Here is a 122,530-nt window from a genome sequence, read left to right on the forward strand (position 1 = left end):
GTAATGCATTCATTTTCAACCTACATACATTAATCTGTCACTGTTATACGCTATGTTTTCAGGAGTGGAACAGGTTATGGGTAAGTCGTGAATTAGAACCCACAAAACTGGTTCATAATTTAATTCAATTCGGTAAAATAAGATAAAATAATAATAATAAGTTAATATTTAAATAATTACTTATTTAAGATAATATTCATTATCACTTTTGGTTAATAATAAATTTATATTTTTAAGTTGATAATAATGTAATAGTTCAATTTATTTATTTTAAATTTTATTTTGTATCAATATTAGTTATTGTTGATAATAATGTAAAAAATCAACAAATTTATCTTAAAATTTAGTCTGTATCATTATTTATTTTATGAGTTGATAATACTATATTTGCATCAACATACCAAATGATTTACATATATTTTAAAATTTTTAATTTTTATAATAAATAAATAAATATAATTATGTTGATCCAATTAATGCAATCCAGCTCATCCATTTCATGATCGGGTTGGATTTTAAAAAAAGCATAAATACTACCCAATTCATTAAATTTTGATGAAATTGAATAATGAATCTATCCAAACTCAATTCAATCCGACTCACTTACACTCTTACATAATTTTTAACATAGTCCTCTAATATATTAATGACAATTTGATTCTTAATTGTATATAAAAAATATTTTAAAAAGTAGAGTTTACTTTATAGAGAGAGGAAGGATATTAAATTAATTATTGATTTAATTGTATTTTTTTAAAAAAATATATGATCTCACATATTTTGTCTATATTCTTTTTGTGTGTGAATTTTCCCGAATTTACAAAGTATTGTGATCTGTGCTATAAAGTATTTAAACAATCACAATTAAAATAATTTTGTAGCAATTATTCTATTAAATAGCCATAGTTTTCACAATGTTTTGCAAACAAAAGAAAATGTATATAAAAAAAATTAAAAATAGAATTCGAGAGTTTGTGTAACTTTATAGATATAAAGTAAAATTATACCCAAGTTATTCTAACAATAAATTTTTTATATTTACTCTTTTAATGATTTTATATAAAATGTAATTGTTGAAAACATGTTTATGATCATGCATATAAAATAATCTTTCGTATTCAATCTCAAGTGTGTGCAAAAATTACAAAATGATATTAGCATATGGTCTAATAAATTTGTTGGGATACAAGCAAAGTTCCATATCGTTCAAACAAGAGGATGGTCACTGGTTTATATACACACAATTATCTTTATTGATTGAGAGACTTTTTGAGTGATGTCCAAAAATAAAACCGTGAGGGCTTGCGCCCAAAGATTATTAGCATATGGTCTAATAAATTTGTTAGGATGCAAACAAAGTCCCATATCGTTCAAACAAGAGGATGGTCACTGGTTTATATACACACAATTGTCATCAACAAAACAAAATTAAAGAATACTCGTGACAAGAAAAAAATGCATAAAAGTTATATATGTATCACCTAAAAAAAAAAAAAAGTTATATATGTATAATTTTGTTATTTTTATATATAATTTGAATAATATAATACTTATAACTAAATATATTTGAGCAATTTTTAATTTTAATTATTCATTAATAGTTATATAATTACTCCACTCATTTTATAATAAACTAGTCCTTTCACTTTACAGGTATCTATAAGGAATTCGGTCAATGCAAAACACATGCAAATGTTGGTAACAAATAATGACTTTCCAAGGGTTTATACATGCAATGCTTGGCTCAAATACCAACCAAATTTATGGCTTGTGGATCCGAGATTAATGTTATCGTCTCATTCAAAACGACTTGTTAATTATATGCAATATCGAGTCATAATTAAGACTAAGAGCTTGCACAGTGCTTGTAGTCGAGCTTTGGAGACAATTTTCACTGAGTTGACATATATTGCTCGTGTTATATATATATAAACATCGTTGTTTAGAAATTTAATACCCCGTATTAAATTTAGCTTTTCAACACCAAGGGTCCTTCATCACATGGCACCATGTTCATTTTTTTTGTGTGTGTTCAAACTAAGTGGCTCACACCTTAGCTAAATATATAGGATCTATCATTCTCATATATAACCATACAAATACAATGTTTAGGTATCTTCCCTGGATATTATTTTCTTTCATTTGTTGATTGATACACATTGTGTCTGTTTTCCCGTGATTTTTAATTTTTAATTTTATTTTCGGGGATTATCCCCTCCAATGTTCATTAAAAAGAAGTCATTTGCTGCAACAAGTATCTAAAGAAAATAGAATAAACGGGCACATGCGCTGGCAAAATCATTTAACATATTTATGTCCTCAGAAGTAGAGCAATTGTCTTTTGATTATTTTCAAAATTAAAGTTGCATCACATATATTTAAACTTTTAGTAGCCTACGATAAAATTATTAGGTAGCTTACTTATTGCGCATCACAATAATTTATTGTTATGATCAGTCGTTTATGAGAGAATAATAATATACGTATAATAGTTTACATAATATCAGGTAGAATATTTTTTTTATAATTATTTATTTTCATCATTAATAAAAAAAAATAAAAAATGTGATGGTGAGACATAAATAAAAAATATATATATGATAAAAAAAAATAAAAAAATGACGTTATATAAATTTTCACGTAATATTTTCATTATCATAATTGAGTCTATCTTTAATAACAATTCAATCTGTCTTCAATAACTAGTTAGTAAATTATCCAAAATTAAATTTTCAATAATGTTAAAAAGTTTAATATATATATATATATATATATATATATATATATTATTCTCTAAGGATCTTTTAAGAAAATATCTTTTATTTTAATTTTTTAATTTTAAAATTTATAAGATTTAAAAAGATATTTATTTTGAGAACTTATTTTTTGTTTTGAAAACTAAGTATCTTAACTGTGGTGGTAACAATGATAGGATAGTAATAGCGCCGACAACAATAATAATGATGATATAGTGACACAATGTTGATTGTGTTGTCACCACTACCATTTATATATGCTATTATTATTGTCATGACCACTGTGGAGATGATGACAATTGGGGTGGTAGAGACAATGGCAATAATGATAATGGTGACAAAAGTGAAAATGGTAGCATCATGACCACTATCACCACTGCCACAACCATTAATTGTTGTTAATGCTAGCATAATCATTATTGTTATTACTATCATCAACACTAAAGATAATAAAATAATAAGATTCTAAAAAGAGAAACTATTTTATAATTACAATTTATGCAAAAGCATTTTCATTTTGTTGAAAAATATTGAAAACAATTTTTATTTTATTTCATTTTGACCTTCATTTTGAAATTTTTTCCATAAAAAGTATTTTTTTAAAACTTAAATTCAACACTATTGTCATTTTCACTGAAAATAAAACAAAAAATAGATATATTAAATGTAACCTTAAACATCTCATTTTTCAACTTGCCTTGGAAAAATGAGTCCATTTTAAAAGTGTAGTTCAACTATATCACTTTCTTAATTTTCCATCAATGTAATCTGTTTTTTTTTCTCCAAAATCCTTTTTAACCATGAAATTGACATTCAATTTCACTAATTTAGTTTATATATCTTCAATCCCTTTGCAGGTAAACTCTTTGTTATTAATTATTATCTCTAATTCCTTAAGCAGATTGCAGACATGCATAATTTGAAGCGAGCAATACATTCAATAAATTACAAAAGAATGCTTATATTCAAACCTAATCCAAGGTACAAGAAGTATATGATTACTGGATCATAATATTCCAAATCACAGTTTTCCAAGTCTTCATTCGAATTAATTCCATATTAAATGTGTATTTGGATGAAGAATTTTAAAAGTTTAAAGAATTTAATTTTTTTGAAATTTGAATTATTTTGATTTAAATATTTTATAATTTTTAAAATATTTTATTTAGATAAGTTCATTCATATTTTTTAAATTTTAAATTTTTTTGTTTAAATATGGTAATTTGATTTTCATTATGGGTAAAATTAGTTTTAAATTTAAATATGTTTTTAGTCTATCAAATTTAGAATAAATTTATTTTTGATTGTTCAAATATAAAATTATTATTTTTAGTCCATATAATTTTTAAAACTTATTTTATTATCTCATATCACCAATAATATATATAAAAATTACAGATTAATTATATTTAATATAATATTTTCATTAATAAATTAAGATAACAATAGATATATTTTGTGTAACATTATTAATAGATTCTTTAACAAAATTTGAATACAAAGACTAAAATAATATTTTTTTATAGTATAAAGACTAAAAAAATATTTTTAAATTTAAAAGACTAAAAATGTATTTAAGCATTGATTTTAAATATATATATATATATATATATATGATATTTTAAAATTAAATTTTATAAAAAATAAATATTAATCAATTTTTAAATATTTAATAATTTTAAAAATTAATATTATATGATATTTAATAATTTAAAAGATATTTTTAAATATTCAATAATTAAGAAGTAGGGAACATAGATAAAAGATATATAGGTGAAAAGAAAAAATATGAAATTTTTTTAATTATTGAGCAATTATAAAACTCTTCTATTTTAAGAGGTTTCACAAATATTTATATTTTAATTTTTTTAAAATTCTTCATTGAAATAAAATATTTCATCTTAAAACATAATTTTTTTTAAATAATTTTTCCATTTAATTTTTCCATCTAAACACACAATTAAAAAAAAAACATTAAGCACAAACAAATAACTTATGCATCCCAAAGTTTGTATTATACAAAAGGAAATCAATTACAAATTAAAGGTTTAAATAAAGATTTATCCTACCCTATCCTTAAGAAAATTACAAAGCCATAAAGACAAAAAGGAAATAAGTAAATATAAAGATGAATAAAATGTTATGAATCTCCAAAAAATCAATATCGATGTCCTCAATCTTTAATAGTGGATGATGATTCTTCAAACTTTTCCTTGCGTTTTTTACTAGCTAGAGAAGTTAAAGAATGCCTTCACGCTGTCCTTAGGCTTCTAAGTCTTTCTTTTCCATATTTATAGGTTTCTGGACTATATGAAACCATCCTGTTTGTATTAAGGATGTGATAGATTTGGCTTAAAGTGCATCGATCGAGTGTCACATGACCCACTTATATAGTAGACTTATGGGCACAACATTTGTGAATCTATTAGCATATTCTTGCACATAAGTATTTCTTGGCATAGAGCATACATATACTTAGTTGTGCTCATATTTTTGCACTTTATTTTAAAGGTAGGTGTTGAGAACACTTTATGAAAAGTAGAGTCTGTAATGACCTGCTTGGCCGTCACACACAGCTCATAACACATCACAATACCACACAGAAAAGAGCAAGTATATATATATATATAAGCAGCTAAAATGTATATACACAAGGTCTAGCCTGGGGCTTAAAATCAGAATAAACACATTACATCCAAAATGGCCAAACTAGTGGCTAAAACAACAAAACATCAAAATTCACTCCATCTGCCAGCTGCAGACCTACCTCAAGACCAGCCTATCCCTGTTTTGTTCCCATACATAATATAATCATCGCAGTCCAAACTACATGGAAACAACAAAGGGTAAGCTAGTGAAAAGAATCAACATATACACATATAATTACAAGAATTATAATCAACTACAACTAACAACATATCATTTAGTTCAGCAACATCAGTAAATAATATATCACAGCATACATCTCACATCATTCAGCAATAACAGCAGTAAACACACAATGCGCCGTCATGCATACAAGCTCGGAGATCTCCTACAACAGCTCAGCCTTACGGCTTACAACAGTTTATATCATCACGCAGCACAACACAACATACAACAATAACAGCATATAGCACAGCTCAACATTTTACAACACAACTTTTACATCAATTCAGCATTAATAATTTACCACACAATAATCTTATCATTCAGCTCAACAATGTTCATCAATAACAGTTCAGCTCAGCATAATACAACATTTATCGGCATATAATAGCATATAATATAACATCACACCCGCGCCCGGCGCACTCATGGTTGCGCCCGGCGTGGCCCAACCAGAGAGCATCAGGGCTTAAACACGCTCGGCGCAATACCAATGCGCCCAGCGTGCTAGGAGGCAGAGACCTCAAAAGGTCTCACACGCCTGACGTGCCAAACCCGCGTTCGGCGCAGGGTAGACAGAGACCTCCCCAAGGTCTCATGCCCGGCGCAATACCAATTGCGCTCGGCGCCACCACTGGCAGAGACTCCCAAGGAGTCTCCACGCCCAGCGAGACAAGGTCACGCTCGGCACAACACCGGAAAACACAACAAAGTGGTCACTGATTGATAACGTGCCCAGCGTGGTCCAACCACGCCCGGTGTGAACCATCCAGGAGCATCCCTCTTCAAACTCGCCAGCGCACACAACCTTGCGCCTGGCGGGCTCGACCAAAGGTGCCCTTTGATGGTCACGCGCCCGGCGCTAAGAACTGCGGTCGGCGTGTTCTCAATCAGGAACCCTCCAACTTTGAAAATTTCTTCAAAACCTACACAAAATCAGCTTCCCAAACACATGCAATCGGCCCAAAACATCACATTTTCATCAAACAACCCAAAAATCCCAACTTTTTCAACATGCAACCACAATCAAGGAAAACCCCCAAATTTTCTCCAAACCTCGGAAAACCCAAAAACCCCAATTTCTTCAATCTCAGCCAAAAACCATCAAACATCAAACAACTAATGAGTTCCTAGAACTCATTTACAACCAAAATCAGCAAGACTTAACTTTCCTTACCTCGGTGCAAAGATTCCAAGCTCCAGGAAGAAGAAATGGAGAAGAAGCTTGAACGAGCGGAGAAGAAGCTCAACGAGGAAGAAAGGAAATTCGTCCGGCACACTCAATCAGATCTAGTCAGCACCTATATCACCACAAGGAATCAGCAATTGATGGAAGAGGAGAGTGAGGAATGAGAGTAAGTGAGAGTTTAAAGAGAAAGAGAGTTGGGGAAAGGAAGAAAATCCGCACGGGGTCTCACACAGAATCCAAATACAAGATTATTAAAACTCAAACTTTATTTATAAACTTAAAGTTTTTTTGATTCGTCCCTAGAGTATCCACCGCCGATAGTGATGACTAATCTCCTCGCTACGTTGGAGGCACCTCAAAGGGTGGGATAGCTGGCCCCGCGTTAAATCTTGGGGTCAGCTATCCCACTCTTTGAGGTGCCTCCAATGTAGCGAGGAGATTAATCACCGCTTTCAACAGTGGATACTCCAAAAAACTTTAAGTTTATAAATAAAGAAAAAAATCACAATTAGTTGTTTTAAATTAATTACTGAAAAGTTGAGTATGATTGTTTATCCAAATTTTAATTTATTATTAATACTTAAAAAACACGCTAGTCGGTTCCACAGTCTTTTGTTCATTATGAATATGAGTGTGAATTAATCGTGGGTGCTCATATTTTATAATTTAGCAAAAAGATTTGATGTCTATATATACCAAAAACAGCATAAAGATTTTATCATAAATATCGATAATGATCTTCCCTCATAAGCCATATGTATCTACCGCATTACGTCTTTCTTAAATGTGCTAACTACATTGGGTAAGCTACTTATTGTCAACTATAATGGCTCTTAACTTTATTATGGCAGTCTACAACTTGTGCGGTTTCTTAATTCAAACTTAAACCAGCTGATCTGACCCTAATATATATATATATATATATATATATATTTTTATTAGTATCAGACCTTAAGTAATATAACTATAATAAGAGGTTTTCTTTTTTATTATTTGTGTGTATTTCCACAAAGATAATCATAAACCACCTCTCAAAATGTTTACGATTATTAAACAAGTATTTTCTAGGACAGTTATAGGATTTAAATATGACACTACGAATAAAATTAGCTTTTTTTAGTACATAATAAAATTAGTTTGAACCATAACTATTTTTTTTATAATAATTAATAACTTTTGAATAATATAATAGAGTTGATTAGATATGATGATCGTAATTGTCAATTTTTGACCGTACTAGTATATATATAACATTAAATAACAACATAAACAAATGTGCAAATGTAGCTTAAAATTAAATACTGTAATATATATTGAATATTTATACTACTATACGACTACTATAATGCTTTGCTGGGGTTCGCTGGTCACAGAACAAGTTAATTTAGCTATGCTAGTAATGAATAAGATTAATTATACTAAAAATTTATTGGCATATCTCACCAAAAAAAACTTTAATTACTACAAGTTTTTCTTAATCTATATAACATCATTGCTCATTAAGACAAATATTTCCCCACTTTTATCAGCGTAGCTTAATTATATAATGATTACAAGTTATTGAATTATTTGCTCCGTGTTTTGAAAAATAAAATATAATAATAATTGTTGATTAAAAAATTAACAATAAATATTATAATTATTTTTAAATTTTATTACACATATATTTAATTTTATCATAAAATTTTATTGTTAATTTTTTAATCAATTATTACTATTGCATTGTATAGCATTATTATACGAACCAAACCCTAAGTTATTCGAGTCTGTTTGTTTAGTGTTTTAAATTATATTTATATTATTTATCTCAAGGATTTCATTCTGAATAATTTATTTAATCTACATAAATTAAAAGACCAGAATGTACAATTAAATTTTTAATTTAATTTTTGTTTAAATATTAGATATTATTTTACTAGCTCCCTTTAAAAAAAATATTAATAACTCTAGCCGGTAAAAAAACTTAGATATTTTTTAAATAACAAATTGACTCACCGAAAGTTAATCAACATCAACTTAATTCAAAACAAATTTAAATGAATGAATAATAGATTTAATGGATCATTTAGTTCTGAATTAAAAATAAAATCAATTAATTAGTCTCTGAACTAATTCTTTTTCATAATAAGATCCTTCATTTTTTATATTTTTATAATTTAGTCCTTATGATTATAAATTTATTTATATAATCCGTAAAAAATTTCAAATTATTTATAATATTTACATATCATAATAATTATAAATAATTATATCAGATTATATATATTATTCAATGTCATCATTTATGTGTATGAAGAATATATTTTATGAAATTTAATGAATTATAAACAAAATTCTAACTATACAGACAAAATTATAATTTTTTAATTTAAATAATTAATTGAAAAACCCTAAAAAAAATTCTGGAGCAAATTATGCATTGAACTTAAATAATACTGGAGTACTCAAATTAAAACGCATGTGTAACATAATTAATAAGAGGCAAACACAGTTAGCAAGATACTATAGTAATTGGGTTTGCAGTTTTCTTGTTTAAGTGACGTGGACAAGCTAGTCGATCACATCTCAACGTACCTAAGACCATATGGAATAAGCAACCGTATCCATTTCACTGGTAAATCAGTTCTTATGGGTTGTTTAAATTTTAATAAAGTTACTTCTATAAATAACTCTACTAAAACTTAAGCAACTTATAAAGTGAACTAAAACTGATTTGGCAGGTGACACAAAAAATTACTTATAAGTAATTTCGTTGGAAATGCTCTAACGGTCAAGCATATTGTCCGACTAATTTATGTACATATATAATATATGATAATTAGTTTAAAAAGCACGTTAATAATAACATTGATAATTTAAAAAAAGAAAAATAAATATGTTCATTTACTAATTTAGAATTTATGTTAAAAATTATAAAAGAGTTGGTTCGTTGGGGGTTGAGACATTGACATGGTGTGTTAGGTCTCTCTCTTCACATGCACAACCCCAACTCATTCATTCACCCACTCACTCACTCACTCCACTCTCCTTCTTATAAAACAACACCCCGCTTCAAATTTTAATCAATCCACCAAAATTCTCCAATCTCTGCCCCTACACAAACACACAAACACACACACACACTCATGGATCTCCTCTGTCTCTTCTACCTCGTCCCAACGTTGTACGCGTGTTTCCTAATCTGGAAAATGTTGAACGAGAGAAGAGACAGAGAGTGCTACATCCTGGATTACCAATGCTACAAGCCCCCCAACGACCGAATGCTGGGAACAGAATTCTGCGGCCAACTCATCAAAAGAACCGAAAACCTGGGACCCAGCGAATACCGGTTTCTGCTAAAAGCCATCGTGAGCTCCGGCATCGGAGAACAAACCTACGCGCCGAGAAACATCTTCGAGGGGCGCGAGGGCTCGCCCACGCTCCGCGACGGCATAGGAGAAATGGAGGAGTTCTTCCACGACAGCATCGGGAAGCTCCTCTCACGCGCCGCCGTGTCCCCCTCGGAGATCGACCTCCTGGTGGTGAACATCTCCATGCTCGCCGCCCTCCCCTCCCTCTCGGCGCGCATCATCAACCGCTACAAGCTCCGCCACGACGTGAAGGTGTACAACCTCACCGGAATGGGGTGCAGCGCCAGCTTAATCTCCCTCGACATCGTGAAAAGCGTGTTCAAGACGCAGCGTAACAAGCTCGCGTTGCTCGTCACTTCCGAGTCTCTCAGCCCCAACTGGTATTCCGGCAACGACAGATCCATGATTCTCGCTAACTGTCTCTTCCGCTCCGGAGGCTGCGCGATTCTCTTAACCAACAAAAGATCCATGAAGGACAAGGCCATGTTGAAGCTTAAGTGCTTGGTGCGAACGCACCACGGCGCGCGAGAAGAGGCTTATGGCTGTTGCATTCAACGCGAAGACGAAAGCGGAAGGTTAGGGTTTCATCTCGGTAAAACCCTCCCCAAGGCTGCTACAAGAGCTTTCGTTGATAACCTACGTGTCATTGCGCCTAAGATATTACCAACGCGAGAGTTGTTGAGGTTTCTCTTTGTTTCCCTTATCAAAAAACTGAACAAAAACAACACCCCCAAGGTCTCAGCCCTCGGCGCCACCAAGTCCCCGTTGAACTTCAGAACCGGCGTTGACCATTTCTGCTTGCACACCGGGGGAAAAGCGGTGATCGAAGGCATTGGAATGAGCTTAGATCTGAGCGAGTACGATCTTGAACCGGCGAGGATGACGCTGCACCGTTTCGGGAACACTTCGGCGAGTAGCTTGTGGTACGTTTTGTCGTACATGGAGGCGAAGAAGAGGCTGAAAAAGGGTGACACGGTGTTCATGATAAGCTTCGGTGCAGGCTTTAAATGCAATAGCTGTTTGTGGGAAGTAATGAAAGACATGGGTGACGCCAACGTGTGGGACGATTGCATTGAAAACTACCCACCAGATTCATTGGCCAACCCCTTCATGGAGACCTATGGTTGGATCAACCAAGTCGAGGATCCCAACACTTACGAAAATATTCCCGATTTTCTCAAGTGATTTTCCTCTCTCTCTCTCTCTCTCTCTCTCTCTCGACTCTCCAAGGAACAAGGGTCGCATTCTTTGGATCTCCATCATTTACAGGTGCATCGCTCGATCGATGTAATTGTGCATGCATTAATTGAATTTTTCTGTAAACTATACGTACACTTCTTGTTATTATTATTATTATTGTTGAACCCACTCCTCTAGGGTTCTTTACCCAATAAGGTGTGCTGGATGCTTCTATTGCCACTCTGCTTAAGGGTATGCTTAATTAATTTCTTACTTTTCGTTTGCATCATTTGTTTAAATGTGTTATAATAACAGGTTTCTTTGCTGACAATGCAAAAACAAAACGGCAAAAGAATAATCTCTAATAGTTTTTCTTAGCTCTTGTTTAGTGATAGCGGATCATTTTCGGTTTCTTTCTTATTCTGGAACTAGTCCGGGTTTTACTTTTTATATTATTTATTTCTTTATTACAACTTTACTATAGTCAAATACTTCTTCTCCTAATCTCCAGGTTCCATCTAGTGATAGAATTTAGAGTAGAATATATAAGATAATGGATTTGAACCATGTTATTATGATTATAATTTCTATAAATAAAAAAAATCTTTTTCTCTTTCATAAATAAATGTCGTATGTAAAGAAAAAATAAGTTACAAAATTAATAAGTGTTTGTTTAGTTTTATACTTTTTTTTATTTATATCCTTAATAATATTTTTTAGACTATTGTTGATTGCACCTATCTACCAAAAAATATTAATAATAAAGTTATTTTTATAAAATTATTATTCCTTTTAATCTATTTAATTATTAATTTATTTTGTCTTTGAAAAAAAAAACAAGACAACACTCATCACAAGAAATTTGACTTGCGATAATAAACAAAATTTGTTAATAAAGTTAGATATTTGTAGATAAATATTTATTCTATATTTACTCACCGATAATCTATTCGTCTAAATAAAGGTATCTTTATTTTACCTATAATCGTCACATTTGTAAAAACAAAATATCTGTAAGTATATAGTAGTGTATTAATATTTTCCTTATAGGGACTTATTACGAGAAAGAGTACTACCTTCCTTATATTGACTTATTATTTTTCTTATAGTGATTTAAAGTTTTTATAAACAAATCTATTTTTTTATAAAAATAAATTTGGAGTTTTTATTATACTTTTTCATTTTTTACACCACAATATATGTATATTGGATTTAAATATGTAAATTAATTAAAAATTACCTCATTTGTTCATTTTTAATAGTCTTTTAAAGTTTTTATACACAAATCAAGAAATACAATAAATTTTTCTATTTCTAATAAAGATAATTTTGATGTTTTCTATTATAATTTCTTTCATTTTTATTTCGTAAGGATATAATTGGCCGAAAATAGTCATGTCTTGAACGTTTCTTAAAACCCAACATAAAAAAGAAACCGTAATTGTCAATTGTGAATTAAGTTCCATTTTTATCCTTTGATAGCTTGTAGTCTTTGAACAGATGAAATTAATTTTCTAGACAAGGACAGCCTGTGTTTTTGTATTGCTACAGCATGTTATTTCCCTTTAGCATAAGGATAATAAGTATGCTATACACAATTAAAATCTTTTAACGCAATTTAATTTGAGTAAATCGAATTGGTGGTCGGTGGACATCAATGCTTTTAAAAAGATGGTGCAAATCAATCTTTAAACTTACCTATAACTTAATAAATGTGTTAATTTATGAAAAAAAATTCTGACCGAATTCTGTCTAGTATTTACCTTTGCTTTATGACAGTTTTATGAGGGAGCTGAGCGTGTTGAATAGCAGTTATTGCAACTACTGAAAAGTTAACGACAAAAAGATAAACTATTGAGTTCTGTGGAATCCTACCCCCTCTTTCTGTGTATACCGTTAGATTTGCAGAAGCCCTAGAAAGTAAACGCACGACAGTGACCAGGTAATGCTTTGATGAACCTTTTTGAGTTGTGGGGTCCTTTTATTAATGGACTTCTCTCTTACTCTCTCCATCTTTCAAGGTTGATGCATTATAGAAGGCTTTCTGATAATTGCATCGGGTTAGATAAAGCTTATTTGTACGTACTTTTTGGAGAAAAAAGATAAAATTAAATTAAAATAATTTTTTTTATAAGTTAAAACTAATTTATGTATGAGATAATGAATTAAAAAAGATTTTTTTTTAAAAATCAATAGAAGAAAATTTTTATAAATTAACTCATACATAAATTAATTTTATTTAATAAAAGAATTTAATTTATTTTTCTTCTTATTCTTTTCTCATAAAATGTATTTTAAAAAAAATTAGCCAAACGTGTAATATTTAAATTTGCTAATCTAGCCGATATATAGTTGCTAAAAATTTGTGCGTGGGGTTAACTGTGATTTCGGGTCTATACTCACAAAACCATAATTCTCAGACTACGCCCAGGGATCTTAAATTTATTTTAAAATAAGGGAGCACTCATTAGTGCTCTTAAACATTCATCTCCAGTTATTCAAAATATTAGCAAAAGTAGTTTAAATGTAAGAGAGAAAAGTTCAAAACTCGAACAATAATTGTTTCATCTAAATTTTCGGCTAGATCGTGAAGCTAGGAAGATCTAGAACAAGGAAAGTCGGTGGTTAGAGCCTTTTTAATTCGCAAGATATTCAATATATAAATTGTAATAAGAACTTTAAATTCATGGAATTAAGAATATAAAAGATCTTATATTATATAGGAGTGAATGCAAATATGCAATCAAACGTAATCTAAGACAATAATAATTAAGAAGAAAAAAAAAAGTTGTATACGACAATAATACTCCTAAAAGTGTCACCGACCGAATGGCATGGCATAGTAAATGTTGTCTCTCACAAAAAACCATTTAGCAAATAAAAAGGAAAATGAAAATATCACATGTTCACAACTAGCATTGAAATATCAATGTCTGCAATGTTGAGACTTGCCACTTGTCACTTTAGACCACATGGTTTATGAATTTGCCTTTTATTCACAAACATTAAAATATGGGAAACCAGGTGAGCGACCCCATGGCCAGCCCCTGTGTGACTAGTTCTGCTACTACATAACTGGCCTCAATAGATATGCAAAATGCAATAAATAGTATCTAACAGCATCGATCCCATAATTTACTGTCATCCTTAAAGTTACAACTACAAACAGCAACGGTTTCAAGTTTCAACTGTTTTAATTTACTTGATATGCCAATAACATGCATATATTGGAGTCAATTATTGCACATAGCTTTGTTAGATTTCATTCAAACAGCTACTCCTTCATTGTGTCTGATATAAATTAACAATGGCCTCCGTTATGACACTTTGTTCATTTATTTCGCCAAGTTGAGACTTAAGACGCAATGAGTATATAATTTGATTTTCTATTTTACAACACTAGGGGATGATGTCTAGAGAAAATTGATATGTGGGTAATCTCTCAAGACAACAAATATATATAATATTTAAATGCTGTAATGGATATGAACATAATTAGGGAGTGGAAGGGGTAGACCCAATGAAGTGGATATATAGCATTATATATATGCCAAAATGCAATAATATCTAGTCAATGTTGCTCATGTTACAGTAACAGCAACATTATAACACATTTCTGCCTTATTACGTGACAAAAAAGGGTATTAAAAAGCATAATTAGTAGCGTCACGCTACTAGCGTATATAATAGTATTGTAAAAGATTTAAAAACTGATCAATTGAGTTAAATCTAAATTAAAGGATTAATTAAATAAAGTGTTAGATATAAGCAGATCTGCTGCATGGTAGAATATTTCTGTCATTTAAAGCTTTAATACTATATATCAAGCCTAGCTAGGAACAAAAAAAGAACAAAACTGTAATGTCAAAAAGTTAAGTACATAACAATTGTGGTCCTTCTGAAAGGAAAAAAAAATGCTGTGCTTTGCATAGCAGAGGACAGCTAGTAGAATGGTAAATTTGCTTGCTAACTTTTGTGTGGTCCATTTTCGATGAGACTAGCAGATCCTGCGGATGAGTATTCCGCTTGGGATGCAGCAGTGATCATAAATACTACTCCAACTTTAATTCTCGTAAAATACTTCCTTGTGAAAAGATAAGAAACTTTATGGAGAGTTTTTATGATAAATGTCTTTACTTTTTTAGGAATATAAAATTAAAAATATTAGTTTCTCATATTTAGTTTATCATATAAAAAATAATATTTTTAAGAAATATAACTTTTCAAAAATGATTTTTATACAAGTCTCCTATCAAATTATTCTCGTGAAGTAAATGAAAATTTAATATTCCTAAGTTAAAAGAAATGCCTTATTGCAATAAAATTATTATGTTACATTTATAAATAAATTCCAGTTTCTGTTTTGTTTGACCAAGCGTTCCATAAGTGTGTCTAAGACACCTAATTAACTCTATAAATCAATTAATGTGATGTTATTTTAATTTAATCGATACTAAATCTTGAATATACAATTGTATTAAATATTTAAAAAAAATTATTCTCATAATAATTATATTTGACTATATATATATATATATATATATATATACTTAAAGAGTAAATAATTAAATTTAAAAAGTTATTTTAGATTTTATGTAGTTTAAAAACTAATTAACACCGCATTACTCACCACTATTAAAGAGGAAAGAGGCAGTGTAACTCCTTGAATAGTAACATAAACATTAAACAATGACAATGAAGATTTTGGTGGAGTGAGATATGTGTAGGGAAAAAAGAGGCGAGAGGAAGAGGACAAAAGATGGCATAAAGGTAGGAACTCGAGTAGCAGATCAATCAATTCAGCGTTTTGAAGAAAATCAACAAACAACACAATAAATGTTTGGAAACAGAGGGATCCCCGTGGGTAGAACAGAACAGCGTGATGTTAATTAAGTCCCAACGGGATTTGGTGAATTGTTGGAATCATCTAGACTGTGTTTGTATTCACGTCCGAAACGTGGAAAATCACGTTTAACGTTATTAAGAAAAACTCAAGTCTCACATCGACTAGAGATTAGACAATTGAATAGTATATAAGTGGAAATCAATCCTCACCTTATAAGCCGGTTTTGTAGGGTTGAGTTAGGTTTAATCCACTATTCTAACATGGTATCAGAGTCATTTAGATCCACTTTAAAAATGGGTCACTTACCATTGATGCATGCCTCATAGTGTATTGGGAAAAACCTCCGCCTATCCTAGATCATTAAAAAAGGGTCATTAAAAAAGGGTCACTCACCATTTATCCACGTATCAAGCCCAATAGTGTTGGACGTAAGTGGAAAGCAACCCTCACCTTACAAGCCAATTTTATAGGGTTGAGTTAGGCTTAATCCACTATTCTAACAAAAGTCTCTTCGGATTTTCGGATGTGAATATAAACACGCTGTTAGTCTCTGTCTCCTCTCATTTATCCATTTGCATTATCCACCGAATGTTTGGCTGTGCTCAATGTTCATCACACTTTTCTGCTTCTCCTTTTTCATTTTTCTCTCAACTCATACGCCTTTTTCATCAACACAAACTCCCATAACTCGAGAATCTTCACATCATCTCATCTATTCAGTGAGCCTATTTAAATAGGTTATTTTTACTTATACGTAATGTTTATGTTTAATATTGATCAAATGAAAGAACCTTTTTTATGAGAACAGATTAAATGTCACTTGCTGATTATGAGATTTAGACCACTATAGATGCGTGGCTTCTTCTTTCTCATGCCACATCTTCAATTAGGTAGATGAACAAGACTAGCTCCGATGGTTAATTTAGTTCAGGTTATATATTTATATGTTATGTTTATGAGTAGTGTGAATTATGTTTATTTGATTAAAAGAAATAAGTTTTCTTTTTATAAGAATAGTTTTGTTCGTATGATAAAGAAGTAACTTTTTATTATTATTATTATGGTTATCAAATTAGTCTTGTATAGTACTACCTCCACTCTATATTTTATATCCGGTGAGATTCGAACTCCGATCATTAATTTAAAAATATAAGTAATCATGGGTTAAATATTTGAACTAGATATTTTCATCATTTTATTAAAATTATAATTTGAATTTGAAAAATAAAACTAAACTAATTCACATTTCTCTATCATCTCCGTTTATTTTCTTTGTATTTCTATTTTTTACAACTTTTTTATGATCTGTAAAGAAATAAAATGAGAAAAGAGACAAGCATGTAACTGGATAAGTAATGTGACGAAAATATCAATCTCTTTTTCAAAAAAAGGAATATATATATATATATATATATATATATATATATATATATATGTATGTATATATAGAATATTTTGTTACTTCTTGCAAGTAATATTTTCTTATATTTATTTTCACTTCTCCCATTAAAATTACACTTTAAGTGTCTTTTATATTTTTCATATAAAACAAACACTCTATTTTTAAAATGTAATAACGGAATATATCAAAATAATATATATATATATATATTATCTTTAAAATTTAAGTATTATTCTTCTACTTCATTTATATTTACTATAAATAGTTATCAAAATTTATATTTACTTAAATATTTTAAATTTTTAACTCTTTGAATATTTCATTTTGAATTTAATTTAATAGTTTGTTAACTAATTATCTCTTTAAATAAATTATTTTCACAATCATTTCAACATTCTTTTTAAAAAAATTATCAATAGTTAAAAAATAATTTTATATTACAGCATAAATTGTTTATCAAAAATAAAAAAATATAATTTATATGTTTAAAGCAACTTATTTATCACAAATTTTTATAATGAATATATATAATAAAAAATTATTATAATAAGTTTTAATTATATAAATAAATAATTATTATGTGTATTGTACATATTAAAATATTAATTATAAAATATATATTCCTTATTTATATAGATAATTGTCTTTTATCAACTCATAGCCTAGTAAGAAATTATGTTTTTTCACATATGAGACATAATTAACATATGAACTTACTTACTCTCTAAATAAAATATATGAACGGACTTCGCGATAGGCTAAAAAAATAGGAGAATGAGGTGAAAATAAAATAGAGATGAAAATAAAAATAAAAAAAAGATAAAAAAAACAGCTATTTATAATTTTACAAATTTTAGGTAATTGGAACAAGATAATATCACTAATTTCACATAAAAAAGTGGTTAATGAAAAAAAAACAATTAAGTTTAAATGACAACATTACTATAAATATAACATATTAAAAAAATTAAAATTGAGTAGGAACATGTGTCCCTTATTATCCAATGTAAGTCCAACATTGAACGCGCATGTATAACAACTCAAGAATATAGGGTATTTAAATCTTCTATATCAGACAGAATTAGAATTTGGACTCTGGAATGATGTAACTCATATAATGGATCAAAAACACCATTAAAATTACAACAATAATATATATATATATATATATATATATATATATATAAAACAAGTTAAAAATACTTGTTCGACATTTGATTTTAAAAATAAATATACGATAACACAAAATAAAAAAAATAAAAGCATATGAAGCTTATTATTCCTCATGATTCTCTCAATATATATATAATCACACACCTTAATATATTTAAAATGATATCTTTTAACTAAGTTATTTAATTTAAAAATACTTTAATTTCCTTTATTATTTTAAAATAATGGTAACAAATGTTCTTAGAAAATTAATACGAAAATAAAATATAAAATTAATAAAGGAATTAAAAAAAAATCGATCTCTAAAAATTATTTTTCAGTGATTTTTCAAACGTACGTTTTCAATAATACATATATATATATATATATATATATATATATATATATATTCAATTTTTTAACTAGTATCTTTAGGAAATTATGAGTGTTTTTGAATTATTTTTTATTTCATTTTTATCAATAAAAGATATTCTGATAATAATATTTTATCAATTAAATTAATTTTATTATTTTTAAATTGAAAATTTCAAAGACTTGTATTTTATATTTTAATATAAAATTCTTCAGATAATTTTGAAGGTTTATATATTTTTTTTTTTATTTTGAGCGTATTAAACACTCACATAATTTAGACGTTATTGCTTGAAAGGGATAAGAATGGCAAGAAAATTATTTAAATATATTTGCATGCAAAAGTCCTTGCTAGTTGTAACTTGTAAGACAACGTACATCCATTAAGCATTAAGCAATAAGCAATAAGGCACATGACAAGATATATCCATAACGAAAACTCATTAACATCGATGCACATCTTCATAACTCAAGAAAATGAAAGGGAACGTGATCAAACACAGTCCGAGCCATGAAAAGATGGATGAAAATGACATTATAATTATGATTATCATTTTTATCCCAGTTTCTTGTCTCGCTTTTCTCGGAATTTTTTTAATAATATAAAAGTGTATTTGAAAAAAATTTCAAAAATTTATAATTTTTTTTTAATCAACATATAAGCTAGTTCAATATAAAATAAACTTGTTTGATACATTAAATTTATTTTAAGAGCTTATAATTTATGCCTATATGTTAATTAAAGTAATTTATAACAAATTTTTAATATACTTTTTATCTTTTTTATCATTATTAATTTATTCAAAATATTTTTTACTTTTTTAATTTTAAAATTATTTTCCTACATATTATTTTTTAATTCTTGTTATTAAACAAATGATTAAATATATAATCAATTAAAAGAAAGATAAAATGGTGCATGTGAAAATTGAAAAAAAATATATATATGAAAAAAAAAATAACAAATTAAAAGTTGGAGATATAAAATAAATAAATAAAAATTACAAATGTTTTATAATTTTTAAAAAAAAATAAAGGAGGTGTACTTATAAAAAAAAAAAAAAAAAAAAAAAGGTGTATATGTGATGAGCCAAAGTGGAAACATGAAGTGGGCTTCTTTGCTTGCAAGCCCAATACTTGCCCAAACTAGAACCCACTAATTCCTTCAGCGGGCCCAATAGCTTTCGACAAAGCCGAGAAATCTCTCGGATTCGGAACTCATTGCGATGGAGAAAGAAGCAAGCAGCACCGAACCTTCTTCCTTCAAGCTTCTAGTGTCGTGTCCTTCTGGCCTTTCACCAGCACAGGTTCGCCACACTTCGAGCCCTATCTATTCGCCTCAAACGCGCTTCGCTAACGAACAATTTTTCATCGATTTTGAAGGTTTCTGTGGCATTCAGCGATTCCTACGACCGCATTCCCCACTCCGACGCCAGCTTGGAGAACGCGATTTCCGAGGTGGATTGCATTCATTAACATTCGTTTTCGCTGTGATGCATTGCGTGCGTTAGGTACTTGGATTTCTCGTTGCGTTTGTGCTTTCGTTTCCTCTTATGCTTATTTTCCGTTTCCGTTGCGCAGATATGGGAGCAGAGGAGTTTGAAAAACAAATCGCTGTTCAATGGGAAGAAGTTCAGGGTACGCGAACCTTGTTAATGAGATGTTCTTACCTTCTCTGAAATTACACCAAAATTCAAGTTATATCACTTGGCATTGGCGATTGGTATTAAAAATGTAATGATATTAAATTAAATCTATCTGGTTCCTAAGCTACTGAAGATATAAACTAACAAATATTACATATTTGAAGAAATTTTTCCATAGTTACTTATAGTAGAAAAAATTAGGAAAGAAGAATCAAATAAGTTTCTCAATAAGTTATAATAAGTTTTCTAAGAAGCTAAAATGACATCACCTTTACAAATTAACTTATGCCTAATTTTAGTTTACGAATAAGCTTATTTCATTTTTTTTTCTTAAAAATATTTATGGAGAAGTTTATTTAAATAAACAATCGTATTTAAGTTTTTTTTTCTTCTTATTAATATGTTTTTAGCTTATTGATGGCCACATTTTTTTATATTTGTTTTCTTATTACTGTCATGGTTTGGAGTAGATGAATAATAGATGTTTAATTTAATAATTCGTAATGCTATGTCACCTGATCATATGACTGTATGGATCATTGCTTGTTTATTAATCTCTTTCAATGTCTTTAGACCTTTCTGTTTCTATGAGATGTCATGTATCTAAGATGTGTTATTGTAGCTAGAGTAAAGCTTGAACCCTGTTTTCTACTTACATTGTCGAGGACTATCCCTAACAGAGTGTGTCTCTCTTTTTTGTTGCAAATGTCACAGTATGGAGGGTATGTTTTGGACGCTAGAAATGGATCTGACCATGAACCACATGTATGCCTCCAGTTAGGTTTGACAGATTATAGGTATCATCTCAGCGCCCCTCTTTTAAAGGATACTTGTACATTTTTTATTTAGTGTGGCTAGTGATATTGTTTGGATGACGATGATTCTTTAGTCTTGAATGATAAATTATAATTTCATTTTTCATGTGGATGCTTTAATGATGTAAATGTGCATCTTTTTTCAGTGTCCGTATTTGTGACTTCTAAATATGCATCCATCATTGATAGGTAGAAAATAGTCAAAAGTTGTGTTTGGTGAGTTAGTGGGAAGCTTTTCATTTCCAAATTAAATTACTATAAAACAGTGGCTGAAAAAACATGTGCATGATTGACGTATTAAACAATTTCTCAGTCTGTGTGCATCAGTTGACACACAAATTTCAGATGTTATTTGCAGCAAATGTCATATGTGCTGTACAGTTATCCTTACTGTTTGTCTGAAACCAATGGAAGATATCTCTGCAATGCTGCCTATAAGCATTGTTGAATCTTATTGATATTCTCTTCTTGTATTTTTGCTTATCAATTCTAATTCGCTCTATTATTAATTATTGGTTAAACTTGCTTCCAGGACTTTTGTTGGGACAAATTTAAGTCCTTTGTGGGAAAGGTTCCTGGTTCCATCAGAAGGTAAATTACTAAACCTTGTTCTTAGCTCAATTACTTGTATTGTGGTTATCATTGACCTTAAACTGTTAGCACCTGAACTTAGGGTAATTTGACTCCTGTATGTCCAATAAAATTATCAGGCAGGGATCGAGGGGATCGAGGTTGAGTTAATGAAAATTTAAAGGCAACAATAGGACATCTCTCTTCTGTTTCCCTGATTGGATATTGTGGACTTTCCCTAAACCCTTGACTCCTTGAGCATCTCATTGCTGTATAGATGTGTAATTGCATAATTGGTACTATGGTAACCCAGTATCAGATATCTAAGGCTGTGTTTGATTGAAAGCTGGGAATGTGTTTTTGGGAATTCCAATGAACATTTCCAAATTCCAAGGCACAAAATGAAGAGGAAGAATTTGTTGTGATGGGTAAATGTATTTTTGAGCTCCCCTAATTGTCATCCAAGATTCCAAACTTACACTACCTTCATCCAAGTCATAACTGTTTTAGGTCCTGCCTACCTCCTTTGTGCCTTGTTTGAATTTGATTGTGTTCCACTTTTTAATCAGAAAATATTCAAAAAGGAAAAGGATGTACTTTTTTTTCTGCCTCAGTTCTCATGTTGGCTCATAGAGTCACTAAATAGGAGAATAAGAAAGAAGGAGCAGTATTACATATCAGTTGCTTCATGGTTGGTTGTGTTCATTACGAAGATAACTTACTATTTCACTGTTGGATGATAGAGAAGCTCATTTATAATTAGTAATACTGTAGTAAGAAGGGAGTGCACCTATGTCAGAGTCATATGCTTTATATATTTTTATTTTATCTACCACTTTAAGTTCTGCATTCTACAAGGACAAAGTAGGCACAGCTTTTATCTAATTGTTCAAACATATTAACTCCATCTAAGGGTTAGAAGTATTGTTTGTTTGATTGATTTGATCTCTTCAATTAAATGTTATTGAACAATAATGGATGGAATCACAAGCACCGAATTTCAAAGTTTTTATCGTTCCTTCTTTCTCCCCCTCTTCCATCCTTTCCTTTCTTTTTGAATTGATATTAATTGATTTGTCTTAATCTTTTGGCCTCATCCTTCTTTCTCCCCAGATGATTCTGTTCTTTGTCAGCACACGTCCAGCCCACTAGGAAATGGTGCAGTGGTGGAGACAAATGACAATAAGATACTTGTATTACAACGAAGTAATAATGTTGGTGAATTTCCTGGACATTTTGTTTTCCCTGGAGGCCATCCTGAGGTATTCAATGCTGAAATGAATGTGTTAAATCCTTTCTGTTGTTGCAATCTAGCATTGGAGTTGATGATTTATTTTCTACAATAGGTAAATGGACAATTAGTTCTAACATAAGTCTTTGATTTGCTTTTTGGGTGTGTGATCCATTTCTTGTCATGATATCTGCTCATTTTTGCTCTACAGTTTTGTCTTCTACTCCTTTTTTACTTTACTATATTGTCTTCTATATAATGATTACTGAATAGAAGCACATAATTTTCCCAGTTCATATATTTTCAGACTTGAATCTTCTATGTATACTTGGCTATACATTGATTTTTCTTTTTTTTCTTTTTTTATTAATGATCAACAGCCTCAAGAACTGGGTATAACATCCCATCAACATGTCAAGGAGTTAACAGAATCTGTTAATGTTAAGGTTTCACAGGAGATGTTTGACAGCATAGTTCGAGAAGTAGTTGAAGAAATTGGAGTGCCAGCTTCATCCCTTGTAAGTTTTGTTTCTACTTTAATATGACTATGAGTGAACACGTTATACATGGTTTTTAGTTTTTAATTTTTACCCTTGTTAGTGAGTGAACTTCGGAGCCACCTAGTATGCTAGCTTCAGTAGACATTGTGCTTTGTTATACACCTTCTGTTTTCTGAGTGGATTGATGGCTGAATGCTGATAAAATTTCAGTTTGATTTGCTAACTTTCCATCTCTTTTCCCTTTTAAAATGAGGTTGGATGGGTTCATAGATTCAATCTAATTTTGGTTTCTTGTAATGTAGAGCATCCCGGCTTTCATTGGTATATCTCGCAGGAATTTGAATGTGAGACCCACTGCATTTTTCTTTATCAAATGCAGTCTTGACTCAAAGGAAGTTCAGCAGTTCTATTCTAGCGCACAAGATGGCTATGAATCAACTCAGCTGTATGCTGTTCCAATGGTGAATCTAAAGCTTGTTTTTATTGTGTTGGCATGAACTCCATTCTTAATAACAATCGTGTGGACTATTTTTCTTTATTATTTTTTGGCTGTTCCATTCAAGAACATTTGCATTATTTTGGTAGTGGCATTAATAAAGGCATGAGCATAAGTTGTTTCTTTTTCTTTGTGTGACAAAAAGCCGATCAAAATGATTATGGGTTCAGACATGAAAGGATGCCACCTTGGTGGGTTTCAGCTGTAGCTTTGATGAATTGATGATAATGACATAGCTACTTGCTTGGTGCTGAATGCTCAGTGCTATTTCTTTCTCTAAATTATCATGGGATCTGTTGGGACTGATAAACTTGATAGTTCAAAGCTAAAAGCTAGTTTATTGTTACTAAATTTTTAAGTTGGTCATTTTAATGCCTATACAATCACAAACCTTTTAGCCTTGAAAGTTGAAACCTTAACTCATTGTGTATTTTTTCAGAATGCTTAGTTATATTTCTTTCTCTACGTTTCATGGCATCTGTTGCGAAATAAACTTGATATCTCTAAGCTTAGAATCTAGTTTATTCTTAAATTTTTAAATTGGTCATTTTAATGCCTATATTTACAACCATCAACCTGTAGCCTTGAAACCATAACTCATTGATTTTGTATCTTCCAGATTGAAGTAGAAAACATGACTTCTAGGATGCCTGGCTGTCATCGAGGTGGATTCGCTCTCTATAAATTGATGGTTGACACCAGGAAGATCACTTGATGGAAGTTTGTAGCGTTCACAGTTGTCAAGCATGGTGTTGCACACAGACCTTCAAGGATTTCTCTGCGTGATGTAGTTTGATGCTGACATTGCCGTGTTGATCCTCCACTTCCCCGCCCATTGAGAGAGACCTAATTTAACCGAGCTCTAATTTTCCCACAGAACATTATACAAATGTTCTATTTCATTGCAATAGATTATACTAATGCTTGTTTTCAATTCATACCCAAAATAAAATAAACAAGCCAGTCAAGAATATTGAATGGCCCGTGTAATATATTTCATTATGAATGGCCTCTACCCATGCCTACCCTACACTAGTTGAACTGCTTATTGATATCTGTAGAGCATGGCTGATGACTGATTCCTAGGGAGTTCAGAAGAGTTAGCAACCCACTTTGGACGAGTTTACAGCCCACTTCTGATTCATCAGCAATTTATTTGGGATTTAGTGATTTGTCAATACATCCATGTTGGACACAACAGTTACCCTTCTTTTGCTCAGAAAATGCCGCAGTCGTTGGATGATTTACATGTATGTATAAACATGAGCACTTTTAAGGTTGGATTTTGTTTTTCCTGTATTAGGTTGTTAGCACTGTTGCCCTGAATTTTATGCTGCAAATTGAACTTTTTTTTTTCTTGTTTATTTATGTATTTATAAATGTGTGTTTTACGAATGAGTTGATTACATGATATAGGATTTTTTTTACTATTGTGGACAGTTTTACGAATTAATTACTAAAATGGGATTCTTTTGAAAAATATTAAATCTTTGGGATTGTTTAGCTAGGTGTCGTCATGACCTATAGCATACCAGAGATACATATTTTTTAAGAAAAATTTTAGGCCATGCAACACATCATGTTGAAATCACGAGAGCTAATAAAGACAAAAAGGTGTCATTGGTTACAGCAATTTTTGGTCGATTAAAAAAAAGACTTTTTTTTTAGTCGTTGTAGATAATAGCGTTCCGACTTCTTTTTTTTAGGTTGTCATAGATTGCAGTGTTTTTTTTATTGTTTATTTATTGATTTTTAAAAGTTGATAAATAAAGATAATATATTTTAAAAGAAATGAAGAAAAAAAACATGTAAGATTTGTTTAATAAATACATTATTTCTATTTTTAAAATAAATTACTTTCAATTTCTTTTAAATATTACATATTTAGAAAATAAAATTTAATTAAATAGAAACATATAACAAATTTTTAACGTAAATCACTTTTATTTTTTAAAAAATATTACACATAAAAATAAATTACTTTCTTCTTTTCTTTTCAATTTTCGCTGGTGGTCATAGTGACTCCCCTTTACTTTTTTGTTTCCTTTTTCATTTAGTTTTGAGTTTGTTTTTTCATTTATTTTAAAAAATTATTAAATAAAGATAATATATATATATATATATATATATTTTAAAAAAAGGTGTAAGATTTTTTTAATAAATATACTCAATTTTTTTTAAAATAAATCATTTTCATTTTTTAAATATTAAATATTTAGAAAAATATACTTAACTAAATAAAAAAATATAAAAAATTTTTCAAATAAACCACTTTTTATTTTTTTAAAATACTATACATTTAAAAAAATAAATCACTTTTATTTTCAATTTTTAACTTTCTTTTAATTATTATTTTTTTTGGGGACGTTGGTGGCCTGGCGACCCCCTCTCCTTTTTGTTTTTTATTCTTTCTTTTTATTTATTTTATGGTTTTGTTTTCTATTTATTTTTAAAAAATATATAAATAATTTATTTAAAAATTTGAAAAAAAATGCAAGATTTGCTTAATAAATATACCAATTTTGTTTAAATAAATACTTTCATTTTTTTTAATATTGTATATTTAGAAAAATAAACTTAACTAAATGAAGAAAATGTAATTTTTTTTAGAAAAAGTCACTTGTAACACTGTACATTTTTGTTAATTATATCCATTTTATTGGCTTCCGGTAATTTTGGAGTTAATTGTTAAAAAAAATTGAGAATTTAAAATTTCTTGAGTTTTAAGTGGTTTAGGAGATTTCTTTGAGTGGGGGTTCAGTTTGACCTTGAGAAAAAAATATATAAGATAACTTTTTAAGAATTAAGTTTCATAAGATAGTTTTTAAGAATCCTAGAGAGATAAACTAATGAAAAGTGTTATAAAGTTGAAGTTTTCTTCTTACCTTTTTGAGAGTGAGTGATCCTTCCCTCAAAGATTTGAGTAGTTGTCATTATTGATTTAAGTTAATAAAGATGTGGATCAGAGCTTATGAAGTCTTGCAGAATTTTCCCAAAGGAGCTTGATTCCATTCTTTCTTCATCTTCTCCTTCTCCTTCCCTAGATTCTTGAGGTTTTGAGATAAGGGGGTAAATTTTAACTCGTTAATTTATTTGAGTTACATGCTGAGTGAATTTCATCAAATTGTTACTATGTTGATTAAGTATGGATGAATGTTGAGATTGGGAGTGAATTGCTCATGAAGTATGTTATGGACTGTTTTAGTGAAGTTTGATGTTGAGCATGAGTTACCTATTTAAAATGTATTATTTTTTACTATGTATTGAATATTGTATGAATAGTAGAAGAGTTCTACCATAATAATTTTATAAATTGTTACAACCAATAACAATTTTAATAATGTCACTATTAGTTATAAGGACTTTTATATAGTTCACATGACTTATGGTGTAATAATTATAGAAAAAATATATAATAATTTTTTCTTCATATATCGTATTCATAGATGTCATTATAACTTATAATTGTACTTACAAAAGTAACCTCAATGAGATAAATAGTTTCAACACAATAATTTATTTTAAAAAGTGAATCATAATTATAAAAAATCTAATACTGGATATGCATTTGAAATCCTGTTAATTTTTCTTTTGGGGAGTGCCAACACCGACTCTTTCAGGCCTATCCATCTAATGACTAGTAAAATCATAGTATAAGATAGACCAAATTATCCCAAAGGAAGAAAGACATTTGGATATACAATAAGCCTTTCAGCTGGCGCAAGGGAGGACTTAGCTTTAGGGCTAGTATAGGGTGCCGGTGGCCTCTGAAAGCCAAAACATTCCTTTGTTAATTGTATTGTATATTTAATATTTAATTTAATCCTTTTGGTACCTTCCATAAAGTTTAAATTTGCCTAGTTTTAATTTGTATGTAACTCACCTAATATTTTGTAATTATCCTGCTCCGTTGTGTAAATTTTCGCTGTGACTTGTACTAATGGTGCGATACTTTGAAAAGTACCATTATGACTTGCTGATTGGCATGTTGGCAGTGTAGCTTTTCTTTTCCTTGTAGCCTACATATCAGGTCATGCTTGATAACTGTTTCAGTCAATGGTCAACGAGTGGAAATATAAAAATTGGTCATCAAACCCAGTCAAGTGTCAACTTTCATTTCATCAAAATTTTAATATGATATTTGGATAATAAGTAGGGTATACTAAAAGTCCACTACACAAGTAAATGCTCATTAAATTTTTACACGATGAAACAATGAGGAATTCATGATAATGGTCATATTAATAGGGTCCTACGATTTAATATATAAAATTATCACATAACCTTATCATATAAAAAATTTAATACAAAAAAAGGATTTATTCTCCAAGTACTAGTTTTAGTAAGAGAGTTTTACTATATTTCCTTGCAACCCTATTCCATTAATATTTTAAAAATAATCAATTCCATCTTTACTTGATAATTAAAAATAAATTATAAAGGGATATGAATTTATTGATAGTATAAGCTTGCTAGTTGCTACTGTGAGTTGGGTGTGATAACAACGTTGTTCATGGACGATGATGTATCTGCAACGACCCATGGGTAGAGTCAAGAGTGGACTTTAAAGTTGTTCATTCACGCGCAATCTCGGTGCTTTTATACATTCAATTCATTCTTGCTGAGGTTCTACTTGTACCAACAAGAGTAACATTAACTTTCTCAAGAGTATATTAAAATTAGTTTATATTTAATTTTTCTCAAAGTTATTAGTTTATATATTAGTCAAAAATAAGTTTCTAGACAAGTTAATGGAAGAGTTTCAATAAATTAGTTCACGCATGAATAAATTTATTTTGTTTTTACTTTCTATTTTTTTATACAAAAATTTATCTAAATGAACTTTCATGCTTTACAAATATAACATTTTTTAAATCTTTTTTTGTAAAAGCTTTTAATCTATGTATTTAACTAAATTAACGTAGTCTTAGTTTCATGTTAAAAATTAAAAATATACGAAATTTATAGTTAATTTTAAAGGATATTAACTTCAGTCAAGATATCTGTAATTAGTAATTATATTTTCGCATAACTTCTTGTTCGTAATGCGTCTAACAATGTATTTTTCATAATTTTGAAAGACGGTAAAGAAACAATAATTTTCTTTATCTTTAAATCTTAATTATCATTTGATATAATATTTTTTAACATTATTTTGATCCTTATAATTTTTTAAAAATGTTCTTTGCAAAAAATCTCTTTTTATTTTAGTCCTTGTTATTATTTTTTTTGTTCTTATAATATACTTTATTATTATTATTATTGTCCTATAACATGTGAATAATTTACTTTTACTTCCTGCTATTTTTTTTTCTTCAAAGAAACTAACTCAAAATAAACAAATATTATAAGAACTAAAATAAAACTAAAAACAGATAAGTTATAAGAACTAAAATAAAATAACAAAAACAAAAACAAAAAAATCAAATTTAGCAACAACAATATAAAAAATAATAATTTTACAAGGACAAAAAATGATATATTAAAAAAATTAAAAGCATTTAAACCTTTTCTAAAATTAGCAAAAATAAGAATAATGATGGACTGGGTTGAAAGAAATAGGACGTGATTCACGTCTTTAAGCTTTTTTTTTTTTTTTTTTTTTGGGTATACTCCACTACTCCGTATGTGAAATTGATTCGTATTTGAGGAATATATTATTGAAATGTAGCTTTCGTGAAATGCATTTTTTAAAATGTGAACGTTAACAACTTGTATGACTTGTTTGGTAGATAAAAAATGAGTGAAAAATAAGGTAGAAAGAGTATAAATGAGAAAAGTTATTTGATTGAAGAGAAATAGAGAGAAGAAAAATTAAAATATTGTGTGTCTCATTTATTTATTTATTTATTTCTCTCATCTTTTATATATATATATATATATATATATATATATATATTATTTTTTACATATTTTCTTTAATTAAACAATAAAATCTCAACACCAAAAAAAAAACAATAAAATCTTAACTTTATTTTTTATTTATTTGTTTTCACTTTTTATTTTTCTCTATAAACTTTTGCCCTATCTGCTCGTCACACCCATTCCCGCTTCCATTTTCTTTCCCCTCATTCCCTCTCGTCTAATAAAGTTAGTTCAAAAATATATTATTGTTTATTAATAAAATATTTATTAAAATGTAAGATTTTTTTATAGTGCAAAAAATTTAGTTTAAATTTAAAAAGAATTTAACTTATCTTAAATTTAAATATTTTGTAATTTCAAAATGTGAGATGATAAATGTATTTAATGAATTTACAATATAATTGTAAATAAAAAAAATTATTATATTTATAATATTTTTTTATAAATAATATTTTGAATATTTCTTATATATTAATAAAAATTTATTGAAAGTAAGAGTGAAAAAATGTCCCAATCCAATTTATCATCCTTAATTAGAATTAATTATTTTAATGCTTTTACTATAATAGTGAAATATTAGTTAAATATTAATATATTATAATTTTTTTTTGTTAGAATTAATTATTCTCGCTTCGAGACTAGCCCCAAGATTTAACGCAGCTGCATACACAAGACAAGATTCAAACCCCTGACCTTGCTTATGTGTAGATCAATCCCTACCTCTGAATCATACGCTTAAGGTTAATATATTATTATTTATGTTGCTTATGACTTTTTTATTTTTATTTTTTTTTAAATAACTTGACAAACAACAGTATAGTCTTGAGACATGTATGTTAGTGGAATAGTTTTTATTTTTTTTCTAAATTAAGTGTAGATAAAATTAAAATGTAATGAGATTAACATAAATTTTAAATAAATTATTTTCAACTATAGTAAAATTACATTAAAGATAACAATGATATAAATTATTTTTTTCTAATGTCAAATATAGATAATAATATTCTAACTTTAAGTACCATTTTTTTTTCTAATTTCAAATATAGATAATAATGTTTTAGTTCTAATTTCAAATATAGGTAATTACATATAGTATTAAATAAAAGTATTGTAAAAACTCATAATCAAAATCATACCCACACTTTGCATAAAAATCCATAAAATAAAAGTACTAAAATTTCAAACAATTAATTGTATTTTTAAAAGTATTTCAAGAAATGAATAAAAAAATTTAAAAAATAAAAATAAAAAACTGTTTAATATTTTTATATATTTAAAATAATTTAATTTACCCAGAATATATTTTTTTGAATCTGCAAGTATGTAATCACATTTTTAATTGAAATAAATATTATGACATTTATGATTTTATAAACAAAAAATACTATGATACAATATAGTCTTAAAACAGTTTTGAAATAAACAAAGCTAACAATAATTTAAAATTTTATGATATTTTTATTGATTGTTTTGATTGAACACCATAATATAATTTAGAAAAAAAGATGAATGAAAGTATAAAAAAAAATGGATTTTTTGTTTTGTAAAACTAGACGGAAATTCAACATTATCAACAAGAATTACCGAAAATAATCGATTATTATTATTGACAATCAATTGTCAAAATTATATAGCAGTAAATAATAAATATTTGTAAACAGTAATGTTTTTTTAATTGCAGGTTTTATGAAACATGTTAATCACTTGTAGAAAAACGAAGCCGAGGCAAACTTGTCAACATAATTAATCAATTATCATGTTGAATGAAAAAAAAAATCAATTATCTGCATTTTTTTTTTCTTTTCTCTGTTTCCCTCGCCAAATTAAAATCACTTCATTAATTAGTTATTTTTAAGTACTTTTTTTTCTTCTTTTTTTCCCCCTCCTACTAAATACACGTAAATGGTCATCGGTGAATGATAATGTGCTCGTGAAAATAAAATATGACTCCTATAAAGTCAATGAAATTAATCAATCACCAAACCCTTGAATGGTGTTGCCATATAAAAGTATTTATTTATTATTTTGAAAAGTTAGGCAACTCCATCAATGTATATAGCCTATTTATGACGGCTAGAGCTACTAATTAATTCAACAAGGTTACTCATTATTATTTCAACACGGCTATTCTTTATTTTTGCAAAATTTAAATAATTTGAATTGATTCATCTAAAAAAAGATATTTAATAAATAAGATAAGTTTAAATAAAAAATAATTCAATTTTTTCTAAAAAAAAATATGTTAAATTTTTTTATAAATCAAAATTAACTTATGCACCCCTTTTTTTAATAGAAAATTTGAAATAAAACAAGATATCACTTTATATAAAGTTAAAGTTAATAATCAACCTCTCTAAAATACATAAGTTACTTTAACTTATATGAGATTTATTATTAATTTTCTTTTCATCCTACTAAATATTCATAAAAATAGAAATAAGAAAGATGATTTTCACTGAATTTGTCATAATTATGAATTGTATTGTTTTATTTCACATTGAATTGTTGATAATCATGTTGAACTATTTGCCAATATAATTTGGCAAATATTCATGTTTAGTTAGACATTAAGAATTTGATTAACAAAGTGATAAATAATCGAATTTTTTTAAATATGTTGTCAAATATTTGATTTATGCTTATATCATTTAAAAAATATCTATACAAAAAAAATCAATTAAAAAATATCTTTGATACAAACTAATAAAATAATACTAAAAATTTTCATTTATCTTACTTTTAGAATAAAAAATTAAAATACCCAAATATAAATCACGTACTTTTTTTCTGACACCACATATAAATCACATACTTCACATTTTAATTAAACCAGAATTAATTTTATAAAATGAATTTCACTCAAAACACAATTTACCAAACCTACCAAACACACACTTAAACTAAAACAAGGTCTTACACCTTCACCTTCTGAATCGCGTTATTATAAATTAAAGTGCATATGGTTTCTTTGAATATCGTGTTTATTGAATGTGAAATTCAACCACCACTCATTACGAACAGAAACGACCGTTACTTTGAGTCAACTTATCCTTAATTATGCCCTACTCACTCATTACTATCACGTATTACCATTGATTTTCTTTTACTACAAAATATGGCAAGTTTTTTTATTTGTTTTCATACGACGTATAGTCTACATGAGACTATCCTACTCAAATGGGTAAGATTCACCCTAAACTGAAAACTCTTCATCCAAACTATATCTTATAAGTTTTTCTACCTTTACTTTTTTTAACGGGCTATTGTACTTTGACTTAAAAAAACAAATCCACATTTAATTATTATGATTTTATAGATATTTATCACTTGTTGAATTAATTTTGTTTCCCTTTAATAAAGTTATGACGTGATTATTTTTGGTCGAGAAACTATGACGTGATTATTTTAAAAATATTGTAAATTAATAAATAGTTATAAAATAGAGTTTCGCAGGTTTCTTGTTTTAAAAAAATCCATTTACCTAAATATCTCTAAATGAAATAATATACATCTCTTTACATAATTTATGTCCTTTATATGAATCATCATTTGGTAATAATACATAATCTAGTTTATGATGAATCATTAGAGTTAGTTAAAAATATAAAGACTTAGATTCAACCTTAGTGGTTTAGCTAATTAGAAGTATAAAGATTTAGGTTGGATGGGGAGGAGTATGGGTAGTTAGAAACATAGAGACCTAAATTCATTTCCCATTACGACTATTTTTTATAATTTTTCTTATTTTTACAAAAAAAAAAAATATTTTCTATGATGATACGTTCACATATATACCAAGATATAGAGTGTTGAATATTGGGGAGTATTTATGGTCCGTTTAGTTCAAACATGATGTAAACTAAAATTTCAATCAATTAATTTTGATTGTTTTGAATTTGACTTATAAAAATAAATTATGATCAGAATCAAATCAAACAAATTAATAATGAATTAGTTTAATTTAGATTAATTGATTTTCATCGAAAAATAAATGACGATATTTTTCTAAATATAAAATGTATTATTTTGTTTCAAAATTTAAATATAAATCTATTTTTAGAATAATGTAGAAAAATATGAAATTAAAATAATAAAATATATTTTTTACTGAAATAAAAGAATAATGTCAGAAATTATCAAATTTAACTAATAAAATGATAATGATACAAATATTAATATTACAAACTAATAATATTATAAATATTATATTACAAAATATTCATTTATAAATATTAATATTGCATAAACAATAATATTATAAAAAACCATTGTTAGTGTGTTATCAAATTAGATATATTCATGTTAACATGAGTAATATAGTGTTGTATTACTAATAAAATTATAAAATAATATTAAGATAGTAATTATTAAAAAAAATGAAATGATAACAATAATTTTAATTGAGGAGGTTATTGGATCATTGGATTTGTAAAAGGTAAATTCATGATCCAAACCAATTAAAGTCAGATTTATTTAATTTAGATTGGATTTAATCTGATAAAAAATATATCAATTTAAATAATTTAATTTAAATAATTGATTTTATCAAATTAAAATTGGCTAACACCCTTAATTGAGTGTTAAGTATACGATTAAATATTATTTATTATATTGTATTACATGTATTACATGTATTTTTTTATTAACTAAAAACTAAATAATGATTTAAGAAAACATAACTCTGAGAATCAAGGTTAATTATGTGATTTTGTTATTCTTTTTATAGCTTTAATTGTTATAACTGATGTAATGTTTATTTCTTTCCTTCGTGGATTTAATTAATTCCAGTTGGGACACTAGTCTCTCCCTTTCACCCAATAAAATAACAACTTTGAAAATATTCTAAATATTTACATCATTTTTTTTTCCACAAAACATCTTCGATTTAATCACACAAATATTTCTTGTAAAATAATAAATATATTTTTTATTTCAGTTTTCTTCTGTACACTCTCTAGTCACTAGACATAATCTTAGGCTTTTATCTAGATCGATCGATAATATTGATAAACAAAAGACAAGACACACACATAAATTAGTAATTACACAGTATCACTGTGGATTCATTATTGAATGAATTATTTTTGGGGGGTACAATTATTTATTAGGGAATTTTAATATTTTATGTATATATGCCTTATCCTGTAATATGTATGTCTGCAAATTCCGAGTAGAGATATTTTAGGCGAAAATTACGGCAATATTCTCTGAGACCAAATCACATAGTTAGTTTTTTGTCGATTTGGCAGGTAAAGGAGATAATATAGTTACAAATAGAATAGAATATCTTACACACACCACTTGCAAATTGTAATTGCAAAGCATGGATAAAGAGTATCGGAAAAAATTCAAGTTGTGCCAATCACTGATACATGTACATGGGAATGAGGGGGTGTATCGAGAAAAATTTAAGTCTTATCACTCCTAGATCATTTAAAAAGACTATCTATCATTTATCCACGTACCAAGCCTAATAATATTGAACGTGAAAGGGTGTGTATTAGAAAAAATTAAAATCTTACATCAACTAAAGATTAAGCAATTAAAAAATATATAAGTGAAGAACAATTCTCATTTTACAAACTAATTTTATAAGATTGAGTTAAACTTAAATCTAATATTACAAGAATGTGTTTGCTGGGTCAGGTAAGCCTAATCAAATGCAGCATTTGAGTCTCTCTCTCAACTCTCAATGTTGCTTCTTTTATTCTACCTTTGCCTGCATTGCACGTGGAGAACAACTTCCACCATGTGCTTCAGTATTGTGCCTTCAATTTTTATAAAATAAAGTTGCGAGGGCCATTATTGACCGCATTTTTTAAATGAATGTTATTCGTTTAAATAATTATAGGGCACGGGTGTGCCCACTTTCCATGTCCGTCCAAAAACAGATTCCGCGAAGACCAATTGTGTGGGTCCAATGTTCGGTCAACTCACTCTAATTAATCTCTAATCACGGCTAATACCATTTTATATGAAGGATATGATTATTTAGAGGTAGCTTAAATTTAATTAGGGTAAAATATATTTTTAGTTTTTATAAAATTTTTGAGAAAATCCTTATGAAACTTAGGGAGACTCTCTATTGTTGTTGTTTGGATAAAATATCAATGTTTTTTTTTTCTTTCATGATTACTTTTATTAACATATATGTTACCCTCATTAATTGTTGTAAGTATTATTGCAATCATTATTATTATGGATTATTTTTGTTATTATAATTAATTAATTAACAATAACATTTTATTTCTATTTTCTTATTATATTTTCTTTATTATTATTATTATTATTATATCATTATTTTAATAATTATTTTCTTACGCATTAATATTACTTTTATTATAATTACTATTGTCATTGATATCTTCATTTTTAATAATAATAATATTATTATTCATGGATATTATTCCTAGTAACATACATATTCACAAAATTATCATATATCTATATGTTGCACCACCATTTATTATTATTACTAAATTAATATATTTACCACTAATATTCTTACTGAAATCAGGACCACCACTACATCCTTGCATCACCATCATATCTATCACTATTAATAGAATTATTCCACCGCTACTATATATTGTTTCCTCCATATCATTCTTGTTACCACGGCCAAATTTTTATTTTTTTTTATGAAACTTTTATTTACATGTAATTTATCTGAATATTTGAAAAATTATTTAGTGTGCATTAAACATCGAATAAGATGAGATCTTATCATGCTTTTATATTTTTCTCTAAGCCTTTCTTACGCTCTTGTCTTATACACTATTATCATATTCTAACAAACAAAAACTTTAAACATTCATTTGTCCCCTTAAAAATAGGTAAATGTAAGTTCTTTATAAATAATAATAAATAAATAAAAACTTATCTTACATCGAAACATCTTTTCCTTATCCTAAAGTTACCTTTTACCAACAGAAAGAATAAATCATCAGCTCAAATCATTAATAATTTACTTTTAACAAAGATCATAAAAATGTCAGATTAAAATTTACTGAACCATTAATAATTTGAATCACGAGTAAGCGAGTGAATTTGCTCAACTCATTGTGTACCTTTCTTGTTAATTGTTACATCAATAATAATAAACTCTCATTGCCAAGTTTTTCAATATTTTAATATTTGATTTTAGTTTATTCTTTTTAAATTTGAAATACTTGTATCATTTATGTAAAAACTTACTAGTTATATTAAAATTAGTTTAAATATTATCTCGGGTCGCAATCAACCTGATATAATTAAGATGAAGTGCACCTCGGCAACTTGGAGTTGGAGATTAACATGGTTGACATTTGAAAGGCAAGTTTCTGGTTGTGTAATTAAATTATAGAGTATCCATCTATCAAATATGGTCTTTGAAAACTTCAGATTTAATATATATGTCAAAATGCCAAGAGTAATTAATCTCTTAATGACTGAATCTTTCAGTGATCACAATGGATATATATTATTTATTTTTTAACGGAGACTACAGGTTTTTTTTAGTCTTTTACAAGAGAGTTTTACTTGACTCATTAATATTCACAATGTTATGTGACTAGCTTTTTCATTGAAATTTTTCTCATATACAATAATTGAATCTTAAACCTTACTTAAAATGAGTGTGAGTATAGTGTTTGAATCACCTGTAGTACATAATCATGTATACAGATAGTGTTTACTTTAAAAAATGGAAATATCCATTAATCAAAGATGAAATAATTATTAACAATTCATCATGGTCACAACAAGCCTACAATTCAAAAATTGAAGATAAAATTAATATTTTAATTCTCTACTTTTAATTTAGTCTTCTAATTTCCTTTAGATATCCCAGTTTAAAATTTTAACTTTTCATTTCACAGTTTTTAATGTGAAAACCTATTATTTTGTGAGTTACAATTAATTAACAGAATAAATCAACATTATTATCATTGCAACAAAAGTTGATGATGGAAATTGAAAAAACAACGAAACACGAAGAAAAGTTAATAATCAAAATCGACAAAAGAAAATAAAGAAATCATCAAATTAAAGCTTAAACTAAAGTTAAAGAACTAAACTGTTAATTTTATAAAAATAAAAATTTGAATAAAGGTGACAAATATCTAATTTGTGCTCTAGGTAATCATTATGGGACAAATTACACATAAGCTAAATACTCGGGTTTTTTTTCCCTTTATTAGTTCTTTGAATTCATATACTAACATTCGAATAACTTAAAGAGAGGCTTGTGCAAGATTATAAATAAATATAATATCATTAAATTTCAAAAGATTTGAAATGTAATTTATCTGTTATTAATTTTTTTATGAATAAAAAATAAATAAAAAGAGGTGGATAATGAATGAGGAGGTTAAATAAGCGATGGAAGAGTTAACTGAAAAACTGTTCCTTAAGTGAAGGGAAAGCGTTGTCCACTCGCGGAAGCAAGTGCGCGTGGTTCTGTTAATTCCGTTTGCATTCATTGGACACTTTCGATTTCGGTCTCGTGGTTGTCTTTTCACTGCATTAGCCACCGCCGTTGCTATTTCTGTTTGCCACTTTTTTTTTTTTTTTTTTTTTTTAATCTTGTCCTCTCTTCACTTGCTCCTTACTATATTTTTTATTCTCCATCACATTCACAACACTTTCTCCTCCATCGTCACTAATGCTACCTCTGCCTCTGATTTAGATTCGCATATAGTTGTTGCTTACATGTGCTTTTTTTTTTTTTTTTTTTTTTTTTTCTCTCTCTTGAATCTTAATCATTGCCCTCTATTCCCTACGCTTTTTCTTTTCAATTTTCATTGCCTCTTCCAAATCACTCTTTTTTTTCTTCTTCTTCTTCTATCTCCCAAACCCAAAGTTGGTTGGTTTACATTACAGGGTGTCCAACCAAAGCTACCCTCAAATCTTAATGCTTTCTACTAAGGACAACACATCAAGGTGAGACGCAGACTCTTCCTTCAAACTCACTATGATAAAAAAAATATATATTTTTTTTTAAAATTTGCACCTTTGATTGCTTCATTTAAAACTTCACTCCCCCACTTTCTCTTAAACGTGAAGAAAATGCAATAAAACTTGAAAGAAAAAAAAAAAAAACATTGCTTGGTGCTGTGGTTTTAACTTTTAACTCAGTTGTTTTTTTGGTGGCCACCACCCACCAGTGCAATGATTCTGGAGGCTTCCAGAAGGATGAAAATTTTCTGATATTTTGAGTTTTTTTTTTATTTTTTATTTGGTATTGATTTTTGATGATTCTCTCCTTTGTGTTGTTTTCAAGGAGGGAGAATTATTTGGGATGAAAGATGCTAGAGTTGATCTGGGTTTTTGCTGGAAGGAAGAAAAGAAGGTTCTGAATTCTGATATTCAGTGATTAGAGTCAAAAGTGAGAGAGATTCATTAGGTTGGTAAGTGAATCCAATTCCGATGGAGACTCAGACACCAAATGTGCAGCCACAAGCTGCGTCAACAAGCACGCCAAGGAAAAAGATGACCAAACAGTTGACAGGTAAAAAGGATGATACACCTTTGCACTCTGCAGCAAGAGCAGGGAATCTGAGTGTTCTGAAGGACACAGTTAGTGGTGCTGAAGAGGGTGAATTGCGTGCGTTGTTGACAAAGCAGAACCATGCTGGGGAAACAGTTCTTTATGTTGCTGCTGAATATGGCTATGTCGATATGGTTAGGGAGATGATTCAGTATTATGATCTTGCTGATGCTGGAATTAAAGCAAGGAATGGTTTTGATGCACTCCACATTGCTGCCAAACAAGGGGATTTTGGTATGTCTTCAATGGGCTTTCTTGTTCTTTTATGGTGTGTGATCTTTAGATAGCCTTATCTCTAAAAGATGTAGGATTTGGATTTTTCTCAATAAACTTCCACGCTCAACAAGATTGAGCTTAATTCCTGAATAGTATGATAGGAGACCCTTTTAATGAATACATAATAGGCTTTGATACCATTTTACAATATGAGCTTAGACTTAATTCAATCCTACAAAACTAGTTTCTAAGGTGAGAGTTGTCTCTCGTTTATATATTCTAATTTAGTCTTATCCCTAGTTGAAGTACTATTTGGGTTTTTTGCAATAGTATACCATTGATTGACTCTTTGTATCTGTCCTTTAAAAAGAAATTGAATCTCTTTGACTGTCTCTAGATGTAGGTCACATTGGTCTTTTATTTTTTTTTTATTTTTTTATTTTTGTAATTGCTATAACAGTTACTCCTGTTGCAGATATTGTGAATATCCTAATGGGGGCTCATCCTGAATTGTCAATGACTGTGGATCCATCCAACACCACAGCTCTGCACACTGCTGCAACACAAGGGCATACTGAGATAGTGAAGCTTCTAATGGAAGCAGGTAGTAGTCTTGTAACCATTGCTAGAAGTAATGGGAAAACAGCTTTGCATTCTGCTGGGAGAAATGGACATTTGGAGGTTGTGGAAGCGCTTCTGGAGAAGGAGCCTTCTGTTGCAACGCGGACTGATAAGAAGGGACAGACAGCACTTCACATGGCAGTGAAGGGACAGAACCTGGAGGTGGTGGAGAAGTTGATAAAAGCTGACCCCTCAACAATAAACATGGTTGATAATAAGGGTAACACGGCATTGCATATAGCAACCAGGAAGGGCAGGGCTCAGGTAAATGACCATGCCTGCCATAATTATGCTAATATTTACATAAAAAGTTCATATGTAAGGTTATGATGATAAGAAATCGATTGTGATTTAGATCACCATTCATGTGGATAAATTTGTTATTTTCCATGGTGTGCCTGTCCTGCATTGAAAAGAATACCATCTGGTTTGATAGTGCTCCTAGTATTAGGAATTCCATCCTTTTGCCTTTTAGTTTGAAATAGGAATCCATAATCTTTTATTATTACATGAAGATAAAGGAAATGATACTCCAAATATTTATGATATTTGGCTAATCATATTGGGAATAATAATGTTTGGGTTAGACTTTTAGTACCTGTTATGCTCTTGTTCCCGGGACAAATGAAAAATGTAACAGGTTTGGCTATCATTTGGGTTGAAATATGATTTATAGTTGCAGTTGTGGCCTATTGCCTAATTGGTCCCTTTAGCTGTTTACGTGTGTTTCTGCATGGCAATTAAGGAGTCAACTTTCACATTATGTTAGATGTGAAAAATTTTCTACCTCCAAGAGATATGCATATGGAACGGGCCTTCTATGAGTGTTGAATCTTATTCAGCCAAGCAATGTTTTGATTTGTGATATTCATAACACTGTTTAACTTCAGGTCTTTGTTAGCTTAGACCTAGGTCTCATGGTAGGATCCTTGGCTTCTACATTCTGAAAGTGTCTGCGAAAGCATATTGTTTTTGGAATTAGGACGGCCTTTTAACATGTTTAACCATTGATAAGAATGAAAGAAGAAAAAGAGAGGGAAATTTTGAGAGATTGGTCTTATTTTAGTGCCTACTCTCTTTAGTCGAATAGTCAATTACTGGAGATAATGTTGAAACATTCATGGCTAGGAACTTGTCTTCATCCAGCTTCACATTCATGACAACTTTTATTTGGGGTTAAAGAACAGCATTGCTATCATGATTCATGAACATGAAGGAACATTCATCAGCATCATTTTCTGGAACCGAGTCATCTCAATATAGCAATCCAAACTAAATGATCTATTGCTACCATAAAGTAACAGTCTGGTTGAAGAGGTTAATTAATATCTATTTCAAAGTTGTTGGACAAATATGTTAGAGTCTGATCTCTTAATTTCTATTTGTGCAGATTGTTAAGTTGCTTCTTGGACAAGCAGAAACAGATGCATTGGCAATCAATAGATCTGGTGAAACTGCATTAGACACAGCTGAGAAAACCGGGAACTCTGAAGTCAAAGACGTTCTACTCGAACACGGTGTTCGAAGCGCGAAAGCCATAAAGGGTCAGCCAGCAACTGGTACAGCCCGAGAGTTGAAACAAACCGTGAGTGACATAAAACATGAAGTCCACTACCAGTTGGAGCACACACGCCAAACTAGAAGAGGTGTCCAGGGCATAGCCAAACGCATCAACAAAATGCACGCTGAAGGACTCAACAATGCAATCAACTCCACAACTGTGGTTGCAGTCCTCATTGCCACAGTTGCCTTTGCAGCTATTTTCACTGTCCCTGGCCAATTTGCTGATGATCCAAAAACTCTCCCTCCAAGGATGACCCTTGGTGAAGCAAACATAGCCCCACAACCTGCATTTCTCATTTTCTTTGTCTTCGATTCCATCGCCCTCTTCATCTCTTTGGCTGTGGTGGTGGTGCAAACCTCGGTTGTGATCATAGAAAGCAAGGCAAAGAAACAAATGATGGCCATCATTAACAAGCTTATGTGGTTGGCTTGTGTTCTTATTTCTGTGGCCTTCTTGGCACTGTCATTTGTAGTGGTGGGGAAGGACCAGAAGTGGCTTGCAATTGGAGTCACAATCATAGGGACAACTATAATGGCCATTACTTTGGGCACCATGTGTTACTGGGTCATTAGACATCGCATTGAGGCCTCGAATTTAAGGAGCATTCGGAAATCTTCAATGGGAAGCAGGTCAAGGTCTTTTTCAGTGTCAGTTATGTCTGATTCTGAGCTACTAAACAACGAGCACAAGATACTCTACGCGATTTAGAATCACTAATAAAACCTTGTTGGCCTTTTTCATGTACACTTTTTTCCACGGCCTAATGGATTTATATCCAACTCAAGTGAGAATCATCACACTTGCCTCATGCTTAATAATATGCTTAATGGTCTCTTTCCCCTCCTCTTATTGCAACAGAAATGATTTTTCACACGAGATATAACATGATTAGTAGATAATCTTATTCCTTAAATACATGATTAGAGATTTGATTATTAATATTAGTGTGTACGAAAAAATATTTGTTTAGGGAGATTAACCTTTTAAATAGATTTTATATTTCAAATAATAAGTTCTTAACTTTGAAGTGAGGAATACTTTTGATTTATCAAAAACATAACAGTGTCTAGATGCATTTTCCATGTGATTGTTCACCATGCAAGTGCCATTATAAAAGGTTAGTTATTATTATGGCCTTTTCCTTACTAATAATTTCAGATTTAGTTATAAGATGTACATGAATTGGTTAAAGAATTAATACTATATTATAAGTTTATTGAGAATAAATTATTAGTTCATTAACTAATTTATAATTATTAATCAATATATAAATCATATGAAAATTTCGGTACATAAATAACACATTTGCTTTCACAACAAGTACAACTCTATTGTCCCACCATAAAAAGGGAGAAAAGGAAAACAAATAACTTTATACCCATTCATTGAACCAAGCCAGTCAGAGTTTTCTAGTATCTCTGGTACAATGAAGTTGCAACAAAAAAATTAAAAAATAAAGGACAAAAAAAAAAAAAAAACTGTTCCAAATAATTATCATTGTTAATGATGTAGCTTATATTTTTTCTGCTATGCGACAAAATGTATAAAGACGCTTTTAAAAGACTAAAACAGGACACCGGCCAGATAAACTAAGTGAGAGCTTTCTTGCTATTGGGTCTAATGTTCAGATTGTGAAGTTCATATCCCCTGGACTGAGTGACCTGATTAAGAAGCACACTCTCCAATTGAGACTGTGTTTGGTACTTGGTAGGATGAATATGTGTCATATTTCTCTTTCTCTTCTCAGGATTTATTTCTTCTTTTTGATGCATGCCAAAAGATACAATAACTTACTTTTTTTTTATGTTCTTTTTGTCACATTTAAAAGATGTTCTATTCCTATTTTTCTCAAACTATTTTCTTTTTAATAATGTTCTAAATTCTAATATTAATATTATATTTGATCATTCATACAAATAAATCAAAAGGTCAATGTTTTAATTTGGTGGAGATCTGATGTCAACTAAGTCATTATAATGTATAAAAGTATGAAACAATTCTCATTGTACAAACAATTGTAAAGTTGAATTAGAGTTAAATCCACTTTCTTGATATATATATATATATATATATATATATATATATATATATATATATATATATATATATATATATATATATATATATAATTTGTTTTTTAATCAAGACTAAAATGTAAGGTTGAAGCCTCAGCAAGACTTTCAACTTGGGAGCATAAATAATAAAAATTTAAATACTAATCAATAAATATTAAAATATTAAAATTTAAATAAAATGATTATTATTGAGCACTTTAAAGTAATTTAAGAATATATTTAAATTTTTTAAATATATTTACATAAATAATAGACTAAATATCCATATATATATATATATATATATATATATATATATATATAAAGAATCCGCTTATTCTAAAAGTGAATCTACTTTGATTTACTATGTTTAATAACTCATATTTTATATTAAATTTTAATTATTCAATCGTTGAATTAAATGTTCTTGATAGATAGATTAAGTTTGCAAATTTTTAAAAAAATTTAAAACTATTTAGTATTTTATTCTATTAATTCAAATTGTTTAGGATTTTTAAATTTGAATTGGTGAAGTGGTGTACCAAATAGGTTTTAAATTTTTTTAAAAAAGTGCATACTTAATCTATACATTAAATTTTTTTAATTTAATAGTTAAATTATTAACTAGAATTGAATTACATAGAATTACTCTTGAAGTAAGTAGATTCCATCTTTTATATATATATATTAAAACTTTTGAATTTGTAAAAAAAAAAATAGGAGGTCAATTTGCTCTAAATTTTTTCGTGGACCTAACTTGATTTAGAGAAAATAATAATAATAATCTAATACGTACACAAAATTTTAATTCGAAACTAAGAAACCACGAGTTAAGTTAAATAGCATCATCTTAATTAATTTATGTATTCAGTTGTATTATCATTTGTCACGAAGAAGATTTCTACCCATTGCTTAATATAAGAGCTACTATTAAAGAAGTTAAAAAGAAGATAAAACAAAAACGTTCACATTTTTTCATTCATTGATTTGATAGGTTAGGGAGAGCACAATTAGATAAAAATATATATATTATACCTCTAATAAGTATTTATTGAAGATATATATTCACTTAAACTCTAAACAGTAATTTATTCAAACAACACTAATGAATATCTCATATTAATAACATAGTTATAAAAAAATATTTAAGTAAAATGAATTAAACAAACAAATTTGATAAATAAAAAAATATGTCCACTTACCGCCTAGCTTGTTTGCATATACTGAATATTTAAAACTAATAACTATTAGATCTTCAATTCTTCATGACTTATGAACGTGTTTCAACTTTCAAGAGAAAAACTCAACTTGTTACATATTTTCTGTGAGACACGTTAGAGTGAATTGAGAACCATACCCAATTCCTCCATCAGTTCCATAGTATCTCGTATTTAATTTTGGTTAAAATTCCTTTGACTAAGAAGACAAAAAGATATTTAAAATTTCTATTTTTTGATATTAAGTTGAATATTTTAGTTTGACCATATTTTTTTGGGTTGAAATATTGAAACCATTTATGCTTTCCTATGTACTCTTGAAACGAGAGCACAGTCTCACTTATTTTTTAATGAAATACTTTTAATATTTTCTTTCTTGTCATGTTTTAGATATATATTTTAGACATAGTAAATTTTTTTTCTTAAATTACCTCCTTGTTATAGTTATTTAATTACTTAATTTTCTTAACGACTTATATCTTTGAATAAATAAAAATAATTTAAATATGTTAAAACCATTTTTTAATATTTATTTATGTATTATTTTAATATATTGAGATAGTTTGCTTTGTTTATTTAATTATTTTTAAAATAATAAAACCATTTCTTTTTAAATAATAAAAATATAAGGTTAATTTTTAAGTTAATGCTCTTTTAAATTATTAACTATAGCCTTAAATATCATTTAAATCAATAAAAACTCAATAAGTTATATAAGTGAAGCTTTTCTATTTAAAGTAAATAATAAGAGAAAAATGTGAATTGATAAACTCAAAAGTAAAGTTGACAAATCATGTCATCCTAGTTAAGTTTAAATGTGAAGTTGAGTCGAGTTGAATTTTTTTCGGACCGATAAGTTAATGGCTCTAATAGCTAGTGGGGCTACAATAGTTTTAACAACAACAAAAAAAAATCAAACGTGTTCAATTTATATAATTTTAATAAATACATATAATTTTATTTTATAAAATTAAACATGACTAATTAGATAAAACTGCGCAAGACAAAGTTTTGGTATTTATTATTAGATTTGTGATCATGTGATAGATTGACCTTATCCCTTAAACAAGTAATAATGAATTCAATTATTAGATTAATGTTTATAAAAAAAAATCTGTTCAAACAAATCAAATCATTGAATAGATTTTTAAATAATAAAAAAAACAGATTTCAATATTTTGAAAAATTAATCGTTAACTCCTAATAGAGAGGTGTCCTAAGTAAAAAAATTAAAAGTAGTTTTTGATATAAAATCAAAACCAAAATGCTGTCAAGAATCAATTCACAGTTCTCAAACAAACTTTGCAAGTTACAAATTAAAATTGAAATTAAAAAAGTTGTAGAGAGTAATCATATTTAAGAGTTTAACATATATGCTATAAAGATAAGATAGTGTACAATTTTTTACATAAGAAATTATTATTAATATAATTTTTAAGTTAATTATTATGAAAAAAACAAACTTACCAATTGCAATTGGAAATTTGGAACATATACATGCTAATTTTTTTTATTATAATCACATAATAAGAGAAGAGATTCATTTATTATATAAATAAATTTATTTAATTTTTTTTTTAATAATTTATATTAAATTAAAAAAATTTAATATATAGATGTACTTTGTAAATTTTAAAAAATTTAAAAATTATTTAATATTTCATTTCATTAATTCAAATTAATAGATAATTATAAAAATAATTATAAAAATATTATATATTAATTTAAATTAATGAAATAAAATTTTAAATAAATTTTAGTTTTTTTAAAATTTTGTAAATTTAATCTTTATATTAAAAGTTTTAATTTGATAATTATATTATTAAAATTGAATATAGAAATTATTAAGTAGAATAAATATTCCTTCCTCGTATAATATTTCTCTATTTATGAAGCTGTAAAAAAAACAAAGGCTAATACCATCGAATAGCAAGTGATCCCAATTCTTCAACAAAAGGGTGTTACCTAAAACAATTTCAGTCGTCACTACAAACCGAAGAACTCTTCGCAAAAGCAAAAGAGAAACGCATTGCGATATTCTGCGCGTGCGTGAAGAAGATCCAAACATGGACGACGAATTGCTCGAGCTGCAGCGACAATTCGAGTTCGCTCAGCAAGCCAAGTCGAGCATTCGATTATCGGAGCGAAACGTCGTCGAATTAGTCCAAAAACTACAGCAACTACAAATCATCGATTTCGAGCTTCTCCACACTGTCTCCGGCAAAGAGTACATCACTCTCGTACGCTCTCTTTTCGCTTCGCTTATTTCGCCGATTAGGTTTCAGTTTCGCCGTTAACAATTTTCATTTCCAATGGATTTTATAATCGATCGTGTTTCCGCACTTCGTTCACTGTGTTATTGTTAATCTTAATCGAACGTTTATTAATGCACTCGCGCATGCTGTTAGGATCAACTGAGGAACGAGATGGTGTCTGAGGTGAAGAAACTAGGGCGCGTTTCGTTGATTGATCTCGCTGACGCTACTGGAGTTGACTTGTTCTACGTGGAGAAGCAGGCTCAGAGCGTCGTAACGGAGCACCGAGAACTGATGTTGACTCAAGGAGAAATCATGTCGGAGTCGTATTGGGACTCAATCGCGGAAGAGGTTAACGAGAGGCTTCAGGAATGTAGTCAGGTTGCGCTGACGGAACTCGCGGCGCAATTGAACGTAGGTTTGGACTTAGTTGCGTCCGTATTGGAGCCGCGCCTTGGAACAATTGTGAGTTTGCGTGTGTTGGATTGGATTTGTTGTTTGTTGAATTTGGAATGAGAGTGAGAATTGTGTTTTGATGAGTGATGGATTTTGAAAATAGGTGAAAGGAAGGCTTGAAGGTGGCCAGTTGTATACTCCTGCCTATGTGGCTCGTGTTGGTGCCATGGTTCGTGGCGCTGCACGGGGCATCACGGTGCCGACGAATTTGACGGCAGTGTGGAGCTCGTTGCAGCAGTTGCTGCAAGAGATTGATGGAACTAGTGGATTGGCAGTTGAAGGATCTTTCTTCCAGTCGTTGTTTAATGGACTTGTGAAGGAAGGCCAGGTTCTAGGGTCGGTTCGTGCAGGAGTACATTGGACACCAGCTGTAAGTGGCGTGTTTTGAGATCCCTTAGGCATTGTTAGAGTGATGCCTGGAGTGTGGTTTTCATGTTTGTTTTTGATTCTGTGAAAAGGCTCTCCTCTTGATCCATGTCTACCTCATGTCTAATTGGCAGTAACTGGGAGGATTTTTATATGCTTTGGGTGCATTACGTTTGCAGTTTATTAGTCTATAATTGATACTTTGATAGAACACCAATTGATAAACTGATAAAATATGATATTGAACACTGAAATAACACATAACTCAGCAATACACTTACTGTTCTAGAGACAAAAGTCTCCTACAGAGAGTATACTCTGTCCACAAACTGCAAATAACTACACTCCTCCTAATTCCACAACCTACTATCGAATATATACTCCTAATACATAACAGGCAGCAGTTATTTTCAAAGCATAGCTGCCATCATGCAGTTTCTAATACAGAATCAATTATCTCTATTTCACACACATTCATAATAATTAACTACCTTCAATCCATTGATGGATCCTTTCCTATCTAACTAGAATCTCAGTTCCCATCAATAATCATCCGCCATTAGTGCCTATGGGTGGAAGTAGTCAACTGCTATGGCTGGCATATGCCTTGGGACTGTAAATTTAGTTCCTATGTCTTTAGAAAGTATTTGTTATGACTTCCACTTCTTATGTCACACTACAGGTATTTGCTGTTGCTCAAAAGGAGTTTGTGGATTCATTCTTTTCACAGGTATGAACTGTCCTTCTCTCATCTTTCATTTTTATTCAAGATATCAAAAACTTTTGCCTATTTCTAGTATATGATCCATTGATCAATGCTATATAGTCTTTACAAGTTTGTTAGCTCGGACTTGTATACTGACTGGCTTTTTCCCATTTATTCTTTGCAAATTGTATCTTTTACCTGTATATTCTTTGTAAATTGCATCTTTTATCTTCTCATTATCTCTATTCGGTAAAGAAAAATTCTGAACTACTGCATTTTGTGCCATCTTTTTTCTTTGCTATAGAATTCTTTTATCACCTATGAGGCTCTGCACAAACTTGGAATTCCCCAGCCCATTCAATTTTTGCAGGTAGCTAAATTGTTCCTATGTTGATTCTTATTCTAAATAATAACTATTAGGATATAGATATATGTGAAATAAATACTTTGTACTACTTGTTTCCCTAGCTTAGTTAATGAAGCCTAAGTTTGCGCAATCCAATTTAGTCCAGATATCCTGAAGGAAAACCTCTAGTTACAACATTTGTTCATCCATCTATGATTGAGATGCTAGATGCTTCTACTGAGGATGCTCTTGACCGTGGTAGCTGGTAAGTGCCTTCACATTTTTACCCCATTATCCCCAGTTTCTGTTTTCATCCTTTCTTCATTACTAAACTGGGCTTAGTCAATTGATCTACACATTAAAATTGCACAGTATAAACTAAAAAATTTGAACTATTCTCATTTACATGGTGGTGACTTTCTTATGTGATGGATTACTAAATTTGAACTATTTTTACTCATCTATTTATCCCATTTAAACTAAATTTCGCATTGCCTAATCATAACTTATTGGCTTAGCAAAAACAGATATGCAAATTAGTCTATAACATGTCCTTTTGTTAGATCTAATTTGTTTCTTGTTGCTTAGCATCAGTCAATGCTTAATATGCATGACTATATGTAAGGGGTCTGGATGAGTTGGTGAAGGGGGGTAGCCTCACACTAAAACCCAGCTTCTTTGGTTGCGCTTGTTATGTTAAAATTTATTTCTTTGTATGCATGATGATAATGACTAAGAGTCCTTTGCTGAACTAGATTCTTCCATATGTTTTTTTTTTAATTTTGAAAAACACTTGTGCATGTAAGTTGGGTTAATTTTGGTGAGAATCCTTATGCTATGTGAGATGTAGGGCAAGAATTTTCTTGACTGTTACCAAAAATTATAACAAGCTGTATTTGCACTTTGTAAAACAATTTTTTCAAAGCATTGTATCCTGATATAACTATGTTGCAGGAGTGATTCTCTTTCCTTATTGCCCTCATCTTTTACACCTCAAGATGCATCTAAAATGTTGTCCCTCTGTCAATCTGTTCAAAATGCTCTTAAGGTGATATTCAACGACCTTATAGATTTATGCTCAACGCTGTTGATTCATGTGTTGATAAACTTCATTTTCTTTGCAGTGTCACAAAGCACACATTTTTGGGGATTTTTATGTGATGAGTAGCAGCTTTATAAAGGTGTGTTTTAGCATTTGATGTAGTCATATAAATGTCAAATTAATTATTTAATTTTACATGTTTTACAAACCACCATTTTGTAGTGTAAATGCTACTACTAGTGTCCAGTTTGAAGATAGGTTTAACAGACTAGGTTAGTATTGCCAATGAGAATAAAAAATTAAGATGATAGATGTTTGTTATGATTTATGAATTTTGTTTACAAGAGGTTCAGCAGTTTCATGCATAAACAGTTCCACAGATTACTGCTCAGGTCACCATCAGAACATGGCTATCAATGAGAACCCTAAAATAGTGGTGGCAATGCCTGCTGTGTTAGATGTTAGCTTAATATGTATGAGCCTTTTGGGCTTTATGTTTCTTTCTATGATTAATTTCATTTACTATGTGCCCGAGTTTGATTTTGTATTTTGAATCTTCTTTCATTTCTAGCTCAGAGCCAAGAATAAAGTTTAGAAGTTACTTTTGAATTAAAAAAAATATATCTGCAACTATTTTTTATTATGGATTTCCTGATGCTAAACAGTCTCACTCATCCACTAGGACATCTGTGATCGTATTGTGAAAGAATTGGAGACATTAGGTGTTTCAGGGTCTGCTGGAATTACAATGCCTGGTGATTTTCAAGTACCCAACGAAGCTAAAGTAGGGCATGATTCAAGCAGGTTGAATGAGTCCAATGAGATCATGGCAAGTGATGGTGGTGCCAACAGGCATGCTGATAAAGGATCAAAGAAGAAAAAGGGGAAATCCGCTGGGAATGCAGTGGCAAATCTATCTGAAAGTGGTGCAGATAACCAGGAACAGACTTCGACAAAATCTAAGAAAAGCCAGAAACGGGGTAAGGATACATCTTCACAAATGTCAGTTACAAAGACAGGTTCTAGGAAAGAATCAGTTAAAATGAAAGAGGATAATCTCAGTCCCTCGGAAGAATGGATCATGCAGAAAATTACAACATTGGTTTCTGATTTCGAAGAACAAGGTCTGTTGATTCAGATTTCAAAAATGATTTTTTCCCTATACATGTTACCCAATGTTCTCAAATACAGTGCTATTTATGATAGGTATAGATGATCCTGAAACAATTCTTAGGCCTTTGGCTAACCAATTAAGGCCTACAATAATCAGTTCTTGGATGGAGAAAAGAAAGGCATTGCTTACAAACAATGCAGAAAGAATGAAACGTTTGCTTGATAATTTGCAGAAGAAACTTGATGAGGTTTGACTACTAAAGTTGTATATTTTTTTTTTTCTTTTAAATCTACTATTGTTATGTCTTTATGTACATTTTTTTCTTCTTTCATTCAAGGAGACTTATCTAGACATGTAAAATTAGTGGCCTTATATATGTACCGTTTCCTATGTTGATTGTTTGTTTTTCTGGCAGTCTTTCTTAAACATGCAGCTGTATGAAAAAGCTTTAGAGTTATTTGAAGATGATCAATCAACTTTTGTAAGTTTGATCAATTTATTTGAAATTTGAAAATGTTGTTTTCATATGTGAAACAAAATTGAAGTTAACTCATTTATGATGCCCAGGTTGTTTTGCATAGGCATTTACTTAGGACAGTAGCAGCTCCTATGGTGGATATTCTTCTTCGTAACCTGGTATTATATCTAAGAGTTACTTTTAATGTTTCTTGTGGTTTAATAAGGTCCAAATCTAACACTGGATTTGTCATCTTCAGGACGAGCACAACAAATTAAAGAATGGACTTGAGGTGCAGGAAACTTCAAATTCTGAATCTGTGTGTCTTAGTCCTGGAGACAGAACTGCAATTGTAAGAATAAGGAACTATTTGGCATTATAATTATATTCATTGCTTCTGTTTTAGCCTGTCAAATTTTGTATGAGTCTAATTTTTGCTGAAGATCATCATTTGGGAGAAGCACGTAGAATGACTTCAAATCAAATCTCTTATTTATTTTCATTTTCAGTGCAAGAGTTTTCCAGGATCTCTTGCAAGTAGGGCTCTTGCTGTTGTCGAAGCATTGGAAGGAAAGGTTAGAATTTTTAATTCAGAAACAATTCTCGTTGTCAAGGTTCATTGTATAGGTTTACCTCACTCTTCAATTCCCAATTACAGCTGATTGGCTGGAAATATCTTTTAGAACATAAAACTTATTATTCTGTCTTATTTCTTAGTATCGTACCTAATATTTGAATATTCAATACAACAGAGCGTGGAGATATTCATGGCTGCTTTTAGAATGGTAACTGAAGAAAGGTGATGTGTCAATTTTTTGTTTCTAGAACTAGCATTGATTTGATCTCTAGTGCATGTCCTGATGTGAACCCTAATACATAGTTTGATCATTCATTTTTCCAGTGGGTTGCCTTTGAAAAATCTTGACAAGAAACTAGAAAGAACACTTTTACATTCCTATCGTAAGGTATTTATGCTTTACACTTACATAAAATTTTACTAGAATTTATTGGAGGCTGGATTCTTTCACAAATAATATTGATCGTGCTGATTGTGGTATTCAAACTATCCAGTTGGTAAAACTTCAGAATGGCAAGAAATATTATTGAATAAGTTATTTTTAACAATTGTAAGGCAAAATTATAATTTAATAAGCTGTGGTGAACAGTTTTCAATTAGAGAATGTAGGAAATCTTAAGAATAATTTGAGCAGGGATAAAGTGTGACTGGACTCTGGACATTCGTCACAGGTGTCTATGTGATTTGTTTTAGTATTAATTTCAATGATTCAATCCTAATTATATGGATATAATCCTAAATTAACTCCTAAAGTTGCTCATAATTTATTTTATGTTATAAAATAGAGTCCTCACTCTTGAACAAGAGTGTTTTTTAGGGGCTATTTTTCTCTCTCCCTCATTAAACCTTGTAGCTTCTATTGCATTGAATATTTAATTTTGTTTTTTAGTTATAATTTCTTATTCCTTTCAAATATTATTACGTAAATTTAATTTTGTTTTGATTTGAATTCTGCAACTTTATAGTCTATATCAAATTGACAATATGCTTTTTTAAATCAACTGTTTTAAAATCATTGTAATCTTTGTTAATCTCAATTTGAATTTAATTTTTAAATTATAAAGATTGACACACCATATCAATGGGGATGACATGTATTCATTTAGATAATTTATTTTCACAAATTTCTACTTAATTTTAAATATCTTATGTATTTAATTTATTCTTGTCTAATAAAATAGAATATGCTTTATTAATAATCTACTGTCATCTTTAATTTACTTTTTATTTATAAATTTTGTTTAAATTTAAAATACTTATGAATGCACGGGAAGCTTGCTAGCTGCCACCATGACTAACTAAGATAGTCAAACGGGAGAATAGAGTTGAGATTTATGCTTAATTAATCCGTTAGTGTTTAGTTTGTGGTTAATTTTTTCAACAGTGATTTGCTATTGTTTCAGTTAATTCTTCTTATATGGGGTATATTTTTCTATATTTCTTAAATTGGAAATCTCCCTAATATTAATTAGTGATGCAACTCCACATAAAACTTTCAGTTAGTTTTACGAAGATACCCTACAATTTGATTGTTCTTCAACTGTGTGCCTTTTCTACCGCTGTTATTAAACAGGAATTGACATCTCAAGTTTCTGCTGAGACTGATCCTGTATCACTTCTGGCAAAAGTTGTCTCTTTACTATATATCCAAGTAAGTTTTTATTTTTTGTTCAGTTCCCACATCCCTTTTTCGATTTTAAACATGGATACTTGCATGGTTAGGTTTACCACAAAGCTCTTCAAGCCCCTGGAAGGGCCATTTCTGCTGCTATTTCCCACTTAAAGGTATGTTCTTTCTGTCGATAGATTTAGTTATGCATCAAATCATAACTAAGAAAGCTTTAGTAATATAAAGGTCAACTATATGTTAATTGGATTGCACGAATCATACTATGGATAATAATGATGATATGATCACTACTCACTCTCACTTGCCATCACCAACCTAAGAATTATAACTTTTTTTCTATGCACACAGTAAATAATAATCTCAGCCGAGTTTTCAGCCTAAAATAAGACATCTAAAGGGTCAGAGGGGTGTATAAAAGTTAAAACACGAAGTAGCCTAAACCCTATTTATTTCCATTCTGATTACAGTTGCTCACGTTGACTGCAAATGTGGTCCATTAAATGGTTTACAATTCAGTACTTCTACCTGATATTTTTTAATGTGTATTCATTGTCAGGATAAGCTAGACGAGTCAGCGTACAAGATTTTAACTGATTATCAAACTGCCACAGTGACTCTTTTGGCACTAATAGCAGCTTCACCCAGTGATGTGAGTAATTTACTAATCATGCATTCTTCTCACGTATTTCAAGTTTAATCTAATAAAATTATGTCTCTCTTTCAAGTAAAACATTAAAGTAGTGCTATTTTTTTAACTTCAATTTTATGATTAGTGCTTTCAAGTTAACCTTTCTTGCGCAGTTTTCTTTTTTAAGAACTATTTTTTTTCCTTTATGATTTCTGCATGAGCTTTTTTACATAAAGCTTTTTTAAGATTTGCCAAGAACGATGTACCAGCTGAAAACACTTTATTATTCAGTTAATTTATTTTAAAAAAACTTGTCTTAACAGCAAATAATCAAGAATTTGAAGAATGGCTGTCGTTGTCTCTATTAGGAGGGGGATTTTGATCACCCAATTCAGCACGTGTTTGGTTTACTTTATTTTAAAGAAATAATCACTTATTTTTGTCAAGCTCTCGAGAGGGTTTATGAAAGAAAAAAAAAAAAAAGCAATTATATTCTTAAAAATATCTGTTTCCAAAACATACGCACGATATTTAGATTATTTTGAATAATTGGAAATTTGTAATAATGTATATAGATTGTGAACTACTATTTTCTTCCCATTTTCTGCAGGAAGAAGATTGTGCATCTGATAGGATTTTGAGTAAAAGGGAGCTTCTAGAGGGCCAAATGCTGCACCTCAAAAGCTTGGTTTTGAGCAGCTCACAATCTTAATGAAATATTTTGTAAGCCAATTTCACTGCTGCTGAATCTACCTTCATCGTAAACATGCACTAATTTTGTGCTGTTTATTTTCTTAGGTTCAAAAGCATGTGAGATGTTGCATTTTGCTAAAATAGACAATGCTGGCAAATTAGATTAGATTTTCCTGTGGCATTTAATTTTAATCTAAATCTCACACTGCAAATGTTTACTAGTCTTGTCGCCGGAAATCTCTTAACCAAAGATTTATACTTGTTTGATAATTGATAGTATAATGGTATATAAACTCTTATGAATGAGAAATTCTTCTGAAAAGCTAGTTTCCAGAGATTGCGTAAAGATTTAACCAGTTGCTAAATGAAATTTCATCATTATATATTACATATTTTTTTTGTCATTTTAAGGGTCTGTTTGGTTAAATTTTTTTTCTTATAAAAGCACTTTTTTAATAAAATGAACACTTATTTACTTTTTATGTGTTTGTCTAATTTATTTTTTAAGTAGTTTTCTGCTTTTTTTAGGAAGCAACTGTTGTCTACTTATTAAAAAATTAGTTTCTTTTAAAAGCACTTGTTTAAGAACACTTATTTTTAAATTTAAACAACCAGATCATAAATTTAAAACAATAACATGCTATTTAGTTTACTTTGCACAACTCGTATAAACAAGGGCTATGCAAGTCTCTCGTAATCAACACGTTTAACTAGTTTCCTGAACTTCGCTCCAGCTATATTTTTTACCATTTTATTTGGCTATGCGTAGATTTTTTTACCAAACTCCATCGTGACTTTTAATGGGGAAATACTCCAGTTATATAGTATTTTTTCTTAGTTTTTTATTCAATTTAGCAATTAAATGCTAATGAGCTTGTATTACAATTGGATGGATGATTATTTGAAATCATCAAAGTCTATAGATTCATGAAAAATTTTATGATGATTAATTGTTACCAACAATCGAAGAAGCTTCAAATGTCAATAGTTAATGATAGGGCACGAAAAATGACGATTAAAATATCTACAAATATAAATATGATAATATCATTCTGTATAAGAGCCTGTTTTTTTAAGAAATTTTACAGCATTTGAAGGCATGTATGGTCTGGCATCAATGTATAATGCTAGCAGTCTACATGTAATGCTTAATTATCTCATTTATAACCGTAACAATCTTTTCCCACCAAAAAGAAAAGTCGTACCCATCCTCTAGGGCACACCTATACATCAGGGATTATAATAATATAACAATGTTCGACTAAATTTTTCCTCAAGTTACAAGAACGAAAACCACCCGTAAGCTAAATTTGCTTTTATACTTCTACATAAAATAATTTTAATTTTAACAATACTTATTTCATTTTCTTTCCATACAAGTATTAAAAAAAAATATATCCAAATACTCAGCTAAGTCATTTCAAGTGAGGTGAGGGTAGAATATTTTTGCAGATGATTCTAACACGTTAATTTTTTCAAATGTCCTATCAGAAGGCTACAAAGAGTATTGACTTCTAAACTACTTTGTAAAGAGATGTTTACATAACAAAAATGCACATCAAATTTTAGAAATCGAGAAAAGGAGTGCCAGCAAGAATTCTCTCAAATACACTATTTTTAACAAATATTTTGCAATTAGCTACAATTTATTGAAAACTGTAAAACTAATCATTAAACAAATAGTAAAACCCTATAAATTCTAATAAATTTCAGTCAGCAGTAGTGTTCAAAAAATTATGTTATAATCAAAACTCATACTATTTATATATATAAGCATTTATTTATTTAAATATAAATGAATAAATTAATGTTTTAACCTCCAGTTCAAGACTAGTTTTCAGCCACTAATTTTATCAGCCTTTGACCAATTAGATTACTGCTTGACCATTTTTTTACTTCCCTGGCTTAAAGTGTCCTGAACTAATCACAAGTCCAATTTAAAGATCCTTGATCCTAATAGATTTAAATAAATTATTTGGGAAAGCGGAGAATAACTCCAAGACAATACATCCAATTTTCGATTCAGGTGTTTTTTGTGTGCATTAGCTAATGGGCAGAGAACCATTTGTCAGACAGCTAGGTTATCCTATTTATCCTAATTATTGTTTGTATTAGGGCACGGAAAAAAGGGGGGGGAAAAAACTAGCTTGAATAACTAAAGCGACAAGATTGGAAGAAATGCCAAATTGAAGAATACTAATGCTGCAAAATGACTCCGAGGCATTAAATCCATAATCGAAACTTTACAATAAAGGTTTTTGTTTCCTCCTCAATGTTGAGGCAGATGTGGTCTCTTTTCCAACATTTCATAATGAAGAACAAAATTATCCTGCAAGGAGGTTGTACATTAGAGGCTTAAAAATAGAACAATATTTATTGGGGAATAAAATAATATAGCTTTGGAGCAGAGGAAGAGTTCAAGAACATCAAATTATATTTACAAAAACTAACCTTGCGGACGGTTTCAAATATGCTTGGTTCGAAACAGTGATAAGATCCTCTCTCGTATGTGTTGGTTTTAACCAGCGGCTCCATGTTGGGAACTCTTATAAACCACAAACGATGTTCTTTGTGATAAAACCAACCTCTGTTGTAACTGAGAGCAACAAACCCTACCTCGTTAGAAATTGTTGAATTGGGAAAACAATTGCAGAGAATTATAATTTAGGAATTTGTCAAAATATTTTTAATTCAGAAATACTGAAACTAGATAAGTGGTTAAGAAAAAACGGTTAATGTGTTAACCATGCATTATTTAATTAACCACTTATCTAGTACTTGTTCCCAAATTATAGAAATCCCAAAATGAAATAGAAATAAAGCTCAAATCATTCAAAAAAAGAAAGAAAAAAAAAAGATTGGAGACGATGTGCATACAGCTCATTAGCGGCATATAATTGTGCTTCATCTTTGGGCATGCTGCAAAAACGATTATTTTTAATCTGATTATAAAATACCAAGCAGCAAGTCAATGAAAAAGCAAGTGATATTCAGATTTTAAAGGTACCTGTAAAATATGTAAAACAATGTTTCCACCGAAAACTTGGAAAAATAACCTTGCTGCATCATGTGCAATAATATGAAATTAGCCCAAAGAAAAGGATTAATAATAGTGAAATGAAATCATAAACCATAATGTAAACATCTCACATGTAGAGAAGGTGGCTGTTTGGCGTAATAACATTGTGGTACATTAAACTCTGGATCGCCCTTGGCTGGTTCATCAGACCATGGAGACCCAAAGGTCTTGTGAAGATTTTCTGATGAATTCAAATTTAAGCCCAGTGTAGTAAGATCAATTCCAAGAGCAAGAGATGTCAGGTCGGGATCACTCATCCTGATCACACTTAACAAGCCAAGCAAACCAAAAGGATCTGGTGTAGATTGTGCGGTTTGAATAGACTTCATGCCTTGATCCCTGAAAGACTGATTTACAGCTGACATTTGAAGGCGGAACTGGGACTGGTTCTGGTGCTGTTGATATTGCTGGATGAGCTGGTCATATGAACCCATACCAGAAACTGTATTTGGAGAATTTAGAGGCCTTAATCCAATGCCAGGAGGTCCACTGGTCTAAACCAAAATACAAAAGCGACTAGAATGTCAGGAATACTTGCTTTAGTAGGAAACATGTAATTTGATTTTCAGCAGGAAGAACTTATTCATTATAAAACACTAGTTCTGCCATTGACGAATACAAACATACACACCTGTGAATGATAGGTTGAATGTGAAGATGGGAAAATATCTGATCCATGTAGATGGAGAAGATCCTGGTTGTTAACAGATGAAAAAGAGACATTGCCACTACTGACTGAAGGAGCATGCTGTTGCTGTTGTGTTCGATGTGATGAATATGTACCCCCTAAGCTGAAACCAGCTGACCTTCCCATCTGCAGATAGAAGTCATGAAAAGTTCAGTAGTGAGAACAGTTTTTGGATCCATCAATATTGTATAAAAGGATATGTATATAGATAAGATTTCTAAAACATTTATAACATGTAACTGACAGAGAAATGCTGAGATTGCATCATTGGCACGGCATTGTCATGAAGTTGTTCTTTCTGGTGCATATCCATAGCATAATCTGCATTACCACCTGCACAAATAACATGGTAAGAAACAAATATTGAATTTAATTGAGCAACTTCGACTCAGATAGAATTATGTAAATAAACAAAGGTAATAAAAAAATAATTAGAAAAAGAGTTTTCATTTCTGGCAAAGAAATCAAAGATTATCCGGTTTACACCTAAAAAGTAATTATTTCCTTTGCAAAATTTAGAGACAATAAAGCATTCTCACTATATCACAGATGATACAGAAACTTAACTTGAAACAGAAAGCAGGGGTGCATATATACACGTATCAAAACCAACCAAAGCCCAAGCACTGAAATAATACAGAGAATAATAAAACAGAGTAACAAAGCCATGCTCTGAAAGTGAACATGCATACAGATCCAGAAGAATTTTCTAAGTAGATAGTATCAATTTCATTCAACAACCCATCTCCCTAAGAATACACTTTAACCTCCAAAATAGAAGCAATACTACACCTTTGAATCCTGGTAAAGCTGGGAAATCCTCATTTTGAATGCTAAACTCTTGGTTTTGTTGAACAATGGGACTAACACCAAGACCCTGTTTCCGTAAAGAACCTGAAATTTTTTTGTTTATATCATTCTTTATTGTACAGGGTGCACAAATATATCAAGCATCAAAACATTTATCTTTACTTACCCAACTGTCCTTGAGGCCCTCCAGCAGAACTCGGACGACTTGTCAGTTGAGGGAAGTCATTGATGTCAAAAGGTGAATTATCATTGGTATTCACATCATTCAACATCCCCATAGAGTTCAAGTTACTTACTGCTTGAACATGGCTTTGGGAAAGTGGACCTCCAGCACTAGGATAAGAATTTCCTAGCATTGAAATTACCTGTGGAGATCCTGGAACAAGAAAATGTCTGTTACCATAGTCAACTCTATTGAAGGTGGAAGATTTACATGTTGAATATACAAATGATTTGAACGTATAATTCATATAAATCTCAAATAAACAGCTGCTCTATAAATTGTTCAGTTAGATTTTGCTGGCATAGTAACATTTAACATTCACACATCACATAAGGAAACCTTTTTATATCAGTTGACAAAATAAATTGCATAAATGCACCAGAGCCAACAAATTTGAAAGCAGGCAAAAAAGCAGAAATAAATGCAACAGAAAGCATACCACAATATAAATTCACATTATCAAGTTTAAAAAAGTGAAAATTGCAGACTTGCTGCTCTTGTTGAGGATAAAAGTCCACAATCTTGTCCAAAAATGCTCAATATAGCAGAATAATGTGATTCAGAGGAGGGTTCCCATTATAAAATCCCCCGTGGTGACTTTGACATGCCTGTACTACTGCAGAGCAGATGAAAAAAGTAGCCAGAGTGAATATGGCTGACAGATGGGAATTATCTGTCAAAACTCCCTTTCGCCCTGTTTCAGCCTTTGACTTCTTACTTTTAAGAGTTAAGTTTTCTGTTTCACACGATATAAGTATTGAAAATATTTAACTACAGTAGCATCATAAATACTAAATAGGGCATGTTATATTATGGTAATTATGTTGATTAGGGTAACTGTATAATTATTCTTGTAATTATTATTCCTAATATAAATATATGCTCTGCAGTGTAATTCAGAAACACGTATTCATTATATGTATCTCATTCTCTCTCGTCCTAAACAATAAACATCTCAATGCAAAAAACAACCCAAAATGCTCAAAACCTTGCCACTCAGAATCTCAACATAGAAAATTGTCAAGGATCCTACTCCCAGAAATCACTAGTTTCTTTTGTTTGGTGGTTGCCTTTTAGAAAACAACAGCTACCACGCCATCCATCATTGCACCATGGTAATTTTGGCTTTGCAGTCACTCGTCACTCACAAATGACAATGACAATATGTACCCCATTTCTTTTTACACCACAAAAAATAAAACAGTTGTACAGTTACAACGGCAAGGGGAAATAGAAAATGCTTGGATCAAGGGAAATTTCTTTCATAGACAAATACTCCATAAAGCAAACGTAAGGAAGAAAAGTTAAGCAAAACACTATTGTATCCAATTCATCTTGGAGAGAAGAGAAAGGAACAAAAGAATAAATATAACATGTTCATTGCATAAAGCACCACTCTTCCCCCATCACCGAAGATGAGAGAGACAGACAAACAGAAATAACAAAAGTAATTCCCACAACCAGGACCATAACTGAAAAAACCAGATTATGATGGCATGTCACTTCTGTAACTTGTATCATTTGTATGTGACAAACTTATAAAAAACACCCATACCACATGTCAACTGATGCTACAAAGAAGGTAGTACAAAACAGCATTCAAGACATTGAACTAGAAAGACAAGAAAAGAAAAGTTTATCCCTAACAAGGAAGTGTAGTAATATATTTTACTGCACAAAATGTTATAAGTAAGAAACTACATCGACAAAAAATAGAAAATTGACACTAAATACAAAAAATAACCTAAACATATCTGAATCCCTCAGGCAAAATTACTTTCACACCGTTAAAGCACTAGTGACAATAAAAATGCATACCTTGTGGAAGCACACCACTCATCAATCGATTCTGTCCTTGCATACCTAAACCACCGGATCCACTGTTTGCACCCAAATTCAGACGAGATGCAAGACCAGGCACAGACAATCCTGCACCAGTCCTTCCAATATTTCCTCCTCCAACCATGTTTCCCACAGAACTTGTGATTCGAGGACCTGCATTTCCCAAAATTGGGGATACTCCCAATCCTGGAACAGCATTTCGGTTACCAACTGCAGCAGATGTAGGAAGAATCCCAGGAATAGAACCACCAACTCCATTTGTGCTACTACTAAATCCAGGGTTTCCTACAACACTTATACCTCCTCTATTGGTGACTCCTGAATGTCCATGGGAGCTTCCATGAGATAGCTGCAAATATAATTGAGACAGACAAAAAAGCAGTAAATAACATCGCAGCAAAATTAAAATGACCGAATGAAGAGGTGAGAGTTCCCTTGAACAGTTTAAAACCACAAATACACGACCCAATACAAACCTGAGACAATGCAACTGGAAGATTATTGGATGTAAATCTTCCACTAGAAAGGCTTCCAGTGGGTTGTTGAACACCCCCCGATGGTACATTATTTATAGTTGAGTTTCTTGATGCAAGTGTACCAGGCATGTTTGGAACATTAAAGCTCCCATGAATATTGTGCAATCCTTGAATAGCTCCTGCAGCAAGAACCTAACAATCATACAACTACATGGAAAGATGAAATGAAGTACATCCAGTAAAAGCTCCCCACCAGTGTGATGAAAAATTGGGGAGGCTGCACCAGACTGACCAGAAAAGGATGTAGCAAAAGACCGCCCAGCACCATCTGGAAGATTTGAGGCAGATCCATTCAGAGAAGACTGCAACGAAGACTGTTAGGATTAAAAATTAAAATTAAAATAGGCGTGCTAAAAAGAATAAAATTTTAAAGTGGCAATCAACATTTTATGATTTAAAATAGTAACAATCATAAGTTAAAACAAATACATATATATTATTCTATGCAATGCATCCAACAAGCAAAAAGCATGAATTCTTATACAACAGGTTGAAATTTTAAATATTATTATTAGCATTTCCTGATAACCTTTAATTTGCTAACCATGCATGGATGCAACTGCCAGTAGTAAACAAGCATACAAAAAGAAGCTGTCAAAATTATTAAAGATCACAAAAAATTAAGATCAAAGATCTAGTTTTAGTACATGAGAATTCCTCCAATGCCTTCCTCCTGAACATCCTACTATTCAGCTCCAATCATACAACATAGTCTTTGAATAGATGACAATGTCCTTTTGTTTGTCACACATTTCAAATCTCCAAAATCTCTTCCCATAATTTTTTGGTAAAACATTCTAGAAAACAGTATAAAGTCATCTCGAAAAACACAAGAATTTTGTAACATATGGCATGTTGATGTGTGGAGATAGATTTTAATCATGTAAAATAATCCACTTAAAAAAAATCAAGGAATCGTGCTACCATGCATGTATGTGATGCATTATTATTATATATACAAAACAAGGCAATTATTATAAATTTTGATGAGTTTAACATGAATGAAATGAATCAAGCTGGAATTTGCAACTCATAATATAAGCCATATACTTCAATATAGCAAGAGAAAAGTGAAAGTTCTTTATGAAAATAAATCAAAATACAACATTACAGCAATTTAGTAGACATGACCAAGCAAAAGAGTGGAGGGAAATATCAAATGCTGAAGATAATTGCCAAAAGAAAAAAAAAATTAAAACAAGGATAGGAAGGGGAGAAGCTTTTCAGGACACAAGGGAATACATTAAGTAACCCCGACATGGCATGAATTTCAAAAGGTCAAGCCAAAAATCATCCCTTGCTGAAAATGGTCCTCCTTTGTATTCAAAGTCGTCAGAACAATAACAATCTGAGAAGTGTTTCCTTGCAACCAAATAACACCCTAAAATAACATGATGTAAAAGACAATATTAGACATGATTCAATACAGTAACTTGTTAGCAACCAATAATAGAATAGAACAAACAAAACCAAACTAATGAAAACAAAAAGGAAGTCACATTTGTCAAGTTCTTCCATTAGAACCCAATTCCCTTCTCCAAACTAACAAAGATGTAACTAAGCATGCTACTCTACAAATCCAGGTTATTTTTTCCACATTATTACATATTATTAACATGGAAACATCCAAACAACTTCAAGACCAACAGACGAAATAATACAATCAGTAAACCATATAACAAACATGCACCAACAGTATAGAATATTCTACACTATCACCCAATCATAAATCATCCCAAGTATAACTTCTAAAGTATTTATTCCAAAAAGTCAACAAACTTGTAATTAGATGACATTGTAAATTCAATACATATATTATTCATTCTACACGTTATTTACATGCTGGCATAAAAATAAAATTTGAAGTTTCACTTAGAAATTAGAATAGACCAATATTGAGATTTCAATTGTAGTGTTGTCCACAACTACATCAACGCACAATTGCAGAGCGATTTTCAATCCCTTCACACATAAAACAGCTGCAACGCAACCACAACAGTCTCAACGCCGGCAATCACATTAACCACAGCGCACCACAGTTTTCAGTGGCTCCGTCCACAATTTAAAGAAACAATCAGCGCATGTTTCAACTCACGGATTGAGAAAGACGTATTACACTAAACTTAAACCTGTAGCAACGATATGCAAACCCTAAATCAATTTCCAAGTGTATTTCCCATTCCTACGCGAAGCATAAACCATTTCCAAAAACGATTGCCTACACACACCGACAAAGCGATAAATCAAGAGCAGCAACAACAAGTTACAAAAACTCGGGCGCGTTAAATTTTCAATTGCGTATTCCTCAATTGTTTCACATCGCAGAGCAGAGCAAACAACGTGCAAAATATGACACTAGCATTGGCAACATAGAGGTTTCAGTTTGCGGAATCGAATAAGGAATAAAAACCTAAGGCGAAATTCGAAGTTGAAGAAAAGCGCGGAAACTTAGGAGGAGTGAGGGAACAGTCACGAGGATCTAACGAAGGAAATGAAGAAGTGGAAAGCAAGTAGATCGAAGTTGGAACGAGTCGGATCAACTCGGACTCGAACGCGAAGAGGAAGAGAGAGTACCTTAGGAGCAGATCAGAGCTAGTTCTGAGTCAAAGACCGAGTTCGGGTGCCCTAAATCGGAACCAGGGAAAAGAAAGTGAAAGCTAGAGAGAGAGAGAAGAGAGAGAAAAAATGCTTCGGGTTAGGTTCGGTTAAGTTGGGTTGAGACGACAAGAGAAGGTTTATAAATTTCTGGTGTAAAATGAAAAAAAGGTGCATGCGGCTGCGAATGCAGGTTCGCACCACTTGGGCCTGTCTAATTTGTAAACTTGTGCTTCACTACTGTTACATTTATGAGCCAAATTTTGTGGCCCAGAATTTTTTTTTTTAATAATGCTAGTATTCAAAAGAAAATGGGTAATACTATATGAGTTGCTGTTTCATTGGAATTTAAATTTTATTTCATGTAATAAAATTTTTTATTAAATATTAAAAAAATCAATTCTAATAAAAAAATAATACTAATAGTATTTATGGTGTTGTATTTGTCTTAAGAACAAGTTTATTACATGTAGATGAAAATTAAATCATCTTTAGAGAAGAAAAAAAGTGAATGGATAGACAATTGTCAAGATATAAAAAATCAATAACTAAATAAGATTGATAAAATTATTTGAATGTATAATTTATTTATTTTTTCTTTTTACTGAAAGTTATTAGGATTGGAACTTGAAATTAGAGCCGTTAAAATGGGTCATGGGCCAACCCGACCCACCTTGAAATGAGTTGGGCCGGGCTAAAATAAATTAAAAAAATTTATAGTAAGTGGGTATATTTCAACCCGGCTCACTCGGGTTGAACCCGTGGTGGGTTGCCGAGCCCACCAACCCATTTTTTAAAAATTTGAAATTTGATTATGATTTATAATTAATTACGTATAATGGGATATTGAAATTTTTTTATTTTAGACTTTTATCATAGTTTGTATTTAATTTTGTATTATGAGTTATGACTTATGACTATTAATGATGCTAATTTTATGATTATGTTAATTTATAGTTAATTTAAAATTTTGAATTTTGTTAATACTTTTTTTTTATTTTTTGTGGGTTGGTTCGTATAACCCACCGACTCGTGGTGGGGCGGGCTGGGTCAGAAAAATTTTGAGCAAATTAAAAGTGAGTCAGGCTGGGTTAGCTCATTTTTAAAGTTAGTCAAGGTGGGGCAGCACATATGGGTCGAGCTACCTGTTTTGACAGTTATACTTGAAACCATTTATTAAATTGAAATAATTGTTTATCACCTTATTCATATTTTTGTTGGTATTTGAATGTATAATTAAAAATTAACATAATTATGTGTATATTTTTATATTTTTAAGAAATTAATATTTTTGTTTCATTTTCTAAGAAATTAATATTTTTTTAGTTTTATTTTCATTGGTTTTAAATATACAAAATTCATATTATAAACCAAATACAAATTAGTGGGGAAAAAAAACTCAAATACAGTTTCTTTGATATTGTTCATGTATTATTCAATCAAAATTAGAAGTTTGCATTTAAATTTGTGTATATGTTTAAATGGATACTTTTATTATACATATTACTTAGACGAATTTCAATTCTTGTTGCATAACTCTAATTAAGTAATTGTATTTAAATTTTATTCTATCTTTGAATAAGTTATTATAAAATAAAAAATACAAACTCTAAGTGTGTGGTTCAGTGATAGGGATTGATTCACGCTTAAACAAGGTCAGGGGTTCAAATCTTATTTTGTGTATGCAGTCGCGTTAAATCTTGGGGTCAGTTATCCCACCCTTTGAGGTGTCTCCCACGTAACGAGGAGATTAGTCACTCCCTGTAGACCAGGGACGAACCAAAATTAAAAAATACAATATATAATAAATTGTATCTCAAGAATATTAGCGGACACATTGTCAATATGTTTAAATTAGTTTCTTTTTCTTTTTTGCAAGAAAGGTAAATTTAATATTCAAATCAGTCTATATACCTTTAATTTGTGTAAAGTGGAGTTTCTCAGCTATTGTTAATGTTATAATTCGATTACAATAGAAATTTCACATCCAGATTTGTATAATCCTTTAATACATGTTTTATTATAAAAATTACCTATATGAAACTTTAAATTTTAATTTGATAATAACACTTAGAGAGTTATATTTAGTTTTGTCTTCAATTTTATATTAACCGTAGATAAATTATTATAAAATAAAAAATACTATATAACAATTTGTAACAAAATAATACTAGTGGACAAATTCTTATAGGAGTATGTGATCTGCAGTTTATTTGATTTTTTCTTAAATTTTCACTTGAATCAAATAAAAAAATTTAAGTGTAGTTTGGCTTAAATATATCATGAAATCTAAATTAAATTAAATTATTTTTTTGTGATTTAATTTTATTTGAATTTTACTAATTTTAAATTTTGTTATTTTAAAATTAACTAAAAATATATAATATAATGTTATTTGTCAAGACTGTGTGTCAAAAATAAAACTAAAATTATATAAATATTAAAATTTTCCAATCACTTAATGTATTTAGTTTTTTTTGAAAAAAATGTATTTAATTTTAATATTTATCTTATTATTTTAGTGAAAATATTTATTTAATATAATTTTAATTATTTTATTAAATATTTTTTTTCTCTTATATGTAGTTTATCACTTAAAATAAATTATTTTCAAACGTTATAACTTATTGATAATTTTTCATTTTAAAATTTAGTTTGGTGACTTATAACTTAATAAAGTCTTTAATATGTTTTTAATCTTTCAAATTTAAGATAAAATTGTTTTTAGTCTCCCAAATTTTAAAATTAGCTTTTTTAGCCCCTATAATTTTAAAATAAATCTTGTTTAATTCCTTATACTCAATTTTTTTTAAAGAGTCTGTCAAATATTGTCATACAAAATTTAGTTGTTGATGTTCTTATTAGTAAAAATATCACATTAAACCAGTTAATAATGCATAATTATCTCAATTTGTCACTTTCAAGTATGTTATTAATGACTTGACAGACTAAAACCATATTCTTAAAAATTACAAGACTAAAGACAATAATTTTAAATTTAAGGAATCAAAAACAAATTTATCATAAATTTGAGGAACTAAAAATATATTTAAGTATTTAAATTATAATCAAATTTCATAATATATAAATGTTTTAAACATACAAATATTTTCTATGTATAAATTGAAATTATTATCTTAAATGATATTTTTTTAAGGGACCATTATTGTAACGACTCGACAAGTTAATACACATACTATTAAGCAAATATGCATAGCAGAAGACTAAGTAACATGCATCAAAATACGAGTTTATAATATAGCCAGTAACTAATATTATGTACATAGAAGTAATATACAAAATATAGTACTAAGAGTAAAAAAAAAAAAAAAAAACAAATGTCGATCAACATCTATACAAAACCTGACTACATAGGAGTAGCCAACAACAACCAAAACTAGCCACCTCCAACATGACTATCTTCCAACTATACAAACCACCCTACTAATCTTGTTTTGCATACATACCAAATATGATCATCGTAATTCTAACCACAAGTAAAATATTGGGTAAGTTAGTGAAAATAATTCAACATATCATCTTATAAACAACGTTATCAAAACAAATATATATAGCTTACAACAATATAAACACCATGACTTAACGTCTCATAGCATGTACAACGTATCAACTTATACATCATATGTAATGCGTTGTCATGCAAGCCAACTATAGAGATCTCTTACATCTTAGAGTGAGCAATTTAAATGGTTTAACCCTACCAAATTAAAGTGATTGATATAATACCAAAAATACACTAAGACCAAAAACAATGACTAACATGAGGCCAAAAACAATAACAAGCATAATCTATATTATTTTTTAGGTTTCACCACTTAAATAAGTAAGCATGGTACAATGTCAAGGTAAAATAGTTTGGGTATAAACCTACCACAACATTAGCATACAACACTAAGTCATTAATGGGATTAGTCCACCGACTACTATTTAAATACCACAACCTTCCGATATCAGGTTGGAGACTAAGTCATTGACCTAGTACTTTCTCAATTGGTCACTTTATATACATGCATCTTGATTTTGTTCGCATACAAATACCACATAGAACTTAAAGGAGAGTCAATTTCCTCACGCTTATATCACCAATCAAATAATAGAGTTATGAAATGAAAGTGTTACAATTATTCAAGGATTTTTTTTAAATGTTGTTGTTTTTGTTCAATAATGAGATTCTAAAGGATTTTTTTCTTACTCTTTTACCTTTTTAAAAAATATTTTAGTTATATATAATAAATATTTAACAAAAATATTATTTTATTTTAGAGATAAAGAATAGCAGATTAAATATAAAAAAAAATTATTAGAAGTAGTGTCTAAAATATAAACCCAAAAAAGATTAAAATGTGGAAAAAAAATATGAAAAATGTTTGTTTGAGAGAGTTAGAAAACAATAATGTATTATTAAAAAAATATATAAACTATTTTCAAAATAATTTTAATTTGTATTTTAGTATGTGAAATACATAAAATATTTATATATATATATATAACTATAATTAAATAATAAACAATTTTTTTCAAAAAGATACAAATTACATTACAATTAACATTCTTAATAAATATATAAATTATATTTTAGAATATGATAAATAATTCATATACAATACAAAGATATTTATAGCAATTGAATTTTTTTAGAAAATATTGAAATTTAATTTTAAAATAAAAAGATTAATTTAAAGAGATAACATGTTGAGATAATTTTTTATAAATATTTTTGCTAAAGTTAATCTACTAAAATCATTCTCATTAGACAATAGGTTGAAAGTCCTGTTGTAATATGTTGTTTTATTTTGCCACAATGATATGATAATATTATCTAATCCCTTACTGTATATCGCTGTTCTAGTGTATAAATAATATTAAAATATATAGTATAGTGTTGTGGTGTATGAAAAAAAAACTATACAAATAAAATAAAATGCAAAACTTAATTATATGCTTATATTTATTCTGTAAAAAAATATTAAACAATAAGTTATATAATTAATCTACCAAAAATAATTTTTTTAAGTGAAATATTATTATTAATTTTAAAATAGATTAACATCAAATTAAAATTTTTAAAACAATTAATTTATGCAATAATATTTTATATAATATACTGTTGAAGTTATAGCTCTGTAAGGTAAGTAGGCTTGTGGCCTTGATAGTGAGCTTTATAGCACAAGACATGAGGTCTAATTTTCATGAGTGTGAATGAATCTATTTTATCTATTCGTATATGGATTATAACGTGTAAAATTAAAGTATATTATTAACTAAAATATTTAAATAAAAATATTAAATAGTTTTAAAAGAAAAATATTTGATAATAATTTTAATGTTAAAATATTGTATTTTTTAATTTTAAGATAGTAACTACATAAATAAAAAAAATATTGTATAATATAGTTAAAATTATATAATTTTTTATTTGAAAAAAAATTATTTGAAAAAAGTAAATTAAATTAATTTTTTTAAAATTATATGTGATTTTAATGAAATTGAAATTTTGTTGTATGAATATAGTTTTTATAAAGCATGTGTAAAGCATGGAGGATTTACTTGTATTGCCATATTCAAAGATTATAATGCATATTTAGATAGATATCTTGTTAAATCATTGAATGTTAGTTCCACTTTTGAAACAAAAATATTGACCATTATATATATTCTAGAAATAGTAGTTACTAAAAGATGAAATACTTTTTGGCTTCATATATACTCAATTTTGACAATTAAGTGTTTTTATTATCTTGGACTTTGAGAAATCTATGACGCAATACTTTGAAATTTATCATAAAGATCAAATTCTGATTCTTTCACATATTCAAAAGAGAAAAAAAAATCATGTGTTAATTGTATAACAAGTTTTTGTATTAAAAATATATGATATTATTGATAAAATTATATATATATATATTTGTATAATACATAATTTTAATCATAATGAATGTGATTTTTTTATTATATTTTTTTAAAAGTGGGTTTGGAGCAGCCCTCAACCCCTCACTCCCTTTCATCCACCCACTTTTTTTTTTATTCTTTTATATTTTTTTAAAGATGTATTAAAAATACTGTAAATGATTTGTACCTGTCTAGGGGTACACTAGTTATCTTTTCGTATTCTGAGGGCCAAATGATAGCTACAAACCAATAGACAAGAGAAAGATACCTGTGAAAAGCACTCGAATGTTCAAGTCAAGACAAACACGAATATCGATAGTATCAATAATTGAACAGTAATTATACATCGTTTTGTATAACTATTTATACTAATCGTAATGGGTTCAGGCGTGGCGAGCCTCATTCCATGATTATCAAATTAGTTAATATGGTGATTAATGATGAATTATTACTTAACCTTGTATTATTTTTGTTAGTCATAATTTGTTGTAACAAGTTGCTAATGTCATTGTTTCAGCCTTCTCGGTCCTCGACAAAGAAGATGCGAACCATTTGGTGAAATTCATACGTCTTTTAGTGATCAAGATGTTAGGTATGCTTGAAAGTCTTGGTCATATCAACAATCGAGATAACCAAATTCTTGCGTGGGACAAGACTGTGTATTTGATTATCTCAATTACCGATATGGCCAAGATGACTTTAAGGAAGTCATTGAGAAAGTATCATAATATATGTTCGTTTGGATGTCTTGGCTACTGGTAGGGTTGAGACAATGTAGCCAAACGACTAATGGAGTTATTAAGAGCAACTCTAATGGGAGTTGCTTAGCCCATCAAGCAACTCCAATCTTAGTTTCTTACCGTTGGAGGGGTGTGACGTGGCAGCAGGAGTTTCTTGCAGAAGAGATAGGGTTGCTTAGTTACCTTTGTGAACGGAAGGAGGCGCGGTGATGAGGCGGTGGTTAGACGACGGAGGCGCGCGGTTGGATAGCGGAGACGAACGGGTAGACTACGGAGGCACGAGGGTGAGGGAGGGTGATGAAGTTGTAGGTGGTGGAGGTGAGGGAGATGATGTGGTGGCCCAAGGCGGAGGAACCTAGTTGGCTCAACTCTTCATCTTGGTTTAGCAAATTGGAGGAGACGCACCCCATGGCACTCTCACTGTGACACTCAGGAATGAATTGTATGTAATGAATTGTGGCTTTGAATTTGATTTGTCGGATTCAATTTTGAAAAGAAGAAAAGAAAGGGTGAAGAAAAAGGAAGAAGAAAATGAGACGTTGGGTTAAAGAATTAAAAAATAAAAAAAAAATAAAAAAATAAAAAAATGAGTTGAAAAATAATTCTAAAAATTAAAAATAAATTAAAAAATGAGTTAAAAAATAATTCTTTTATTGTAGTGTAATTATCTTTTTTAATAAAATTTTTAATTTAGTTCATAAATGATTTGAAAAAAATATATATAAAAGTTAAATTTTTTAAAATTTATTACTATTGGAATAAATTTCTGTTTGAGTTGCTTAATGCTAACATAACATATTAAAAATCACATTTTTCATTTTTCAATACATGAAGTAACTCAAATGAGTTGTTCCATCGGAGATGCGTGACACATCATACCTAGGCCTTCAGCCGTCTTGATTGTCAGTATGGTCAAGCCGATTATGGTAACTAGGTGAATTGGCACAGGACACGTGACATCCACATGTTGCGATACGTGATAATCTCCTTCCTTCCGGTACATAATTAATACAAACTATAGTATTCACTTAGTCATAACCACTTTATATACAATGGTACGATAACATTTCTATCTTTTATAAAAATAAAAAACAAACTTCGTAAAATGATTGGCTTTACATTTTATACACAATTTATTTACCCGTGTGTCGCATTGATCTATAATTTAATTTATGAAAACAAGTAAACAGTATCATTCTTTGCAATTTGGAGTCTTGTCCCTCGACTCTCGTAAAAAATAGGTTATAGTAAAATATGCTTATTATAATGAAACATTTAATTACAAATATACATTTCTTAGAAATAAATCATTAGCATTTTAAATTAAAAATCAAAAGACAAGCTTTTCTCATTAAACTCAAAATTTTTAATTAAATTAAAATAATTTCACGTTAATTGGGTACACATAGATGCATTTTAAGACAAAATATATATTATTAATCAATATTTTGGTCATTATTAATATTGATGAGTCTCTTCTATCGAATATAAAAGCTAATATTCTCAGCTTAATTTTTATGCATTTTAAGAATTAGTATTCGAATCTTAAATTTTTAATTAAGTGAGATGATTCTCTAGTTACTTATTTTAATCAATTTAGTTTTCATATATATATATATATATATATATATATATATATATATATATATATATATATATATATAAAATATTGAAAAACTGATATGGAATATGGATTCCAGATTGTTATTTGTTGGAAGAATGCATGTGTCATACGACGCATATGGCGTTTTGTTGTCACTTTCTATCACTATCTCTTTCTTTGTTTATCTTCCAGCTGGACAAGTGGCACTACACGCATGTTTCTCTTCTGGGACGCGCCCCCAACTATTTCTCTTTACGACAAAAATAAATTTAGATACTATCATCAATACTGATAATAATTCTAGTTTTATTTTAATAATATATATATTATCAAAATTTATATTATATATGAATATATTTATTTTTCATAAATAGTATTCTAAAGACTAATATATAAAGAATCGTCAAAATGACCTATGCCATGTGACCCAACCCAGTTCACCTTAAAAACGGGGCGAGTCATATTAAAATAAATAAAAAAAACTTATAGTAAGTGGATATATTATAAATTGACCCATTTTCATCGGTCCACTCAGGTTGAACCTGTGATAGATTGAGCAACCCACTAGCCCATTTTTTATTTAAAAGAAAAATAAAATTTGATTATAGTTTATAGTTAATTGTGTATAATGGGATATTGAAATTTTTTATTTTGAACTTTTATCATAGTTTGTATTTAATTTTGTATGATAAATTATGACTTATGACTATTAATGATGTTAATTTTATGATTATTATGTTAATTTATAGTTAATTTAAAATTTAAAATTTTAATGATATTTTTTTTTTACGGGTTGGTGGGTTGACCCGTATAACTCACCAACCCGTAGTGGGTTGGGCAAGACCAATTTTTTTTTTAGAAAAATAAAAGTGAGTTAGAGTAGGTTGACCTATTTTTAAAATGAGTCCAGATGAACCACTAGAGTTAGCCTAGTAGTTGAGTGAGAAGGAGTTGAGGTAGTTAGAAGCACGAAGACCTAAGTTCAATCTTTACATCGACTATCTTCGTAATCTTTCCTATCTTTACAAAAAAAAATGAGTCAAGGTGAGTCGGTCCATATGTATAAATATATACTTATATAACATTATTTTTTATTGGTCATTATTTTAATATTTTCAAGCATCGATCAAGATAAATAGATTCCATATCTTAGGGTGTGTCTTACAAGTTAGAACCACCGATTGAAACCCAATTTCGGTTTTTTGGTTCTTAGTGTAATGAATTACGCTCTTTGTTTTAAACAAACTTAGCTTGTTAAACGCAAGAAAAGGAGTGAGTATTTGATTCCACGTGAAGCTTGTCCACCTCATAAGGAGGTAGTTGCGGGCCACCGCATCTTACAACATTCATCTCATTCACCTTCCCCATACGCATCCTATTTATTACCTTATTCAACTTGTTTATTTATTTATTAATAATTTAAATATTTCTTTTCATATAATTTTACTTATTATACTTTTTTAGTCTCTATAAATTAAAATAGATATTTTTAATATTTATAGATTTTAATTTCATTCTTATATTTATAGTTTTTAATATTTTTAATCATTAATTTTAATATTAAATTTTTAATCTTTTGTCAAAATTGAAGATCTCTATTTTACATAAATACGGATAATGTTAAAAAAAATAAAAATAAAAATGAAAAGGACTGATACATTACAAATATATAAATTAAACAAATTTATCTTAAATTACAGAAATTAAAAATAAATATAAATATAAATATAAAAACTAAAAATTATCTATTTTAAATTGTATGGACAAGTCAAATTATAGAAGTTAAGAAGTATTTTAATATTTATTTATTTGTGACAATTGTGGGTAAAGAAAAACAAATTATATTGGACTATTTTGACGTTAAGACTGAAGGACGTGCAGTAAAAAAAATGTATGATAAAATTTTTTATATAATAAAGTTAAAAGAAGTGAAATGTTATTATATTTTAAAATTAAAATATATCAGGAGTTTTGGTGTCAAAAAAGATATTTCAGGAGTTTCAATAAATCTGTAATGATTTTTAAAATGGCCAGCAACTGAAAATACACAAGATGATTATTGATTTTAACTTTCCCTTATATGTTGTTTATCTGTGTAAACATATGGAAGTAGTTTCCTTTCTCCGGGTTGCATAGATATCAAATTTCAAAAATAAATAATTTATTATTATTAATAATATATTTTTTAACTTTTAAGTTAAATATTAGTAATTAAAATGTTTTCGATCTCTTAAAAATAAGATTAAAGATTTTTTTTAGCACGTATTTATTTTAGAAATAAAATATATTAAGACGTTGAATTTAATTTTAAATAAAAAAATGAAAATATTATAAAACGTTATATAGAGAGTGCATTTAAATTTTTTGAATAAATTATACTTTTTCTCTTTTATTTTATTTTTATATTCATTTTAGTCATTATCTTTTAAATTATTCATTTTAATCTTTTATTTATTAAATTTAATTTAATTTAGTATTTAATTTTTTTTATTGATTTAAAACTTGAAACTTATCTTATAATATTCAATTATACACAAACTATTAAGTGTAAATGAAATTCAAACCAAATGTGTTATAGATATTGTACAAATTGAAAACTTTAAAAAATTTATTCATATTATTTTTTAATTATTTGTAAGATATATTTTTTCACACGATTTTCACTATGTTTATAACTCTTGTAGATACAAATGTTAATTACATTTCATAGTTTTCATATAAGTGAAACTAATATTACAAGTTTCACATGTTATATCAGTGAAAAATTGATTCAAAATTATGTCACATAATTGAAAGTGACCATTATTTTAAAAAGATAAAAATCAACATTTAAAAAAGATAAATAAAATAAAATAAATTTAAATGACAAAATAAAAAAAACAAAAGTATAATTTAATCCAATTTTTTTATAAAACTTACTTGATTTAGTATATATATATATATATATTAAGAAAAAAAAGAGAGCAAATATGTTATTAAGTTGATAATTAAAGATCAATTTAAAATATATATCTATAAATCACAAAAATAACTTTTGCTTTTTTAAAAGAAAATTTTTGTAAAAATAGTTTTTCCCAAAATAAAAAAATAACTTTTGCTTTTTTAAAAGAAAATTTCTATAAAAATAGTTTTCCCAAAATAAAAATAAACTAAGAGTATAATCATGTAATGATCATCTTTTTTTTCTTCCTAACTTAATATATTTATTTTTTAAAAATATATTTCTAATCCTGATAAATTTGTTTTTATCTTTTAAATTTAAAAATTATTATTTTTAATTTTTATAATTTCAAAAAAATTGTTTTATTTTATATCAAAATTTTATTAAAAAATTTATCAAATATTATCGTATAAAATTTATTTATTAATATTTTTATTTATGAAAATATCATATTAAACCCAATTAATATTATATAACTGTCATAATTTATTATTTTCAAATATATTATTAATAATTTGAATGATTAACATAATATTTTTAAAAATTATAAAGATTAAAAATAATAATTTAAGTTTGAAAGATAAAAAAAAATATCTTAAATTTAAGTGATTAAAAATAAATTTAAATATTAATTTAAAATCTTTTCATATATTAATATATATTTTTGTCAAAGGTATATACTGAGATTTGAATAATTGAATTAATGTCGGTTTGTTTTGACATTAAATGTTCCGTTCTCTCATGCTTTTTTTACTTTGACCAAAATTGTGGCAGAAAACGTGTTTATACGTTGTAGCTAAAAAAATAATACCTATACATGCTATGTGAACGGTCCAATGAGGTGAAAAAAAATAGTGAAACATACAACTAAATCAATATGATTAATTCTATATCAACAAAAAAGTTTTTCTTAACAAAATAATATTTTTTTTACAAACACATAATAATATAGCATACAAGTAGTGTAACATATTTAGTGCATTTAAAAATAAATTGAGATTAGATAGAATAATAGCAAATTAGTATATTTTAACTTTACAAAAATGACATAAAAAAGCATTTCAAACATTTAACTTTTTAATACCGACGCCATTTTTTTCCTAAAACAAAATATTTCTTTCCAAAATTTAAGGATTTTCACTTCTTAAGGGTTCAAGCCTTATTAAGAAAACTTCACTTTTAGGATTATTTATTTCACTTGTCCGTTTCTTACTTTTGCTCTGTCACAAAGACACGTAAACATGTACAATAAAAAATTATCTAATAATTTATATAATATTATTTTTATATATTTTTTTTTTATCAATTCACTTGTTCTTTTTTTTTATAAGCAAAAAGATTTTAATTATAAGGAGTACAAGGGGTACTCCAACCCATTACAGAAGAGTTCAAAATCTAAGCAAAATTATGAAATACACAAACGTGGGCTGAAATACCAACTGGAGTAACTAAAAGAACAACCAGGGACAGAACTTTTAATCCACTTCCATAACCGCAGTTTAATGTTGTCCAACACTTCTTTACAATCCATTACACCTTGCTGAAAGATTATACCATTCCGATGAAGCCATAATGACCATATTACAAACACCCAAATCACTTTAAAACACTGCGTGGATATTAATAATAAAATAAATGAATGATAATATTATATAATTATTGTACATGTAACATTATCAGCTAACATCATGTCTTTATCAACTTGGCGTGAGCGGCAGATTTGTATTGTTGAGAATTTTTACGTCAATGTCAAGGTTCAATTCTATGCAATTCTTCCCTTTTATGTTAGTTTGCGACCAGTTATAAAATGGTTATTTTTTTAAAGGTTAAATTTTTCTTTTCATTATAATTTTATTATTTTACTTTTTAGTTTTAGAATTTTAAAATAGATGTTTTAGTTTTTATATTTATTATTTTTTTAGTCTATATAATATAACATAAACCTTTTCGATCATTATATTTACTTTTTTTTTAATTTAATTTTTATTATTAATTTTATTATTATTATTATATTATATTGTGTTAATATAATAGAAATCTTTAATTTTGTAGGGATAAAATAAATGTAACCCAACAATGAACATCGATATATAAAGATTAATTTTAATATAAAACACATAAAATTAAATTAATACTTAAATCAAATTAATACAAATAACGCTAAAAAATAAGCTAATAACAAATTTTAAAAGAATTAAAAAATTATAATGATAAAAACTTAAAATATTTATCTTAAATTATAAAAAAAAATTAAAAAAATACAAATACTTAAAATATTATTTTAAATTATAAAGATTAAAAAATTAAATATTTTTTAAAAAAAAGTATTTTAACCATTTTCAAATATAATCTTTGATTAAGTCTAATAACGTGGTTAACTTAAAATAAAGTTATGTCGTTTTCGTTAGTTTTTTTTTTATTTTATGAATGGTGAAATACTTATGTTGCTAGTTAATAGGTGAATATATTAATTGAGACAAAAGATAGTTGATATGGTATTATATTATGCGCAGGACTACCAACTTTTTTCGGTTCATTGATGGTCACTGCCAGCAAAAGCGAGCCCACAAGCATTTCCTCTGTTACTCTGCGCTTGCCACTATCATTGCATTACACTCTCATTAACTCTTCTTTTTATTGTTATGCAAACCAATAACCAACTCACCTATCTTAATTTATTTTTTTTTATATTTTTTATTCATGGTTTCACTTCGAAAACCAGGTCATACACCTGAACCTTAAGCCGTTTTTCAATTTCAATCTTGTACAAAATCTTGTGACCTGTTTCAGTCTTTTCTCTTTCTCTCCCTTTCTTTTATTATTTTTTATTTTTTTATTTATTTTAATAAAAAGTAGTGCACAAAAGAATCTAGTACAATATATATCAATTGCTAACGTTGTCATCAGTTTATACCAGCTTGTCCTGAGTTAGATGCGTGTTGGACATGCTTTTCGTTTTCTCCTCTCATCACTTGCATTGATTTCCTCTCAATACAACAAAAGCCAAAAGGGTATTCAGATTTGTGTTCTGCTATTTGGTGGTGGCTTGCTGTGAGAGCTCTGAAGGTATTGTGTCTAAAGCCTCAATAATCTGTCTTCATTTCTATTCTGTTTCTTTTTTACCCTTTGTGGTTTTGTGATTGACATGTAGAGAATCATTGCTTCGTTTTCTTTGCTTGCATGTACCAGTACTTTTCATCTGATAAAATCACAAGGCTGGAGGGAGAAAATTCGGGAGAAAAGGGAAAAAGGGTGTTCTAAAATGTGGGATTTTAGAGAACTTGGATTATTTATCTGTGCCTTATCAATCTTGCCCTTGGTATGTTTCTCTGCCGACTTTGTTCCTCTAGATAATTACCTCATAGACTGTGGAGCATCGTCCAATACTTCAATAAATACCCGCAATTTCACAGCGGATAGTTTCTACAACAATTTCATTTCCACCGAACAAGATATTCTTGCCAATACCTCCTTGAAATCAATCACTTCTTCCAGTGATTCCCCTCTTTATCAAACCGCAAGAATTTTCACTGCACCCTCAAAGTACACTTTTCCTATCAACCAAAGGGGGAGACATTGGATCCGTCTTTATTTCTTTCCGTTTACATATGAAAAGTACAATTTGAGTGCTGCAAAATTTGCTGTTACCACCCAGAACTATGTTCTTCTCAGTGACTTTAGTGTGCAGAAAAATCCTGTTATGAAGGAGTACTCTCTAAATGTGACCTCAGACACCCTTGTGATCACCTTTGCCCCTTCAGACAATTCCATTGCTTTTGTGAATGCCATTGAAGTTGTTTCAGTTCCTGATGATCTCATTATTGATGATGGTTACACCCTGAATCCAGCAGGAACATACTCTGGCTTGTGGACACAGGCATTGGAGACAGTTTTCAGGGTTAACATGGGTGGTCCAACTGTCTCCTCTGCCAGCGACACGCTTCAACGAACTTGGGTTACTGATAAGGAATTCCTTATACAAGCTAACTTGGCCAGTAATTTTTCAAACATAGGTGCTGTTAAGTATGTAAATGGAGGGCCAACAGAAAATTCTGCTCCACCTTCTGTCTATGGGACTCTAACACAGATGAACTCAGCCGGTGATCCACGAAGCAATTTCAATGTGACTTGGCAGTTTGTTGTGGAGCCTCATTTTCAGTACCTTATTCGACTTCACTTCTGTGACATAATCAGCAAACGCCTCAATGAACTCTACTTCAATGTTTACATTAACTCCTGGTGGGCTGCTAAGGATCTTGATCTCAGTACAATAAATAATAATGTTTTGGCTGCTCCATTTTTTAAGGATTTGATTACAGCCCCATTGGCCAGCAACAAAGTTTTTGTAAGCATTGGCCCTTCTGATCTGAGTAGTGATTATCCTAATGCTATTTTGAATGGGCTGGAGATCATGAAAATGAATAACTCTGAGAGAAGTCTCAGCTCATCAACAGCTGTGCCTCTGACTAGTACTTCTGGTTCAAGTCATAAGAAAGTTGGCATCATAGTGGGTGTGAGTCTCGGGGCATTGCTTGTAGTGGTCTTGGTTGGAGTTTTCTTTTTTCTACGCAGGAAAAGAAGACTTTTGGAGAAACAAGGGCATTCAAAGACATGGATTCCCATATCTATCAATGACGGAACTTCTCACACAATGGGAAGTAAGTATTCTAATGCCACAACAGCAAGTGCTGCTTCAAACTTTGGGTACCGTATCCCTTTTGCGACTGTTCAGGAGGCTACAAATAATTTTGATGAGAGTTGGGTTATAGGCATTGGTGGTTTTGGTAAAGTTTACAAGGGAGAATTAAATGATGGTACTAAAGTTGCAGTCAAGAGGGGGAATCCTCGGTCCCAGCAGGGGTTTGTTGAGTTCAAAACTGAAATTGAGATGCTGTCTCAGTTTCGCCACCGCCATCTAGTATCATTGATTGGGTATTGTGACGAAAAGAATGAAATGATCTTGATATATGAATATATGGAGAAAGGAACTCTCAAAAGTCATTTGTATGGTTCAGACCTCCCAAGCCTAAGTTGGAAGGAGAGACTTGAGATATGCATTGGAGCAGCTAGAGGACTGCATTACCTTCACACAGGCTATTCTAAAGCCGTTATTCACCGTGATGTGAAGTCTGCAAATATCCTGCTTGATGAGAACCTCATGGCCAAAGTTGCTGATTTTGGGCTATCAAAGACTGGACCTGAAATTGATCAGACACATGTGAGCACAGCTGTCAAAGGGAGTTTTGGGTACCTTGATCCCGAGTATTTCAGGAGGCAACAGCTTACAGAAAAATCAGATGTGTATTCATTTGGGGTAGTTCTGTTTGAGGTTCTTTGTGCTAGACCTGTTATAGATCCAACCCTTCCTAGAGAAATGGTGAACCTGGCAGAATGGACTATGAAATGGCAGAAAAGAGGGCAATTGGAGCAAATAATAGACCCAACACTTGCTGGGAAAATCAGACCAGATTCTCTTAGGAAGTTTGGAGAAACTGCTGAAAAATGCTTGGCTGACTTTGGTGTTGACAGACCTTCTATGGGAGATGTCTTGTGGAATTTGGAATATGCTCTCCAGCTTCAAGAGGCTGTTGTTCAAGGTGATCCTGAAGAAAATAGTACCAATATGATTGGTGAACTCTCTCCACAGGTCAACAATTTCAGTCACGAAGAAGTAAGTGTTTCTGCTACACAATTTGAAGCTTCAAGTCTGGATGATCTGTCTGGTGTTTCTATGAGTAGGGTATTCTCACAGCTGGTGAAGTCTGAAGGGAGGTGATTTTGAGTATTGTATCTTCTGAATTCTGCATTACATTACTCTTCTTTTAATGTTTTAGTGGTTTGTGTTCTGAACGGTAGTTCTCAGCCTCCTTGCAGAGGATTGAGGCATTTTATAGACTTGTAAAGAAAGGTCAAGTTAATGAAACATGTTTGTTTAATTGTAACCCACTTATATCCAGTTTAAACATCTGATTTATGATGTTTCAGTTAGATTATCTTGAAAAATTGGTGCCAATTGTGTGAATGTTAATTAAGTACCTTACCAAACTCATCAGCCAGAGAAAAATCTGAATCGTTAAGTTCTTCTGTTGAAGTTGAACTGCCAACGTGGTGGTATTTTGGCCAATTGCCAAGCATGCAATTTCGCTGAAGAAGTTGTTCAACATACTGTCATTTTGTTTTCTTTCATGGTTTGTTTCATACGCTTCCAAACTTTTTGACCTTTATTAGTCATAAAAAAGTAGGTGCATAATGTGCAGTGTGCTCATGTGCTGTATCAAAATTTTAGCAAACATCAACAATATCATGATTAGAAAGAACAGGTAATTCAAACTGTTTGATTAAAAATAATATATAAGTCAGCCTTGAACTTAACCACCATTGGTTTTCAATACCTCTGTAAAGTATCAAGTATTGTAACAAGACTTTGTACTCAGTCTTGGAACTTGAAAGGGCACATAGCGCAAAACAAAGATTAAAAAATTACATTAGACTTTTATTAGTATTTTCCATAAATTATAAAAACCAATTAGATATGATCTTAAGAACAATAATAAACAATTAATGATCCTGAACCATATAAGAAATTCTTGCAGGACCACCACCAACAATTTTATTGTTTAAAGCCTTTCCCAAATTCCAAAGTTTCATTAAACGAAAACTTTTCCGTTCATAAGAGCAAAACAATACAAAAAGACATTGGAACAAGCAAAGGAGATTGTCACAGTAATATTGCGTACACCTAAGTAAAAGAATTTCGTCCTACACACTATTAGGGAAAATAACCTTAGCCCGACTAAATGGTCCTTTAAGGGTTGCCATCAAAACGCTAAAGTATTCTGCTGTACACATTTCCAAACACGCCAAAACCACAAAAAACAAGCAACTTGCTTATCAGCCACGACACAAAATCACAGTCCACAGTGCCAACACAAACCCAGGTGGCGAATAACTGTGTTTGGATAAAAATTGAATTCAATTTAACCCACTTTTATTTCAAAATAATAATCTTGTTACTTTTAAACTTTATACATTAAAGAATAAAAATCCATATTTTCTTGCTTTGGAACGGGTATTCAAAAACATCCTAACTAAAACAAAATTTGAGCTCAAACAAAAGTGGCTCATTAACCAAACCTCAACAAAAACCACACATGCACAAATTCTTGAAAACACTTATTTTGGTAGCTAAATTTGAAAGCATTCTCTTTAATCTTTGAAACTAAATTTAAACAAATAAACACTGAAATATCTAGTAATTCGTTGAATTTAACTGCTACTTGTGAATTGGTACTTCCAAAAAAAATAAAAAATCACTTACAACTCTTAATTTCAAGAATTAAATTAACACTACCTACCACCTTCCAAATTCAAAAACAAATTTACTCATGCAAATCCCCTCCACATACCAAGATTAATAAGAGTGTGCGTCTGAATTTTGAAAGATAAATTATCTACTTAAAAAACGAACTACACCATGGCAATTAGCAGAAAAAAGGTGATTCTAGCATTAACAATATATAGTGATCAAATTACAAACTTGCCAGCAATAACAGACCAGATACCTCACTACAATACACGTTATTGTGCAACTATCCCTAAAGCACCACCATCAACCCACCACACCCAATCCTTGCAAAAGGAAAAAAAAAAAAAAAAATCTATCTTCCCAACATCAATGGTTCCTAACATCCATCCACACAAACCTCTAGAGCCAACAAAGGAAATCTAATAATAATTGGAAGAACAAAAAGAACCTAGCCCCCAAATCCATACAGGGTCCTTCCCTGTCTCTTGAGGGCATAAACGACATCCATCGCCGTAACGGTCTTTCTCCTAGCGTGCTCGGTGTAGGTAACGGCGTCACGAATGACGTTCTCGAGAAAGATCTTGAGCACGCCACGTGTCTCTTCGTAGATGAGACCGCTAATACGCTTGACGCCACCCCTACGCGCCAAACGCCGAATCGCAGGCTTCGTGATTCCCTGAATGTTGTCGCGCAACACCTTACGGTGTCGTTTCGCTCCCCCCTTTCCCAAACCCTTGCCTCCCTTTCCACGCCCAGACATCTTCAACCGCTAACAAGAACAACCGCAACCTGCACCGCGAAACATACACCAATTATCACTATCATTATAAGAACTAAGCTTAACCAAAACGGATTAAGCGCGAGATTAAGAAAGCATAGGGGAATTAAATTGAAATTACCGAGAGGAGAAGGAACGATAAGGTGTGCGCTTTCTGATGAGTGGAAGGGAGATTTTGTTTGTATTTATATGTGTGGTGATCTAGTGTGTGGATCCGTGAGAGGGGTTTCGGGGAAGCGTTTTGGAGCGTTGATGGATTTTTAATGTGCGGTTGAGATTCGACGAGGGATTGCGTGCGGATCGATGACGTGGATGCTTTGGCGCCTTTGCCAGTTTGGACTTTGGAATTCTGCCGCCTGCGGAATTCTGAAATGTTGTACGAAATTTGTAAGCGCGGCTAAGTGTGTACACCATGAGATTGTTTTTAAATAATTGAATCATTTATTTAACCAGATAAATAATTATAAATAAAATTATACTTTTGATCCTAAAAACATTGAAGCAGACTAAACCTATAATTATTTTATTGAAAGATATGCTTTTAAATTTGAAAATATGACCTGATAAGTAATTTTAAAAAAAATAGTGAAGGAAAAAAAGTGCAATGTATAAAGTAAGATGATTGTGTAAACTATAAATACTAGTAACTTATTCTGTAATACATATTTTTCAAGCATATTATATATGATTGACTACAATTTATTGAAAGGAGTAAAATTTTGTAAGTTCACTTATCCTTTAAAGGATTTTACTCAAAATTCTGAAATTTTTAATAAATTTTAATAAGTGTGTTACAAAGAAAATATTAGAAAGTGTGTTTTTGCGATTCTCATTTATAGATTGTTTAATAAAAAGTGAAATTAAAAAAATATTTTTTATTTGTAAAGAAAGTAAAAAGATTAAAATGGCATATACATCTCTAATAAAAATAATTATAACTCACATTTTCCCCCTTTCTTTCATCTAAAATTCTACAAATTTTAACTATGTGGATCTTACAAATTTTTTCTTTATCTTTTCGACTTTTAAGAAGTTCCAAATTGCAAAAAGGGTCAAATGTTTGTTCATTTCATCCTCTTTTAAAGATTTCCTCCTTGTTTTAATCAAAAACAAAGTAAAGAAAATGAAAATTAGAAAACTTGTGATTCGTTCCAATTGAGAAAAAACAATAGTGGAAAGAGAAAAGGAGTGAGAGATTAACACCACAATTTTATGAAGAATTGAGTTAAGGAATATTCAATGCTAATAATGCATAGATTACTTAGATGAAAATAAAAGTACACATGAGAAAGAAAATAAAGTTTTTTTCACGCAAGCTTGTGTCATACATATATGAATTAAAACTAAGTATCAAACCAACATAAGGTTATTTACACATTACACTTAAGTATATCAAAACTCAACTTTTAACAAGTCTAAAGTTGATCAAGAAGTCAACAAGTAAACAAAATATATTGAAATTAGCATTACTTACATAAATCAACACAAGCGTCACCAAATTAGATCCATTAAGGGTCCAATAAACAAATGTGAATCCACAAGCTCCAATTACCTAGCAAAATAAGCTCAGAGTCAAAAGTTGTCAAATGGATTGACAACCAACGCGTTTATATAGTTGACACTTGATTTTCTTACCAATCACTTAATTTGATTAGTATGTTGATTGGATGGACTATTTATTTTTTGGAACCTAGCTTGTCAAACCATTTTTGACACCTATACCCATAGCCCAAAAATATAAAAATAATTATAGTGTTTAAAAAATATAATTGAGAGTCATTCTAAAAATTAGTTATCAAATGTCATGCTTTCTTTTGAGTTCTTATTCATCCTCCTTTAAGTAGATTTTAATCACTTTATCGTATTTCTCGATCTTTAAATATCACAATTATGTATTTTGATTCCTCAAATTTCAATTGAACAATTTGGGTATCTGAAATATCATAATTGTATAATTTAATTTTTTTTATACCATTTTTACCAACATGATACTAACAACTAACATAGTAAATAATGTGATCGATTGACAACTGTGTCAATTAAATGACATGAAGAGATGACAAATGAAAATAAAAAAACAAATTTTCAAAATACTTCAGATTAAAAACCTTTCCCAACCTCTACCTAAAGCACTTAACCACTAAGTTAATAGTTTTCTTTGTAACATTTAAATAAAAGTTATAATATATGTATCTTGCATGAGAACCAAAATTATACATATATTTATTATTAATATATATATATATATATATATTATTAATATTATTATTACTATTATTGATAAATTAATGATAATAATATTAAATATGATGCAAGATATATTAATTTTTAAATTAATACATTAATAAACATAAATATATTACAACTGGGTTATTTAAAAAATACATGGTATAATATTGAGTATCTAACTTACAAATTTTACTCACTAAAATATATATGTATATAGTATATTTTTAATTAAAAATATTATCATATATTTATACCGTGTTTATTATATTTATACTTCTTTAAAGTATTTTAATGTATATATATATACTAATTTATTTAAATTTATACTAACAATATTATTAATATTAATTTATTTATAATATTATCAATGCTAATAATATACATAGTTTTTGTTTATATAACAATAGTAAATATATATTCTTTGTTTATATTTATTAATAATATTATCAGTTTAGTATATTCTTTCACCATTTTGGTCCATCACAAGGCTAATAAAACTTTTGCTTTTAGCTCCTTAGAAACAAAAATCTTAAAATTAATATTTTTATTAATTTTGTAAAACTCATAAATCTTTTTGTTATTTTTTTGTACTTAAAAACAATTTCTCATTAATTAAAATCAACAAAGATATTTCATTTAATTATATTATTAGTATAAAATATTCATGACTCGTCGATGGGTAATATTTATTAAGAAACTTGACTGATTATTTATAGCGAGTTTTCTCTCCCAATTACATTTTTTTTTTCACACACAAGATTCAAATTTAAAACCTTGCTTAAAAGGACCAGGTCCAAAGTATTACTCGAATCAACAACTTGTTGGTAATAAATTATCTATATTAAAAGGCTTCTCCTTTAAATACGTTTATTCTCACAAAATTTCTTATTACCCAATGTTTCAAAAAGTTGTCTTGGATCAATTGGATCAATTAAACTAGGAGTTGATAACCTAGGTGATTCGAGCCTTGAATTCAATCATTCATGTATGTAACTTATTACAAATCAACGAATTTTTTGGTTCAACCAGTCAAATGAAGAGTAACAACTTGATATGGTTCAACTAATGCTCCCATCTAAGACTTTAAAAAGATATCAAAGAGAATATGTGCTCAATTTTCTTGTAAACATAAGAGCCTCTGTTGCACATACCATTATACCAATCAATCTAATTGCTATACGGGCAACTTAAATTATTTGTATAGTATATTATTAACTTTAAATTATATATATTTAATAATATAGTACATATGCACATACCACATATATTATTTTGTGACATCAAAATTACAAGTACATTATACACATGCATATGTTATTTATATTTTAATTTGTATTAATTTATATAATTCAACATGCAATTTCTCCATATAAAATAAGAATAAAGATATTTTTAAATAAGATGAAAATTTAAATTTAGGACATGATATGATTTTATTGAAATTTATAAGTATAAAATTTATAAAACACAAATATATTTTTTTAAAAAAATTAATAGAGATCGAGTCACACAATTCAATTATGGTGTGTTAGGATAAAGAATTTTACAAATTCAAGGAATTTTAAATTCTTGGTATTTAAATTACTTTGATTTCAATTTCTATCATTCTTAAAATATTTTGTTTGGATAAGTCAATTTAATTTTTTTAAAATTTTAAATTGTTAATTTGGATATGACAATTTGATTCTACCATGATAAAATTGGTTTTAAAATATATTTATATGCTGATATTTTTAAATAAAATTTTATAAAAAAAATATTAAGCCAATTTTTAAATATTTAATAATTTAAAAAATTAATATTAGATAATATTTAATAATTTTTAAAGTATTTTTTAATATTCAATAATTAAAATATGAAGAGATAAGATAAAATATATAAGTGAAATAACAAAAAAAAATATGAAGAATTTCAAATTCTTACTTTTTTGAGAGAATTTAAAATTCTACTATTTTATTAAGGAATTTCGCAAATGCTTGGATTTCAAATTCTTTGTAAATTCTCCATCCAAAAAAAGTATTTCACCTCAAAGAATTTGAAATTCTTCAAACAAATGAATTACTCCATTTAAATTAACCATCCAAACACACTCTTAATGATTTACTGATTTAATCTTAATAAAAAAAAAACACGGGAATATACTAAATGAATGTTTCTTAATTTTTTTATCTTTAAAGGTAGAGCTGGAATGTCAATATATACACACAACAAAAGTACTAAATAAAGGAACGGACAAAATATACTAAATGAATAAATGGACAAAATATGCTAACAAAATTGGTACAAAAAAAGGTATAGAAGATAACTACTATAACAAGGTCCACTACAACAATGGTATTGTAATGACAACAATTTCAGAATTTCTATTGGCTCAGTTTTTTTTTAGGTGACGAGTATTCTTTTCCTTTGATAACATTTAATTTATTGATCTATTGCTTTAATCAATTTGATGATCAATTCGATTTTTAAAACTATGCTATTATCTTAAATATATTAATTTTTTTAATCTGTCTAATAATTATTTTCACTTCAAGATTTATTTCATATTTAAAAATGTTTGGTTGGCCTGCACAGTATTTATAAGATTTTGGATTCTACAATTACAAAAGTTAATTTATTTTTATTTTTTGTATTGTGGCTCCCAAGGTTCTTATCACATACTCTATGTAAAATATAAGAATGAAAAAATTAATACAATTTTTTTAACTCATAAATATTTTTTATTATTTATTGTTTTTTTAAGATTAATTCTACTTAATGTCAGCCCAACATTGAAATTCAGTGCTTGCTTGGATTATTTTAAGATTACCATAATGTGATGAGCAAGTAGCCCCCTAACCAAAATATCCGATGTTTGTTTTGATTTTTTAAGATTTATTTGTCCACCCAAGTCTTGTAGCAGCTGAATATAGATACGTTCATACCAGCAAGCAGCCTCTTAAAAATATCCAATGCTAGTTGGTTGAAATTGCTCCTAAGACTAGATTAAATTTTCGCAAATATTTTTGAGAATCTACTTTGCGGTCACTGGTAATCCAAGAAATGATTGATCCTTGAAGTTCAGCTTGATAGGCTAATAATGACATTGGACTTTCGGTACTTCATTGCAGAAAAGTGAAATGTAGCAGAGATATTAGCTTCACACAAAGTTTATCTTCTTGCGACTTCTTGTGATTGCTCTCGCCGTTTTAAGCATAATCGCACTGAAGTTCTTGTATTTGTGATCAGTATTGACCTCAAAAAACACGAAGATTATCACGACAAGACTTGATTTGACTCTAGGCTTGATTGCTTCAGTGAAAGTGCATTATCATATCATTTTCATAAGCTCAAACCTGCTGAGTGCTAACTAAGGACGTGGCTCGTGCCCCCTACTTCCATGTTCCATGCTTTTTGACATTTTTTTGCCATTCTTCATTCTTCAATGCCATATTGGAAATATATGCAAATGTAACTATGGCCAGGAACTAAATTGCTTGCCCTTTTGCTAGAGTGACATGTTTATGTAAAGTAAAAAAGAAAAAAAGAGGCTTTTATGTCGAGCTTGATGACAAATTCAGAGCACTCCATTTGTGTCCAAAATTTCACTGTGAAGAAGACCCCATGGGGAAAGTCACGGTCACCATCAAATTTTACCTTTCTTATCTTTTCCAGGGTATCCTCTTTTACTGCTTCTTTTCTTTTTCCCCACATTAACGTACAACAAAAAAAATATAGTATAAAATATATAACTTTATAAATACATCATATTATAAACCCCAAGTACAACTTGCTAAAGGTTTTATCCAAACAATACAATGCTGCTGCTACTGAGGCCTAGTCTATGAAAAACATAAAGGGTACTAAAAACTTCACCCCAGATTGAAGTCTAAAACTACAAATGGTCACATCCATGATTCAAATAAGTACATATATTTACATTACCTACTACAAAACTCAAAACATGGAAAACATACAACTTAATTAAATATCTTGCCATGCTGGTTTAAGCATGCAATTATTTCAATAAAACACACCAAAGGAGGAACTGCCTTGAGGGTCTTGAGGAAGATTTTCAGGAACTAAGGAATCAAAGAAATTGGCCCAATTCTCTTCTTCTTCATCCTCCTCCTCTCCATTAGCCATGTGGCTCCACTGAACTGGGGGGTTCATTGCAATTTCATCATTCCTTGCAAATCGTCCTCTGATACGTGGCCTACTATCTGCCAATGTCTTTCTGCAAGCATACTGATTCCAAGAAGAGAACAAATTAATATTTATATTTTGATTGCGTCATGATTCATGACTAAACAGTGTGGTGGTGGACCAATAAAGCTATTTAAAGTATACTGTGTTGGAGAGAAGTATAACATGTCTTATTTATTTTTTCCCTCCTAGACGTTACAGTAATGGGGCTAGTAGCTAGTTACCCTATAGAATGAGACAAATATGTGAGAAGATTTTTCTTGCTTCACAAATCACACATTTCAGGACCGGTTGCAACACACTAACATGCACCTGATATCACAAACAATTATGTATAGTCTTCAATTAACATCTCTTGTGCGGCCAACAGGTCTCCATCGGGCAAAGATCATGAACGAATCCTTGTGTTGAAAGAATCACTACTCAGATCAGGATTTGTCAAACTTCTTACTATTTCCCCTGACTTTCAACCCTCGATATGATTTTAGCATGATAAGATGCAACCTTCTAAAGGGCAGCATGGCTTTTCAGCAGTGTTTTCCCTTTTCATTTGTCCATTATATTGCTGTTTCTTGAAAACTGCCCAAGTCCACTTTCACTCTTTCTTTAATGTGAACAAAAACTATCGCCATGTTTTGATGGAATTGGAATATATAATTTTTAGCCCTTAAAGTTGAATTGGCCCAACGCCAATTTTATTGAAAAAATAGATAATAGAAAAGCTTTATGAATTAAAACACACAGCATCTTAAGAAGAAAATTAAAAAAAAAAAAAAAAAAAAGACTAAACCTTAATTTTCTTGCCGAAGTTCCTCTGGTTTCTCTTGCTTCTATATCTTTCAATCCTCACCTTCTTCTCCTCTGGGCTATAAGGACTGGTTCTACTCATTTCTTCTATGATCAAACTACTTTCACTTGACAATGGGCTATCAGAATGAGAATGAAGATAATGTTGCATTCCATTGAATCTCTGACCGAATAACATGTCCCCCCCAAAAAAAAAAAAAATCAACATCAATTTACACGAACTTGCACGAGGTATATATATAACAATATCATGTTACACGTCATTTCTTTTCACGCGTCCATATAGCTTCACCTTTTCCCTCATCTCCATCAAAAACAGTTTTTTTTCTTTCTTTTCTTTCTTTTTCTGTCCAGTATAATAATTATAACTCTAATACATTAAAAAAAATGATGAAGGAAACATATTTGCAACAGTGCATGCAGAACACCATGGAGTGCCCAGCAGGTGATCATAGTAGTTTAGTTTTTTTTTTTTTTTTTTTTTTTTTTTTTTTTTTTTTAATTAGATTAAAAGTTTTATGATAGGAAGAACCTGAAGATCACCGGTACTGCAAGCTCTTCTAACGGGAGCGTTATCAGAGTGAAGCAACTGAGCGAAGAGAGGAGAAGAAAAGAGTGTGTTTGAATTCTTCTGCAGCGAGTGGCTGCTAACGCTTCTCTGCATCAAACACGCTCGTTGACTCTCGTAACTCGCCAGCGAACTCGGCGATCCCATGTAACTCGTGCACCCGCTGCCGCTGCTGCAACTGTTGCACGTGTTACAATTCCAGCTCGCCTCCGAGTTCACCTGCCACGTCCACTCCGCCGCCGGGGTATGAGCGCCGCCGTACTGCATTGGCGGCGACAGGAGGGGGTCGGCGGCGCGTGGGGGGGCGGTGGGGTTGTGTGTGTACATGGCGCGTGGGATTGGAGGGAGGGAGCGAGGGAGGAAGGGGTTCGTTCTACTATGGTTTGTACTTAGTAGAAGTAGAAGAAGGCATTAATGAATGCATGTGAAGGGTGGTGTGGTAAGTATTTAATATTTTTCAAGATGCACAAAAAGACAACACATTTTTAAATGGAAACTCTTTTTTTTCTTCTTTTTTTTCTTCTTTTGAATATTAAATTAGAGAGTCTAATAAGTAAGGGGAAGAGGGATTAGACACGAGACGTGGAGGTGATGCTACTATTTCAGCCAAGAGTTGACTTCAACTCATGCAAATGTAAATCAATTTATTACACACCACCTCTATTTTTCTTTTTAATTTTATATAATTCTTTTTAAACAAAAAAAAACAAAATTTATATTTATATGATATATATATATATATATATATATATGTATATATATATATATATTTGCATAATATTTATTAATTTAGTCAATAATTAATTTTAGTCAATAAAATTAACCCATTACTTTTATTGAAATATTTTTTAAATCAAATTGTTTTTTCATCCATAAAACTTAAATCTCGTTAGTTTAAAAAAATCTAACCTCAAATTCAAAAATAAAAAATAAAAAAATAAAAAAACATTTTACGAAATTATTGAACAACATTTTACTTGCCAAAAACAAATTAAAGAGTTTAATTGAATTAATATTTTTTTTAATATATGAGTGAATCAAACTAAAGAAGCTTATAGTTGAGATGCTTCAATAACTTTAGGTCTCAACACTTTTAAGATTTGGGTATTTTATCTTATAAATCACAACTTTAATTCGAATCAAGAGTGTGAATGTTTTTCCCCCCCTTATAATCCGTCATTATAAGAGCCTGTCGTGCTTAAAATCCTTTGAAATTTAAAAGATAAGACAACTATGTGTGCAAGTTAGGTCTCAACCCTTTACTCCCTAGATGATCTTTCGCAACACTTGTGATATATATCTTCATCATCCACTACCTTTTTCATAAAAAGGACATGGTAGATATGCATAGGGGTCAGGTTTCCTGATCCAAAACTAACCTAGCTAGCTTCCTCCTACATCTTAAGACTTAAGCTATACAACCTTTTTAGTATAGGGACAATTGAAACTTTTTCAGCATTGATCAAAAATGAAAATTATTTCCATGCATGCATGTATATAACAAGCAAGTTGAAGATGAACATTATGTTGATAAAAACGTAATTTAACCATGCATATAGGTTATTATTAATTATCTATTTTTTATTATTATTAAGACGAGTACATCATTCCATTACCATATCTAAAAAAAACTCAACTTGAAATGATTTTTTATATATATATATTTTTATCAATAAGATTACAATATGCATTGAATTTAAATTTTCATGTATAAATTCCTACATTTCACTACTAGGTAAATTCTAATAGTTTATAATGGTTTTATATGTAAAAATAAGTTTAAAATAATTTTTAGACCAAGACAACAAAATAAAATATTTTATCCATATTAATTAAAGAATTTACAATATAACTCACGACCTTGCCCAACATCAAACCAATTAAACTAGAACTATTGCTCACAACGAAATATAACGAGTTTAGTGTTTTGGATTTGTTGCATTTGAAAATGAAACTGAACAAAATACGAAATTAAGAAAATGATACACGGTGATGTCATTAAAAAAGGTGGAGCAATGGCAATGGGATGTGGCCATGAGGGATTCATCTCTTTTGGTGTATATTATAATATCTTGAACAATGATCTAGCATTTTCTGTCATTAATAAAAATGATTAATAGATAAATATAAAGAACGATGTTATACAAATTGAATAATTAAATTTGTTGTACAAATATTATTTTCCTAAATTTTTGAAGAGATTGATTGAATTTAAAGTTAGTTATATTTATATATGTAGGTGATAAATCAAGACAAAGTTAATTACAAACATGGCTTTAAAAACCTACTGTACATATATTATGCTAGTGCTTCATTCTTTGACGTTATTAGACTTGCAAGGATTCTATGAAGATTTTATGTGTTCTTCTGAAATTTTCCACACCACTTTGTTTTTGAAACATGAAAAATGTATTTTGAATTTTTGGGTTGGGCGACCTTCTTATTCCGTCGAATGTTTGGAATATTGAAAGCAACCACCAAATTTATAGGTAACGAAAGTCAAATAAGATGATTATTAGCTAACCCACAAAAACCACCATTAGAGCTAAATTTGGCTATTGTACTAACTATAATATCAGTTTCTTATCACGTAAAACTCTTGTGGGTCCAACTATTATGGATAATTAGTGATTAAGAAGGCTCCATCAATCTAATTAAAGAGTCCGAATCCAAAAGGTAAAGCTGTTTCCTTCATTCAGTTCATCAGTGGGTCAATGTCTATAAAAATTGAAGGAAAAATAAATAATTATGAAAAAAATATTAATTTTTTAATAATCATATTGTTAATGCATAGTATTTTATTTACCAATTCCGTCGAAGACCATCTTTAATAATTAAATCATTAAAGTTTGTCAAATTTAATATTTTTTTAATATATCAAATAACACGTAAATAATTCATACACCGATAATACAATATATTCTTGCATTACCATTTGATTACATATTGTTATATATATATATATATATATATATATATATATATATATATATATATATATATATATATATAAAGTGATTTACTTACTTTAAAAGTAAATTTACTTAAATTTAATAATTTCACTCAATAATTTATATCCTATGCAAATTTCAACAATTCAAGAATTAAATTAAAAAACTTTAGTACATAAATTAAGTTTATAAATTTTTTTTAAGAAATTAAAGCTATTTAATACTGCATTTTAAAGTTGATAAATAATTATAAAAATATTTTATATGTTGAATTAAATTAATAAAATAAAGTATCAAATAGTTCTAAATTTTTTTAAAATTTACTAACTTAATTTATGTATTAAAAAATGTTAATTCAATGATTAAATTATTAAAATTTAATATAAAATATGAATTATAAGTGAAATAAATATAGATACACTTATTATTTGAGTAATTTCATATATATATATATATATATATATATATATATATATATATATCTTTTACTATAGTTGTCTTACATTTATTATTATTAATCGACGATGCAAAATATTTTATATTAATAATGTATAAAAATTATATAAAATTTAAAATTAATTTTTTAAAAAAGTATTTCATGTATTTTTAATATAAAAATATAATAAATAACTAAATGATAGTCATCACAAGTAAATCTTATAGAACTTTTATTTATTATAAAATTTTATTTATCAGTTGAATGAATTTTTATTTATTTATTTTAATCATATTTTATTTAAATTTATTTATGTACTGGTATTTTAACATGTACAATGCACAAACATGTTTACTATATATGATTAAAAATTATAATAAATTATTTATATAAATAAAAATTATATTTAAATGTATAAATATATGTTTAAAATAAAATACATAAATGTTTATAAACATATATTTTAGATTTATGATAAATAATTTGTATTCTAACAAAAAAAGATAGTTTTATTTTTGATATTTTATCTTGTAATATTAATATTTAATTATGTTCTTATTGAAATATTGCAAGTGCCTCGAAGATGAGATGACATTTTTACTGCTCTTATATCCATGGCGGTGGGAAACACCTGTAAAAACACTCAGATGTTTAAGTTAGAAAAAAGTTTAAGTTAAAAATTAAGTTGGATCGAATCGTACCTGATGTCTCATATATAACTATTTTACCTTATCTATAGACTTGGGGATCATGTTGTGTGATGTTCTAAGATATTCTTGTTAATTAATCAAGATATAGCTCTTAATCATGTGATCCTAATTGTAGAAGATTGATATGTGGGGATACAACAACTCTCGTTACTGTGTTATGAGATTTGTTGACTGTAGCTTGAGTAGCATTTTAAGTTTAGTGTGATGAATTCAGCTTAGTAGGTTATGTTGAGGAGGTCAACTCATCTCACCCAAACTCCGAACAAGACGATATAAATTCAAAAAATAGTTATGCTAAATAAAAATTTAAATTATATAAAAAAGTAAAAATATATATATAAAAATCCGCTCGTTAAAAAAAAAATCTTAAATTTTTACTTCCTCATGACACGTTGATGTTGATGATGCAATTAATTGCAAGCAAGAAAGGGATTTTAAATTAAGATTGAATTAATCCCAAATGTGCAGCAGAGCTAGATTGAAGCAAGATAGTTACACTTATATTTATTTATATTTTTTGTTTTTTTTTCACCTTCCATATCATCATTTTTCCTTTTATAATTATCATTATTATCATTATTTTTATTGTGATTATCATTATCATCAATATTATTACTAATTTAATCAACGATACATGTAATAGTCATATTATTGTAGTTATTATTATTCTTATCATTATTGTTATTATTATTATTATCATTATTATTTAGCCAAATTATTTTAAGATAATTAATATTAAAAAACATATTACAATAAATTTACATTATTTTGTTCGTTTTATTTGTTGTCATATAATTTAAGGATTTACCCTGTATTATTTTATTTTCGTTATAACTTTTTTTTTTTATATATATAATTCACACTCTATTTATGTCCCTGTGATAAATTAAAACTCTTTACTTATATATTTAACATAATAGTATATATAAAATAATTTGAACTAGTTAAACTAAAATAACATTTTTTTATTGAAAAAGTATATTTTATCAACAGTTTAACGATTAAAAATATTATTATATTGAAATACAATTTCCTTTTCAATACTTTTTCGCATTTTATTACTTAACAGCATAATAAAAGTGGTCACTACCCATTTTCGGTTGAGGTATTTGTTTCTATCATACTAATGGGTACAATTTATAGGCAACAAATCTAGCCTCTTGTCCTGTTATCATTTGTGAGTATAAGAGATAATTAATAATATATTGGTGTCCATTTTCATATGCATGCAGAATTGAAGGCCCACAAATGTGCAACATCTAAAAAATTGTGAGAGATACTTTTGTGCCTGGAATAGTTTAATAGAGCAGGACATGCATAGAGGGCAAATCAAAGATAGTGTGGATCATGGGAAACATAGTATCAATTTCCCATTTAGGTGTTTCATATCAATTAGTTTGTTTGTATTTGAGTCCTTAATCATTTGTCGGTAAGACATAATTTATGCACCCCTCTCAGTTCTCACACCGAAAAAATAAAAATAAAAAACAGTTTAAGCTCAAAAAGCTAAAAATAATGGTGAAAATTTCAAGTCATCATTTCGCTAATTGAATTGCAAATATTTATTTAGAGTGAAATTAACCAATATAATAACTGATTAAAGACATATAATCTATGATTTGACTACTTATGCTTTGTTCACTTTATACACCTTTTACATTAGTTATTTTTAGATTTTATAAAAAAGATGTACATTTTTACATGTTAAATAACCAATGTAAAAAGTTGTATATAGTTTTTTCTATTTGTTTATTAAAGTACTCCTCCCTCTAGTCAAGAAAAAGAAGTATGAAAATATCTTCAAAAGAGCGAGTATAATTATTTTCTTATTAAAAAAATATATTTTCCATAATTTAAGAATTATGTTAGATATAAGATTATTAGGAATATAATTAAGTTAATATATCTTTGGAAATCATGTACCATTATCTCAAAGTTTAATGATAATATTAAATATGTATATATCAGATATTAAGTATATATCATTCTACTTTTAATTCTACGATTAATTTAGACTCCATTAAATTTGAGTGTGAAAGTATCATTGCATGTGAGCCTTCAAATCGTCAACAATTGGAACACGGGGAATATCACTTCTTCTATCGAAACACCCACAAATTTAGGTAACAGTACATCTAATTCATATTTAAAATTAAAAAATTCAAATAAATCTTTAAAATGTAAGCAATCAATCACTTTAGTTTAATTGTTAAATGTATGGTGTAAATTTAAATTGTAATATATATTAACATATATTCAGAGATGACTAAAATAATGTTTTTTCTTATCTTAAATATAGACATTTATAATAGAATAATACAAATCAATTTATTTTATTTTTAAAATTATAACATGTCAATTTTACTTTTATTATTTATTATTAAATTGTTATGAAAGAGGTAAACTATTACTAATAATAATTAATAAATGGCATTTGAAGAGTTCAAGAGTATTTCTCAATTCTTTTTATTATTCAGCAACAAGAAATACATACTCACATTCTTTAATAAAAAAAAAATAATATTATCTCCATTCGTTTTCAAATATTGTCGCAATCTAATTAATTTTATTTAAAATATAACTAATAAATATAAAATATTCAAAGTTCATCTAAACAAAAAAGAAATTATTTATAATTGCCTCTAATCTTTTATCATCCCAATCTTATTATAAAAAGCAATAGATGTATTTTTTTTATCTAACTAAATCTCATTTTGTTTTTATTGTTAGTGTCACTAAACTTTTGAATGTGATAATTCGTCTAATTGGTTTAAACTAAAATAATGAAATTTGAAAAAATGGCCCGAACTAGAAAAGAATCTCGATGAGGTGCATATGGTGCATGAGGTGTATAAAAAAAGAATGTAACTGTCATATGTAATTGTACATTATGCTTTTCAAAACATTTCGCTCACTATTATTTTTCTCATTTTTTAAACTTGTCTTTTTCGTTTAAAATAAGAGAGAAAAAAAATAAGAGTTTATATAATATAACATATGTATATTATATCAGTTGAAAGATTTTTTTTGGATGATAATAAAAAATAAAACATATCAAATAAACCGTCAAAATAACCCTATCAATTATAGCATGTATCGAGTCTCTCAACCAACTAATATAATAATATTTTTATTTATCTTTTATTATTTATTATTGTACCATCTATTTGACTGATCAATAAAATAACTAATTCATTTAATAACAAGTTGAGTTAACCAATTATATGTTTTTTTGTCTAGCTAATGATTAACCTAATTATTGTCGAATCAAACCAAACCACTATTTAAAGTTACAACACAAAAATTAAATAATAAATAATGATTATCGACATTTGTGAGATTATCCCTATAAAAACTAGGATACCAACATTCTCATATACAGTATATAACATGGGGTTACACACCATGATTCATTCACATAATAGAACGAGTAATTTTCTCAATTAGTTATACTCTTATTAATTGATATAATAGGAATTGTACATGTTAGATATTTGCTTATTTTTGTGTAGTTTTACTTAAGTATAAAAAAGAATAAACATGTTACCTTTTAAGTGTTATAAACTTAGATAATCACTAAAGTATATATATATTTTTTTAAAGATAGTGATTTGTACTAGAATAATTACATTTTTGTTTAAATGTGTTTCTAGTCCTTTTAAATTTAAGATAAATTTATTTGTTCTTTTTCAAATTTTAAATTATTTTTTAATCTTATAATTTTAAAAATTTGTTTTAGTCTTCAAGTTATCAATAAAATATTCAAAAGTGATAAATTGACACAATTATATAATATTAACTTACAAGTTAATATGATATATTCACTAATAAAAATACTAATAAATAAATTATATGCGACAAATTTAACATATTTTTAACAAAATTTAAATAAAAACTAAAATAAAATTCTTAAAAATTAAGGAAACTAAAAAATCAATTTTATATTTTAAGTATTAAAAATAATTTTTTTCTTAAATTTAAAGGATTAAAAATGAATTTAATCCTTATATGTTTTTTCTTCTTCTTTTGATGGCAATTAATCGTACAAGTAACTTTTTTAATATAAAAACAAGCTTCCAAATTGTAATCAAATCACACCCAACTTGCATCCGATCCCACCACTTATTTCACAGAAAAAGTAATTTTCTAAATCACTCCATGTGAGAAGATAGATATTACAAACCTTAATCAAGCCAAATAAGTTTGGATTCGTAACAATTATCATTACATTGAGAGACAAAGCAATCCTAGGAATAGGATGATACGGTGAATATTTAGAATTTTCAACATCGGAGGTCATTATTAGAATACAGAAAACACAGTATATACACTGCTCATGTCATGCTGCTTTGGACACCACGCTAAGAAATGATGTCAATTTTGGCCATAAACATTTTATATTCAATAACTACTTGACTAATAAAATTTTTCAATACAGTTAAGGCCAGTAAAGATTATAAGTGCGTGAGGTAAATAAAAAAAGAGTAATAAAAGTGCGTGTTTAATTAAATTATTTTGAATAAATAATTTTTTTAATTTATTGAAAGTTAAAAAAAATATATTTTTCAAAAATTAATCATACAGGCATTGAATCAATAGTACTTCAAACGCACCTTGTTTAACCTTGTTCACAATAATCTTATAATGTACATAGACATGAATTATTTTTTAAAAATAAATTTTTTTTCTAAAAAAATAAATCTTATTTGAAAACAAATTTTTTTTCTAAAAAAAATTAGAATTTGAAAATTTGAAACTTATGGTTTTTTTTTAACAATTTTTTCCTTTTAAAACTGATTTATTACATAAAAAATATTTTTTATATTCAAATAAAATTAAACATCTCAAAATTGTTTTTCAATAAATTTATCCAAATAAAATTTTATTTTTATTATTATCAATTATATCATCAATCGATTCGCGTATAACCAATTATTGCAATCTTCTAAACACACTCTTGCATATTTCTGAAAGTATTTCATCTTTTTTCCCCCTCTAACAATTAATGGCGTATTTGGCAAATACGTATGCCACGAAGAAAATGTGAGAACTAAAACTCCTTATTTTAATATTGCTGTAACTGTGACGAAATTATGAAAATATCGTAATTTGGGCTGTTACATATAAAAATATGTTGCTCAAGTAATTTTCTGTTTGGGTATAGAGCTTTCATGAAATATATTATTCTTTGGTGTGAAACAGAAGTTAGTCATAAGTTTAATCTGGAGTTTCTGATCATATTATTATTAGCTAGGAACATGTTTATGATTTTTTTTTTGTTTTTTTGTTTTTTTGTTTTTTGTTTTTTCTCTCTCAATTTCAATGAGAACATACAATGAATCAAAGGTGGGGACCTCAAAGTAGCATCTTTGATCGAAGTAGGTCCAATAGAATCGTCTATGTCAACTCAAAATTTATCATGCGTTTAGTTAAAAGTAAGAGGTGTTTGCATATTGGTTTAGATCGGTTTTAAGTTTTAAGAAAATAAAAATTATTCTGGTGACCTAAAAACTTGTGGCTGGGTTTCATTTGCTTCAATCCATTTTTTTAACTACAATATTAATGAAAGTATTGATTAATTTTTATTAGAAAGATGAACGCATACAATTCAATCCATTCTAATAAAATACGGTTTGAACTAAATTAGATGATCCAGTTTTATTTTCACTTTAGTACTTGATTCTCAAACATTGAGAGATTAGTTTCATCATTATTACTTGGTGAATTAATGGATGTTCTAGGACAAACGCATTAAATGCGACTAAACTCACGAAATATTAAATGACTAATTAAACTTACTAAAACATAAAATTAATACAATTTACATGAGATGCAACATTAAACCTAATACCTATGTACATGCAAGATGCAACACCTGAAACTGACACAGTCTTGGTTTTGTAAGTGAAATTAAATATTAGAAATTAATTGAAAAAAAGCTGCGTCGCATTCTGACAAAACAATGGTACCAACTTCATGCTAAGATTTGATATCCAAAGTTATGCATAGTGAGTTATGACATATATATATATATATGTCTATGTATTCATAAGATCTCAACTTTTATTACATTGATAAGATTTCAACTTTTAAATACTATTTAAAAGGTCTTTTTGTCGATAAACACAATCGTATATATATAAATTCATGTTTATTTTATTGTTTGAATGATATAAAATTTTATTTACATTCTAACGAGTATATAAGTAAACAATAATTATCATTCAATAAGTTAATTTTATATAATTAAATTAGATATGAATTTACATTTTAAAATGATATTATAAACTATTTTAATAAGTATTGTTAGATTTATCATTTCATCATTTATTGATATTTATTAAACTATTTACAAATATTAAACACTGTAAGATTTACATTCAAATGTCTAATTCTTTGTATAAAAAGGTGTAAATCACAAGAAATGACTAATTAATATAAAATATATAAATAAGAAACAATATTCACGTTATAAATTACTAAATAATTTGCAGTTAAAATAGAGCGAGACAAATCTATGCAACTACTAATATTTCAAGCAAACATTTTTCTTAATAAAAAGTAAATTATAAATAAATACAACATAAAAAAATGATAATAATTATAGGTAATAAAAAATATTGAAGGCTCATTAATACCTTTAATCTTTGCTTTAATAGTTTCTTGAGTCAAAAAGTAAGTTGACTTTTATGACACCAACTTGACTAGTGCGTGTTATTAATGGAGATATGTCTCAATCCTCTGATACCACGGAAAACAATTAACCGAAAGGAGGTAGAAATAAATTTTTTGATTAGGAAAAAACTAGGTAGAAAGATATTTAAAAACTAAAGATGAGTTAATTTGAACACTGTCGGACATGTATGAATAGAAGACTTTGCATGTTATTATATCAACAAAGAATTAACTTCAAAGAATATAGTGTGTAATAATAACTAGCTGATGAGAAATTAAGGATCTTTTTTTGCCTACTTATCTTACAAGCATAATCATATATAGATAAAAAAATTTTTTAGACAAGATTATATAGCTTCAATAATAAAAAATATAAGTTATTTATTTGACATATTTATTTATTTAATAATAAAAGTGAGAAAAAGACAGGATAAACAAAAAAGAGTTTCCAAATTTTAAAAAAATATAAAATGTTTTCAAGAAAATCAATAAGAATAAAAAGAAAAAAGAAATTAAGGTCTTATAAACTACGTCAATAATTTTTTAGTTAAATTCATTATTTTATTTAATATAAAAATAATTTTCATTCAATTTATTTATTTATTTTTTACTTTCTCTTCCACTCACCTAACAAATGACAATATTTATCTTTTAATTTTATATATTCTTCCTATTTCTTTTACTCTCATTTCTTTTTTCTCTATATCAATCTAATTCAAACAGTGCATAAGGAATTAATATTGGTTAAAACATAATTAAAAAATGTATATATAATCATTGAAAAATTATAAATTTACACTCATCACTTTCTCTTCTATCTTATTATTATCCCTTCATTTTCTTTTTACCTTTCTCTTTCAATCATGTTACTTATCATATTTATCACTTTCTATCGTTTCCAAAATGGGGTAGACATTTATCATAACTAGCTCATATTTTTAAGTCATTGCTATCTCATTTGAGGCTCTTTCTTTTGTTGTGGTCTAGACAAAAAAATAAATACATCGTCTTCTTTAATATTTTCCATTTCCTCAAATAATGACCTAAATTCAAATTGAATGGCAAAAATTCATGATTCTCTCAACTAGTAAGCTTTGATTTTTTTTTTTTTAATTTTAATTAGTGTATATTTGATTTTCCTTCGAAAATTCATTCGTAAATATTGAAGAAAATTGAAGTATCGATTCAGCTTGTGGTATATTTGCTGTATTATAATAAGGAGGAAATATATCAAAATCACTTTTTTTTTTTTTTTTTTTGTTTGTATTATTGGGGGGTTAAATACGAAACAAGGATGATTCTCATCTATAGGTAACAAGCAAATCACTTATACACCTTAATCCAAAATTTTAAGGTACTAAGTTGATAAATTTTTTTATATATTCAAATTAATGTATTCAATGTGAGATTCCTTATTGATACTTACGTTCCAACATGCATAAGTGGAAGAAAGATAGATACATTAAAAATAAAAATAGAAGAGAGAGAGAGAGGCTTGTATGGTCCATGACCTGATAAATTTATATTCTGTGCCAAAACATAAACATACGAAAATGTTAAAATTGATATAACTCTAAAAATAATGAAATAAGCCAAAATCATAGGGTGCAATCATGTGGCATGTTTGGGTTAAGGAACACGGGAGTGGGGTTGTGCTTATATGGAAAGTTGAACTTTTACACTGAAGAAATGGAGTGGGGTCATAGCTTACGTGGAAATTTTAACTCTTGCCAATATGGAGAAGACAACGAAACTCTCTATGGCCCTCTGCAGAGGTTTGTGCCCTACCCTCTTTTCAGCAACACACTTTCTCCACTACCATCATTCATTCTCTCACATTCTTGCCACTCTGCACTATCTCATGTTTACTTTAATTTCCCTAACCTCTCGTGTACATTCACCACTCATAAGAAACATGAGTAGTGATTATAATTTATTCAAAATTACAAAATAAAAATATTTATATGTAACATCTTCTTTTAATTACCAACTACAATTCTTTATTTAAGTATCTTGTTTTTCTTTTACAACACTAATATAAGTCACTATTAATAACTTTCTTACAGTAATTATTTAAAAGAGAAGGAAATACATATATATTTTTAGAGAAACTTCTTTCTTATTTCTTATATTTATCTCACAAGAAAAGATATTATATTATATAACAAATTAATATGATTTGTTGGTAGAAGAGTAAATGTGATGGTCACAATATTATATATAAAGGATAATTGACATTTACTCATTAAGTTGTGATATCACTGAAGAACCTTATTATTTGAAAGTGACTATATATTATTTTGAGTGTCTACTGTCTATTGTAATATAGGAAATACGACATAAAGAAGTGTTATAAATAGTCCAAGATTTGGATCAACCATTTACTTTGATCAATTTATTTTTTATTTTTCAAAAACATACCCAAAATAAAATTTAAAAAATATAAAAGAAGTGAGAGCAAATATCATATAAGTCAATAAAAAAGAATATAACCATACAACCATACTCTAATACAATTATATATACATATATATATATATATATATATATATATATATATATAAAAGTATATAACCAATTTTTTATTTTATTTTAGATTTTAACAAGTTTTGTAGTGATTATTTTAAATAAATGAGTTTTACCATAACATAATAATACAAGAATCACCCACTTTATCAAATACATTCACATTTAAACTCCCTAGGTCAAAATCTCCATTTGCATACTCATATCTTTATCTAGATATTTAAATATTTCATTACTTATAACATGCTTGTATTGGTTAACTAATAACAATTATTTACTTATCATAACTTAAGAATAATACATATTATTATAATAACTACTATTTTAATAATAATAATAATAATAATAATTATTATTATTATACATATAGATATAATAACATTTACGTAAAAGAGGAATAGAAAAATAGAAGTTAGATATTATACTCATATTTTTTTTTAATTTAAATGTATAAAAAAATCAATATAATATAAAAAATTAAAAAAATAATATAATATAATGAATTAAAAAAGATATAATTAAACAACAAATACAAGATGTTAAAGAAAATAAAAATGGTTAAATAATGTATTAATAATAACTAGATAACATAAAATAAATAAATAAGATGAGGTTAAAGATATCTTACTAAACAAGTATGGTTATATATGCTAGTGAGAGAAAAACACTTCATGCCTCTATTTAATTGCCAATATTAACAAACTAGTTGACAATTATTATATAAAAAGACTTTTGTAACATTTTATAACTTCCATTTAATGATTTTTATTTTTATTTAAAAGATTACGATTATCTCAAGTAAGATATTCACCAAAATAAAGAATCTACTTTATATATATATCATAATAAATATCTCACCCTTCTATTTTTAACACTTGTTATCAATAAAATTTTCATTTTTGATGGTAGTTTTAATGATACAAATCTCTTTCTGTTTTATTTTTCTCTTAATAAAACCGCACTAATTGAAAATTAGCATTGTAGAGTAAGTGTGTGTGAACTTACTTTGTTTGTTATTTATAAAACTTTACGAAACATATACATCATGTGTGATATATTGAAGACTGTCAAAGTAAAAAACTTTGTGCATATTTCACTCTCCTTCAAGATTTTTTCATTAATTTTTTTTTGACATTTATCTTATCCCTCATGTATATTTCCATATCCTTCACTGTTTTACTTATTTATTTTTTTACTTACCTTTATATACTTTGAACAAGAATGATCGTATATATGTTCGAAAAAAATTTCAACATATTTATCTTTTTTTAAATTTTTTTTTATTCAATCCAGATTATCTCCTTTTTTATTTGTTTTCTCTTTTTTTAAACATATATATATAAAATAAACTATTATATTATATTATATTATATATATATATATATATATATATATATTCGTATTATATTATTTTTATATAATAAACTATTACATAACTTATATATAAATATATATTTTAGGAATCCAAACATAAAATAAAATACTTATATTATTACTATTAAAAAAATTATCATTCCATAATAATATAACTAAATGCTACTTATATAAACTCAAATTACTAAAAAAATAATTAACTTATTCATGATGAGTAAAAGAAAAATAATCAATTGCAATAAAAAATTTAGAATGTTTCATTATATCCATACTTTCATGGGTTACAAATCTAGTTATTAACATACATATTTATAAATTTTAATTGAAATTTCAAAAATTCAAATAATTTTAGAAATTTTTATTTTGATTAATATTTTTTATAGAATTTTGATTAATATTTAAAAATATAAAAAATTAGTTATTTTAAAAAACCCATTAGTGTTTTTTTTTTCATTTTATTTTATGAATTTAAGTGGAGGATAGCAACATTTGAATAAAAAAGTGAATATAAAAATTAAAAAAATTTATTAAGAAGTTTCAAAACTTACTTGTAATATATTATTATTAACAAATAAATGATATTAAATAACGTGGCAAATTAACTCTTTGATCAATTTATTTATAATTTTTCTTTCACTCTCCGCCACTTTTTCATGCTTAATTTCTTTCTTTATTTTATTTTATTTTATTATTATTATTATTATTATTTACTTTAACATATGTCTCTTTACGTTGGAGAAGCAATATATTATAGGAGATGATTCAAATGATAAATATACATGTATTTAAAAATTATTAAAAAATAAGAAATAAGAAATACTAAAACATATTATATATAACATACACAAATACCCAAAATATATTAGAAAATATATCAATAGCATTTGTACACGAAACAAATGTAATAATTATGGTTGATTCCATTACTTTTGAATATTTTTTGGTACATGCATAGTGCATGGTATCACCCACATCACCTCACGCCATAGTACTTGAGCAACATATAAGAGTATTTATGAGACCGAGCAGCAACTAAATGACAAAGCCATTATCATTTATAAATGTGGAGTAATCAGTAATGTGTATATTTTCATTTAAGTATACAGTAATATAGAAGTGGCATGAGGGAAAACCACTTCATTATTACTATGGGACTAGTGCTAATAGTCAATAGACAATTTTAATTTCATTTCCATTTTCTTTTCTTTTCAGAATACTAGTATGATTTATAGCATGTTTTTGTTGCTGCTCTATAGCTTCCAAAATTCAAAGTGAAATATACAAGGAGCTCTTTAACCAATATCAGCATGTAAGGAATGGCAAACCAAACATGTTCTAAAATTTTAAGAGGTAAAAAGCGAAAAACTCATGCCACATCAACAACTTCAATTTTAGGCCAATCCCTTTCCCACATACAAAATCAAGAAGGAAAAATGCCATCACTTTTTTCAGAGAGAGAAAGATGAAAAGAAAAGGGGATGAGGGTTAGCAGCACTGTTATGATTTCCTAAACACGATAGAGTGTTTTAGCATAAAACTTAAGTACTTATTTTTTATTGGAATTAAAATTTTACATATACAATAAATATAAATGTATTTATAATATACGTTTATGTATATTATTGAAATAAAATTTTAATCATGATGAAAGAATAATCTCGATTGTGCATATGATGCTGTTGTGTTTGTGTTTGTCTTTTTGTTTTTCATGGTATATGTATTGTCCTTTATGAAATTATTCTTAGTGATACTCGTTTTGATCGACACGTATTTGACATTTGAATGTATAAATGGCTCTAATTAATAAAACTATAAAATCTTCTTTGATAAGAAATGAAACAATCTCAAAAGGCCCATGAAGTGGCAAAAATAGCATTGTGTAATGGCGTGTACTGTGCACATGCATTAGGGGTGAGCAACGGGTGGGTTTGGTCGGGTTCGGGTGAAAAATGTCCAACTCATTGTAAATCGACTTTGAAAAAATGTGACCCATATCCGACCGACTAAGCTTTCGATTTGAGGCGGTTCGGGTTGAAACGGATTCAGATTTAAGCGGGTGGGTATAATCGGGTTTGAATTTTTTTGTAAACCAATTTATCTTAAGAAAGATGAAGCTTAAAACGATAAAAAATATTTTTAAAATAGTATATAAAAATAGAATGAAGGTGACAATAGATGGTGTAAGTAGATTCGTAGTTGAAACATTTACAAACTAAAGAAGCAAAAATAAAAGATAACAAAATTCATAGTTGTTACATGGAAAAGAAATATAAAGTTAGATTACAAAATCATAAGAAATCACAGTCACACAAAATGTACTCAAAATGGAGATAAGAAGATGGAAAAGAAAGACAAAGAAAGAAGCAAAAAGATAACTCTAAAAATGGACTAGTGTGTTGAGAAGTTGAATGAGGAAGGAGAAGACAAAATAAATATCTAAGTTATGAGAAAAAGGAAAAAAAATAAGTTACAAATTGATGGCTATATTATACTTGAAATAAAGACTTTTAAGTTTGGACCATTGTTGTTTAGTTATACAAAAGTAATAAAAATTTAAACTTATCTCATTTTCGGTTGGGTTCGGTTTTTGGCAGGTTTAAAAATTCAAAACCGAACCCGCTCAATATAACTCGTATAAAATCAAAATTTTAACCCGATTTACCCATAAGACCCGCCCGAACCCACATAAAAACAATATTTTTTATCGGGTTTTTCGGGTTCGGTTTGGGTGTCGGTTTAATGCTCACCCCTAACATGCATGGTGCATAATTGTTGATAAATTTCTTCATTAATTATTCTCAATCTCTGGGATTTTATGTCTTGAAACATGTCAAAGAGTTGTACCAAAAAGAACGTGCTTTGGAGGAAAAAGTGGGCGATAAATATGGCTAGTGATGGAATCCGACTTTGATGTGTGTGACTGTGGAGGTGATAAATAAATTTGTATTTATAGTACAATTTGAATCTGTCTTAACTTTCATTGAAAATATTTGTTTTCATCATAAATAAATATGAGTAATATCTGAATTATTAAACTGAATGTATAATAGTGAGGTATATATACTTAATTATCTATCGTATATGTTTCTATTTTAAATTTTTAGAAGTATAATTCTTTTAAAAAAAAATAAAATTTAGGTAATTTTTATGTAATTATTATTTTATGTTGAAATCCTTAATTTTTTTTGCAAGAAAAAATATTTAATTAATTTCTAGACAAATATATGTATACTTAATATATTTGACGAAATTGATGGAAAAAAACTTCTCACACAATAAGATTATCCATACACTTAAGGATATTAAACGTAATACATATAAATTTCATTTCTTGGTTCTCTATATATAGAACAAAATTATAATATAAAATTTGAATTATATAAGTCTCCTAATTAAAAAAGAAATAAATATCTAAACAATATTAAAATAAATGAAAAATTGTAAATCTAAACACTATCTTAAATATTATAAATTCCTAAAATAACTCCTTAAATTTTTACCAACTCAATTTATTTGAAATTTGAATTATTTTTTCAATAAATCATTTCTTACTTAAAATTTTTGAATAACTAGTTAATTAAAATATTTATCTTCTTAAAACTTGTCCTTCCAAGTAGCAAATATTTTTCTCATTCTTTTGTCCTTGTAATATCAAGTGTCTTCTCTTGTATACATTGCATCTCCATTTTGAACCAACATATTTGTAGTCTTGTGATTTCAGCTCCCTTAGTAGAATTATATTAGATGCAATAATAGGTACATATCTCACATTTTTAAAAGTTTGGATGACACTATTATGAAGTTTCACTATCACAACCCCAATACCTATAACCTCTATTTTTCTACCATTTCCTAACTTGAATTGATCAAACCCAAAATTAGTTTTTAAAGTGTGAAACATCGTTTGATCTCTAAAAATATGTCTTGAGACATCATAATCCATTACCCATTTTGATTTAACAACTTTCTCAGTAGTTACCAAAGAGACATCATCATCATGAAGGTTTTGGGTTACATTAGTTTAGGAGTCATCATCATTGCTCCTTATAATTATCAATTTTTAAAGGTCCTCTCACATTTCTTTAACATTGATTGTACACGTTTTGGAGGGTGGGAGCACTTGCCCCCACTACTATTCGAGACATGATTAATTTTTTATTCAAAAAATAAAAATTATATTCTAATAAAATAAATATATATGTTTAAATTATCATATGTATAAAATATAGATTCAGAGAAAATATTTATTTATTTCATATTTGTCAAACTTTTAAAAGAGATTAATTCTTTTATGTGATAAAGAATACTCCTTAATAATGAATCAATTTTTTAAAAAAATTTAATTATAATATATATATATATATATATATATATATTAATACTCACATATTTAGTGTAATATATTAAAAAATTAATTTTTGATAAAATAAAATTTGTAGTATACATATTTATCTTTTGTGCTTTCTATTTATTGTATACGTTGATTAAAAATATAAAAATAAGAATAATCAAAAGATTTATGTTTTATTTAAAATTGTTATTACAAAATATATTTTAAAATAAATTATCATCTAAAAATACATATTAGATATTAAAAATTTGTTTATATCATAAATAACTTAAACTTGATTTTTATAAAATTTTACATATTTATTTTTATATTTTTAATAGTATTAAATAATTATAAAGTAGGTTTTTAGGATTGTAATTCTACCCAAACATTTAAAAGATGTCTATGATAGATAAATAAGTTATACTTAGGATATATATTTTTTAAGAAAGTTAGGTTTAAACATACTAAATTATAATAAAATCTAGTCTGACCTAATTTATTTTCATCTTTAATTGTAATTATAGATATAAAAACTTGTAAAAAATAATCATGATATATATTTATGCCTTTAAAAGTTATACATAAAATTTTTAATACTACAAATATATAAATAAGTATTGCTCCCACTATCTAAAATTTTTGGATCCGTCACTGATTGTAGGTGACCTGTCTTTCCTAAATGGTAACATTGCATGTTACTCATATATTGATGTAATTAAAAATTTAATCTTCCTCTAAACTAGGGATGACAAATAAACCCGTACCCGTGGGTAATACCCGAACCCGTCCCGACTTTGACGGGGAATACCCGCTTTGACCGGGTACGGGTACTGTAACAGCCCAAGAACCCGCATGTAGATATTGTCCGCTTTGGCCGCAGCCCTCACGGATTTGTTTCTGGCAATGGCACGCATGCCACCCCAAAACGCGTCTACACAAGGAAGGTATCCACACCCATATATATGGCATGCTTCGTTCTCCTTCCTAACCGATGTGGGACTATATCCACCCCCCCTCAAGGGAGTCCAGCGCCCTCGCTGGCACACCGGCCCGGGAACCGGCTCTGATACCAATGTAACAGCCCAAGAACCCGCATGTAGATATTGTCCGCTTTGGCCGCAGCCCTCACGGATTTGTTTCTGGCAATGGCACGCATGCCACCCCAAAACGCGTCTACACAAGGAAGGTATCCACACCCATATATATGGCATGCTTCGTTCTCCTTCCTAACCGATGTGGATACCTACATCGGTTAGGAAGGAGAACGAAGCATGCCATATATATGGGTGTGGATACCTTCCTTGTGTAGACGCGTTTTGGGGTGGCATGCGTGCCATTGCCAGAAACAAATCCGTGAGGGCTGCGGCCAAAGCGGACAATATCTACATGCGGGTTCTTGGGCTGTTACATTGGTATCAGAGCCGGTTCCCGGGCCGGTGTGCCAGCGAGGGCGCTGGACTCCCTTGAGGGGGGGTGGATATAGTCCCACATCGGTTAGGAAGGAGAACGAAGCATGCCATATATATGGGTGTGGATACCTTCCTTGTGTAGACGCGTTTTGGGGTGGCATGCGTGCCATTGCCAGAAACAAATCCGTGAGGGCTGCGGCCAAAGCGGACAATATCTACATGCGGGTTCTTGGGCTGTTACAGGTACGGGTACGGATAAAACTCGATAAAAGAAATCGGGTACGGGTACAGGGACGAGTATATACTTACCCGCCCCGTCCCCGTCCCCGTCCCCGGTTTATTTTATTTTTGAAAAATTAACATTTTGTTCTAAAATGTAAAAGGGTCACGCACGCTTACAAGAGCAACACAAACACTTATTAGGGTTTCAATTTTCAAACCCCATTTGACGACCAAGCACTCTTGCGACAGAGCCACCGGACCAGCTACGGAGCCACCGCGCCATCCGCAGAGTCAGGGAACTCGCTGGTGAATTTGGAAATAACCTCTCCTTTCACAAGGTACTCCTTCTGTTGCCTCTTTCGTCCAATTTCGATTCGTTCCCTGCCTTTTTCTATTCCTCCATTATTTTGCTTCGTGGCTTTTGCTTTTTTTGGATTCATCATTTTCTGGATTTAGGTTTAGATTTTTAATTCGTTCCTGTCAGATATAAAGATAAGTTGAAAAAAAAATTGTAAAAAAAAAATTTAACAGGTACGGGTACGGGTACGGGTATACCCGATACCCGACGGGGACGGAGATGGGATAAAAATTCCATACCCGCCGGGTATGGGGACGGGGACGGGTATGGGTTTCAGTCGCGGGGATGGGGACGGGTATCACGAAACCCGTACCCGCCCCGCCCCGTTGCCATGCCTACTCTAAACTCACCTTGTCTATATGAATTACTTCTCTCTTGCTTAGGCATGACAATCTAACCCACCTCCGTGGGTTATCAATCGGGGGCGGGGATGTTAATACCCACCCCGCCCCCGCCCCCATACCCACCCCCGCCCCCGCCCCACTTAATAATATAATTAAAAAATTATTTATATATATATATATATATAAACCAAAATTATAAATATTTATATGTAAAAATTTATATTATTTTACTTTTCTTTTATTTTTTTTTAAATTGTTCATATTTTTTTAAAAGAAAAAAAGAAAATATGAGCAGGGGCGGGGCGGGGAAACCCGAACCCCGCCAGGGGCGAGGATGAGGACCCAGATTTTATCCCCAACAGGTATCGGAGGCGGGGGCGGGGGCGGGGAACGTAAAACCCGCCCCCGCCCCGCCCCATTGCCATGCCTACTCTTGCTTAGAATGTTGCACAACTCGTGCATGACCTTTGGTATTAATATTCTCATTTTTCATCATTCTCTCATTTTCTCTTAAAGTGGATGTCATTTCATATAACTTCAATGATATTTTCCCTACAAGCAATGTTTGAACTAAAGATTTATAAGACTTTAGTAGTGAAACTAAAAATAACATTGCTTACTCTTCATCATATTTTTTTTTATTTACATTTAGCAATTGATATACTATCCAATTAAAATGATTAATATCCCATCTCCATTTTGAGTTTATACAACTTCATCTTCAAATACAGACGATTGGTTAACAACTTAGATGCATAAATATTCTCAAGTTTCTCCCACAAGGCTTTTAATGTTGTCTCCTTTAAGACGTTGCACTTTATATTGGGAGCAAGAGCTAACCAAATCATACTCACGATCTTCTTTTGGATTTGACTCCATTAACTTTCATTAATAGTATTTGACTTTTCGTCTTTCAAAACTTGATAAAAACCTTGTTGCATTAAAATATCTTGAATGTATTAGGAAAAATTCAAGTCTCACATCGACTATAGATTAGATAATTAAATAGTATATAAGTGGAAATCAATCTTCACCTTACAAGTCAATTTTGTAGGATTGAATTAGACTCAAATTCACTATTCTAAGATGGTATCAGAGCTATCCTATATTATTAAAAAAGGGTCACCCATCATTTATCCACGTACAAAGTTCAATGGTGTTGGACATGAATGGTACACTATCAAATCATAAAATTTGTCTTACCATCAAATAACGATATTTCAAACATTTGTATGTTCTTTGTCATAGCTTTAATGCCAATAATGGAAAAAATTATCCCCCACATAGGAAAATTGTCTATACGTTCAAAAATATTAAATAGAACACACAAATTTTATTTTTTGACTCTCTCTATATAAAACAGAAATGTGGATCATATAATCTTCCTAATTAAAAAAATAAGAAACAAATCTCTAAAAGATATTAAAACAAATAAAATTATGTAAATCTAACTAATATTTCAAACATTACAAATTTTTAAATAATTTCTTAAATTTCCACTCAATTTATTTAAAATTTGAATTATTATTTTTAAATATAATATATTAAAAGAACAATATTTACTTTATATATTATCAACGTTGATGAATCATCACATCAATAAATACTTGTTTTCGATAGAATTTTTAAAATAGAAGCATATAAAGATACGTTGTAATTGAACGAAAAACAGTAACATCAATTATATGCCCATTAAAGAGTAACATCACACGAGTACGCCAAATTCTTTATAGAATATGATGTTTATGTAAAACTAGGGGCTCTATGCCAGGTCCTTGTAGTAGGATGTATAATGCATTATTATGTACCATAGTAGATAGAAAGATAGATACCTTTGTCACTATTACGAGGTTCGCTTCGATGTCTATTCCAATTATTATGATAGAAAAGTGAGAGCGAAGTGAGATCGAAAGTGATGGAACAAATTAGAAAAGATGAAACGAAGAACACTAATGATTTTGGTAGTTACTTTTTTAGTTCTAGCATGTATAAACTAATCTCCACAAGCTGTCGATATACGATTGGTTAAAAATGTGGTTTATAAATCTAATTTAATATTATAATATTAACTTGTAAGATAACTTTTTTCTACCTTACTTTTTTTAATGTAAAATTCGTAGAATTAAATATTTGTAAATAGTCCCATAACAATATATATGAGTGTTTGAATAGATTTATTATAGATCTAACTTAATTTTATAAAATTAATTTTTAAAATAAAGACTTGTAATTTGTTGACTATACTATTATTCGGTGATATTTTCAAAAGCTACATAGTATCTTAGTATTTTTTTTAAAAAAGAAATACAAGTTGATATGTCATATCAAATTGGAAATTGGAGGCTTGAAGTCTTGAGCCCCCAAAGATGGCACAATAATGGTCATGTTTTTTGATATTGGAAGCATTAAAGTGGGAAGCTACATGATCCCATACAACACTCTAATATTGGGTGGACGGTTAACAAATGATTACAATGAACAAAGTGGGAAAAATGATAGCAACGGATTGACAAGCATTACGTCGTTTTCATGTGTAAGTGCAGATTCATCCAAACCAAACAAACCTGAACCTCCCCAAAATAATAGGCTTTTTGGTGAGTGTGGCATCGAAGACGTTGTTGTATATATGAGTGTAGGTCAACTCAATCTTCTCAACAAGACGGTTAGGCACTAGTTAGCCACTCATACGACACCGTTGTGGAATGTTGAGTCAAAAAGGACCCTGCCTGACTCGGATCGAATGCTAAAATCACCATTCGCAAATTAAACACACTTTATTGCTGCTACGGATCGCTGCGTGCAACGTCTATGTGCTTCCTAACTCACTAGTGTTGGAATTCAAGTGTGAAGTGAAGTTTTACATTGATTAGAGTTGGGCATATTGAGTAATATATAAGTGAGAAAAATCTACTTACCTAATGGCTTAATGTTTTTAGTTATATTGTGGTGTCAAACTTATTTGTGTGACTTACTCACTACTTACTGTATGGAGTGCTCTATATTATAAAAACTCCCCCAACAACTAGTGCTGTCATTGCGACAAACAATGCCCCTATTCACGTCTCACGATTTATAAGTACCATTCATCATAACGACAAAACCTACATGTAAATTTTTATCATGCAAATATCATCAAGATTACACTTTAATTTTCAACATGAGAAACTACCATACACCCCATCACTTGAAAAAAGTGGACCCATTACAAGAGTATATAGAGCGTTGGTGAATTGTGTTAATGATCATTTACTACTAACGTAAGTTATACGGAAAAATGTCAAGTAGAACTAGTAAAAAGTAAAACGACCAAATGTAATCCAATAGTTATTACTTAGGCTTAATGCATCTTTCTCTCTCTCTAATATGATCAATACGTGATTTTGATTTTTTTTTTTTTGAGTAAAATATGTTTGTAGTTTTCATAAAAATTTAATATGTTTTTAGCTTTTGTTTTTAGTCCCTTAGTATGTCTTATTAAGGACAAGAATGTGATTATGTTGAAATTAAAATATAAATACTAAAATGTATTAAATTTGTATAGAGACTAAACTCAACATTCGAAAAAAATATGTTGAAGAATAGAAAGACATAATTTACCGTAACTTTTTAATATATTTTTATTTGATTTTAGTGCTTCAATTTTTAAGTATTACAATTAATTCTTTCGTCACTTTCTTTTTAATTAGGATTTTAAGATGTATTTGAGAAACAAAATGATTAAAAAGGACAAAAGTTAAAAACATGATGAAATTTTAAAAAAAATTATATGGTATGAATTAAAGTTTCGAAAAGGGTAAGAATTATGATTTTGTTAATTTTGGGTGAAATATTATTATTTTTTATTTAGTATACTTTTGAGCTGGGTTTTAATTTTTAATTATACAAATTTTGAGAAGGAAAAAAAAAGAATTTGATATAGAAAATTTTTGTTTAAAAATAATTGATTATGAAAAATTGAAATTTTTTCCAAACTTAGTTGTAATAATTAGAAAATTACGAGGTTAAAATCAAGTAAAAAGTTACGAAAAGATCAAAATCGAACATTAATTGTAATAAACAAAAGTATAATCGAGTCAATGAAAAGATAGAATTTGGGCCAATATTATTTCCTAAAGAGTATTCCAGCTTTGATAAAGGGCCGAACTCAGTTAAGACATTTAGCATTGAGAAAAATAACGTTGGGCTTTAAGCTCGTAGTTTGGACTTTTAGCCCTCAATTTTTGGATCGCTTAATAACCCAAAAGAAGGATTGCTTCTCAATGTTTGATCATTCTAATATTTTGTACTCTTCATAGATGTTAGGCCATCATCCAATCCAAATGAGAAACCAAAAGTGATAGGAGATATTTGATGGATTCACATTGAATTTTCCATTCTATGTTTTTACAAATACACATCCCTAGTAAACCAACCAAAACAAAAATTCACAAGCACGTAAATAAAAATGGATCACAATTTCATAAAAAGAAGTATGTGTATAATATGAAGACTTATACTCCCACATTTGAAATTGTACTTGATATTTCTTCGATTTTTAATCTATAGTAGAATTTTAAAAGTTAAAAAATGTTATAATGTCCCCAATTTTAACCTATAAATAGTGTTAAATTTGTTAACATATTTGTATTATGTGATATGCACATGACTTGAAATTGTTTGAAAATTAGAAGATATAGCATCCTTTTAATTTAAAAAATATTTCGTTGTAAGTTTAAATAATAATAAAATATTGAATATAATCTTAAAAAAATAAAAATAGGAGTGTAATTTACTTTAATATAAATAAAAGGTAGAAGATACATATATCATAATAATCATACATACATGTGTATATCCATGATATAAAGTCTATATGAGTACAGGGATACATACATATATAACATTTTAATTTAATGAAGCATACTAGGGTAAAGCTAAAAGAGCTTGTGATTGCTTCTCATAGCGAAAACCATTTCCCATGGAATCATCCGCGGACCAAACAAATATCCCATGAAGTTTTTGGTGAGTCTTCAACGTATGACACGCAGTGAAGAAGCCAGCATTTGGAGACAAGCCACCACTCCCATCACTGATGAAACTCACCAACACCTTCCCACCTTTATAATTCGAACTTTGTTGGTTGAAGTAACCGATGAACTGGTCGACGCTGGTGCCCTTGTCGTAGGCATAAAACTGAAAGTTAACATAATCTATGATGTCCCCGTAACTCTTCCACAAGGCCAAGTAGTGGCTCTGAACTTGGTCATCATCGAAGGGAGCAATGGAAGCAAAAGAAATAACCCCGTTTGATTTGAGCGTCTTGATGAGCCTCCCAATGCACTCAGAAAACGTGTCAGGGTCTGACTTGAAGTGCTCGTAGTCAATGTCGATTCCGTCCAAGTTGTAGTCTTTGATTATGGTTGTGAGGGAAGAAACGGCGTTGGAAAGCCACGTGTCGGTTGAAGAGGGGTCGAAGAAAGCATACCCGTTTGCCACGCTGTCACCCCCGAGACTAAGGGCAACTTTGACATTTGGGTTTTTGGCTTTGATGGAGGAAACTTGGGTGGGGCTAAGGTTGGTGGTGTCCCAAAAGACGTTGAATTTTCCGTTGGTGGGTGAGGGCGATGATGAGGTGTCGTAGTCGATGGCGAAGGAGAGAATGAAGTGGAATTCCACACTTGGGTTGATTGGGACATCGGAGAATTTAACGTTGTTGAATTCCGCTCCGATGTATTCTCGGAATAGGTTTGATGAGGGGGGTGGTGCTCCTGCTCCTGCTCCTGCATGGCTTGATGTGAGTAGTAACAAAATTAAGAAAAATGGTTTAAGAGTGGAAGTGGGGAATTCCATTGCTATATGCACCAAGAATCGAAAAGCTTGAGTTTGAAGGTTGTTGTTGTGCTATGCATTTGCTTTCGTAGGTTTATATAGTGTAATGGATAGAGTATGAATATGGAGGTGCACAATATAAAATTGGATGCATGTCGTGCCCATTAATTTGGTCTAATGCTTGAATTGAAGCTTTCTTTGTTGCTTTTGTGCAAAATATCATTGTTTTCAGTTGTGAATTATGATCATTCTAAAAGAGTGTTCATACTTCATACTTCATAGTATCCTACTTTCTTTTATATTTTATTTAAAGGTTCAAAGATGATATTGATGGGTACCTCATCTCACGAACGGATCAAAGGGGAGAAGCAGGGGCCTTAACTCTTTTTGAAGAAATTTATTAAGATAAAAATATTTATTATTTTAATATATAATTATTAAGAAAATATTCAGTTTATGCTTTAATTAGCTCATTTTGTTTCGATTATTATAAGTGAGAAAACACTTTTAGTCATGTAAATGGTAAAAAATAAACTTAAAAATAAGATAAAAATAGATTTTTATTAAATATTTAATTTTTTACGAGAGATAGATTAAGAGTCAATACTATTGTTATAAATTTTATGATTTTAAAAAATGACATTCATAAGTTCCATAATACAATATACATTTAAGGTTAAAAACCTCTTTTCGTCCCTTACATTATTTAATATTTTTAATTTAGTCCCACTTTAATTTTTGGTCTCAATTTGGTCCCTAATAACTTAAATTAGTGCAATTTGGGACTTCCGTCCAAATGATCTAGACGGAGTTAACTATTGGCCACGTGACATCTACGTGGATGCGCACGTGGACGCCAAAATTCTTGAAAAAACCTCAAACCAGAACGGCCCGTTCTGCTTTTAGAACGCCATGCTTTTTATTATATATATATATATATATTTTATTATATCTATATTAATAAATATATAATAAATAAAAAATATAATAAAAATATTCATTTATGAATAAAACTAAAAAAAAAATCAAATAAAATAAGACCTTCTAAAATATTTCTTTGATTTTAATTTATCCAGTTCAAACCTTGACTAAAATGTCGCAATGTATTTAAAAAATTGAAAATAAAATTCAGGGTTTAGGGGTACCTCCTCAAGAACAGGGTGCTATTGTTGGGGTACATATCGTCAATGACTTTAAGGAAAAACACTGTTTCGTTTTATCTTTGACTGTATAGTGTCAATTTGGTAGTAAGTAGTTCACTCCAGTTTGACTAACAATGAAATAAAACTTGTTATCATTGTCCTTATTGATACACTGCATCATCCTTAATGATATACTGTATAGCCCAAATGTTTAGCGATTGAAGTTATTAATCCTCATTAACAATATTATTAAATCTAGTGTTTGAAATGCTTTGTATTTTCCCAAAAAAAATGCTTTGTACTTTGGTTTTTTTTACGAAATTCTAGACCAGAACGGCCCGTTCTGAAACCAGAACGGTCCATTCTGGTTACACTGTTGATGTGTTAATTTTGGATCTGGAACGGCCCGTTCCAGGTGCAAATTTTACACATCAATAATGTAACCAGAACGGGCCGTTTTGGTTTTAGAACGGGCCGTTCTGGTTCTAGGTGTATTCAAGTATTTTTAGATCCACCTACGTGGCATCCACGTGACATCCACCTGGCATCCACGTGACCACCAGTTAATTTCGTTTAAATCATTTGGACGAAAGTCCCAAATTGCAACAATATTAATTATTGAAGACTAAATTGAAACAAAAAATTAAAATAAGACTAAATTGAAAATATTAAATAATGTAAGGGACGAAAAGAGATTTTCACATAATTATGGATCCGATCCTGCCTAGTGCCTAGTGCCTAGTGCCTCCTCTTTCATTAAAGGGGTGAGATCACAATTTGCTAAGTATATTTTTTAATCTTAGGATGAGATAAAACTTATATTTTCTTATTTTATAAAAATATTTTAAATAAATAAACTCATGATGATAAAAATTATGGAAAGGATATAATAACAACGACTTCATAATAACTAGCTTAAAAAAGATATTTAGTGTCTCTATGTATTTTTTTATAAAAATAACGATAAAAATAATCAAAATTAAATATATGTGAACAATTTTAAGCAATTATTTAAAAAGTGTAAAAAATTTTAAAAAATAAATTTATGAAAAAATAGAGAAAAAAAAAGAAGAAAAAAAACTAAATAAAAGATGCATAAGAGAGAAAAAATGTTTTAGACGTAAAGTGACAAAATAGTCAACAAAATGTATACAAAAGGTGTGTCATTTTTATTAATAGTATAAATGTATTTAATTTTACATAAAATATATTAAATAACATTAACTTAAAGAATACATGAACACGTTATATATATATATATATATATAATTACAAAATAAATATTGTAAATAAATTTAAAAGAAAGTAATTGAGAGAAATGGGTAGTTGTAGGCCGATAAAGATATATCCATCAAAAGAAAAAATATTAGGGTAAAAAATAGAAGGGCCAGATTGCAAAATAGAGGTGTTGTTTTTGGTCTGGTTGGGAGTGCACGGCAATCCTTAAGCTAATTATCTTGGAAGGCAAAGTGTCTCAATCCTCAATTCATCCCTCTTTCAATAACAAATCCTTTTTTCTGGGCAATGAAGTTACTTGAGAATGTACCAAAATTTAAGTCTAATTTAGAGGTGGTGTGGTGTCATCCGAATATCAATATTAAAATGAAGAAATTGGGTCCACTTTGTGTCTTAAAAGTTTCCCAATCCAATTCCCATGTTCTCCTTTCACAGCCCAACAGTCTCTCTTTATTCTG

General features: G+C 29.0%; 9 protein-coding genes and 1 non-coding gene across 18 annotated transcripts; 6 read left to right on the plus strand and 4 right to left on the minus strand.

The window, feature by feature from the left end:
* The first annotated feature begins 9,795 nt into the window (after positions 1-9,795).
* On the plus strand, positions 9,796-11,631 carry LOC109798930 (3-ketoacyl-CoA synthase 12). The gene has a single exon (XM_020359367.3). The coding sequence runs from the start codon at positions 9,939-9,941 to the stop codon at positions 11,346-11,348; it is 1,410 nt and encodes a 469-aa protein (XP_020214956.1). The 5' UTR covers positions 9,796-9,938; the 3' UTR covers positions 11,349-11,631.
* An 8,642-nt stretch (positions 11,632-20,273) lies between these two features.
* NUDT9 (nudix hydrolase homolog 9) lies at positions 20,274-25,671 on the plus strand. Of its 2 annotated transcripts, XM_020359833.3 has the most exons (9): positions 20,274-20,421; positions 20,498-20,572; positions 20,696-20,752; positions 21,475-21,557; positions 22,108-22,166; positions 23,259-23,407; positions 23,757-23,894; positions 24,179-24,337; positions 24,992-25,671. In XM_020359833.3, exons 1-9 carry the CDS (start codon positions 20,341-20,343, stop codon positions 25,085-25,087), a joined length of 897 nt encoding a protein of 298 aa, XP_020215422.1. In that variant the 5' UTR covers positions 20,274-20,340; the 3' UTR covers positions 25,088-25,671. The 2 variants fall into 2 exon arrangements, with proteins under 2 accessions (XP_020215422.1, XP_082918492.1); XM_083062366.1 differs by lacking the exon at positions 24,179-24,337.
* Positions 25,672-38,847: 13,176 nt separating this feature from the next.
* Positions 38,848-43,016, plus strand: LOC109799072 (ankyrin repeat-containing protein At5g02620). The gene is made up of 4 exons (XM_020359561.3): positions 38,848-39,159; positions 39,500-40,000; positions 40,458-40,867; positions 41,994-43,016. The coding sequence occupies exons 2-4, from the start codon at positions 39,646-39,648 to the stop codon at positions 42,873-42,875; spliced, it is 1,647 nt and encodes a 548-aa protein (XP_020215150.1). The 5' UTR covers positions 38,848-39,159; positions 39,500-39,645; the 3' UTR covers positions 42,876-43,016.
* A 4,347-nt stretch (positions 43,017-47,363) lies between these two features.
* Positions 47,364-56,030, plus strand: LOC109798436 (E3 UFM1-protein ligase-like protein). 2 transcript variants are annotated; one of them, XM_020358719.3, is made up of 21 exons: positions 47,364-47,678; positions 47,847-48,158; positions 48,253-48,519; positions 49,198-49,245; positions 49,526-49,591; positions 49,729-49,832; positions 50,522-50,615; positions 50,692-50,748; positions 51,292-51,733; positions 51,816-51,970; positions 52,139-52,204; positions 52,291-52,359; positions 52,440-52,532; positions 52,690-52,755; positions 52,933-52,979; positions 53,082-53,145; positions 54,331-54,408; positions 54,480-54,542; positions 54,944-55,036; positions 55,626-55,738; positions 55,814-56,030. In XM_020358719.3, exons 1-20 carry the CDS (start codon positions 47,505-47,507, stop codon positions 55,725-55,727), a joined length of 2,460 nt encoding a protein of 819 aa, XP_020214308.1. In that variant the 5' UTR covers positions 47,364-47,504; the 3' UTR covers positions 55,728-55,738; positions 55,814-56,030. The 2 variants fall into 2 exon arrangements, with proteins under 2 accessions (XP_020214308.1, XP_020214307.1); XM_020358718.3 differs by having other exon boundaries at positions 55,626-56,030.
* A 1,847-nt stretch (positions 56,031-57,877) lies between these two features.
* Positions 57,878-65,619, minus strand: LOC109798481 (NOT2 / NOT3 / NOT5 family). Of its 6 annotated transcripts, none has more exons than XM_020358798.3 (15): positions 65,461-65,619; positions 64,129-64,267; positions 63,080-63,188; positions 62,827-63,005; positions 62,651-62,699; positions 62,327-62,536; positions 60,452-60,661; positions 60,268-60,369; positions 59,720-59,808; positions 59,419-59,601; positions 58,859-59,281; positions 58,716-58,768; positions 58,586-58,627; positions 58,160-58,304; positions 57,878-58,037 (listed from the first exon to the last, which is right to left on the minus strand). In XM_020358798.3, the coding sequence occupies exons 2-15, from the start codon at positions 64,144-64,146 to the stop codon at positions 57,978-57,980; spliced, it is 1,872 nt and encodes a 623-aa protein (XP_020214387.1). In that variant the 5' UTR covers positions 64,147-64,267; positions 65,461-65,619; the 3' UTR covers positions 57,878-57,977. The 6 variants fall into 6 exon arrangements, with proteins under 6 accessions (XP_020214387.1, XP_020214386.1, XP_020214385.1 ...); XM_020358797.3 differs by having other exon boundaries at positions 63,080-63,200; XM_020358796.3 differs by having other exon boundaries at positions 62,327-62,699; positions 63,119-63,188.
* On the plus strand, positions 63,080-63,160 carry LOC114915935 (small nucleolar RNA snoR35). The gene has a single exon (XR_003804199.1). It is a non-coding gene; the product is annotated as a small nucleolar RNA snoR35 (small nucleolar RNA).
* A 13,650-nt stretch (positions 65,620-79,269) lies between the features above and the next one.
* HERK1 (hercules receptor kinase 1) lies at positions 79,270-82,621 on the plus strand. The gene is made up of 2 exons (XM_020358755.3): positions 79,270-79,741; positions 79,865-82,621. Exon 2 carries the CDS (start codon positions 79,938-79,940, stop codon positions 82,449-82,451), a length of 2,514 nt encoding a protein of 837 aa, XP_020214344.1. The 5' UTR covers positions 79,270-79,741; positions 79,865-79,937; the 3' UTR covers positions 82,452-82,621.
* A 1,535-nt stretch (positions 82,622-84,156) lies between these two features.
* LOC109798799 (Histone superfamily protein) lies at positions 84,157-85,023 on the minus strand. The gene is made up of 2 exons (XM_020359197.3): positions 84,881-85,023; positions 84,157-84,770 (listed from the first exon to the last, which is right to left on the minus strand). The coding sequence occupies exon 2, from the start codon at positions 84,739-84,741 to the stop codon at positions 84,430-84,432; it is 312 nt and encodes a 103-aa protein (XP_020214786.1). The 5' UTR covers positions 84,742-84,770; positions 84,881-85,023; the 3' UTR covers positions 84,157-84,429.
* Positions 85,024-90,712: 5,689 nt separating this feature from the next.
* LOC109798593 (uncharacterized) lies at positions 90,713-93,010 on the minus strand. Of its 2 annotated transcripts, XM_083062757.1 has the most exons (3): positions 92,513-93,001; positions 91,964-92,143; positions 90,713-91,215 (listed from the first exon to the last, which is right to left on the minus strand). In XM_083062757.1, exons 1-3 carry the CDS (start codon positions 92,873-92,875, stop codon positions 90,991-90,993), a joined length of 768 nt encoding a protein of 255 aa, XP_082918883.1. In that variant the 5' UTR covers positions 92,876-93,001; the 3' UTR covers positions 90,713-90,990. The 2 variants fall into 2 exon arrangements, with proteins under 2 accessions (XP_082918883.1, XP_082918884.1); XM_083062758.1 differs by lacking the exon at positions 91,964-92,143 and having other exon boundaries at positions 92,513-93,010.
* Positions 93,011-118,627: 25,617 nt separating this feature from the next.
* LOC109799311 (chitinase 2) lies at positions 118,628-119,953 on the minus strand. The gene has a single exon (XM_020359858.3). It carries the CDS (start codon positions 119,713-119,715, stop codon positions 118,789-118,791), a length of 927 nt encoding a protein of 308 aa, XP_020215447.1. The 5' UTR covers positions 119,716-119,953; the 3' UTR covers positions 118,628-118,788.
* Positions 119,954-122,530: the final 2,577 nt, after the last annotated feature.

This window comes from Cajanus cajan, chromosome 8, assembly GCF_000230855.2.
Source record: "Cajanus cajan strain Asha chromosome 8, NIPB_CcT2T_4, whole genome shotgun sequence".
In the NCBI taxonomy this organism is placed as follows: Eukaryota; Viridiplantae; Streptophyta; class Magnoliopsida; order Fabales; family Fabaceae; genus Cajanus; species Cajanus cajan.

What these genes read in the sequence shown, in the direction of transcription:
- LOC109798930 (XM_020359367.3), top strand. Translation starts at nt 9,939, where the DNA reads ATGGATCTCCTCTGTCTCTTCTACCTCGTCCCAACGTTGTACGCGTGT.
- NUDT9 (XM_020359833.3), top strand. Translation starts at nt 20,341, where the DNA reads ATGGAGAAAGAAGCAAGCAGCACCGAACCTTCTTCCTTCAAGCTTCTA. An exon ending in TCAATGGGAAGAAGTTCAGG is followed by an intron (nt 20,753 to 21,474) that starts GTACGCGAACCT and finishes CAAATGTCACAG; the next exon opens with TATGGAGGGTATGTTTTGGA. An exon ending in AGCTGTATGCTGTTCCAATG is followed by an intron (nt 24,338 to 24,991) that starts GTGAATCTAAAG and finishes TGTATCTTCCAG; the next exon opens with ATTGAAGTAGAAAACATGAC.
- LOC109799072 (XM_020359561.3), top strand. Translation starts at nt 39,646, where the DNA reads ATGGAGACTCAGACACCAAATGTGCAGCCACAAGCTGCGTCAACAAGC. An exon ending in TGCCAAACAAGGGGATTTTG is followed by an intron (nt 40,001 to 40,457) that starts GTATGTCTTCAA and finishes CTCCTGTTGCAG; the next exon opens with ATATTGTGAATATCCTAATG. An exon ending in CCAGGAAGGGCAGGGCTCAG is followed by an intron (nt 40,868 to 41,993) that starts GTAAATGACCAT and finishes CTATTTGTGCAG; the next exon opens with ATTGTTAAGTTGCTTCTTGG.
- LOC109798436 (XM_020358718.3), top strand. Translation starts at nt 47,505, where the DNA reads ATGGACGACGAATTGCTCGAGCTGCAGCGACAATTCGAGTTCGCTCAG. An exon ending in AAGATGATCAATCAACTTTT is followed by an intron (nt 52,205 to 52,290) that starts GTAAGTTTGATC and finishes TATGATGCCCAG; the next exon opens with GTTGTTTTGCATAGGCATTT. An exon ending in CTGCTATTTCCCACTTAAAG is followed by an intron (nt 54,543 to 54,943) that starts GTATGTTCTTTC and finishes ATTCATTGTCAG; the next exon opens with GATAAGCTAGACGAGTCAGC.
- LOC109798481 (XM_020358793.3), bottom strand. An exon ending in ATTCAACCTATCATTCACAG is followed by an intron (nt 59,282 to 59,418) that starts GTGTGTATGTTT and finishes ATTTTGGTTTAG; the next exon opens with ACCAGTGGACCTCCTGGCAT. An exon ending in TTATATGCCGCTAATGAGCT is followed by an intron (nt 58,305 to 58,585) that starts GTATGCACATCG and finishes TGTTGCTCTCAG; the next exon opens with TTACAACAGAGGTTGGTTTT.
- HERK1 (XM_020358755.3), top strand. Translation starts at nt 79,938, where the DNA reads ATGTGGGATTTTAGAGAACTTGGATTATTTATCTGTGCCTTATCAATC.
- LOC109798799 (XM_020359197.3), bottom strand. Translation starts at nt 84,741, where the DNA reads ATGTCTGGGCGTGGAAAGGGAGGCAAGGGTTTGGGAAAGGGGGGAGCG.
- LOC109798593 (XM_083062757.1), bottom strand. Translation starts at nt 92,875, where the DNA reads ATGTACACACACAACCCCACCGCCCCCCCACGCGCCGCCGACCCCCTC. An exon ending in GCAGTACCGGTGATCTTCAG is followed by an intron (nt 92,144 to 92,512) that starts GTTCTTCCTATC and finishes TTATTCGGTCAG; the next exon opens with AGATTCAATGGAATGCAACA. An exon ending in ACTTCGGCAAGAAAATTAAG is followed by an intron (nt 91,216 to 91,963) that starts GTTTAGTCTTTT and finishes TCTTGGAATCAG; the next exon opens with TATGCTTGCAGAAAGACATT.
- LOC109799311 (XM_020359858.3), bottom strand. Translation starts at nt 119,715, where the DNA reads ATGGAATTCCCCACTTCCACTCTTAAACCATTTTTCTTAATTTTGTTA.